Below are 144,179 nucleotides of genomic sequence, written 5' to 3'. Positions count from 1 at the left end.
TCCGGGACGCAAACTATTTCTATACCAAATTTCAACGAAATCGGTTCAGCGGTTAAGCGTCAAGAGGAGTTTAAAAAAAACCGGCCAAGTGCGAGTCGGACTCGCGTATTAAGGGTTCCGTACATTAAGTCCGACTCGCGATTGACTGCACATTTCTAATAGGTTTTCCTGTCATCTATAGGTAAAGAACTATTTTGTGTATTCAGACGGACATACATACAGACGCACGAGTGATCCTATAAGGGTTCCGTTTTTTCCTTTTGAGGTACGGAACCCTAAAAAGATTTATTTTTATTTTGTGGAATGGTGTCAATGTGATATCTTAAATGGATTCAGCACCCCCGATTTATACGAAAACGATACCAAACACGGCCTAGCACCTTCACTGATATAGATATATCAAGATAAAATTGAGAGCCCTAAATAAACTTTCAAGAGCGGGTATCTCAAAAACTATTCAACATATCGAAAAAATTGACGGAATAAACTTGTAACAAATTAAATTAACTTTCATTTTGTATAAGTGGCCACGTCGCTGAGATGCATAGTTTCCGAGATATAATCGAAAAACGGGAAAATGGGACCTTCAAAGCCCCCTCTCTCCCCCCCGCTCAAGGGCTACGGCCGGGGACTTTTGATATGTTCACCTCCTAACTTGTCAAACCGAGTTACGGAGTCAAAAATTGTGTTCCGAGCATTTCCCTCTACAACTTTTGGAGCATTCGTTGCCTGACCTAAGTAGTTTATTGAATTTCTTTAAAAACTTTTCTGTAAAAGGTTGACGGGTGTTGGGTGTTTATATGGTTTCGGTCGATTATTATCATTTGCATTGCCCCTGATGACTTACTAGAATTACGAGCACACGAGACACTAATAGTAGTTTGACAAACCTTGGTTTTCAAGAGGTATTTTATATTGACATTTGCTGTCACAAATTTGCTGTCAGATTTAGTCGCAAACCGCACGCAAAGTGCACACAAATGTGTCGACACCTTGTTACGGAAAAGTGTAGACACGGCGACGACACTTTGTTTCGAAACAATTCTAGACACATTGTGTGGACTCTGTTACGACACATCTGACATTTAGTTACCACTTTGTGATTCTGCGACTGGAATGGTTATATGGGTGATAACCAGAATTAAGAAGTGTAATCTGAGCTATTTTTAATCCGGCGTATTTATGTAAAACTATGATTGTAAAGATATTTAGATATTAAAATGAAAGTAACTAACTACTTAACTAACTTTAAGTCATAAATAGTACCTATAATGTTTATATTATAACGCGGTAATCTCACGATATACACGAAAGAAACCGCCAGTCCACTCCTTCGAATTCTGAATACATATATTATAAACTAGGTATATGCACTTATCTTTTTTTATTCAGTATTAGAAATCTACTTTGATATAATATTTATTATAGCAATTAATCTTATTTTATATAAGCCCCGCTACACACCTAGTAATTCAACCAACAAGTCACATTGTAACCGTAACTAATATTAAATTAGAGTAAGAGTAACTAAAGAAAGTCCATAAATCAAATTGTAATAATTGTATGTAATTACGCGAGATGAAATGTATGTAATCTGCGAGGCGCCGTTGACTTATGGCATTTCTCATGATTAAGTTATTGGCTTTTGGGAATTCATTAATTACGCACAATATGCATGTATTTTTTATTTAAGGTTCTGCCACATAATTAAAGTCATTAAAATTGTGGGTTTATGAAACGAGCAGAAGACGAGTTTCATAGTAACACCACACGAGCTCTAAAAATTGTACTATTATCAACCATTTTTTCTTCTGTTTAACTAATCCTACCTTGGAATCATCGGTAATAAGAAAAAGTAGTACATACACCTATTTTGCAAACTATATGTAGTACCTATTTTTAAACCTGGCTATAAGTTTTTAACGTATAAAATGCAAAAAAGGCATTAACTGTTGTCACCGATGCGATTCCTAAAAACAATCGTGTTTCTAACAGATATAGGGTTCGGAAAGTTACAAAACGATTACTTTTAAAAAGTTCCCATGCAAAAATTACAGTTTAAAATCGAATTAATCATAGAGCATAATTAATAACTAACACTTAACCGTAATCGATCTACAGGTAGGGTTTCTACGATCGAATGGGAAACCGCTTTCGAGCTACTCATCATATAAAAAAAGGAAAAGTGAAACTAATCAAGATTAGCAGCAATTGCAATCATTAGAATCATTAGTATAGTGTAAACGTAAAGGCAGTCGGCACATTAGTGTGTGCGAGCGGACATCGTTGTATACCACCTACAATGACGCTTAAGGTGCCCCCAGATTACCAGTTCACCGGACGATATCAGCCGGTCTGTTGTTCAGAGCTGTCAAATTTTGCTTTTAACTGACAGGCCGATATCGTCCGGCGGACTGGTAATCAGTGGGCCCCTTAACTGACAGGCCAATATCATCCGGCGGACTGGTAATCTGTGGGCCCCGTCAGAGCTACCACACCGTACACTAGCGTCTTTTACCTACATAATGTACAATAATAATAATGTATAATGTATAGCGCTGTCTCGCTTCTACACCGGAGCAGCTTCCGGATCCGCATGAGTATTATAACCGCATAAAAGATTACTAGTGAAAGGTATCATGCCATGCACGGTTTGATCTATAATCATTTGTTTATTTTTATAATTAGCTCTGACATTTATAGGTCGATTATGTTTGTGCAAACAGTGAATGGGTAGTAATTAATTATCTATATTATTCTTGGCATTATACATTTTTAAACTAGCTGGCGCCGATGACTTCGTCCGCGCAGGTAATACTTGATAGTTCACAAGATTCACATCACATCTATAACAACTTCGACACCCCATTATTGTCAAATTCTATTTGTGTCATATATGAAGGTACATATTTACATATCCCGGGGTTTTGGGTACGATAATGATTTCGTATATTACTAGATAATAAGCTCCAAATGTTCTTAGAAATATTAAAATTTCCGTTTTACAGTTATTAACGTATTTTTTGGCTAGTGTAAAATATTGCCGCATCAAAATTTTTAATTTAATGTAGTGTTATCTAACTTATGTATGATATTGATATAGGTATGTCGTCATGTTGTATCTCTTTTCTGTATAAGTTTTTTTTATCTAATTATTTCATTTGTCTACTGTATGTTTTTTTTTCGATTAATTTTATCTTTCTTTTATAGCTGGTCAAGCAGATCTTGTCAGTAGAAAAAGGCCGCAAATTTGAAAAATGTAGGCGCGAAGGGATATCGTCACATAGAAAATTTGAATTTCGCGCCTTTTTTTACTGACAAGATTTGCTTGACCAGCTATATTTCGTCTGTTACCTTCCGTGATTTTTCTCACTTGATGGTCTCATCGGAAGATCAGCGCTGGAAGTCGACAGCTACATGCTATAATGAGGCCATTTCGTGGCATTTTATTCTTTCTACGTTTTTCTTATATTATTATGTTAATCGTCTTGTTTGTGTGTTTACGAATAAAATAAAAACCTCGCGGTATGGTCATATACGAAGAAAGTATTATAAAATAGAAGGCATAAATACCTACACATGAGATGCGACTTATATTACAACTTACATAACTGTAACCTACTTTACAAGTAATAAATGATTGTGTTTTTAATCATGTTCTACATTTTCTACAATTAAGTCTGATCGATTAATCTTTGTCAAAGCGAATTTCATAATCAAAAAAGCACAGAGCAACCAACTCAAAAAACTAGAAAGTGAATTACGTTCAAAGCATCGACCTAATTGTCTTGGAGCAATTATCCCACAGGGGAAAACGCAATATCGCAAATATCGAGATGGCCTCAATACTGTAGTAATTGAATTAGAAGCCCACGATAAATTGGAATCCGCCTTTCTACTGCGCTGTAAGAATAAGTAGCAAGTAGGTTATACTTTTAAGGAAAATTTTGGATTGGTAACAAAGTTTTTATGACAAAATTATACTAAAAGTTTCTGGATTTCCGGTTGAACTTCATAGTTAAAATTATCGCGAGGTGTACAGCTCAGAGAGCCACTGGTGTATATATATATCACATATTTCTTCGTGTCAAAAAAAGTCGAGTAAAATAGCAATTATTTAGCAATGCAATCCGCATTTATCCCAGTCAGCCAGTCATTGGCATAACGAGCTTCAAGTTTGTAAAAAAAAACTCAAGGTTGCCAGACAGTAGCAGCAGCCAACGAGTGCAGAAAAAGAAAACCAAGTGAATGCGCGAACTATTAATACGGACAAATGCAAGTTAACGATGCTAATGAAGTATGTGTGCTGAATATTAAACTGTCTTTTATGTACGTATTTTTAAATATGGGATTGTCATATTTAGCTACAATGCGCTATACTGTGATCGACTGATCGAAATAGTATACATACTTAGATCAGCGAAGTCCTGCAGGCGTATTATGGATGGTTTTATCCACGTGATAAAATAACTGTCACTTTTTTACACTGTCCGATAGAAAGTGACGTATACCGTTTTATCACGCTTTCAATCGATAGCGAAATGTAGTTTTTGATATTTTTAGTTATGTGACAGACAGAGTTGCTCATAAGGATTCCTTTTTACCTTTTTGGTACTGAACCCTAAAAAACCGATGCTCAGTAAGTCGTCGCCGTAACCGACTCACCGGGTGCGACTTTTGAGATCGACTCAGGCAAAAATGCTTACATATGGCCGGTTGCTCCGGTTCCCGTGAAATTTATTGAGCAGGTTCATAATTATATGGATTTATGTTGTCGACTTAGTTTTTGGATTTTTTTCAGAATAACGGAGCTATAAGGGTATGCGGTATCTACAGCGCACAGAACCACTAGTCTATGCTGCGTAGTCCGTACGAAACCGAAGGAATTATGCCAACGTATTTAGCATTCAGTGTTCACAGGTTATGGGAAACAATGGGCACTGCGCCGGTACCTGTGTACGCATGCGCGACCGTGACCTCTGCGCAAGGACTATGCATCTTATGCTTCAATGAGCTTGCGCGGAACTTAGGATGCGCTGTTCATTTCTCATGAGAGTAAATGACAGAATTTTCCGATAACTAAGACATAAGACGATCGACTACTGGTTTTAGCGACCACGGGTACCAGACACAATGGGCACTGCGCCGGTACCTGCGTACGCATGCGCGACCGTGACCTCTGCACAAGGGCTATGCATCACTTGCTTCAATGAGCTTTTGCGGAACTTGGGATACGCTGCTCATTTCTCATGAGAGTAAATGACAGAATTTTCCAATGACTAAGACATAAGACGATCGACTACTGGTTTTAGCGACCACGGGTACCAGACACAATGGACACTGCACCGGTACCTGCGTGCGTACGCATGCGCGACCGTGACCTCTGCGCAAGGCCTATGCATCTTATGCTTCAATGAGCTTGCGCGGAACTTAGGTTACGGTGTCCGTTTCACATGAGATTAAATGACAATTGACAATGAGAACTTCCGGATTTATAAGTAAGACATATTATATTGATTCCTAATGGATGGATGTACGATTAAAGAGCACTGGGTTCTGCAATTGTTAGAGCGGTTTCGCACTACGTCCGATCCGAATCTGATCCGAACCCGTGAAAATATGGTCCGTTGTAGCCGTAGAACTATTTCTATGGCATGTTACGCACCGCACACGTTGAATGACGGAAAGAAATCGGATGATGGAGATCGGATCTAGTGCGTAACTTACCATAGAAATAATTCTACGGCTACTACGGACCATATTTTCACATGTTCGGATTGGGTTCGGATCGGACGTAGTGCGAAACCGCTCTTAAGGTTGTATGGCATGCTAAAAATAAGGTTATTAAGATTATGATAGGTATCATGCACAACAGTGAATATACCGGCCATGGTCTAATAAAACATGGTCTTTCATTCCCAGAGTGACACGGGCCTACGTCACAATAACATTGCCACTTTATTTCAACATAACATGTTACATGGGTACAATATACCTATGGTTAATAAGTTAAAATATTTCTTTATAATTTTATAATTTTCATTTATATGTATTTTAGCTTAAATTTTACAATAACACGTCATTTTTAATTACTCGTTAGCAATATCTTCCGATTCACGAAAGAAATTTCAGACTTTCGGGTAATTCTGTTTATACTACTGGCAACACAGGATAGCGCTGTGCACATTTGACAATTCGGATCTAGATAACTTCATGCCCTGACCGTCATCCTTGTCGAACGCGTGTTAATTGTTATTTCCTTCTCGCTCAGTGTCAGCAGTCGCAGTGTTTTCCAAACTTTTCACGTCGTAAGCTTGGTAATTAATGTGTAACTGTGAATTCGTTTTTTAAACGTTTGTCTTGTATAGATAAATAAAGTTTAATTTAATACATTAGATTTGTTTTATTTTACTATGTTTCTACATGAATAACTTAAAATTAATGCCGTTAAAATAATTTTCACCGTTGGTTAAAATTCTCCCACATTTCAAAGTTTGAGAACCTGTAAACAGCATGATGACGTAGGCGCGTGTCAGTTAGGTCATACGCGAATCTCGGAATGGAGTACCAGGCGGAGTATATTATTATACCATGATACCGGCCATCATAACCCTCGTTTTGCGTTGCCGTAGTCGGGTAAAACTATTAAAAGAATGCGTCAAAGAGGAGTGACAGGGCGGAAAAATACACAACAATAGAAACGGATGCAATAATGGCAATGCACTTTCTTTGACATTAAACTCCTAAAGCCCCGTCTCCATATCGCGCGGCAAACTATCGAACATTGGCTCGCGAGGCAGCCGCGCGCAATGCATACCGGGCTGGCTCGCGAGCCAACTCGATCTGATCGTTTTCAATGTTCGATAGTTTGCCGCGCGATATGGAGACGGGGCTTAAGGGAGTAACAATTGGGTTTAAAGTTCATATGGCGAGATTGCGATTACTGTGTCTTATCTACATTTAAAATTATGCAGTATTTTTAGCATCACAGTTCAATGGTCTATCTATAACATGTTGGGCTTTATTTTTTCTTCAAATTAGTGCTTGCTACTGCCACAGGTCAGAAAACTAGGCCAACCAGTAGTTATTAAGACAAGAAAGAATGTGTCTTGTTATTCTTGATACAAGCATATCTCACACAACCATCAGTTGACAATGAACTGTAGGAAAAAAATTAAACAAGTTCTGCTTGTCGAATTTAATCAGCAAATGCAATTGAGTAAATGGTATGAACTTTACTTCTTTATAGTATTTGGAGACATTAAACATTTATGAAAATAAACACTAACATTTGTGATCAAAGAATTCATTCATATAATTTAGTTTAACGTAAGTAGGTATTCCTGTAGTTATATGTTTTGTTGTAAAGAATATACAGGTTGTCTTTTTCTTTACTCTCAGCCATTTTGAAAATACATAGCTTTTTCTGAACATGGCTTGGCCACCTCGAAAGGATGGGGGGAAATCGGGCAGCCAAAAGGGCCTACTTGGGTCGACCAACTGGACCAACCGAACAGTGGCATGCTCTTGGGAGGCCAAGACTCATATTGGGTCATCGTGCCAGCCAAGTAAGTAAATATACTGAACAACCTTTATTTAGTACATGACCAATCCATATTCAAGGAAAAATTTTGATTAGATAAAATGTAAACAACAGGCAATTTCTTTCATTAAGAAGCGGTGGTGGCCGAGGGGATATGACGCCCGACTTTCAATCCGGAGGTCGCGGGTTCAAATCCTGGCTCGTACCAATGAGTTTTTCGGAACTTATGTACGAAATATCATTTGATATTTACCGCTAGCTTTTCGGTGAAGGAAAACATCGTGAGGAAACCTGCATACATCTGCGAAGAAATTCAAAGGTGTATGTGAAGTCCCCAATCCGCATTGGGCTAGCGTGGGGACTATAGCCCAAGCCCTCTCGCGCATGAGAGGAGGCCTGTGCCCAGCAGTGGGACGTATATAGGCTGAATTATTATTATTATTATATGAAGACTGATCCATAGTACAACTTCAATATAGCCTACATGTTAACATCAGTATAAAATTGAATTAAAAACAAAGCAGTTAAATTCAAGATTGCTTTACATATGAGATAATATACACTGCAGGCAAAGACAAAGGAACTTGCTTAAAATACATTTTTCACTACACCAGCTAGTAAAGGTTCTCTTGATGGTTCAAAAACTGATGAGAAAGTTGCATTTTATCCGCATGTGGGGCAAAATAATCAAATGCAAATTTTGAGTTTCCTTATGTTGGCTGGTAGGATTGACTTTTAAAGGGTGATTTTGAATAATCAATGTTCAATAATATTCATTTAGAATTGATTTGCTTAATTTTTTTTCATATTTTACAGTTAGTATTTGCCTTGTGTTGGTGTGGTGAAAAATTTTGTGAAAAAAATTGTTTAATCCGCGTTGGAATCAATTATTTTGGAATCTTTCGCTTCCTCGTTTATCAATATTAGCATGAGAGGTTAAATAACAACTTTGCCCCTTTGTAAAACAAATAGGTAACTATTATTATATCAGTGTGGAGTTTAAATGAAGTTACTACTAGCATAAGTTACAAGCTAAAGTTACATCAACACAGGTCAATAGCTTTGCTAATGTTGGTGACACAGTGTCCACACCCTGTATGACATCATGGTTTGAAGATCGGTATTTAGTGATGATCTTTGCAAGACATTTTATATAATATAAGCCGTTCAGTGATACGACGACACTTGTATTATTGTCAATGCTAACGATTTTGAGAGCTTAAAATCTAAACTTTGCAATGTCATAAGTCAAATGGTAAGATGGTTCTCCGCCAATGGCATGCTATTAAATTTAGAGAAAACTAGTATAGTGCATTTCCAATTAAAAAAAACTAACAAACCTAATCTCAATATTGTGCTAAATAACACCGAAATTCCGCAAGTTGATTCCGCGAGGTACCTAGGATTCCAAATTGACTCCGGACTGACTTGGGCCCCACATATACAGACAACATGTGACAAATTAGCCTCCGCGTGTTACGCATTGTCCAGAATAGCACCCAGTCTGTCTGCTGAAAACCTAAAAACGGCATACTACGGGTATTTCCACTCGATTTTATTGCAGGGTGTGGATCTTTGGGGCATGGCTGCTGAGCGCGACCGAATATTCAGGATGCAAAAACGCGCCCTGCGTATAATCGATGGAAAGCCTGTAGACTACCCAGCACAGAGTTTGTTTAAAAAACATAAGATACTCACTTTACCGTGCATATATATACTCACGGCATGCATGCATGTAAGATTGAATATAGATATGTATAAATCTAACACTCATGCCAGTGGGTCTCAAATGCGCAGGCGACCCAGGTTAATTACTCCTAGACGCCGACTCGCCAAATCGCGACGGTCACTCAGTATCATGGGGCCAAATCTATATAATGCAGTACCGAATGAGATACAAGACTCAAAAACAGATTTAATATTTAAAAAGAAACTTAAGATGTTACTTTTAGATGAAGCTTATTACAGCATCGATGAATTTACTAAGTAGTATACGGTAAGATCATTGACCCAGCGCTGTACCAAATATTATATTAACTATATTGTAAATTGTATACACATATGTACCTATAATAAGTAAAATGTAAATAGTAATTAAGTAACAAAATGACGTGTAAATGTATATATTTCTTTTACCAATAAAGTACTGTATCACTGTATCACTGTATCACTGATATTCAACCTGACCAGGTTGACCTCACTTGATAGTAAAACATTTTTGTTAGTATATACATAAATAGCCTTGATTAGATTAGATTAGATTTCTTTATTTCAAGATGAAAATTACACTATAAATTTGCTACATTAGTCAAAATGAGGCTCAGTGTAAATAATTACACGCAAATTTAATTTTGAACCTTTATTAAATAATAGGTTCTAATCTGAAAATAAAACAATTGCTTCTAGAGCTTTGAAGGAAGGAGCATTGAGATATATCCTCTAGCCGCCCAGAGACCTATAAAAAGGTCTCCTGTTCCATTCTAATTTGAACTTTATGTTGGCAAAATAAAATTTCATTTTGCTTGGCAAGGTTTGACGTATGGGCGGCTAGAGGATATTTTACATAGCAGCATAGCAAAAGTTTGTTTTTTTAAGTTATATTTAAACATGTGTGAACCAATAAACAGTTACTGTGCAACAAACATCATTTCGTTGATAATAGGAGGTAAATCACATACAGAACAAAACAATGAACATAATAACACCCATCAGGAAATAATTTTAAACATACAAAATTCCCTGGGAATCTTTTAGCAAGTAATTCATCTGTACCATCTGAATAAATAAACAATCCTCTACTATGTGCAACCTTGAAACTTTGTTCCAGTACTATAAACTTCGTAGACAGGTCCTATGATAAAGGGCTAGTCCGTGCCCTTTCAAGCACCTGCCATTTACCTCCAATCGATGTCTACACTAGGTCACTGACTTAGCAACAATACAAGTATACGGTCTGGCCTTTCATTCCGCCCGCGAGAGTAATTAAATAGGCCTTGTTCACTTGCGGGATTAGTCATCAAATATTTTGCAACAAAACCACGCGAATATAATAGACAAGAAATTACATTACTATTTCCTAGTCGCTTATTAGACATTTTCGACACTTGTGCAAGTTTACACAACCTGTCTCGGCTCGATAATAGGAAAAAAATACTTTTGTGATAACTCGAGCACGGAGCGGAAAATGGCGTTAGAAATTTACGGTTATAAAAAACGTTTGGCGCCTGATGTATACTGAAATATACTGGAACCTAAAAGTACAAGTTGGTAGGCAACGTATTAGGTTATAAATAAAGCATATTCTAAAGAAAATCTAATAAAATAACTCACCTTTCTATAAATTGACAGCAACACACAGCACTAGAAAATTCACAGTTGACAAGTATGACAACTTACAGAAATAAACAGACAAGACAATCCATGGACAATCTCTCTTCTGTCAAGATGCCAACTTGATTGCGTTTTGTTTAGATCATTTGAGTGACGAGAATTGAACAATCAAATTATAATGTAGATATTTTTTATTTCCCTAATATCTCAAAAAGTATGAATGTTTCAGAAACCAAAATTAATATTATGAAAGAGGAGGATATTTCCAATCAAACATTCCATACTTCAAGAACTGTACCTCCATTATTTATACTTTTTATTCAACGCTGAACACAGCCCTCCGCGCCTCATTTTCGAGAAACGCACGCGGCGTGAATGTTAATGTTTTTATGCAGTTATAAAAAGACTAAATAGAAATATTTTGACTACCAAGAACGATTATCCAAAAAGTATAATAAGTACAATATATTACGATTATCCCAGTTCAAATCACATAACTAAACGCCAAAAATATTAAAATTGTCTATGACGTACCCAAGAAAATGTTAGATTTGTTATAATAATGTTATAATTATAAATAATCTGAAAATATACACAAATTTCTAATTCTAGAATTTTTTACCGTTTAATTTAATTATAAACTTGGTCAAGCAAATATTGTCAGTTGAAAAAGGCGGCAAATTTAAAAAATATAGGCGCGAAAGGTTATCGTCCCATAGAAAATTTGAAATTCGCGCCTTTTTCTAATGACAAGATTTGCTTGACCAAGTATATATATTCTTATAAAGTGGTATCCAGACGGGACTGATCAAATCGGTCGATTTGATCAGAAATGTAATTGGCGTGAATCTCCAATTTTAGATCTATCATCATCATCATCTCCTCCTAGCCGTTTTCGGCTACAGCGACTGCTATGCTACAGCTGAGAGCGAGCGTCGCTGGTGTGCTCTTAGGTGACTGACGTAGCCAATCTTTGCAGCAAATGTGCGGCCACATTCGCTGCAGGTCAGCACCCCTCCGATATATGTACGTGATGGCCACAGGTGGTATGCCCTTTAGCTCGTCACGCTTAACGTCGAGCTCTGTGCGTCGCCTGGCTTCAAATTCACGCACCTGCGTCTGCACAATATGCCTCCACTGTGGACGGTCACCAGCTAGTGTCTCCCATGTTGATGGCTCTATATGAGCTCTCTTCATGATTTATGGTGATTATTTTGTGATATTAGAACCCTCTAAATTAAAAAAATGCCCCAGAACGAAAATACTGGCCTCACAAATTGGTATGCTTGCGTCCGCACCTCATTTTATCGGTAATATCGGTCATTATCGGTGGTTGAATTCGGCGAGCCAAATTGGTATTTGCGTCCGCACCTCCTGATACGATCGGGTAATTGAATCAGATTGGCGAAAAATTGACTAATCTGGATCATGAAGTTATATTGTTTAAACTGGAGCGAGTTGTCACTTTTTTTGCCATACTAATTTGAACCTTATCACCGAGAAAGAATGTTGTTCGGACCAGACTAGAGAAAACGGTCCACATGAGATAGAAAACCCGAGCCCTGTGTCTCACTCGCACATGTTGCCAATGTTAAAAAGATACCATTGTGGTAAAAATTATATCAATATACTACTGAAATTCATTACCTTCTTATACTATTTTAGTGCTATATTCCAATTACAGTTCTGATATCTTTTAAGTAATTTGCTAATTATTATGATGTTAATATTATTAACTGATTAAGCCAAGTATGTGCGCAACAAAAAAAAACAGTAAATTGATTATTGAATATGGTAAAAATTGTAGTAACTTTGAATATTAATTGGTATCCCCAACTTGATGACGATTAGGGTGACCATGATGTCGGTACAATTTGGATCGGTCTTACAAAATTGTTATTTCATACTTAATGTAAAAATAACTTTACCTAAATAGTATACTAATAAATAAAGATATACTTATTTCGGCATGTTTAATTATTCGATTCACGTAATGAGAGCTACATAATTGCCAAAAATTTAACCCGAAGTCCTTGGACATTACAGACTCATATTTATACATAATATTTAATTACTGAAACGTTAATTCTAACTATTTATATATATGTAATCGATTCTATATAGGTTGAGCCGACATTTCCGTCAGTATACAAAAGCGGCAAATTTGAAAATTTTGTTTCAATTACAGATCTACGATGACGCTTAAAGAATAGCTAAAGTATGCAAAAGGGAAGTCATCACGTATATGAACACACCATGAGTATGATATTGATAGTGATAGGTATTTTGTTAAATTATGAATTATGAAGAGCATAAATAGTGTAGAATGCCGGTTTACACAGTTAAATGTAAGTTTTTATTTCGTCGTGTGCTAATATTTTATCATTTTAGTCAATAATCAAGATAATTTCGTGTAAAAACATAAATTGTTACGCTACGCTAGGGCTTGACAAAATGACTAGTATCGATAACCAGTGGGCAAATAAATAAATAAATAAATTTATTTGCGTTGCAAGTGTTGAAAGTAGGAGTTAAATTCGCAACGAGTGGTGATAAATTAAAACACGACCGAAGGCAGCGTTTTTAATCGATACGATTTGCGAATTACCAAGTACAACTACAACGTTTTACCCGACCCTGAATATCTGTCTCGCTCTCTCTTATAGCTGTCTTTGATAGAAATAAATAGAAATAGAAAATATTTATTTGGCGTACAAAAACATACCTAGATTACGTTAAGTACAACATAAAGTTAAGAATACAGTAAACATACAACAAATAGGATGCCGCTCAGCATAAGCAGTGTCTGTAAGACACTACGCTGGTTTTCACCCAATACGTACGATGGACGTACGGCGGACCACCTTCCTCACAATCAACCATGATCGCATTGATCGCGATCCAATACGCCCATCCCATCTGTAACAGCTTTTATAACTTTATAACTACTAAATTAAGTAAGGTTGTGTGAAGCGTTTTACAGAAGAGAAAAAAACTTTATCCATCTATTTTCTGGGGCAATTATACTAGCATAGGGAAAATACAGTATGTTTCTCTCTGATTATGCACGAATGAGAAAAGATCCTGGCCAAACTATACATTCCATCTTATGCTAATATCCCACATTCATATGACTTATGGTCACCCTAATTAGAAAGAGATGGAGGGCTCAGGTTTGACATCTCATGTGGACACACTTTTTGGCCAGTGTACACTATCCAGTTTACTCTCTACGTCCGTGATCTGGATACGCCAAGTGCTTAAAAAATAACATTGTCTATGCGCTAAAGTTTTGACATGTCAATTTCCGACAGTCAAACCTCGCTCAGGAACCTCAGGAAGTTATATATTAATCGGAAGCGAGTTGTCACTTTTTTTGTCATACTAAATTGAACCTTATCACCGAGCAAGAAAGTTGTTCGTACCAGACTAGAGAGAACGGTCCACATGAGATAGAAAAACCAGAGCCCTGTGTCTCACTCGCACATGTTGCCAATGTAAAAAAGATACCATTGTGGCAGTATTTATATTAATATACTACTGAAAGTAATTACCTTCTTATACTATTTTAATGCTATATTCCGATTGCAGTTCTGATATCTTTTAAGTAATTTGTTAATTATTATGATGTCAATATTATTAACTGATTAAACCAAGCATGTGCACAACAAAAAAAAATTAAATTGAATATGGTAGAAATTGTAGTAACTTTGAATATTAATTGGTATCCCCAACTTGATGACGTATTTTTCGTGTACACACACACACACACACACACGTGTACAATACAAGAAAACATTGCCAAACAGGGTGACTATGATGTCGGTACTATTTGGATCGGTCTTACAGAATTGTTATTACGTACTTAATGTAAAAATAAGTTTACCTAAATAGTATACTAATAAATAAATAAAGATATACTTATTTCGGCATGTTTAATTATTCGATTCATGTAATGAGAGCTATATAATTGCCAAAAATTAAATCCATAGTCCTTAGACATTACAGACTCATATTTATACTTACATAATATTTAATTACTGAAACGTTAATTCTAACTATTTATATATATGCAATCGATTATATATAGGTTGGACACACATTTCCGTCAGTATACAAAGGCGGCAGATTTGAAAATTTTCTTGCAATCACAGATCTACGATGACGCTTACGCTTAAAGAATAGCTTAAGTATGCAAAAGGGAAGTCATCACGTATATGAACACACCATATATTATTACCATATATTATATATTATTGATAGTGATAGGTATTTTGTTAAATTATGAGGAGCATAAATGTGACGTCCCACGGTCAAAGGTACCTTATGGCGGGTATGGAGTTATGCATACCCCAGTAATCTACAATAAATAAGCTATCGATAACACAAAAGATCAACCTTCTAGGTTGCGTAGTTACAGAGATATGATTTTTTGAAAATAATGTTGTGAAATGAGCAACTTTACGATAGAGAAGTTTTAAGTTTAGCCGCCTAAAAAACTATGTTCCTGAAGTAAGTTACATAGTTGACTACAAATAATAATACCTTATATATCTGAGATTAAAAAAATATTGCGACTTGTTCTGTAATGCAAATAGAAACTTTTGATATCGACTGATTTATGTGTATACTAGCCAATCTCTTGAAAATAAAGTTTTATTTCATTTTCACGATTGATTGCAATGAGCTCTCAAGATTTAAATTTTATCTATTAGAAAACGACACTGACAGACAGTTTAAGCAAAAAACAATACCGATTTAGAGGTGAAAATGTATTTTCTGACTTTTTCATATAAAATCACAAAATTGAATATTTTTACTTTTAATGTGACACACAATCAATTTTTCTGAGCACATATGAAAGAAATTCTGTCATTCAAATGAAATAAGTCCTAAAACCCCAACTAAATACTATATTTAACCCCTTATGCCACTTTAAACTTACATAACAATAACAGTATTTGCTCCATACATTTACGAAAAGGTACCTTATGGAAATAAATCTAATAATACATCACTACAAAATATCAATCATATTACAGTTTATCTTTTATGAATAGAAAATATTAATTTACATTAAACTGCCCCAAATTTAATTAGTTCTTCGTCATAATAATCTTAAAAAAGACCAATAATTTGTATGTAATGAAAAGGTACCTTGTGATTAAGTTACATGATGAGGCATGATGATGATGGAACAGTTAGGATAAACTAATAATATTTTGGGGTTAAGATGGTATAAATCGTCTATTTCTTATCAATAATATATTTCGGTTGCTATTGAAGATAAGCGGCATTGAGGTTCAATGACCTCAGATATTCCATAAGGTAATGCGTCGGGTATTGGCATTTTTCAGCAAACCAATGGCTGATTTACTGCATGCGACCAAACCAAATGAAGATTATTCTAGTTAAGAAAGACTTGACGAGAGTAACTTTGGTATAATAGCAGGCTACTTGGATTTGTAATGTCGGTCGATGTACGGTTATAATATTTGCGAGGCGCCCCAACCAGAACTGAAATTATCAAATTAGTTTTGCAGAATGCTAATACAGTTCTCTACCAAACTTCTTTTCCCGTATTGACTAGTTTTTTTGGGAATTTTCAATCTTTTTTCCATAAGGTACCTTTTCTACTAAACTCTGAGACGACATTACTAGGCTTATAACTAACTTATAACAAAAATAAAAACAGGTAAACAAACGTTACGCATTAAGGTCACACAATAAAAAAATATTGAGCATTTTTTCACCTCTTTACAAAACATTTCATATCTCCGAAACTAGAAACCCTCATAAGGTACCTTTTCCCGTGGAACGTCACAAATAGTGTAAGATGCCAGTTTACACAGTTAAATGTAAGTTTTTATTTCGTTGTGTGCTAATATTTTATTATTTTAGTCAATAATCAGGATTATTTCGTGTATAAACATAAATTGTTACGCTACGCTACGCTAGGGCTTGACAAAATGACTAGTATCGATAACTAATCGGTATAGTATTAATATAAAGATATTTGCGATACAAGTGTTGAAAGTAGGAATTAAATTCGTAACGAGTGGTGATAAATTAAAACACGACCGAAGGCAGTGTTTTTAATCGACACGATTTGCGAATTACCTAGTTACCTAGTACAACGTTTTACCCCACCCTGGATATCTGTCTCGCTCTCTCTTAAATATAGCTGTGTTTTTTAATGGACGTACGGCGGACCACCTTCCTCACAATCGACCATGATCGCGATTCAATACGCCCATCCCATCTGTAACAGTTTTTATAACGACTAAATTAAGTAAGGTTGTGTGAAGCGTTTTACAGAAGAGAAAAAAAACTATATCCATCTCTTTTCTGGGGCAATTATACTAGCATATTAGGGAAAATACAGTATGATTCTCTCTGATTATGCACGAATGAGAAAAGATCCTGGCGAAACTATACATTCCATCTTAAGCTAATATCCCACATTCATATGACTTATGGTCATCCTAATTAGAAAGAGATGGAGGGCTCAGGTTTGACCTCTCATGTGGACACACTTTTTGGCCAGTGTACACTATCCAGTTTACTCTCTACGTCCGTGACCTCGCTTCACGTCAACTTCACGTCGCTTCATCACCGTCACCGTCATTCTCAGTCATCTGTCAAATTTGTGTGTGAACGTGACGCACGGATTTTTTGTTGTGAATTCGTCTATTCAAGGTTTTTATCGCTAAAACATGAAAACTAGTACTAACCGCCTTGTTAAAATCATTATCTACTGACCTATTACTACATCTATCATCTATCGCATGCTGGACTAACTATTGTGATGTGTAATGTTATAAGAGATGTCTAGTTTTGGCGTAGGGGTATATTGTTTGGCGGTGATTTGGTTTGTAACGTTTATGCTGTGTTGGGTGTCGGTGCGTACGGGTCACTACGTCGGGAAGATCGCGGTGCCAGTGTCGGCAGTGATAACAGTTGTGTTATTAGCTTTGCCAAAAGGGGAGGGCAATAGTTCTGCCAATTTTTACGATAGACTATTCGTGTTTAGATTCGCTGTTCTGTCGTTCTTGCTGGCCAGTGTGGTTGTTGGTTGCGCGTACTGCGTCGCTCATGTGTGTTTGACTCCTCTTGAAACTACTAAAATAAGACGTTTGGGATCTGTTAACTAAGAAAGGTAAGTGCTTCAATCCCTGTTGGCTTTACTCATTATATAAGACTATTTTTGGTGTGCATGTTTTCAGTAAAACTTAAGTTGTGATCGTAAATAGGTATACGATCTTTTACCTTATTAACTTGAAATAAGGTTCAATATGTGTACCTATACATGTTTCTTACTGTACCATACATATCTCACAATGATGAAGTCACTCTTTTAAAACAAACTGCATGATTAATGATCTATACTAGAATGGATGTGCCATATATATTTCCCTGCTATTTCATGTTCTTAACTACATTTTTCATTTCGTCGTTGCGCTTACCAAATCATATATGTGCGAGATCTTAATCAAATGAATTAATACCTTATGTATTTTGTTTCTAGGTAACTATTTGTCAATCAAAAATCGAACACATATCAGCTTTGAAAAGCGCAACGACGATTTTCATTTCAGCTTGGTAGGTGCTTCATTTTAAATTCCTAAGACTACATAATCTATAACGGGTCTATCATGATAAAATTTCATTATTTCATCTTTTCCGTCGTTTAAGGAGCCATTTGAACTAGATTTTTTTTACTTTTATTTAAATACGTAAAGATACAGACTATAGGTAAGGTCACAGAAGACGAAAAAAAAGTAAAATAATGAAATTTAATTGCGTTAGACCTGCTAATGACATTAATTCATAATTAATTATTCTCTAATTATGTGACTATGTGTACAAAACGCGAGTGTTTAAAGTGTTATACTACATAATCTAGTCAGTCAAATTAAACTAAGGGGTCATCCATTAATTACATCACACGTTTAGGGGGAGGGAGGGGGTCAAGAAAATGTGACATATTGTGACTTGGGGGAGGGGGGAGACACAAACTTTGTGACGTCACTTTAAATTCATCAGTAACCGAAAATTTATTTAAATTATTTTATTCGCTGTACATTTAAATAACAAGTTTTTAAAACGATAATCGTTTTTATTTGTATAATTTTCTTTCCTAAGCAGTTTTGGGTTATGAAATTACTAATATTTATATCGTCAAAAATATTTTGATAAAATATTAATAATACTTAGGTACTTACTTAATTCGATTTGGCGATTTCGTAGAAAAAATGTGACGTCACACTAGGGGGGAGGGGTTTGCCAAATATGACCAAATGTGACAAGGAGGGGGGGAGGGGTCAAAAAACCTAGAAATTCGTGTGACGTAATTAATGGATCACCCCTAATTAAAATAATCAGCTGGAGAAACCACTATAGTATATCTGTTAGATATCTAATAGATGTTATCTGAATTAAACCAACTATAAATAAATTATAAGTGTTCTGGAGAGACTGACTGTATTGTCTTATCATCACAATGAAATAGATAACATTCACAATTCTTATGTTATCTTATTAATTGTTTAAAAATACTTATATTACTTATGGCAAGGCGAGATACATGAAGAATTTAATGAGTTAGTGATGTTAATTTACTGTTTATTAATAACTTTTCTGTAGTAATTAGTTTGACTTGTAAAAAAAACTTGTGATCACATAGTTGGATTACAAACAGATGAACTTGACTGTACCTATGTTAGTGAAAGCTAGAATATCTTGCTATATTTTAGTTTTATATTTTAACTATATACCTACATGTGATTCCTTATGTCTATGTCACGTGAGAGTCACTGGATCATTAATATCTAACTGAGTTGGTGATTAATATTTTCTAGTAACAAACGATTGTATGCAAATTATTTAACATTGTGTTTTCATCTTAATTCACACTTTACATATTTACAAATTTGTTATTATTTTTAGCTTACTACTCTTACTAGCCTCCACTCCCGACTATGTGCACTATGTGCAGACAGAAGTAGTTACATTTAGTTAGACTTAGTGGAGTTCTACATTTGAGGAAAATGTTTCCAATTTCAAGGTCCTATCTTCAATAGTTTTACCAGTGCATTGTGTCTGTCAGTATAAAGAATTTGGGAATTCTGTTAAAAGTTAAAAAAGTATGGACATCAAAGTGATCCCATAAGTGTTCCATGCACCAAGTTTAGAATGAAACACTAAAAAAATAATACAAAAGTAGTCAAACATGTTAGCATGTGTTAATATGTAGTTCAATAATAATACATGACCTCCACTAGTACTACTAGTAGGAAGTGGTCTATTGCTAATGCAAATTAGTTGTAATGTGGTTTGCCAGCATTTTAATGAGTTTGCTCTTGTCTTGTCTTGGTAAATGCATATTTGCAAAGTTATGTGTGTAATTAGGTATTAACACACTGCGGCTAATTGTGCTCAAAAACGAGTTACATCAGAATTGCCAGAGTGAAAGTAAAATAAAGTGTTTTTCAAAATTTTCCATAATGTAATGCCATTAGCATGAACAAATTTTTCTTGACCCATCAAACAGCTTAGGTACTTGGGTAGTGTATAACTTTAAAACGCAAAATCTCTCTAAATTGTAATGAGATGACATCTGTCACCGTACTCAACCTGTTTGAAAAACACAATACACTCTTTCGCGGCTATTACATAGATGTGGATTCACACGATCCGATGTGTGCGTGGGACAGCGAAATCGACCAACCCCTTTATAATGGCTTCGCGAGTTTATTAGCCTCGAATATAATTGCATGACGATGGCCTTTGGGCTGAATGAACGCGACAAACGACCAACAGACTGCTTACTTTCCGCTATACATATTCTACTGACCGTATTGGTTTTCAGGATTTTTTTTATTTCTGTGTTTCAGAGACCATGTCGTCCGCGCTGAGTCGCGGGCTTTGTTCGCCGCTGCGAGTTGCGGCGCGTCGCTCCATCTCCACGTCCATCGTACACAACGAGACCATACTCGTGAAAAATAACGAGGAGTTCGTCAACAAGGTACGATACCTCCTCGCAGGGGCGTGTTTACCTTAGGGCCGAAAGGGTGCCGGGTTGGGAACAGTAGCCCGTCGCTCCATCTCCACAACAATGAACGATACCATACTTGTCAAAAACAATGAGTTGTTCGTCAACAAGGTACGATACCACTTTGCATGGGTTTTTTTATTACCCAAGAACCAAAAGGATACGCGGACAGAAAATATTTAGGCCGAAAAACTGGCCATAACGTTTGTGTTAATTAATAGTTTAAAATTAAATTTTTAACACGTTTTACGAGACTCCAAAAACGAACCCAAATATGTAGATTTCGTATAAGATCCTTCACGGCAATCAAGGTACGAAAAAGTGTGTTTTTTAAACAATGTTTAAAAAAATCATTTAGAAATAAGTAAGTATTAATTTCTTTCAAAATCCGGTAAACAAAAATGGAGATAAAAGATTGAAGAACTGATAGCCGTTTGTACTTTGTCTTATAATTCTATCTGTACCTAGTGCAAATGTAGGAGAATACGATTCAAAACTTGTCAAAAACCTATGAAAACCGCGGGTAGCCCCTTAAGAACAATTAGGAGTTTGTCTTGTCGGTATTTATGCGGTGCAAAGGGTTATGATTTTAGTAGAGTTGTAAGGTCTAAGAAAATATCGTGCCCCGAGCTTGACAGTCGAAGTAGATAAGACGCCATAATATGTTTTGTGGTAACTGGTTTCTCAAACAACATCACTTAGAAAACTCTTCTATTGTTACCTACTCTTTGCCGAAAAGAATTAATGTCGAGTTACATACTCATAAACATAAAAATATGCTACTGTAATTCATGGCCAATCGCCAGCAAACTTTGTATCGACACAGTTATCTTTCTCACTCTATGCTCCCGCGTCATTTACAAAGCACAGTAGAAACCCAAATATACAGATGTCATGCAATAATTTTAGCAAACGTGATGCCAAGTGCAATGCCGTTGCGCATGTTAACTGAACTTTCAACCTTCGGCCTTCATAGATAAGGTTTAAATTTACGTAAACATTTTAAACATAATAGAATTATCGTACAATCGACGTCAAACATAAAAAAAAATTGATGTCGACATTGTCGACGTACAGTCGACGTCAAAGATATGTTTACATTTTTCGCCTTATTACAAGGGAGTAAGGTGCAAAAGTGTAAACATATCTTTGACGTCGACTGTACAATGCGAGGTCTAGGTAGAGTCAGACCAAGCTAACTCGGCAGCTATTTTGATAGCACAAACTGTGCAAGTGTTATTTTAAACATCATACTTTTATGAAATTATGTCATGCAGGTCTGACTCTAAACGCATTTCCCTGAACTTTCAAACTTCGGTGTTCATAAATAAGGTTTAAATTTGCAAAAACATTTTGAGACTAGAATAGGTAAAAAAATTTTCGTACAACGCGTGTTCTTGGTGATATTCAAGTTATATTTGGCAAAGTGTTCTCGTGTCAATGTAACATTAATTAATACGATGATAAGCTGAGATAATAAAGTTTTAATGGTTTGAATGACCTTTGGTGATAAGGGCCACCCGCTTTGAATAGTATATATTCTAATATTTGTTTCATAAACTAAGATTTATGAAAGAATATTTTAGGGCAACCCCGACTAAATACGGTAATAGATAACGTTGCTACCTGTTGTCCTTTGATGATATGATAAATGTGTCGGCATATGTTAAAATTATCTTATAAGTACTCTCAAGATTAGGTACAGGTTAGGTAAATAATAGTACTCCGTACAAAATTCTCACTATCGATCGGTTTAATAAACAATCTTTGATGAATATTTTCAATATTTTGCTAACGTACGCCAATGTAAGCAAAGCTGCTATTAGGTGGATGGAACGATATATTAATATCGTTTGCTGTATCCAACGCTTAACCCCTTTCCAGGCCGCACCAATCTACAAGGATTTCCCAAAAAATCTAATATAGACGGTCAAGCAAATCTTGTCAATAAAAAAAGGCGCGAAATTCAAATTTTCTATGGGACGATATCCCTTCGCGCCTACATTTTTCAAATTTGCCGCCTTTTTCTACTGACAATATCTGCTTGACCAAGTATATATTCCAATTAATCCAGCTATGATAATTCGTTTCAAGACAAGCTACATTTCCCGAAAGTTAAATCTAATTTGAATCTTAAATCGGATTGCTAAGGTTCAAGTTATATTGGCGCGTATGTGGTCGATAAATCGTACTAGGCCTGGAAATGGGTTAATGGCGTACCTTAGGCTACGTTGGCCGTATATGTGTAGGTTCTTGGAATGACAACGGAAGGTCACGAATCTTGTTCTACCTCCCTGACGATTGACACGTTCTGAGGGCTGAGAGCCTACCGCGAAAATCGAAAAATCCAATTTTGTCATCGGCCTCGCTATATCACTTATTGCTTATTCGAGTGATAGCGAGGCAAATAGACAAATAGAACGAAGTTGTTCACTTAACGAATTGATTTCATTCATCGTAGTTTTTAGGATTCCGTACCCAAAGGGTAAAACGGGACCCTATTACTAAGACTCCGCTGTCCGTCTGTCACCAGGCTGTATCTCACGAACCGTGATAGCTATAGACAGTTGAAATTTTCACAGATGATGTATTTCTGTTGCCGCTATAACAACAAATACTAAAAAGTACGGAACCCTTGGTGGGCGAGTCCGACTTGCACTTGTCCGGTTTTTATTTAGTTTCATTGAGAACGAAAGTCAAGCCATGAGTGGCCATGATCAGACCAAAGTTGGGAGCAAAGATAAAAATATACCCATTACTATTGGAGGAATGCCAATATGGGTCGTGTTCCCTAATTTACTAGATGGGGCGTGCAAACGTCGTTAAATCGGAGGGGGTGTACTAAAATAGATTAATATCGGTCTCTAATGTACAAGAATTTCCCTATTACGTGACTTAGGGGCTTATTGCTTTGCTTCTCTTAAGTTTACAGGTCTTCTCACTTCAGACATAAAAGTTTTTTTGTCTGAAGTGAGAGTCCAAGTCATTTGAAATTGTGAATCCATAGTGGGAGCACGGACTCCTGAACTTCATGACCCCACATTGGACCACATTGCCCGGGTGGACAGGGAACGTGTTAACTCAAGGTGCAGTGGGTCCAGCTGGCAGTTTTTTTAATCGTATTACCAACTTAACCCTTTTCGCACCAATCTACAAGGTTTTCCCGAAAATCCAGATATATTCCAATTAATCCAGCTTTGATGATTCATTTGAAGACAAGTCAGATTTCCCGAAAGTGCAATCTAATTTGAATCTTAAATCGGAATGCTAAAGTTGAAATTCTAGTGGCGCGTATGCGGTCGATAAATCGTACTATATGCCTGGAAAAAGATCATGATAGTTTCCAAAAAAATTTTATAGCAATCTTGAGGCCTCTCTCTACTCTTTCTAGTAATTTCATTTATTGGAAACCTGATTAAACAATTTTCGCTCGATAGAAAAATATCAGGAACATAGGTCTAAAACGCACCATAAACTTAATTCCAATCATTTTTTTCCAGGTGATGAACAACGACAAACCAGTAATAGTGAATTTCCATGCGGAATGGTGCGAGCCGTGCAAGATACTCACTCCGAAACTTCGAGAGCTGATTGAGCCACTAGGCAACCTGGACTTGGCTGTGGTGGACGTTGAAGACAACGCCGAGTTGGTGCACACGTTTGAGGTGAGTTTGTCGAGTGTGTGCCCCTAGATGGCTAAGTGTAGGTAGTGGCTAGGTGCCTAAGATGGCCCCGTTCTTCAGCTTGCCTTCTTCCTAAATTATTTACTTTTATACGTGTGAATTAGAGAAGCAACGGATAGTTGTTTGGCCCGATACCGGAAATTCGGTCGACGGTCAGGCCGAATATCCGGTATCCGGCCGCCGAATATTCCGCCGGCGGAATTTAGTGAACGTTCACGCGGACACATTTCTAGGTTCGAAATGAGTGCGCGTACAAGTCAGTGGAATGATTAAATCGTTTAAAAATAATAAACATGTACGATTATGACCGTGACTGTTTCTGAAATCCAATTTGTTTACTCCGAAAGCAAGCAATGTTACTATCCGGTAGCCGGAAGGATATTAAAAAATTGGCCGGATAGGCCGGATACCGGATAGTGACCGAATATGATGGGTGATCATGCAAATAAAGTTACATTTTTCAACACAGTCCCTGCAGCATTCGTCTCGTCCAAGCTAGGTCCTACATAGAACATTTAATATGGCTATATATATTATTTGGGAGAGATGACCCGGACGCTGATAGGAATTGGTGGGAGACGGGTCAAGACCGGGATACGTGAAAAGGGAGCAGGGAGGCCTTTACCCAGCAGTGCACTCTAGGCTCATATAAATAAATAGCATAAAAAAATATTTATTGCTAGCTTCTGCCCGCGACCAGGCGTGGCTCACTCGGCGATTTCGTCGCTTTGCAACAGGTAGCTACAAGTACATCCGTTCCACACCAATTTTGGTGGCTAGCCATAAGCCGCGAGTGGCGCTGTCGCCACCTAGCGGCCATATCTGTCCTGATCGTAACAGACGCGTTTTGTTAGAGAGTGAGTCTTCTGTACCTTAGTACTATCGCGACTTCATCTGCGTGGGTTAATAATGGTTGATAAAAACTATCATGTCTTTTCCCGGACCATGCCAAATTTCATCTAAACGGTTTAGCGGTTTAAGCGTGAAGAGGCAACAGACAGACAGACAGAGTTACTTTCCCATTTGTATTATTAATAGGTATATCATTATTGTGTTTGGGATTTAATTAGGATTAAAACACTCGGATAGCAACGTAACGGTCATGTATTTCACGGCAAACTGACATTTGACATATTTTTACGAGCTACCTACATTACCAAAATACTACAATCCCTCCACCAATATTTATCCAAACAATGTACTTATTTAGATTTTAAAATAAAATAATAAGCAATAATAAATTATTGCCAAAAAAGCTAGCAAATAATAAGGACATACCTATCGCCTTCTATACCCTCCCCCATCAATTATGATACTAGTCTTAAGTTTTCAATTCTATGCAATTTTCAACCCAATTGAAAGACATAATAGTACAGTTTCGGTTGGCAGGATTCAAGCGATAAGTTACAAAAAAAATCTAAAACAAAAACAGTTTTAGTACTTAATCACTAGAGAATACATTAATTACCTACTTACTACAATCGTTTTTTATTTTAAGGTCCATTAAATTTTATAATTAATCTCCTTATTCCTAGTACTCCTTATTGGCCGTTGTCGCCTGTTGTCAAGGTCGACTAGGCCATGACCTTCAGTCGGAGCGTCAGGCTCAACACCGTTGTCGTCCGCCTCCATAACCTCCAACGGACAATCTGACGACATTATTGTATCTGTGTTCTCTTGTACTGATTGTCTCTGCGGAGAGCTGACAGATGAAGCGACACTCTCGAAAGACGTGTCCGGAGACGTCTCGTGGGGATTCGACACGCCGCCCTCCGCCAGCTCGACAGCTTCTTGCTCTTCAGGCAGAGGTACGTCGGTTTGCGCGTCCTCGACGTTGTCGTCCTGGGCGTCGTCGTCGTCGTTTTGTAATGTCGGAACGTCGCTTTCGGAATCGGACTCGTTGGTGTCGTCACAGCCTTTGTAATGTAACAATTGGTCGACGTGTTTCTTTACTTTTATTTTCAAGTCCGTTATATTTACGATATACATTCTGGATCCCACTTTATTCTCAATAGTACTCGTACCTCTTTTCCATGTATACTTCGTACCATTCTTAAAAAATGATTTTACTAAAACATTATCACCCCTTTTAAAATTACATTTTCTCTGCCCGCCGTATTGTTTACATTGTGAGATCTGTTTGGAGATAACATTTTGATTAGCCGAGGAAGCCAATGACAACGGATGGCGAGGAGCTTGGGTGTCGGTGTCGGCGTCGGCGTCGGCGCCGGCGTGAGCACTAGCGTCGGCGTCGCCGTCGGTACCGCGCCCGCGCAGCGCACGCAGCAAGTCGTGTCGAGAGCGTAACGATCGGCCTAGCAACAGCTGAGCCGGTGAGAATCCAGTAGTACAATGAACCGAGTTCCTATAGTCGAACAATAATTTACTTAATTTAATATTAAAACTAGACTGAGAAGGATTTTGCGCAAGTATTGCCTTTATGCCTTTTTTTACGAATTTTACACTATTTTCGGCTTGGCCGTTCGAATTCGGGTGATAAGGTGCAATAGTTATATGTTTAATTTCATTTAACGTACAAAATTCTGTAAACAACGTAGAACAAAAATTTGAGGCATTATCTGTAACCAGGGTGCGAACAAGTCCAAATCTACTAAACATGTCTGCTAATTTCATAATTACACTAGCGGTGTCCGTCTGTGGCATTACACGCTCCCAGCGTGCCGGGTACGGCCACGAAACTAGCGGAGACCGCGCCGGGGCGTTTCTTAGTGTAATGCACACGCTACGTGACCCAATTTTTTGTTCAATGTGCTGGTCTATATTAGGCCACCACATTCGTTTTCTAGCTTCCGATTTAGTTTTTACCACACCGAGATGAGAATCATGCAACTCATTCAAAAGTTGCTCCCGGAAAATTGAAGGTATGACAACTTTATGGCCGCGCAAAATACAGCCTTCTTCTAAAGTCAACTCTGTACGACAGTTAAAAAACATTTTTAAGTCATTATCCTTCAATTTTCGTGGCCACCCATTTTCTATATAAGACTTAACGCGCAACAATACCGCATCTTTTTTTGTTGCTAAACAAATATCTTTCGCGGTAACTGGTTTCAATGAATCAGATATAAAATTTATGTACGTTGCCCGATCAACTATATCTCCTTCGGGACACCCTTGCGTTTCATCCAGTGTGGCCCTAGACAAGTAGTCTGCAACGTTATGTTCGCTTTTTACATATTCGATCTCATAGTTATAAGCCGACAGAAATATAGCATAACGCTGCAACCGATTTGCTGCTAATTCGGGAACACCTTTTTTGGATCCGAAAATTGATACTAAGGGTTTGTGGTCCGTTCTTAAAACAAAAGGCACCGATCTGCCGTACAAATAATAATGGAATTTCTTTATTCCAAAAATTAATGATGCCGCTTCTTTTTGTATCTGAGCATAGTTTTTTTCGCTAGGCGTGAGCGAGCGGGAGGCGTAAGCGACAACGCGCTCGGAGCCGTCCGGCTGTTTTTGAGCTAAAATAGCCCCTAAAGCCGCCGGTCCGTGGTCAAAATCGTGACGTAATCCGGGTTGTAGTGTGCTAACATTCGCTCACTCGCTAACTCCTTTTTTATTCTCAGAAATGACTCCTCTTGCTCGACGCCCCAATACCATTTACAATCTTTTTTTAGCAACGCATACAACGGGTTTAAAATACCCGAAGCATTAGGTACGAATGCCCGATAGTAATTTAACAAACCTAGAAAAGATTGAAGCTCAGATACATTTTTCGGACTTTTAGCATTAAGAATGGCTTGAACTTTATTTTTGGATTTATGTAATCCATCTTTATCGATTACAAACCCTAAGTATTCCACAGAACTCCTAAATAACTCGCATTTATCCTGTTTTAAGCACAAACCGGCGTCATTAAGTCGACTAAGGACTTGCTCGAGCCTCTCGACGTGTATTTTTCGGGTCGGTCCAGTTATAAGTACATCGTCGAGAAAAATGCAAATTCCGTCGATTCCCGAAAGTAATTTTTCGATAATTTGCTGAAAAATACACGGCGCAGAGGATAAGCCAAAAACGAGGCGTGTGTAACAATAAAGCCCTTTGTGTGTGTTTATACACGTCAATTTCTTTGATGCCTCATCCAGCTCACACTGGTTGTATGCCCTAGATAAATCCAATTTCGAGAATTCTTCCCCCCCATGTAACCTAGAAAATAGGTCTTCGATACGCGGCAATGGATAGTTAAGCCCTTGCTACACGGTCGCCGACAAGCCTTCTAACCGTCTGACCTTGGTCTGTCCTTGGTCAGTTTTGGTCAAATTTTGTTGGAAACAACTGTCTACACGGTCCGGGACGGACCAAGTCCACGCGGACTGGGGGCTTGTCGGCGACCGTGTAGCAAGGGCTTTATCGATAAACAATGATTTATTCAAGGTCACGGAATAGTCACCGCAAATTCGTATATTGCCGTCGGGGCGTAAAACAGGGACAATGGGTGTAGCCATATCGGAATGACTAACCTTTTCCAAAATACCTAAATCAACCAATCTGTTCAGTTCCTCCTCGACTTTAGGTTTTAAGGCCAAGGGCACGGTTCGAGGTTTAAAAAATTTAAATTGCGCATCCTCTTTTAGTTTTTGATTTATTTTATATTTATTAAACCTGCCCAACTCGTTAGAAAAAACTTTCGAATATTTATCCTTTAATGACCGGATGACGTCATCCTCGCTATTCAAATGGTTACAATTCTTACTGCACAGATGTAAATCAAACTTGGTAATGAAATCTCTTCCTAACAAAATTGGCTGATCCGCTGTATCCTCGATAATAAACATGTCAATTTCCTCTGTTCTAGTTTCAAAAGTAATCGGTAATAAAACTCGGCCTAAAGGAAATATTTTGCTACCATTATAACAGTTTAATCGTACATTGGATCTCTTTAAGGCATATTTTCCTTTAAATAAAGCGTCATAAACACTAACAGGTAGCACTGAAACAGCGCTTCCGCTGTCTACCTCGCATAATACGCTCTCGCTAGCCATCGACACCACCTGCTGCATAGGCTCCCCGTTATCACATCTGATACTATATAAATAAACATCTACGATACCTTCATGTATGTCATCGGTTTCCTCAGCAATGAAGTTAAACTTTTTATCACTCATTTTACACATCCTACTTAGGTGTCCTTTAGTGTTGCACTTTTTACACGAGTAATTAATGTAACGGCACTTGTCCTTGGTATGGTTTTTGTATCCGCATACTGCACAGGCTTGTCTTGTATTATTAGAGTTGTTTGGTTGGGACCGCGCGGCGCCCGCGCGCACCGCGAACACCTCGCCGCCGCTGGCTCCCCCCGTCTGCCTGGCCGAGCCGGTCGCTTGCAGGCCCTGCCGGGCGCTGCGAGTAGCCTGGGCCAGATGTAACGCCTTGCTAAAGGTCAGCTTGTCCACGCTCTCCGCAAACAACTTCTCTCGTTCTTTAGCGTTCTCGAGCCCGAGAACGAAACGATCCCGCAGCGCTGTATCGAGCTCCGTCGTAAACCCGCAGAACTGTGCCAAACTTCGCACTCGCGCTGCCCACTCCCCCAGATCTTCGCCGGTCCGTTGCTCCGCTTTATAAAATTTATATCGTTCAGCAAACGAACACCTAGGTGACTCAAAATGAGCATCCAGCTTTTCAAGGAGGGTAGAATATACAATGGTGTTCAACGTTTTTGGATACACCAAATCTTTTGCAACGCGGTAAGTTTCTTCCACCAACGTCGTAAGGAGTATGGAACGCCGCTTTGTGCCCGCTTTGTCGGTGGTTTCCGTCAAATCATTTGCAAAACACATCGCTTCAAACCGCTCCTTAAAAATCCTCCATTCTTGCGCGTTGTGGTCGAACGTGAGATTGCCGCCATAAATCACGTTAGCGCTCGCCGCCATCGTTTTTAACTATTATTCCACTAGTTTATCACTAATTATAACGCGTTAGGTACTTCTCGTCGCCAATTATTGTGTTTGGGATTTAATTAGGATTAAAACACTCGGATAGCAACGTAACGGTCATGTATTTCACGGCAAACTGACATTTGACATATTTTTACGAGCTACCTACATTACCAAAATACTACAATAATATATTACTATCATATGGCTTTATTGTAGAACAGCGGTTCTCAATCTTTTTTTTTGACGGAACCCTTTTGGAAAGCGAAATACTTGATGGGACCCTACAATAAAACAATAGTTTTTAGAAATGTGTTTTTTGCATAGTACAATTTTTCGAGACGACTAAAGCATAGTGTTCTAAATTCTTGCGGGACCCCTGCAGGGGTGTCGCGGAACCCTAGGGTTCCGCGGAACACACTTAGAGAATGGCTGTTGTAGAATAATACTAAAATCTGATTTACAAATTTATACGGATTATTATTTGACAGGTAAAAGCAGTACCTGCAGTTATAGCGATCAAAAACGGCCTTATAGTGGACAAATTCATCGGCCTAGTCGATGCCGACATGATCACCAACCTCATCGACCGGATGTCCGGCAAAAAGAAAGATGGCGCGTAAATATCTGCTCAGTTAAGTATGGAGTGTGGGAGGAGAACTTTAAACCCTGTTGTTTTATTGCAGGATAGAATAAATAATACATAGTCCTGGGACCGAGAGAAGAGAGACGAAAGCTTACAAAATATTAGATATTTTACTTGTTAGGGGTTTTGTCACATTAGTAGAATAGGGTATTTGACTGTATCTAAAATAAATTATTTCACACCATGCATGGAATAAAGAACCAGATAATTATTAGAAAAACATACATATATAGCAATTATTTTTAAACACAAGTTAAATTTAATACATCGGATAGAAATATAAAAAGTAGGTGAGGTGACCGTGACGGCATTGTGTGTTTCATGTAAATTCCATATTAGCAATCGTCATGACAGTTCTAAAAAAGAAACTGATTTGACTAGTAGGAAAATACCTTATAACTTATAATCGAAAGCTGATTTCTTTTTGCTGATTCTGTAGCGCTTTAGTGGGTGGCTAGGGGTTAAAAATAAAATAAACTACAGCTCTTCGTGGTTGTATCATGTTATTGCAAATATTTCCAAAATGCCGTCTTTATCAAAGTTCGTTTGTTTAATCACTTCTCACACTTCATGTTTCTTTATTGTAATAGTAAAGATTTTTTTTAATGCGATGGCTTAAATAATGCGACCAAAAAGTACCGAGAAAAAATATTTTTTGAGGCGCCGCCGTACGAAATGTGTACATTATTTATGCCAATACCCGTTTGTATATAAGTTACGTGTTGTCATATTTTTGTATTCGTTTTTGTGTAGGTAGCAATTGATTTGTTATAGCAATAATTTTATAATTGTTTAAATATAAGTTATCTCGCAATTTTCGTGATATAAGTAGATAGATTTATTGTTATATTGTTTGTGTTCATGTGCCTAATAAGATATAGTCAATTCAATACAAATCTGGCCCTTGTTTTTTTCTCTAACATTAAAATGACAGTTTAATTGCCCCAATTTAGTATAAAAACAGGATAATTGGATTGTATTTTTTCGGTCGGTGGCAAACAATATTTGGCCTGTCTGATGGTAAACAGTCACCGTAGCATATGGACGCCTACAATTCCAGAGGTGGCCAATCTTACTGTCATTTTCGTATCTGGAATATAAAAATACAGCTTAAGCAATCTAGTAAACTTAATTTAAAATAGATAATTACTTTTCAATCTAGCCTTTTCATAATTTTTGTTTACCTAATATTATAATATAACATTTTAGACCATTCTAAATATTCTAGAGTTACACCATTAAAAGTCTGCAGCGGATTTGATAGCCCACGCAGTGCAAGTGTCATATGATACGTCATAATTTCATAGAAGTTTGACGTTTAAAATAACACGTCCACTGCGTGGGCTATCAAATCCGCTGCAGACTTTTCATGCACTGACTCTAATACAAAATAATATGAAATAACTCAGTACAATAATTTATATATTGAAATAATTGAATTATATAAAAATATATTAGGCTGTAGTAGTAACACTATCTAATCAAAGCCTAGTCTATGTAAGACTGTTTTATTATATTCATAAACTATATATATAAGTATAATTTTACTATATTTTTCAAACATTTCTGGTTCAGTCTATGGACACTACTATTAGGTACGTAATTTATGTAGCAGTCGGAGCATATAACATGAATGTCAATATTCCTGTGAAAAGCCTAGAATTTAATGTAGACCAAGATATAATACTGATAGTAGAGACATCTTTGGAAATACTATGATAGCTGTTTAACCCTTTTTCAAGCCGCATCATCGCACCAATCTACAAGGTTTTCGCAAAAAATCCAAATATATTCTAATTAATTCCGCTTTGATCATTCATTTGAAGACAAGTCACATTTCCCGAAAATCCAATCTAATTTAAACCTTAAATCGGATTACTAGGGTTGAAATTCTCTTGGCGCGTATGTGGTTGATAAATCGTACTATGCCTGGAAAAGGGTTAACCTATAATAAACAACCGCAGCTGCAGGGGTTAAAGATTTGAAATATTTTCACTGTTTAATATTGGCCTATGACGTTTTTAAAAATATATAGGTTTAAAATTTAAGTATCTGTATACTGTACCGCACTGGACATATCTCAGCTTCGCTGGCCTTCAATCTAGCTAGACTTTCCCTGAACACTAGATGTAGGAGTTACCGCAGATAAAAATTACATATTGCGCTTGCATACGAAGCACGTAACGTGTGCAAACAGCTCGCATCTTTACCTGCACGGTGTGCGATGTGTGCAAGCACTATATAGTTCTGTGTGTAATGCAATAAATACGCAAAAATAATTGAACAGTTGCTTGCCACAAAGTTCAAAATTGAATAACAATGATCACAAAACTTTAGATAGTCTATCGCGGCCTGTAATGGTTTGTTAGAAATAGATCTCCCTTTAGTGTGCTATCTCTAAATACAGGGATTTTAACTTTCTCGATGGTAATAGTACAATATATTAATAGTAGTATAAAATATGACACGTTGACGTTTAGCAACGTCACTAAGTCATCTTTCGAGACGTCTTTAGACGTCATTGGATACTAATAGTCAATGTGGGTAAAGAAGTAAATTTTGACAGTTATGAATTGACCCTTTCAAAATCTTAAGTCAATATTTACTTCTTATACCTTCCTCCGACTATAAATTATTGCTTAAAATATAATATATGCTGAAGACTCATTTTTAACGCTGCTTTTTGTATACTTTTATGTGTAATATAATATGCTAAAGTTTTATAATTTGGGTAACTTTGTACCCACTTACTGTACTTTGTGTCCGAGGCCAAGACTCATTTTGGGTCGCTGCGTCATTAAGTAAGTTGTACCCATAAATACAATAAGTTGTGAATATTTTACAGTGTTTAAGGTGCTATGTATCCATCCCACATTATAAATTTTACATTATTTTGCATAGGTGGAGCGAATTTATTAATTTAATAGGTACGTACAGTTCTTACAAGAATGAAAAACTCTAAAATATGTGTTATTTTATCTGTCAAGAGTTAGACCAAGATAAGACTGCAACGATTTTGATAGCACACAGGGCAAGTGTTGTTTTAACCTTATGAACGCCAAACGGCGCATTTGCCGTGCCACTGACGCCACGGGGGTAAAATTTCGTTCTCTGAATAAATAATGCCATCCTAAAAGCGGGGTGTTTTTCAGTAGATTTTCATCAAAAAACGATAGACGTCAAATGCCGTCTTTGGCGTCGTTGTCACGATTTTGCGTTGACGTCAATTGCCGTCTGTGGCGTTCAAAAGGTTAAATGTCACTTCTATATATGAAATGACGTATAACTAACACGTTCACTGCGTATGCTATCAAAATCGTTGCAGGCTTTTCTTGGTCTAACTCTAGTCTATGCCAAGATCAAGCCATAGTCAATTTGCACGTGTGATTGTGATGTTTGCAAGTTTTGGAGTTTTTCATACGCGTAAATAAAGCTGACTGTACAATAAATGTAATAAAATCAGTGCATTTTGTTGGTATTCATTGAATAGATAATATATGAACCCTAGTGTAATTGTAGTAAATTCACATTTATGTAGTAAAACATATAAGGCAGAGAGTAGAAATGGTTGGTTGGACTATTTTCCAATTTGTCATATAAAAAGGGTCACGCACACGCCAAAATCATTAGTACAAGTGTTAATTTATAAACCTTACTTGAAAGCATGAAGCTTTTTTTATCGCTTATGAGCGTTCTTGGCTCTATGAACAGAATCTCACGACACCGTTAAGGGTTTTGGCGTCCAGACGTTTGTTTGTATACCTACCTTTGTCCTTTAGTTCCGCCAGCCGTTTTTAACTCTGCTAAACGTAATAGTAGAAATTTAGAAAATGGATTGTAAACAAAAGACCATACTGGTTAGGCCTGTGGCCAGTTAGATACCTAAGTATAGTTCGGAGCGGACTGAATAGTTGATATAAAGTTAAGTTGACTCCCTTTATTGTTCAACAATTTTAGTACAAAACTATATTGCTTGCCAAAGTGGTATCAACCCATAATTTCTACCATCAATGTACCATAGCCTCAAGGCCCAGCCATACAAATGGAAAATCCATAATTTGCCACTGACATTTGAACCTTTAGTGCAGGGAATAGAGTTGATTTTGGTTTTGTTTGAAAATTTAACAAAACAACAAATGCGACTGTTCCAATTGAATATGATTTAAATTTCCTCAAACTGAATAAGTACTATAGGTAGGACTTTGGGCCTTAGGAGGATAGGTAAAAACTAGTTGTTACAAGATTACATGCAAGCAGTTGCTGATAACATTTAAAAACTTCATGTCACTTATTCAGTCCATCGAAAGCTTGTGGTTAGATCTTATGCGCTGAGCTTGGAGTGTCATACATTAGTAGGTAGTAAAACATTTAGACCACTATCGGGTCCATTTTACTGGACAGTAGTCCTTCGTAATCGTACCCTATTCGTCCAACGTACATTTATTTATGTATGTACAGTCAACAGCAGATTTTATCACGAGAAAGGCTTATAAAATCTATCGATTTGTAGCTAAGACAAAAATGTGACTTCATGACCAGCCGATTTCGACCACACACACACTTATCGGGTTTGAGCCATTCATCGCTAAGTCCTCGAGTTGTGAATGTGTGCGCAGCGACCGAGAAATCTGCGTGTTAAAAAAATGTTGTTTTGGTGTTAATAAATTAGTTTTGCCGAACCTTTCGATCAACTCTGTGAGTCTCTGTGATAAAATCACACAAAATTACTGTCCATTTGACTGTCATAAATTGAGCCTAGAATTCTTGCATTATGATTTAAGTATGATGACAATAATTTAATTCTGACACCCATTTTCGTCCAAGGAATGGATAAAAAATTATAAATTAAATAGGTCGTCATTTTCTAAACTTACGAAAATGGTTATATCTGCTGTTGACTGAAAAGCCATAGGTAAATATGTAGAAATATTGACATGTCCAAATTCGTGAACTTATAAATTTATAATATACTTGTAGGTATATTATACGAGTCTCATGGATATATTCAATTATATTCGTATATCCACACAGTAGTCAACATCATTATATTTCGAGATTTAAGATTCATCTGCGATTTTTTCTTGTCTGTAAATTTGTTTATTTATAGTTAACAGTTTATGAAGTGTTTTTAGAATAAATAAGAATATTTTCTTCAACTTGAGTTTTACTTTAAAACTGTGCCACGACAATACAATATATAGTTATCCATGCCGTAATCGGCAACGGCGACCCTAGCTAATTACGAGCGTGAGCTCTGATATGGCTGGCAAAGCCGAACTTACTTTTAAAAACTCTATCGCAGGTGGGGCAGTAAAGTTGACCAGAATTATTGTAAGTATAATTATATGAGGGTTTCGGCCGGGATTTACGTTATACGCAGAATGGAACGTAGACAACGTAAGTGGAACGTGTCTAGCAAGCGAATGTCGCCATCTGCCTATCATCTGCCTCCTTACACCCAACCCTACCTTTTACTTTCATGAAAGATTGTAAGATGGACGAGCGAAAGCCTATTATGTGTTCCGTACTCTACGTCAGAGGTCCCCATTGAGAGAGTAACGTCTCCGGTGTCCGATAGATGCCGCTAGCGTCTATGTAGTCGCTCCGCCCCACGCCGTGACGTAGTTCCGCTTCCCCTTCCTGCGAACTGTTACTCGCTTTCCGCGACTCGCCGCCATGACACATTGTTTCGTCGACCGTCTTGTCCGATGGTCCGCAAATTTTTTTTGCGTACATTTTTGCAGCATGGTGCTTTAAAATTTCCGAACTAAAGCTTGTTCCATTAAATAGTGAAATATAGCAGAGATCGCTATTATTAGTCTTTTGGCGATCCCGCGATCGAAAGTGCTTTTCGATTCTACCCACTTTTTATTTTTATTTTTCTTGCTAAATTATTTTTTACATACCATGCTGCTAAAATCGTTACCGTTAACAAGCCTGGGAGTACCTCGTGTTGTTAGTTGCGCATCGTAAATGCCTACTTTGACAGGCACGGTTCTCAGGCGGGTCGCGCATTTTCGAGATCGAAGTAGGAAGTGCGTCAGTAGTTTTTTATCAACAAGTGGTAACGTAAGTCGCTCCGCGTTCGGAGAGGGAACGTGCGTCGTGCCTGCGGCGGCGGGCGCGGCGCCCGGGCGGCGCGGAGGCGGACAGCCTGCGCGCGCTGCTGCTGGGTGCCGCGCTTCTATAGGACTGATAAGGAGGTTTGGATTGTCTCGAACCATCCGGTGAGCCAGTTTAATGATATTCTAGTTTTATTTGGCGTTCAGAAGCGACGCGACAGGGAGCCCCCGCCCGTGGCACCGGCGCCCCGCCTCCCGCCTCCGCCGTGACGCGCGCCGCGCCGGCGCCGTCGACTTTCTTCTGCTGTCGTCCGAGATGACTCCGAGACGCCGCGACGCTGCGGAGTGGTGTCGCGGTGCGGGCGCTCCCAGTCCGCGGGACTCCGAGACACGTCACACGCCCACTCCTATTGCTGCGGTCGCGGCGCGAGTGGATCACGGACCTCTCGATCCCGTCCTGGCGTCAAGGTGAAAGCGGACCGCTCCTGCGACTCCCGACTGCTCGATGTGGAAGGAAGGTAAGTTACGTGGAAGCAGTGGAAACATTACGAGTACAGCGGCGGTGCCGTTCGCCCGTCGGCTGCCGTCCGTCATGACGTCGCTGGTGACCTACGCGCCGGTGGAGGCCACCACGATGGAGCCGCCGAGGGCAAAGTGTCGCCGTGATGATGCGTGCAACTACGAGCCAGCCTACAGCGCTACGATGGCGCTGCCCGCCACACGCATCGGCGCCTCCCGTGCAGGTAACGTCCGTCATGTGCACCGGCGCCTGTCGAGCTGGCCGCCACGATGGCGCCTCTCGCCTCACGTATCAGCGCCTCCCGAGCCGGCGGCAGCGGCCGCCACGATGGCGTCGCCCGCCTCACGGCTTTCGAGCTAGCTGCTACTATGGCGCCTCACGCACCAACGCCACCTGAGCCTGGCGGCGGCCGCCTTACGTACCGGTGCCTCCCGAGCTGGCCGCTACGATGGCGCCTCTCGCTTCACGCACCGGCGCCTTCCGAGCCGGTGGTGACGACCACCACTTTGGCGCCGCCCGACACGATGAAGCCGCCTGCCTCACGCACCGGCGCCTCTCGAGCTGGCCGCCACTATGGCGCCTCTCGCCTCACACAACAGCGCCTCCCGAGCCTGGCGGCGGCCGCCTCACGCACTGGTGCCTCCTGAGCTGGCCGCCACGATGGCGCCTCTCGCCTCACGCACCGGCGCCACCCGAGCCGGCGGCGGCGGCCGCCACGATGGTGCCACCCGCCTCACGCGACAGCGCCTCTCGAGCGGGCCGCCACGATGAGTCCTCGCCACACGCACCAGCGCCTCCTGAGCCAGTGGCGGCCGCCATGATAGCGCCGCCCGCCCCACGCACCGGTGCCTCTCGAGCCGGCCACCACGATGGCGCCTCTCACCTTACGCACCGGCACCTCCCGAGCGGCGGCGGTTGCCATGATGGCGCCGACAATCACGCCGATGCTGTCCACCTACAACTACGACGATGTCGTCCCTTGCAATGGCGCCCATGTTCTGTTCGCAAGAATACCACCGCGAACTTACCCGTCCCCGATGCCCTGCCCACCAAGCAGACGCTGGGCGCCACGGTATCAGTTTTGTCCTGTCCACATGGTCCCATTGAGGTACGCAGGCGCATATAGTTATGGTGCCACAGCACGAACAGACCGCTAAACTCTTGGTTTCGGTTAAGGATGGCGACGGCAGGCAAGGTCGTTAGGAGCCTCGTCCTAGCGTGGCTCGACTGCCCGGAGTTGAAAGCGGTAAGATTGTCGATACCCAGAGGAAAATACGTCGCGTCCCTGAGCTTCATAAAGGTGCTGATCGACGAGGAGCCGTGCCGCTTCGAGGGTCCTACAACGTCTCGAGGCCAGCGAGCGATCCAACCGGAGAGCAGCTTTGCGACACGATCCTGTGCGACCGCTCACAACCGAGGTTGAAGGCATCGAAAAGGTCTGCAGACCTCACATAATTATCTCTCTGCTGCCCGCTCTCTCCAGCTTAAGTTCCGTCTTACAAAGACGAACTCGTTCGCCAAGCCCCTAATAAACAAAATGGGACAAATAAACCCGCTGCGCCTGAACAAGCTTGAGTTTCCGGTGCTAAGAAAAAGGGGCCAGGGGGACTCCAGCAGTTTCCATCTGTCTGTCTTCGACTTTATCGAAACAGTTTTGTTACGCAAAGCGCCAAAATCGATTTTAGACTTGATTTCATCAGTTCGATTTCTTTAAAAGCATGCTACCATACCCCTATACTAGCTCAATATAGGCGTTTCTTCGGATAAAGTGAATTAGACCATCACGCTCCTAGACATCACGTGGGACATGCGGCACAGCACCCCGATTGAAAGTTTTCTTTTTCGTGACATACAGGCCTGCCTTGCTGCCGAGTTCCTCGCAGAAATGAGACTCAATGCCTCCTGTTTAGTCTTAAATTCGCAAACTTTAGTTCATGGAGGAAGGTGACACCTTCGCAGTCCCCAGCAACACTTCTGACAGCTGCCGAAAACCTCGTGCCACTTCCCTCCTCATCTTATGCCTGCAGTCCGTTACAATCTCCAATAATGGTAGACAATGTACGAGGTAAGGCCCTTTCAGTGGAGAGTAATCGTTAACGGGCCGCATCTGCAGCGCTGACGACAGAAGTGTCCTACAAACATACAACCGGACCGTTACAGTATACATAAAACGACGGCGACACTACATCCCTTCCGTTACTACGGCTGTCGCAAAAACTGCTGATGCCAGCAGACCGTCTACAGGTCGCGCTGGTTCCTTGCTACTTACCAGGTCGGTACAACTCCCGAGGGCGACGGTTTATCAAGAAGTCACTGCGCGCCCGAGGGGCCGCTGCGCCCAGAAGCCGCCGAGACTATCTTCGCCTGATAGGCGCCCTGTTGGCCGGCCTCCGCTTTCGAGAGCCCTCGCACTGTGCCACGGTATTTCTTAACCGACTCTTTGAACTGCTACCACGACGCGTTTGGCAGCTGCCGGTGATACGACTTGGCATGGATGTCTCCACCTCCCAGCCTAGTCTGTTTACTGTGACGGCGTGATGAGGAGAGCCTTCACGCAGCTGCGGTAAGCTTGCAATTTACTGGCGGTCCTAGTGAACACAACGTCAGACCGCCCTTTCTAACGAGTCAACGACCTTAAGAATCGAGGCGTAGCTCCTGTCAGATAGGACGCTCCAACACCGGGCTAGCGGGATCAGGAGTGACGTCCGCTTGATGTACTTACTGGCGTGACTGGCGCATGCATGCAACATGCCAAGGGCTAACGCTACGTAGCGAACGAGACGCATCTGTCAGTGTCTCACTAATATGGAAGAGTGATAAAGAGACAGAAAGAAACTCAAGTGATCGTCCGGGGGATGCTCCCGGTACTGAGTTTGTATGGCGAGAACCGGGTATTCCCGGTTCTGGTACTGTGCTTGTATAGAAAACCAGTACCGGGAGCACTCCTTAGATCGTCGCCTTCTCTAGGCCGCCTGTACACCCACAATGTAGAAATGGTCTTCATGGTGCATCAAAAATAAGATTGATTGCCAGGTACCTCTAATATCCAGTGAAGTAACGAGCTATCTCAGGCACCTATTTCTACTGTCCATGTTAGCTTTCAGAACGACACTTGTTCATAAGCCTATCGGACACTATGCCTTCTTCCAACGCCATTAATAGCGAGACCAGCGCCTCCCAAACCACCAGCTTGGGACGCGAGAAATCTAATTAAAATTACTTGCCCTAACTTGAATAGCCCTACAACGTACCTTATATAGAAGAGCTGCCGCTCTTTTACTGTTAGCATCAGGCCGCAGGGTCAATGACCTTACTCTACTACTCTGTAGCCCGGGCAATTGCATAGATAACTTTCGCGCTATTATTTTGTGTCCGAAATTCGGCTCTAAACCAGATAACGTGTCTTACCGACTGGACTCTTAGAGACTCCGGAATAAAGTATAGACCCAGTAAGTAGGTAGTCTGGGTACGTTAAGAGCGCTCTTACAAGAAAAGTCGAAATAATGCAAAATTGATGATACTAGTCGACGAAATTCAGGACTTTGCGCTCATTATTAGAAACAATGAGTACTTGTTCCAGTAAAAGCGTCTTCTTATCTTTATAAATATCGTTGTAAATATTAGAAAAAGGACTTATTAAATTAGTAATGATTTTTTTTCTGATGGTCGTTTCCGAAAAACCCCGTGAAGCACTGAATGGCGAGCTCTTATTTGGAAATGTTGAGAATTTTACTCTGCTAAACCTGGCTATTTTGTATTACTAATACCCTGTACTTTAGGCATATCAAACTATATTTTTCCTACATACCTTTGAGAAAGAGAAAATCAAAGTAAAACGAACTCGATTTTCTCTCCGAAACAAGTGTCAATTCCTACGAAAATCTACTTAATATCGAAGTCATTTTCATACTCAAGCAATCTGCAACGTTTGCTTATACTGTTGGTATACATTAGTGTTTATGAAATTCTACTATAATTTTTTGGCAATTTTTTGAAAACTACTCTATATTACCGATGACGCGCGCTGCGCCAGCTCAGTGCCGCGGCAGAGCTTGTAGAGGCAGGACGTGTGTCGGTCGGCTCCGCACATTTTCAACGGCGACGACGAGGTTTTTTATCATTGTGTGCGGCGGGCGCCGTGTAAAACGCTATACTGTGTGCGTGTAAACCGCAACGAGAGACTTTGATCCTAGCACCGTTTTTATAGTATTATAATTTATAATGGTACAGTTTAATAAACTACCGGACAGGATTAAAAATATTTGAAACGACCTGACATTCTATATGTATTTATTTGACTCAAGATAGTACTCAGGGTCTGATGATGGAGCCGGAAGGTGGTCACCGGTACCAATCAACCATGCAACTAAACCACTTCGTGTTTAGGCTCGTTTTATTCATCTCAACAAGATCTTTGACACAAGATAGTACTCAGGGTCTGATGATGGAGCCGGAAGGTGGTCACCAGTACCAATCAACAATGCAACTAAACCACTTCGTGTTTAGGCTCGTTTTATTCGTCTCAACAAGATCTTTGACTTAAGATAGTACTCAGGGTCTGATGATGGAGCCGGAAGGTGGTCACCGGTACCAATCAACCATGCAACTAGACCACTTCGTGTTTGGGCTCGTTTGATTCGTCTCAACAAGATCTTTTGCACAAGATAATACTCAGGGTCTGATGATGGAGCCGGAAGGTGGTCACCGGTACCAATCAACCATGCAACTAAACCACTTCGTGTTTAGGCTCGTTTGATTCGTCTCAACAAGATCTTTGACACAAGATAGTACTCAGGGTCTGATGATGGAGCCGGCAGGTGGTCACCGGTACCAATCAACCATGCCACTAAACCACTTCGTGTTTAGGCTCGTTTTATTCGTTTCTACAAGATCTTTGACACAAGATAGTACTCAGGGTCTGATGTTGGAGCCGGAAGGTGGTCACCGGTACCAATCAACCATGCAACTAAACCACTTCGTGTTTAGGCTCGTTTGATATGATATGAATAGATGGCGCCACTGCCTCTAGTAAGGAGCTAATACGTATCGCTCTATTTATTATTAATTTTATTTAAATTGAAATTTGTTTGAAAGTATTCGTGTTATTAAATATTACCGTGAACGCCCATTATTGATTAAAGCATTGTGAAAATGCCCCCAAAAAAGGATAAATTAAAGGATAACTTAAACGATGACAGGTTAGTGGACGTTATTTTGAATTTAAAGGTGATAGTGAAAGAAATGAAAGAGAAATTGGACAAAACACACGATATAATCATAAACCAGCAACGAGATATCATAAGGCAAAAGCAAACAAATACAGAGATACTAAAAATACTTAAATTAAAATCAACTGACCTCAATTTGGAAAAGCCAAATGCTACACCACAATATTTCCACTCATACGGGACACTGAACATCTCACTAGATGACTCTGGTCCGGAAGGACTAGCCTTTATGCATGACACCAAACAAGACACGATACAAGTCCAAAACGAAACCTGCACTGGCCAACCACCGAAGGAGATATCCACTCCCACACGCTCCTCAACAACGTTGCCAGTAGAAAAGATGCAACTTAGGTCTCGCCCTCGTCGCAAGCTGCAGTCCGAGGTTGTGGCAGCACAACTACTGCCATCACCAGATGCTCTCCCAGCCGAACCGGCTCTCCAGGCAGCAGTCTCCGAGCCGCCCGTGCTTCCCGGCCCAGCCGGGCCTGCTGGTCATATGATGCCCGCAACGCAGGGACCACCGCCTTTGCCATGTCGGATAGTCGAGTCGCTTATGCAGGCTGCACCGGCGCCACCCAGCTCCCTGCTTTCGCCAAAGGTCATGCCTCCGATGGAGCGGCAGGATGGTTTGAGAGCGGCTGCACCTCGTTCTGTTAGTCTCCATGTCTTCAATCTGAGTGAAGAAACTACTTCTGCGGACTTGGTTGACCACATCAAGTCCACCATGGATATCCAGGTCGACAGGTGTGAACAGCTGACGGTAACGAGAGGACTTTACTCATCGTTCAAGATTGATGTACCAGCAAATAAAGTAGGAGTGGTCCGTAATCGTAAGCACTGGCCGGAAGGTGTGTCCATTAGGATTTTCAACATTGTCAAGCCAAAAAACTTCAAAGTGAGCAGCGGCGATCGGCTGCCACACTAGCGAATTCTTCGGTCTTTAAAGTAATACACCAAAATGTAAGATCCATTTGTGGCAAAACTGCTTTGTTGAATATTTTATTGGACACTGAAAAACCAGACGTACTGGCATGTAGCGAAATTTGGTGCAAAAGTAACGAAATTGACAAAGTAAGGTTATGTAACTACGAGTTAGCAAATGCATACTGCCGCGGGCGCATAGCACATGGCGGTGTGGCGCTGTACATACGGAACGATATTCGTTATAAACAGCGCGCCGACCTACAAAGCCTTGCGGTCCAGTATCATTTCGAGTTAACATCGATTGAAATTATAAATTTAAAATTGATTATTATTGCTATGTATCGGACTGGTAAGGGAAATTTTGACATATTTATAAATAAATTGGAATTATTACTGAGTAAGGTAACTTTAGAAAAAAAAAGGTTCATATTAGTTGGCGATCTGAATGTTGATTTCCTATCCGAAAAAAATGAAAAAATTAAACTGAATGATATACTGGCCAGTTATGGATGCGCGAATATAGTTGGGTTTCCGACCCGTGTGTGCGCGGAGAGTTCCACCTCCATCGACTGCGGCATAGTAAACAACACCTGTGACGTCACCGCTTCGCCGATAGATACACCCATAAGTGACCATAACGCACAGCTATTCACGCTAACAGTGGGACATCCGTACCGCGAGGAATCAAATATCTTTCTAGAACGTAGGCTAATTAATGATGAATCAATTTATTTATTTTACTGTGACATTGAGAATTATAATTGGAATTATGTGTTTAAAAATAACATTGACATTAGCAATAAGTTTAGTAAATTAATACGTGTATTGACATATTATATTGATATTCATTTCCCCATGAAACGGATACGATTAAAAAATAAACCAAATCTTCCATGGATGACTGACGATATCTTGAATTATATTAAAAATTTAAATGACCTTTCTCACTTTCGTCAACAATATCCAGATGACATTAGTATATCCACAAGTATCCAGTACTACTCAGACATGATTAAACGTAAAGTTTTAGAAGCCAGGAAAGCCCACACAACAACAAGATTGAAAGACAGTCGTAATCCCTCAAAGGAAATTTGGAATATAATTAAGGACGAAACTTCTCAATCACAGGACAGGAAGGACATTACTTTAAAAAGTAATTCAATTCCTGTTCATAAATTAGACGTTCCTGACCATCTTAACAGTCATTTTTTGAGTGTCGCGTCCAACTACAACATAGGCGTCAATGAACAACTCGCGATTCATTGTCTAAACGATCACCTACAGACCGCTGATGTTCATGCCTATGGATTTCCCTCTGTCACACGTGCTGACCTCGATCGTACCCTCAAAAAAATGTTAAAAAGTCGTAACACTCTTGACATATACGACATATCAGTCAACATCCTGCTGTCGATTTGGCCATTACTTTCGGATACCCTAGTTGCCCTCATCAACGAGATGTTAAAGGAAGGCGTCTACCCCGACATACTCAAGAGCACACGAGTGTGCCCCGTCTACAAAAGTAAAGGTGATAAAACATCCGTTGATAGCTATAGACCGATCTCAATAGTACCCAACATATCTAAAATCATCGAGTCCATCCTATCCCAACAATTAATGAAACATTTCGAGAACGACTTACTGACCGACAGACAATTTGCTTACCGAAAAAACATGTCTACTACTACTGCAGCGTATAACATGATTGATAGCATCACTACCGCTATCGATGACAGGCACAAAGTAGCTGGCATTTTTTGTGACCTGTCCAAAGCTTTCGATGTCATAAGTCACGACCTACTTATTAAAAAGCTTTCATGTTATGGGTTGCAAGGTAATCTCCTAAAATCTTTTTTAGAAAACCGAACACAGACAGTAGAAGTGATGGCAGGAGGGAAAAGAATGCGATCAGGGACTGGCAACGTGACGGTGGGAATCCCTCAAGGTTCCGCCCTGGGAAATACCCTATTTCTCGCATTCATAAATGACCTGCCATCTGTTATCGAAGACGGCCAAATCATTTTGTTTGCCGATGACACAACTGTAATTGTCAGCGCTCCAACTTATGAGCAACTTAATTACAAGGTCACGACTGTATGCGACCAGCTTAACAGATGGTTTTCGGCAAACGGATTGATTCTTAACGTCAACAAATCGAACGTCATGCTATTCTCGGGTAGGTGCGTCCCTAACGCGAATATCCAATGTCCTATCCCGACAACCGATACGTGTAGGTTTCTAGGATTTACATTGGATCCCACCGTGAGCTGGAAGCAACACATAAACATGCTGTGTGGTAGACTGGGTGGTGCGATCTTTGCACTGCGCAAGGTGAAACCATTGGTTTCAAGTGCTGCGCTAAGGCAGGCATACTATGCATACTTCCACTCGCTTATGATATACGGCGTGATCTTGTGGGGTAATTCGACCGACGCGGACAGGGTGTTGCTCATGCAAAAAAGGGCGCTGAGGACTATACTCGGGCTAAAACAGAGGCAGTCCTGTAAAGCATTGTTTGCGGAACATCAGATTATGACTCATTATTCGCAGTACATCTTTGAGGTCATTATGTTCACGCGTATACAGCTGTCTCAATTTAAGCGAGTGGAAGTTGTGGGCAAATGCCTCCGGAGCACGGGAAAACTTCGGACTGTTCCGCGTCGCACAGCATTGCATGCTAGAAACCCACGTGTGATAGGTCCGACTTTCTATGAGCACCTACCAAATGAAATAAAAAATGAGACAAGTGATATGACGTTCAGACGCAAACTAAAAATCTTTTTACTTAAGAAATCCCTATACTCTGTAAAGGAATATTTATCAAATTGAATTGACCAATTATAATTGTGTATCTAATGTAAATTGTTATTTTGTTATCTTATTTTTAAGTTGTTTATTTCAATTATTATTTTATTCTTTTTTTATCTCTCATTTGACATGTTTGACATTGTATAAAAAACAAAAAAAATATATATATATTTATTGATAGGTAGGTACTCTGTAGTACTATATTAAAATTGTTTTTTATTTTTCTATTATCATTTATTATCTTTGACATTGTATAATTTGCTATTTGAATATTTTGACATTACTAATATTTTGTGATATATTTATATACCATTGTATATAACTACTTTTCAACTATAATATCAATTGTAATTTAATTATTTGCTTTGTTTTGTATCCTGACGATCGCTATACGATAAGTAATTGCTTCTGTATTCTTTTACATTAACTATGAAAATTGTATTGAGAGATCAATAAACTAAACTAAACTAAACTAAACTGATTCGTCTCAACAAGACCTTGGACACAAGATAGTACTCAGGATCTGATGATGGAGCTGGAAGGTGGCCACGGGTACCAGTCTACCGTGTAACTGAACCACTTCGTGTTTGGGCTCGTTTGATTTGTCGCAACAAGATCTTTGACACAAGGTAGTACTGAGGGTCTGATGATGGATCCGGAAGGTGGTCACCGGTACCAATCAACCATGCAACTAAACCACTTCGTGTTTGGCTTCGTTCGATTCGTCGCAACAAGATCTTTGACACAAGTTAGTACTCAGGGTCTGATGATGGAGCTGGACTGTGGCCACGGGTACCAGTCTACCATGTAACTGAACCACTTCGTGTTTGGGCTCGTTTGATTCGTCGCAATAAGATGTTTGACACAAGATACTACTCAGGGTCTGATGATGGAGCTGATGATGACAGACAGGTACCCGTCGCCACCTTCGCGCTCCATCATCAGACCCTGAGTACTACCTTGTGTCAAAGATCTTGTTGAGATGAATAAAACGTGCCTAAACACGAAATGGTTTAGTTGCATGGTTGATTGGTACCGGTGACCACCTTCCGGCTCCAACATCAGACTCTGAGTATCACCTAGTGTCAAAGATCTTGTTGAGACGAATCAAACGATCCTAAACACGATGTGGTTTAGTTGCATGGTTGATTGGTAATGGTACCTTCCAGCTCCATCATCGGACCCTGAGTACTGTCTTGTGTCAAAGATCTTGTTGAGACGAATCAAACGAGCCCAAACACGAAGTTGTTTAGTTACATGATAGACTGGTACCCGTGGCCACCTTCAAGCTCCATCATCAGACCCTGTGTATCTTCAGTGTCAAAGATCTTGTTGAGACGAATCAAACGAGCCTAATCATGTTACTACATGGTTGATTGGTATCCGTGACCACTTTAATCATCATCAGATCCTCAGTACCAGTTCGTTTTTAAACCCTCGTTGATACAAACTTTACAACCTATAGGTACCAAATGCAATGACGAAACATGTAAATAAGCGAGTAGGTACCTATAATTTCTTTCGAGTAATATACCTTCATAAGTACAAGTATGGGGCTATTCATAAATTACGTCGTTTCAAATGGGAGGAGTAGGGGGGTCTGGACATCGGATGATGGTAACATGACGTAGGAGGAAACAGATTCATCCGAAGCTTGATTTTTGGATGATTTGAGGGGTGGGGGGGGTCAAAAATCGTCAAAAATAGATGACGTAATTTATGAACAGCCCCTATGTACATTTGCACTGCATTTAGTATTTTCGTTCTTACCAAATAACAGTTTTAGAACTTTAAAAGTTAAGTACAGTTAGTGTTGTTATGGTTGATTTCAATATGCTTCGCGAAGGATCAAGAATGTTTAATCCATCATTGTAGTGCGAGTGTGGTAGAAGGGATCGGCGTACTGAGCTCGCACGGCCTGCCGCAGCGCGTAAAATACCTAAACTCGCTCAACGCCGAAATGTAATAGCGCTCTTAACTTGTGAGAATTACACAAAATGTTAGGGGACACTGCGCCTATTTCTTCCAGCCACAGTCTCATCCAAGCCGGCCTCGCCTACGATTGCTTTCGATCCACGATGTACTTATTCACTAAATTGGCTGGAAAACTATCCAATTAGCTTAAGTTAATTGGAAACATGACTTTTTCAGACGATTCTATCGCCGAAATTCTGCGGATCGGATGCGATTTCGAATGAGAAATCTCTTAAACCAGTTTAACGTCAGATTCGAACCTAGGATTACAATTTAAATTCTCAATTTCCTGTAATGCATCATTATAACGAGTCACTGTGATTTCATGGGTTGCAATAAGGCGTATATATATTTATTCTTTCTCTGAGTTCTATGACAGTAGGTGTAGCCCTAACGCTTGCGCGCCCGCTGACTCGCCACCAGGAGATAATAAACAGGTCTCAATGGAGACCTCTGACGTAGAGTACGGAACACATAATATAAAAATTTTACCTTCCAATAAAATTGTTATTATGTTTCCTTCTACGTCAGAGGTCTGAGTAATGCCTTCCTGGCAGGCTACTAGGCTACTTTTATGCCGACGGTACTTCTCCTCAACAATGTGTCATGGCGGCGAGTCGCGGAAAGCGAGTAACAGTTCGCAGGAAGGGGAAGCGGAACTACGTCACGGCGTGGGGCGGAGCGACTACATAGACGCTAGCGGCATCTATCGGACACCGGAGACGTTACTCTCTCAATGGAGACCTCTGACGTAGAAGGAAACATAATAACAATTTTATTGGAAGGTAAAATTTTTATATTTTAAATTCCTTCATGGGGCATTGGGGCAGTTTCAGACTAGCGTTTTTTTCTGCGCGTATACGGTAGTTTCGGCGTTACGCGTGCTCGTATAATTTGGCTCGTACAAAACGCTAGTCTTAAACCGCCCTTGAGTTTGAAAAAGAGCATGTACGTATTATAAGATTAATAAGAATTACAAGCTTTCATGAAACAGGCTAGAGCTAGTCGAGCTTGTAGCTAGTTTTCATCATGTAGACTTCATTAGAAAAATTAAAATTTTACGTCTTATTTATTAGGTACTTATGTCGTTAAGGTAAATTTCCGGCTTGCACTTTCTTGCTTGGAATATGCTTATTTCGTTTTTCAGAATAGGTATTACTATATAGGTATAGGTTCCTTTGTGATCCTCTTGCCACGAACTCGAAAAAAACCGGCCAAGTGCGAGTCGGACTCGCACACGAAGGGTTGGGTTCCGTACCATTATCTATAAAAACGGTCATCCATCCAAGTACTGACCCCGCCCGACGTTGCTTAACTTCGGTCAAAAATCACGTTTGTTGTATGGGAGCCCCACTTAAATCTTTATTTTATTCTGTTTTTTGTATTTGTTGTTATAGCGGCAACAGAAATACATCATCTGTGAAAATTTCAGCTGTCTAGCTATCATAGATCACGAGATACAGCCTGGTGACAGACGGACGGACGGACAGCGGAGTCTTAGTAATAGGGTCCCGTTTTACCCTTTGGGTACGGAACCCTAAAAAATACTCACAGTAAATACTTACCTACCTCATGAACAGGCACCTCTCAAGATGTTTTGAGTATGGTATTCGTTATGTATGTATGATAATGTTATCAATATAATCTATGGCAGAAATAAAACGACTTTTATCATTTGAAGGATTTTATTTTGATATTCATAGTATAACACAATCAACAGTACTATCGGCGGTTCACGCTAGGTCTACCATGAAACTGAAGTTACTTTCACATCTCGACATTGAACAGTACCTAGTTAAGTAAGTGATATTAGACTAAATTATTCAAAATATTATATAGTCTTTTGACACTGGCAATTAACTGTATACAGATTACAGGTTATTAGCACTGCCGTGCTAACATTTGCAGTAGGTAATCGCAGTTGAAAAGACATGCAATTGTTTATCTTGTTATCTTTGAATAAGTTCTTTATTTAAACGATGTTTTTCGTGCAAGTACTGCACATGCGATAAGCAGCGCAGAGCAGGGGTGCGAAACTCCTGACTTCGGTCAAACTCGGCTCAGCATTGCTCCGAGCAATTATTAGGGTTGACACCACTTGACGTCCCTTTGCGTACACGAACGACCACAGATAAGATAATCACTTGAATTTTGACAACCCTAAATAGCGGAAAGGGACAGCATGATTCGACCCTGAACCGCTGTCAAACTTCGGTTTTGTAGGAAGTTTCCTTTCTGTACGGTAGTACTATTATTTATTCTGTGGTATTAGTTACCTGCAATAATTTACGATCTGAATATTATAGGTCATACTGAGCAACTTTTAGTATGGGACCAACCCCCAAATGGCGAAAAAAAAATTGACTGTCCCATAGAAAATATCAAGGTCAGGCAGCCATCAAAATGTATGAAAAAGCCAATTTTTTTTCGGGGTTGGTCCCATACTAAAAGTTGCTCAGTATGATCTATATATATTCACCCCGTAAATTATTGCAGGTGCCTAAATAAACCCCGCATGTATCATAATTAATGTCAAACCACGCCAGCATAGCTCCGGCACAGAAATCTACGAATAACCCGTCAAAAGACATGTCAAGGGAGTGAAATTTAATATTTAAAGGAAAAATACTCGTGTGGACGGAATGTGATATCTACATAAATAGTCTATCAATTTAAAGAAGTAATCTAAGTATGGGCTCATTTTAATTGGTCACGTGCAGCGATATCCAGAATCACAAATCGTCTAATGAAAATGAGCCGTTAGATTGAATATATTTATAAATAGGTACATTTTTGACAGAAGTTTGTGCAAAGTAATAACTATATTTAATTAAAAGTTTTAAAGAGAAAATAGCTATAACAATGTTTCTAATAATTTAATCGGAATTATTTAGGTATAAATTGAGAAAGTCAACCTTATATAGGTATATATTTTAAAGAGAGAGGTTCGAACGAATCTATTTCTAATTTTAATAGCTAAAAAACAAAAGTTGAAGATAGTGGTAATAAACAGGTGTTTACAGCAAACATATTTAAATGTCCGTTTAAATATTTTGACGGTAAACATAACTTGAAAATAATCTATTTCTAATTTTAATAGCTAAAAAACAAAAGTTGAAGATAGTGGTAATAAACAGGTGTTTACAGCAAACATATTTAAATGTCCGTTTAAATATTTTGACGGTAAACAGAACTTGAAAAGGTCTTAACAAATTTGTTTTTTCGAACGAAAATTTAAAATCGATGTGAAATTTTATTTTTTATTGCTGCCAATTGTACATTTTATCAATTTATTAAAACAAGATGAACAAATACATATAGATTAAAGTTCTGATTTTCCTTGTTTATACTTTTATAATTTTCTAGCAAGAAGTCACCTAACGAATAAGGGTAGCTACACACATAAACTTGAAAATTTGAAATGGAACCGAACTATGTGAAACCGCCTTAAATCCGACGTAAGTACACTGATATCCTTAATATTAATAATCAGAGCGACTTACAATTATCTAGTTGCTCATATGTCACGCTCACGAATATAAAAAATCAGTCTAAAATATAGTAAGGCAACTTGAGAATATATATTTGCGTAGTCCGTTCGAGAATACTGTTAATACTCTTGAATAAATAAATAAATATTATGGGACAATTTTTATACAGATCGACCTAGTCCCACAGTAAGCTCAATAAGGCTTGTGTTGTGGGTACCAGACGACGATATATATATAAATACTTATATACATCGAAAACATCCATAACTCAGGAACAAATATTTGTGATAACCACACAAATAAATGCCCTTACCAGGATTCGAACCCGGGACCTCCCGCTTCGTAGGCAGGGTCACTACTGACTAGGCTAGGAGGCCGTTGAATGGATTAAAGCAAGCAACGAATTTCATTTCTAATTTGGTTGTAGCATTTTAACGAATTTTTTGCCTTCAAACAGTAGGGGCAAAGTGCGCCCATGGGGCAAATTTGACTATTTGACAATGAAAAATAATATATAGCGTATGGTTGAGGCCTTCTTATTCCCAGTAAGGAAAAAGAAAATCTTTGTATGACAGTTCTATTTTTAAGCGTCTTCTCTAGAATGTAACGATTTCTCGGAGTTTTAATTTGTCTTGGATAAGGGTCGTGTCGTGATGAAAGTTAAATAATACAGGTTAAAAATAAACTTTAGTAATTTAACCGATTCGTTGCGTGTTCCGTTTTCGAAAACTTTTGGCTGTGGCGGCGAACAATTATTTCATGACACGACAGGCGTGCCTTACGCCATAGAATATGAAGGCACGCCTGTCGTGTCATACGCCACACGTTAAAAACATTGATGACACGCCTGTCGTGCCATCCGAACCGAATCGGTTAACTCAGTTTATTATTCTAGACAGTTCAGTTTAGTAATCCCAAACGGACTTTCGACACAGCGGTGCCACGCAAAGCACGGTATTTTGACAATCTGATTTAAAATATCCATTGTAGGTACAATACTGGCATTTTTTTGTATTATTTTCAATATTGGCAACAAGAAATCTATTTTTTTTACATATTTTTAAGTATTGTTCTTGACATAAAATTCATGATATAACAATAAGATAAAAAAATTACATGTTTACGATAAAATAAATTAAAAAATCTTTGGGCAAGACACGAGCTGCAACCTTTGGGAACACCGGTCCGGTCGCTTTTAACAAACTGAGCTACCGATGCTTACCAGAAGCGAATCAATTTTCCATTTTACTTTAATATAAAAAAATTAAAGTATCGCTCGCAAACGTACTCTTTTTCAAATACAATGGACGAATCAAATCAGCGTCAAACCGAGCCTACAATAGAAAGAAAGACAATCAAAGATACTTACGTTTTAACTTCAATAATTTATTCTCCCTTAAATTCGTAAAACTCAACGCGCCACTTACACTATAGGTAAACAATACATAGATATACAAATATACATCACAATCGTAGACAACAAACAACAGCGGCACTGGCGTTTACGAAAACGAGTCGTCTAATTAGGTAAGGTGGGGTAAGACTATCACCGGGGCAAGACAAACACTTCTATGGGATCCTCATACTGTTTGTCTTGCCCCGAGCATTATAAACTATGTTCGTCTTACCTTACCTTATGGTTAAAACAAAATTAAGAACACTGATTTAAGCTTTCACGATTTTTACACATTAACTATAACACGGGACTTAATTGCGTACTTCCGAAGTTTCGAGAATACGGGGACAACGCCGTCGTCGAAACGTCGGCGGTAAATTTATTTAATCATATGTTATAGTTCAAAATTAAGAATTAAAAAAAAGGTAACGAAGTGCAAATATAAGACGACTCGCAGAAATATTTATTTATTTGTATACAATTATTGGACTTATAACCACGTGCACGCATTCAATACAGAACCCTACCCAATAAATACATATAAATGACATAAATACAACACACAACATATTTGGCGTCAAAAGAAAATTTCAATTTGGGAGCGAAGTTAAAAAAAAATAACAAAAATAAAAAATCTACTTACAAAATAAAGTGTACGGGTATTTTATATATTAAAGCGATTAATATACAGTTGTTTACATATATTTTACATAATGTACAGTGTATTTACATTAACGTTCAATGTGAAGCACACACACAACGAAACTTATTATATACATAACCGAATAGAATCGCCAAAGTACTACAGTATATAATGTTATACAATTTATTGACATACTATTTATACAGTTTACAGAATATTTTGCTATTTATAATCAAATCGTAAATCATTTGACGCATTAACTTCCTATACACGGTAAGCAAATTGTTTAAGTTTCGAATATTTAGATTGGAGTAAGACCGATGGTTTTAGTTATTATTCTATACATATAGCTGTTATATACTTTTATAATATCAGCCAATATCTACAAGTCGCTGTCCTATATTATACGGTTTTATCTGTGATTATCTGAATCACTACCCATTATAATTTGGTGTCTAATATTTAAAAGCACCATTTATGCCCGTGGTCGTAATATTTTTTAGATGGTAGAGTTAGATCAAGAAAAGTCTGCAACGATTTTAATAGCTTACGCGGTGCAATTGTTATTTATACGTCATATTTCATAGAAGTTTGACGTTTAAAATAACACTTGCACTGCGTGTGCTATCAAAATCGTTGCAGACTTGTCTCTGTCTAACTCTAATTACTTTTAATAAAGTATAGTCTTATTCCAGTTTTATATAAAATTTTACGTATTAAAATTGTATTCATGTTATTGAAAGTTCTAAATGTTTTCAACCGAGTTCGTTTAGGTACTTATAAAATCACTATTATCTATAATTCCATTAGCTAAATAATCACCAAAATCAATGTAGAGTTAGACCAAGATAAGTCTGCAACGATTTTGATAGCATACGCAGTGCAAGTGTTATTTAAAAATCATAATTCCATAGAAGTTTGACGTTTAAAATAACACTTGCACTGCGTGTGCTATCAAAATCGTTGCAATATTTTCTTGTTCTAACTCTATCTCAAATATGCTTCACTCAATGGTATTAACTAATTGAAGGGATGTTTACAAAAACAACATAACTGCTTAGAGCGGTTGACACTTTTTAGGGTTCCGTACCCAAAGGGTAAAACGGGACCCTATTACTAAGACTTCGCTGTCCGTCCGTCCGTCCGTCCGTCTGTCACCAGGCTGTATCTCACGAACCGTGATAGCTAGACAGTTGAAATTTTCACAGATGATGTATTTCTGTTGCCGCTATAACAACAAATACTAAAAACAGAATAAAATAAAGATTTAAATGGGGCTCCCATACAACAAACGTGATTTTTGACCAAAGTTAAGCAACGTCGGGAGTGGTCAGTACTTGGATGGGTGACCGTTTTTTTTTGCTTTTTTTTCGGTGTTTTTTTTTTGCATTATGGTACGGAACCCTTCGTGCGCGAGTCCGACTCGCACTTGCCCGGTTTTTTAAGAACATTGTTAATCATTTCAGGTGTCATCCAATGTAGTCAGTTGTGTTGTTTTTGTAAACATCCCTTCAATTGAATCAATACGTTACTTATCAATTTATTTTAAAGAAATTTAATGATAAACCAATTAAAATCAAAAACCTCTTCCGTGTAATACTTAAGTTAGTTTAAAATTAAAATTACCAATTTATCATAAGAAGTCTTACTATTGCTCGAACTATTGACAACCTATATTGCCATTATTATTTAAAACGATATGAGAATGTACGTAAATTTGATAATTTGTGCTATTCATACTTCACAATTTGTGACAAATAAATGCAGAAAACTAGTTTCAATACATTTTAACCCACAAAAATAATTAATCATATTAGAGTCCGCTTATAATATTTTTCAAACTCGAAGGGTAGGATGACAGATGTCATCTCCATATAATTTATAACCTAAAAACGTCAAATCTGGCTAAATTGTATTGAAATAGCTGTCATCCAACCCATCGAGTTTGAAATATATTATAGGCTCACTTTGCACCAACTTTAATAACAGATTATGGTAGTGTTATTATAAACGTCATATTTTCATAGAAAGGACCATGGGCAACTTTGTATGGAGCCTGGACCCAACGCCAACAGAAATGAGAGTAAGGTCATTAGATAGGTATTTCTATGTAGGTACTTTATTTTGTTCCATGGGAACCAATCGGAATTCCATTGCAGAACTGAGATATTGGTATTTTAGCCAAAATGTCGTCACCCTTATTACCTAGGCAATAGAGTCCAAGTAAGCAAATTAATTCCTGCAGATGTTCGCGCACCGCCGGGCGAGCACACCGAATGATATGCCGCGCTCGCCCGGCGGTGGACTCTATTGCCTAGGTAATAAGGGTGACGGCTATTTGACTAATATACCAAATTCTCAGTTCAGCAATGGAATTCCGCTTGGTGCCCATAGAACGAAATGAAGTACAGAAAAATACCTATCTAATGACCTAACTCTCAACTCTGTTGGTTTTGGGGCAATTTTGACGCATAGTCCTTTGCCATTAATAATGACATTGCCACACTCTGTGTTTACAAATGGCGTGCAGAGTTAGTTTAGTCCGACTCTATACAGTCAGACGCAAAAGATACTAAACGAACGAAGTATTCAAAATGATCTGCTTACGCTATTGTTCTAATCATAAAGTGTGTAGATAATTTTGAACATGTCGTCCGCTAAACTGCTTCTGCTTCTGGCTGTATCACTAAACATAATATAAGATCAATGTGGCTAATTCCGTCATAGGGACTATTCCGTCCACTAGCGTTTTTCTCGAACAACGAACAAAATTTATAATTTCATCGACAAAGCAGCTATTCCTTTTTTCAGCTATCAAAAGCAGATGGTTTTTTTTTCCTGCGATTGAAAATCAAATAAATATACGCTCGTAGACGGAATAGGCCCTATGACGGAATTAGCCACATTGACCTTAGCATATTTAAAACAAAAATGGAAGGAATAGGTACTATTTTACCGTGCATGGCGCAATGGTCATGAAACGTAGCCTATAATTCATAAGATCAAATTTATGCCTTACGCGTACGAAATAAGGATCACATTTCATTGCCATAATGTTAATAAAGACTTGAACAATCATAAGATTTGAGTATTAATCGTAAATACGATACATAATCATACATCGAGGTTTTTGGTGCGCGAATGGTTTATACTAGCCTTAAAATAGGTACCGTAAAAACTGATACTATTTTAACATTGCTAAGCACGTTTGGAGGTTACTAGCTGTTACTACATATAACCTATAGTTTAATAATTATTTTAGAACAAAGTTATAAATCATTCCCGCACCAAAAACCCCGATGTATGTACATAATACATGACGCAAGTTAGTAATATGAGATCGCGATTTTGAAATTTATTCATATGAATTAGAGTTCGAAATGGCTTACACTCGCTCGCGCACTAACAATGGAATTCTGTACACGAACGTATTATTTCTACTACATACTACAGAATGAAGTGTTGTAAGTTAACCTTCGGCCGAATTTTCAAGTCTAGAGGCTTGTACGGAATTATCCCTCAGACGGATTTTTCCGCACTTTTAGTTGTCTAAGCTCAGCAGAGCTACGCAATTAAGATTCAAAATGGTAAACACCAATTTGTTACAAGGTCTTCGTGAATCACCTAGAAAATCTATAGGTAATATCTTCATGAAATTTCTACGCAATTTTGAGTCTTATATCCATGTATTAAGGTCTATTGCACACCTCAGACCTCGTCGCCGAGGTCCTGAACACAGTTCTCGGCAATGGGAACGAATTTATCTTCTATCTGTATGAGAAGGATGCTCTTGTCGACGTGGGACCGTAGTTTAGGGTCCCGGTGGTTAGGGGTCCATTTGTGCACCACCTGGGAATAAAAAATAACATTTTATTAAAAAAACCGGACAAGTGCCAGTCGGACTCGCCCACCGAGGGTTCCGTACTTTTTAGTATTTGTTGTTATAGCGGCAACAGAAATACATTATCGGTTCGTGAGATACAGCCTGGTGATAGTTAGACGGACAGTGGAGTCTTAGTAATAGAGTCCCGTTTTTACCCTTTGGGTAAAACCCTAAAAAAAACCTGACTTCGAAAAACAGTGACAAATGTTATGTGTAGAGAAGCGAAACACGTGTCGAGTATTGTTCTTTTGGTGGTGGTCTGTTATATTTATTTGCGTATTTATTTTTGCGGTGGGAGGGTGGGAACATTAATTGCATGTAAAAAAATACGCAAGTAAGTATAACGGGTTAGCACTGATTGACTAGGCACGTTATCTTTTCGCGGATTTGCAAAGTAATAATTTAGTAACACACTACTTACCAGTCCATCCATCCCCGGCATCGGCACCCAGCTCCCCCAAAAGTTCCTCCCCCCCCTCTCCCTCTGCGCCTCCGAAGGCCACTGCACATCTATCCTCCTCCCCAAATTGATACAATCGTACACCCCGAGAGGCTCAATGATCAACACTTTACTACCAACACTGACATTCATTTTCAACTCGCTTCTGCCCGAATCTGATCGTTTGATTTTAGTCTTTATATCTTTATTCTTAGAGTCCTTTTTCCCTTCTTTCTTAAGTATGGACTCTTTATTGGACAAGTCGGAATAGTGGGTTTCTTTGAGCGGTATGGCTTCAGATTTTTCTATATAGCGACCGGTGAGTTCGCGGTAGCTTTCTCGCTCATGACGGATTTCTTTGCTGAGTTTGGACAGATCTTTTGACGTGCCTTCGTTTAGGAAGTATCTGGAAGGGAAAATGTAATTAAAAAAAGAATACATATATCGAGATTATTGAGGCCCAGTTTACCCTCTGGGTTGGAATGTCAAATAGCAGTAGTAGCTTTCGTAAAAATTTCGCGGTAATTCCTGGGATTAATTGCCAAGCGGACCCCATGCTCCCATGAGACGTGGCAAAATGCCGGGACAACGCGAGGAAGATGATGATATCGAGATAATTGAGGTGTTAACTTTATCAGCGTGTTATAATAATAACACAAAAGCTACTTAAAATTAACATTTTAACCCCCTTATTCATAAAACTTTACGGGACTGATTTTGTTAAATTATGTTTTATCCCTTTCTTACAAATACATTAGTCAAAATGCCAGATAAGGACAAACGAATATTAGCTAATTGAGGGTTGTAGCGCGTTTATGAACAAGGGGGTAAATGTTTACGTGACAGGGTCCCTCTTGGCCAGAGTTGGAAGTAAAAATTCGGGATTCCAGACTTCTTTAGGTTGAGGTAACACTTTAGGGCCACTTACATCACCCCACTAACCCGAGGTTAAGCGGTGAAACCGTTAACCCAATGTCAAATTGTACTGGTAACCATGGTAGCTCCAGGTTTAACCCGTTAACCCTGGGTTAGTGGGATGGTGCAAGTGGCGCTTCGAGTAGTAATGACAATAATGACGTCAGAAATGTTAGTGAGTTTTCAATGCTAAGACGGTAACCGTATTATACAAGTGTAGTAAGTAAGAAGTAATAGTATCTATTTATAAAAATAATATAATTTCCATGCAGTTTTTGGTTCGAAAAAAAGATTTGATGAAGGAATATTTGTTTAAGGTGGTTCGCATTCCATACAAAAAAAAATTGCGTTATATTAACTTATTAATTATTAAGTAATTACTTTAGTTAATTACACACTATTACTACATAAATATGTGCGCATCTGTCTGCTTTCAAATGTTTATTTGCGCTAAATTGATAGTAAAACTTTGTTTTATACAGAAGTCACGCAAAAACCGTTATTTTGGTATTGCATTGATAAAAAAATAAAACGGTTTTTGCGTGATTTCTGTATAAAACAAAGTTTTACTATCAATTTAGCGCAAATAAACATTCGAAAGTAGACAGATGCGCACATATTTATATAGTAAAACTTTGTTTTATACAGAAGTCACGCAAAAACCGTTATTTTGGTATTGCATTGATAAAAAAATAAAACGGTTTTTGCGTGATTTCTGTATAAAACAAAGTTTTACTATCAATTTAGCGCAAATAAACATTCGAAAGTAGACAGATGCGCACATATTTATGTAGTAATAGTGTGTAATTATTTAATACAACGCATTTGTTTTTTGTATGGAAAGCGAACCACCTTAAGCATGTAGAGTAGGCGTTAGAATAAAATGTAAGATTACTTTGATCGCTTATCTGCTTATGAAAGATTGTTACTGTAGTTTGTAATATGTACCAGTAAAAGTAAGTTTCTAGTTCTTAAAATTTATTCCTACAGTGTGTGTGTTGCAGGCATGCGTGTGTGTGTATAATGTCTACCTTTGTAAGTCTCTGTCTTGCCTGGCGTGCCTGTTGGCGAGTATCTTGCAGTCCGGCAGCGACACGTCGGAGAGGCCGTGCGGGGCCAGTTCCTCCAGCGAGGACTCTTCTGATCGCCGCGGGGCCGCCGTCTGGGGATAAACGTTCTTATAGTCTGTCCCCCTATGATAATAATCGTTTGTCCTTTTCAGACGTATTGGTATGATAGAAAGGGACAAACGATTATTATCGGCTTGTCAACTTTAGTAAACGTTTATGAGTAAGGGGGTGTATCTTTAGGTATTTAAAAAAGAGTAAACTTAATCTACACTCAAATGACTCCTTAAGCCAGTTGAGGTTAGATAAAAACATTACATGATCAAATAATGTAGGTTAAGGTCAGGTCGTTCAGTGACAGATCCAGGTGGTTTTGTATTTGGTTGGTTAACCAATAAATGTTATAACTACCCGATTTGTTTACTTTTATTTAAGAACCTAAAGATACAGAGTATAGGTCATCATAATCAGACTAAGATTTGTAGATTCTCAAAATATTGACAAAATAAATTATAATTAATAAAATACGTTCATGTTAACCGAAGACTATTTATTGTGTGACAGAACGACATGACAGCAATTCATATAAAAACATATTTGGAACACCACAGTTCCATATTTAAATCAACACTGTAGATGGCGCTGCTGGATATCATAAAACTACACCCCCACTATATCTAAGCATAGCCATCAGCATCATCAGCATTAAAAAAAACAGCTTTAAAAAGAACTACACATACCTACTACTTAGGCACAAGTCCTAACTTCTCAACAAATCTAAAGTGCTTGACAAACCCTAGACTCTTAGTTAATAAGTCAGCTGGCATCTCAGCTGTCGCTAAGTATTTTGCTTCTACCACACCTTTAGCTATTATATCCCTACTAAAGTGGTAACGTATGTCAACATGCTTCGACCTATTATGAAACACAGGGTTGGCCAATAACTTCAGAGCACTTTGGTTGTCATTATAAATTGTAATTAATGACATCTTATTTGTAATTTCATGGTACAATGACCTTAAGTACATAGCTTCTTTAATACACTCAGAAATACTAATATATTCTGATTCACAACTGCTCAAGGACACGCTATTCTGCTTCTTACTGCACCATGAAACTACACTGCCAGACAAAGTGAAACAAAATCCTGAATAGGACCTCCTATCAAGAACATTACTGCCCCAGTCAGCGTCAACAAACCCGGTAAGCTTTGAATCAGACTCGCTACTATACCTGAGGCAATAGTGTTTTGTTTTCTTGAGATAACGCAAAACACGTTTGGCATGAGCCCAGTGTTCTCTACCATGACAGTTATTAAACTGGCTCAGATACCCTACACTGAAAGCAATGTCAGGCCGTGTCAAAACCGCTAGGTACATGAGACTACCAATGAGTTGTTGATAAGGTAATTCAGTATCACAGCTCTCACCTTTATCTAAGTTCAATCTTTCCTCCATAGGAGTTTGAGCAGTGTTACAGTCTGTCAAATTGAACTTATGCAACAACTTGTTAACATAATCCTCCTGATCTAAAGTTATTACATTATGTTCTTTATCAACACACACATTCATACCTAAGCACTGTATGACCTGACCAAGATCTTTTAATTTAAAATGTGAAGACAGTACCTGTTTCAAACTTTTGGTTTCCTCTTCATTATTAGAAAACACAAAGAAATCATCAACATATAGAGCTACTACAGTCAAACCATTGTCATTTTTCACATATAAGCAAGGTTCAAGTTTAGACCTAGTATAACCATACTCGGTTAAGCAATCATCTACCCTCCTGTACCACGCCCTTGAGGATTGTTTGAGACCATATATGGCTCGCTTCAACTTAAGCACCTGTCCTTTACCTTCAGATGAAGGAAAGCCTTCTGGCTTCTCCATATAAATATCCTCCTCAAGATAGCCGTTCAGGAAAGCAGTAGTCACGTCTAAATGAGAAATATCTAAATTTAATTGAACCGACAAAGCAAATAAAAGTCTGAGAGTTGTATGCCTTACCACTGCACTTTACGACACTAGAGTCTTTTGGAACGCTGACAAGCTCCCAGGCCTGGTTGTCTTCGAAACTTTTCAACTCTTCTGCCATAGCTTGTCTCCATTGCTCTTTCTCTGGTCCGCGCAAAGCCTCTGATAGTGAAAGACCACTGGCATCATCCATCCTGCTAGCATCTGAACATAGATTTGAAATGCCATACCTTTCAGGCGCTTTTCTTTGTTCTGCTGTTCTCAGGACTGGACCGATCCTCTCAGGAGCAGGAACATTTTCAGGAACTGAAACACTCTCAGTTGTGGTGTCTGCATCCTCATACTCACTAGGGTTCATTGACTCAAAAGATGAATCAGTCAAAGTTCTGGAAATATCTGGACTCTCATCCCCCACTGAACTTTGACACCCTACTTCAGCTTTTTGTATTGTTTGTTGTTGAACTTCAATTTGGCAATACTCTTGTTTTTCAAAAACCTTTACGTCCCTCGCTGTGAAAAATGTTCTCTTTTCAGGATCGAAAAGTCTATATCCTTTGACCCCTTCTGGGTAACCCATTAGGATAGCTTCCTTAGACTTTTTCTGCCACTTCACCCTTTTCTCTTTGGGGATGTGGACCATGACAGTACTGCCGAAGATTCTTAGGTGACTTAGGTCTGGCTTTGTCCCTGTCCACATTTCAAAAGGTGTTTTGTTGTTCAATCCTGACGCTATTGTCCTGTTCCGTAGATAAACTGCACAACTACATGCTTCTGCCCAGAATTCTGTGGGTAGCTCGGAGTCAAATAACAGGCATCTAGCCTTCTCACACACCACACGATTCTGGCGCTCGCACAACCCATTTTGTTCAGGCGTATAAGGGTTCGTCCGTTGATGCAGTATCCCATTTACCTTCAGGAACTCGCTGAACTTCTTGCTTGCATTTACTGATGTCAATCTTGTCGCTAATACTGAAACCTTCCACTGCATCCTTCATTTTCGTCATGTATGAGCTGTTAACATGGGCGAGACGACGGTGCCAAGTCTCGGCAGACACTGCCATAGCAACGTTGGTCGTATTTTCTGGCATATTCAATTTGTAAACGCCGTTTGTCAAAGTAGCCGTAGCAACAAGCTGTCCACTTCTGTTGTAAATCTTACAACCTTTCTTAGTGAAGTCTACTTTATTACCTTTCTTTATCAGTTGGCTTACAGATAACAGGTTCGTAGTTAAACTCGGTACACATAAAACATCTTCAACAGTTATGTCGAACTCACTGTCGGGAGTCACAGTCGTAATCTGTACGTTTCCGGAGCACAACACTGGCATACATGCCTTATTTGCTGCAACTATCTCGCGAGTAGCCGGCTCGTACGATGCATTCATAACCCAACTTTCATTTGCCGTAAAATGGGTACTAGCGCCGCTATCAATGTAGTAATCATTTTTCTTAAAGTCGGCACTTAAAAACACAGCACTGAATGCATTCGACTGTTTACGTGTAGTATTTTTTTCGATATTTGGGCACTGATTTCGATAATGCCCCGGGACCTTGCATCGAAAGCATTTCACATTGACAGTTCTGACTTTTGACATTTCGCCGCCATCCTGTTTACCACAGACAATCTTTGTTTTATTCTTTTTGTTATGTTGGTAACTTGACGTACTCGCGAACGCACTCTCAGTCTCGTTCCCATTCCTTGTCAAATTTGAATTTTTCTCTTCCATGTCTAAAAGTTTTGTTTTGATGGCATCTGTCGTGATAGAAATGCCGGAATGCTCTATTGCCATGATCATTGGGGAATATTTCTCAGGCAAACCTGCTAATAATAGCGAGCCGATCCATTCATCACTAATGGCAAAACCCGTACCACTTAATTTTTGACCATTTTCAACCATTTTCGTTACGTATTCTGTCATCGAAGTCGAATTTTCGAGTCTTATGGAAATTAAATTTCGCAACAACGTAATTTTTCTGGCGAAACCAGAGTCATCAAATAAGCTTTTGAGTTTAGTCCATAATTCAAACGTAGTTTTGATGCCTTTTACATGGACATACAAGGAAGGGTCGATTGTCAAAATCAATTTTGCACGGGCTTTTTCGTCATCTGCAACTTCTGTACCCGTAGCTTCTGGCTTACGCGTAATAAACTTCTGCGTGCCCTCTAGGATAAGAAAATTCTCTGCAGCGAAAACCCATTCACAATAGTTCTCTCGGCCACGTAACTTGGGCACATTCGTCACATAGTTTGGTGACGACATCTTCGGATTTCTGTCACAGATCGCACTCACAATATATCACACACGATACACTATAAACTGGCAATCTAATACTTGACTAACCCCCCGTATTTATCACTTTAAATCGCCCATAACCTATAATTAATAAAATACGTTCATGTTAACCGAAGACTATTTATTGTGTGACAGAACGACATGACAGCAATTCATATAAAAACATATTTGGAACACCACAGTTCCATATTTAAATCAACACTGTAGATGGCGCTGCTGGATATCATAAAACTACATAAATCCTCAAAAATTTTATAAAGGACCAACATTTTATTAGTTTTAATAGAGAATATTACGAAAAACTCTGCGTAGAGGGCGTCAGTAACTCAATCACATGGCCTACCGTGAAACACGGCAATCGAAAGTTCGGTTTCTGCCTTACTATCACTCTTGCTTATTCGATCGATAGAGAGGCAGATAATGAAATTTCGATTTTCGCGTTTCGTAGGCCACCTGTAAACAAACCGCCTTGATGCATCAATGTCATAGTAAAAACTTGTCAAAAAACTGTTTAAGACCTAGTATGTATAAGTTACTCTATGGTTTACTAAACAAATTACTGCTGCACTCTGGCGGCAGAACATTGCAGTAATACTCCCTATTCCCCGTATGAAGTTCATTACCTTAGAACTAGCGGAACGCCTGGGTTGGTCCCGCCAGGCGCCTTCCCACCCGCTTCCCGTGGAGCCCTTCAACATGATTTATATGGTTAGGTTGGCATATATAATAACCCACTCAAAAAATTAGTTTCAACCACGTTTCAACATTAGTTTTCGAAGTCTTCTGTCACATATCCTAATACAGATGTGGCGCATAATGGTCTTCCATCGTATTTTCTCGGCAACTTTCGTATTCGTCATACTACTTCAGTCGACCTCAGTACTTTTTGTACGGAGACTGACTGAAATAGCAAAATATGTTCGTAAGTTTCCGTGAAAATACGATGGAAAATAATTATGCATCTGTATGTCAAGTACACACACACACACACACACACAATACACAACCAACCAACATTTTTTTTTCGCAAAATTTTAGTTTTTAAGATACAGATGAAGCTACCTTTACGCAAAGATTGCTTTTGATACTCTGGCACACCCACTTTTTCAGTATAAAAGGTGCGAAATTCAATTTTTTTATGGGTTTATAGGGAGGTCAACCTTTCACATCCACGTTTTTAAAATTTGCCGCCTTTCTTCTGACAAGTGTGTGTGCCAGAGTATGTCGATAAAATAATAATAAATAATATGGTAAATACCTGTGGCTCGTCGGGTTTGGTGTCCTGCTCGCGGGGGTCCAGGCGGAAGGACGCGGGCCGCGCGCGCTCGCGCCGCGCCCGGCTGCGGTTGCCCTGCAACACAATGTTCTGATGTACTGCATAATTACCCTCATGCATGACGTTTATATTTGAACGAAATATTTTTTATTCGGATGTTTGTTGCCGTTATATCATGTTACAAATGCATTTCCGTTATTACATTATCATTTAATTTCTTAAAATAATAAATAAAAAGTACAAAAATTTGCCCGCGAAAAGCTAGTGAGCGAAACGCAACGCCGTTAGCCGAGACGTTACGTGACGTCACTCGTTTTAAAAAATTGCTAAGACCAACCAAGAGTGAGAGAGATGGCATTATGACCTGACTCGCCACTAAGTAGCAGACGTCAGTTGCGTTCACATCGAGTGACGTCATCAGTAGTTCTGTCGGATTCGCGCCAAAAATTATGGACGTTTCAACCGCTCAAAATTTTTCAATAATATTATGGGAAGGTTTATAAAAGTATTTTTCACCTCAGCAGCTCGAACAAGAGTACTTTGCTTCTTAAAAACAGTGAGCAAAATGCGATTTTGCTCACTGAGTGAGACAAAATTACATTCAAGTGACCTTTAAAGTCAATAGTTATTTGTACAACAAGAGATCAAAGTTTGATATTTCTTCGAGTGCTTATTTTGAGTCCCGTGCAAGCGAAAGATTCGTAGCGAGTGAATCTAATTTAGAATCTTGAGCGTAGTAAGGGATTCAAAAGCGCACGAGATGTAAATAACTTTGATCTCGTGTAGTACACAAAATGTTTCACCCTAAGCAGTGAGAACATACCTAGAGGGACAGAGATAATGGAACCCAAGTATATCGAACTTGTATTAGACCCCGCATGTTGAAATGACATTTGACTATAAAGGTCACTTGAATGTCATTTCACCCTCACTCAGTGAGCAAAATCGCATTTTGCTTACTGAGTGTGTCTCACTCGGTGCAATTGACTATAAAGGTCACTTGAATGTCATTTCGTCTCACTCAGTGAGCAAAATGCGATTTTGCTCACTGAGTGAGACAAAATGACTCAGTGAGCTAAATCGCATTTTGTTCACTGTTTTTAAGAAGCAAAGTACCCTTGTTCGAGCTGCTGGGGTGAAAAAGGTTTCCCCATTACAAAAAGTGCACAGCGCCGCTAAAGAAGTTTTCACTTAAAAAAAAAGACCCAATTTGGCGAATGTTGCCCCTCAGTACCTGTCTCGCGGGCTCCTTGCCGTGGCTCCGCGCGCGCATGTGGCGCTCGCGCCGCGCCGGGCCCGCGCGCTCCTCGCTGCGCCGGCGGCTGTCCAACGTGTCGTGTGTGTTGCCGTAGGCTGCAAGAAAAATCGCGTTAGGAATGCATTTAAAACAATTCAAAAACATCTACATTCTTTAAAAATAAAAATCAGGGTTTTCATGCAACATAATGTTCATTTTAAATCGTATCAAACTTGCTTAAAACCTTGCGATAACTGTTTGCAAAGAGGCGAAAACGGAATGTTTCTCACATTATGCAGATGTAATATACTTAATATTAAAAGGTTTTATTAAAGTATAGCTGCTGCTTCTATAAAGGTCATTTTTTTATCTACATTTTTAAAAGAAGCCTTTATCAATGAGACATGTCGGCTCCGTTAGGCCTCTACATTACAGAGTTTCAATTTCAATTCATTCAGATGATACTCGATATCAAAAAAACTATACACGAATTTCGCAGTTCCAGATAAAGGTCATTTAAAGATCAAATGACAAAATGTAATAAATAAAACAAAATTAAATTCAATATACGAGGGTACATCAAAAAGTCTTTAGAATTGATATCAGCTAAACACATAATGATACGTTTTGATTATTGGTCATGATACATCACTTTTTGGTAATAAATTGCATAAGTTAAAGACATAAATATAGTACATTATTGTCGAGGCTCGGAAGTAGCTACTTGCAGGCTGAGGATTCGTTTTAAACGGACGACCTTGGGAGTCCGTTTAATTGAATCCGAAGCCAGCAAGTAGCCTTCCAGCCGAGTCATATATAGTGCTTTTCTCAAAAATGGTGCAACAAATATAAATATACTAGGAATATTTTACAGAAGCAACGTTCTTACATATATATTTTCACAGAAAAAAGTAGAAACAATTGAAAAAGTTTGCTTTGCCGCCTTTTTATTTTTTAAATTTTAAAATAGAAGTGTATTTTTCTGCCGAAAATACGCCAAGCTATTTGAGGCAGCTAAATAGTCGCGATACCAACATTATAATAATTATTACTAATCATCTGTTTGGCTGTTTAATGGGCCTGTGCCTTCATTTGATATGGCCATTTAAACTTTTAAAAAGTTTGGAACTCGACAAATAATGGAATTTGTATGCAACATTGCAGTCCCAAAATCGAGACTGCAATGTTTTTAACTTTTTAATTTTTGATTGACCATAAACTCCGCACTTCGCGACCAAATTTTTATACGGCAACGTCGACTTTGCCGTCCATTTTTGAGAAAAATTAATTACTTTTTATGTTATCGATAAACAATGACAGTAGGGTAGGTGATGTCTTAATATCAGTAAATTCAGGCAAGTTTTTGTGATCATTCAGGAACGATATTCTCAAAATTTTTGGTGAAGAAGTCATAAAAATTGGTACTTAAATTAAAACTTGGGTTTTTAAGAATGAATTAGTATTTAAGAATATGCTTGTAAATTTTAATTTTCAGGCTAGGATGTCCTTTCAATGTTAAAGGTAGTAATTTTAGGTCTTCACACATTTATTTGTTCAATTCAGAAAAAATAATGGAAACCACAATATACCACAAAAATAAATATGAAAATACAAAATAAGGCCTATCAAACATTGTTCAATAAAAATCAGAAGAATCTTTTTAAGAAAAACGCAATTAAATAAAATCCCTAATTTTAAGATGATTTTGGGCCTCAGACCATGCAGTTTCCCAAGAATGCTGCGCAGAATCTTGTGCTTAAATTAAAGAGTTGCGTATTGCGTAACCAAGAGTATGTCTTTTGCAATTACTTCACATTCTTTGATTCTTAAAAATCTCCTATAAATTGGCTGTACTAGCGATAAACTAAAAAAAAGGAAAATTAGTACCTAAAATTGTGATTCTTTTTTTTATGGACGAAGATGCCAGATTTTTTAATACTGAATATGCAGATAAACTAATAAAGAGGTTGCCTAAAAGTAAAAAATAACAGGATACCTGTAATTCCATGATATCATAGCGTTTCTAATTTCTTTTTGATTCCCCCTCGTAGAACAAAACAAATGCAATAACAAGTAATATAAACACGCTCGAAGTAATACTTTAGGTAGCTAGACGAAACTAAAACAAATGGAGGTAGAAATGATCATAAATTACCGTTCGCTACTTCTTCTTGCGTCCGTTCGTGCGAATGTTCCCGAAGCAAGCCGGCTAGAGACGCCAGGGTAGCGCCCGGCTTGCCCGCGCTAGCTAAGCTGCCACGCGTACCCGCTGTAACATATATATGGGCTGATTTTAGTTACATTGCGGACTGTGTTGAATTACGTCCAATTGAACGAAACCAATCAAAACCCGCAATGGTATGAAACTCGCATGAGAGTTATCGCATCGTCTAAATCAGCCCTCAGTTTAACCTTAAAGCACACACAGAGCGGGTGCCTCCGAGCGCGTGACTAAGCGGGCTCGTGGCGCAGTGAGAATGCTCGGCGGCGGGTCCTACGTAGTCTGTATTAAGGTCAACTTTAGTTGAATATAATATACAACATGCCCGCAGGCTGTGTGATGGCGTTCTAGCTGAAGAACCTCGCAGCGAGGTAAATCCCTGGCCTTCATTCTGCTACCCATGTTTTCAAATATCTTAGAGGTATGCAACAACCACCCAACAACAAGACGCTTGATTAGAGAAATAAAGCATATAATTACTTGAGCAGGGTGTTCGAGATGAGCGTTGAGCTGGTAGTCATTTAAGAAGATTACTTCGAACATATTACAAGCAAAAGATTCAAATCAGTTGCCAGATTTAGACATACCTAACGAGCTCCGAGATAGATGTAGCGTGTTGTGTCTCGGCGTGCTGACAGCGCGAGCGGCGCCGGCCTCGGCGGCGGCAGCGTCTACACCGCCGCTTGAGCAACCCTCTCCACAGCGGCGACGGATCCTGCACATACAATATTTTTTTTATAGCTCAGTGTCCCACTGTCCCACTGCTGGGCGAAGGGCTCCCCTGTCTTCCGCCACTCGTCACGACGACCGCCAAGCTCTAATAGGATTGGACGGGACACATCAATAGGATGCACCCGGACAGATGGGCCAAAATAGCGACCGAATGGGCACCACAATTCACCCGAGGCAGAGGCAGGCCAAAAACGAGGTGGCGAAACGACCTGGACTCATTTTGTGGCGACTGGCGGGAACATGCACAAAGTCGTGAATCATCATCATCATCATCATCATCATCATCATCATCATATCAGCCAGAGGACTTCCACTGCTGGACATAGGCCTCCCCCAAAGAGTGCCACAATGACCGGTCTTGCGCCACCCGCATCCAGCGGACTCCCGCCACCTTTACCAGGTCGTCAGCCGTGAATAATAAATTAATTTACGAAAATCCCTTGTCCTGCTTACTACATGCGTTTAGTGGAAAATGTCTGAATTCCCAATGAACATCATCATCATTCTATTTAAGAGTTGGGCTCTTGTCGGTACAGCATGATGAAGTTGTCTCCACCTTGGTCGATCCGAAGCCAGCCCTTTAGTGTCCTCGTACGACAATGCACATAGCCAGTCCCAAATGTGAAGGCCTGCTACACTTACCTGTATTGACCATACCTAGCAAGTAAAGCAGCGGCGTACAGGCTGATTCAAGAAAGCTGGCACGAATGGAATGAACAAAACTTTCATTGTATTAGTGACACATCGGTATACAGTGAGAGCTTAGAACATTTAATAACTGGAGTGGCCATTAAGAGCTTACCCCTCTGCCGAAAAACTTGCACAATTGTGCAAACTTTTGTATGGACTGACATGGCTATTTGTACGTTACGTACAAATCATGTAGAAATAGCAATACATTTGACGTCCCCTCCCCCGCAAAAATATGACAGCGATGACATCTCCAGTTACTAAATGCTCTAAGAGTGAGAGCCGCCATTTTATTGGTTAATGTGATACACACATAGATATTTTCATTCACTCATTCTATTCGTGTCAGCTTGTGAAACGACCTTTAACTGAGTATAATATCGTCAACGGTGACAAATAGATTCGGCAACGGATAGCTCATATGTACCACTCACCACTCAAATCCTGCTTTTTTTATTGATTTAATAACGAATAAAGTAGTAGAAATACATGAAAGAACTGACCTTTTACATAACGCAGCCACTCGGGTCCTAATGGCTTTTACAGTAACAGGCCCGCCGAGTAACGAGCATAGCGGTGGTGATGTGTCAGCGTATGATGTGGTCAACGGTGACACGTAGATCGGGTAACCGATGGGCTGGTCACACGATGAGTTTATTATGTTGCGGAGTGCCTGCCGAAAAGTAATTAAATTAGCACTAATGCTCGTTTAAAGGTATAAGGCCCACTTGCACCATTCCACTAACCCAGGGTAAACCGGTTAAACCTGGAGTTACCATGGTTACCAGTACAATTAGACACTGGGTTGACGGTTAAACCGCTTAACCCCGGGTTAGTGGGATGGTGCAAGGGGCCTAATTCCATTACAAGAAAAAAAGCCATATCACTGCGATAAAAGATACGTAACTGTAAAAATATGCGTTGATCGACCTAAGTGAGGCATGTTGCGACGACGAGTGAAGCGAGTTTGTGTTTACAACACTTATGGTATATTTACCTGTTTAGCGTTCTAGACCCCTGTTCTAGGTTCCTGTTCCTCAGATAGACTAATTGCTGTTGTCCAGCCGATAGTCCTCGAACACATTCAGGGTCTAAAGGGGCCCATTGATTAACAGTCCGCCGCACGGTATCGGCCTGTCAGTTGTTCGGAACTGTCAAAATTTTGTTCTAACTGACAGGCCGATACCGTCCGGCGGACTGTTAATCAGTGGGCCCCTTTATTACGCGGAAAGCTAGATGGCGCTTGTTTAGCACGTTTACTCATACCACTTTTCTATTGTTACATTGCCAGAAAATAACCCTATTACTGCGATAAAAGAACAAGGACATTGTAACAGTGCGTCAATCGACTTCAGTGACGCAACGTGCGACGACGAGCGAAGCGAGCAATATTGTAAATACCTCGGAGTAAATATCTATGGAGTAGAGACGCGCACTAATTTCTATCTGAAAAATTCTGTTGTTTTTGGCGCGGGGGACGAGGTAACGCACACAAATAATGTTAACACTAATGCATTTTTAGCATGCGTCGCTACACACGCACACGACAAAATTATCAAACACTAGCAAAAACTATATTCACACAAGTACAAGAACAAACACAGACAACCCTGTCCGTGAACGAGATGACGTCAGTTCTAAGTAAACCTAGATAGTGCGAGGGACGCGCCGATAATATTGTCGATAAAATTGACAATGAATTTTAATTTCTGATTTTATCAATTATAATAATAATACAATATCAAGTCTTTGTACCAGCATTTTACTAACTTATGATGATTTAGATGTTATTTCTAATAGTTTGTCAATTTGTTTAGGGCGAATCTTGCAAGCTGATATAGAATGATTTTTTATTATCAGTTCATTAGTTAATATTTTACATGTTGGCTTACTTCTGAAAGCAATGCAATATACTATCGAGCATGCAGATCTGATGACAGAGATGGAACGCGGCCATAGGATGTCATTTAAGGGATATTGAGTAGGGGATAATTAGTATATATATCGGCGGTAGATCGTAAAATCGGGCATATCGAGATATTCCTAGGCATATCATGAAACGCCGCCATTTAATAATCTGCCTTTTGCATTTTTTGCCACGGCTAGTGCTGCATTCTATGTGGCATTTGGAGCAGAATGCGTAGGTACTAGGTAGGTACTAAAATCGTACGCTACCCAAACACGTACTATAAGTAGGCTGTCAAGCAATTTCAATGGTTATCATTTGCTAAAATTAGGACATCCTACTTATTCGATATGCCTAAATGTTGAGGTTTGAACGGTATGGCTGGTGGTCACTAGTCAGATCATGACATGCCGGCGTTTCACGATCTGCTTAGGAATATCACACCTTGAAGTTAGCACGATATGGCTGGTGGTCACTAGGCAGATCATCATCTGCCTAGGAATATCACTCCTTGAGGTTTGTACGATATGGCTGGTGTTCGCTAGGCATCATGACCATCTGTATATTATTCATTATGTTTTTATCGATTTTACCGATATTGGTTTTTATGGTGTCCCATCACTAATATTGGTACGGTGATACCAGAGTAATAAATTAAAAGTGCCTATTTATGGAAAGTGACAGCCGTAAATACCTTAAATTAATAAAATATTTGACATGTTAAATAAAAATATATAGCTGGTCAAGCAAATCTTGTCAGTAAAAAAGGCGCGAAATTCAAATTTTCTATGGGACGATATCCCTTCCCGCCTACATTTTTCAAATTTGCCGCCTTTTTCTACTGACAAGATCTGCTTGACCAGCTATATGTAGAAACTAAAGGAAAAATTAATTAAAAAAAAAGAGTCTATCGGTAATTTTACGTTATTTAGGGGTTGTGCACAAATCACGCGAGATGTTTTCGACTACTTTTTGATCCCCCGTCCCCCTTTTCTTTATTCTTATAGATCTATTTATTTGATTAAATAGATTAGGTTGATATGAAACTAAGGTGTTATATAAAAATAATGTGTTACATAAATTATATGTGACGTCCCACGGGTAAAGGTACCTTATGGGGGTTGGCGCTTACGCTATTATTAACACCGCTCCAATATTATTGCGGCGCCATGCGACGTAAGCGCCGGCCGCCATAAGGTACCTTTTTCCATGGAACGTCACATATAACAAAAAGCAACGCAAATAGGGCATATTACTGCAATGTTCTGCCGCCAGAGTGTAGCACTAAGCTAGCTAGTAAATTTTCTCTTTTCTCTTTATCGCTCAAATATGCAATAGTGATAGAGAGGTTAGATAACGAAATTTAAATTTTCTTGTTCCGCGGCGGACCCCCAGATTGTGATGGATTGTGGTAGTCGCGCCCCCTACGCAGAGTTTCGCATAATATTTCCTATTAGAAATTCTACTCGTACCTAATTAATATTTAGAAAGTCTTCTTTAGAATTACCCTAAAATAGATCTAATATCATATCACTGGTATCACTGTCAGATTGACAATGTTTTTTAGTTATTTGCAAAGTTAATGCACTATTTGATAATATTTAGATGTAATAGTACTTACATATGATAAGAAACGTGTTCTTTTTGTAGACTAGACGTTTCCGATCTCATTTTGCACGAGAAAACGCTGCAATTCGGCATTTTCGGCTCCTATCATTCCGCTTAGACTGACGTTTGCTGAATGGCGTGTGACGTGTGGCAACTAGTTTTATATAACCTCCTTGACCGGCGGCCGCGATCTTTTTGCAGAGGGGAACGCCTGTTAATGGCCGCTCCATAGATATTTACTCCGAGGTAAATACAGAAAACTTATATTCTTCTTATATTTTTTTTTCTAGAGCTTACCGTGGGGCTTAGTAAATTTTTGTAAAAAAGTCCTATAATATTTTTTTAATATACCTTGTTATTTAGCGTTATGTAAGGACCCTTTCTCTCTCTATTTTCCCGTGCGTGAAGCGAGCAATATTGTAAGTTTAGAAAATTAATGTTTTGTATACCTGTTTTGCGTTCTGTATGGACCCCCGTTCTGGGTTCCTGTTCCTCAGATAGACTAACTCTTGTTGCTGTCCAGCCCAGAGTCCACGGACACATTCGCGGTTTAACTTGATCACTCGGAAACCTAGATGGCGCTTGTTGAGCATTATTATCTTGTAGTCGTCGTTGCCTTCATCCATTACGTGTCTGAAATGGAAAGAAATTTGTAAGTTATGTAGTCGTTTACGATATTGTAAATGGCATAACATTCATGGTAATATATGGGTACTGCCACAATTTAGACCAAAACATTATTCGCTGTCATAGGGTTTTCAGAGGGTAGAGCAAGATGTTACCTGAGGGCCAATAGGTGTGGGGCTCCCCGTAGTACATTGCGTCGCCAAGCTGGAGCAGCTTCGTGGCAGATGACGAGACGGGCCGAATGACCAGTCGGCGACCATATTTCGCTATGATACGGTTTTCGGGCAGGTAGAGCTAAGATGATACCTGAGGGCAAGTAGGTGCGGCGCCCCACGTAGTACGTTGTGCCGCCACGCCGGGGCCGCTTCGTGGCAGATGACCAGTCGGGCGGAATGACATGCGATGGCGGAGAACAGAGCTGAACTGCTGCAGTACTCTTCGGGAAACATGAAGTGGTCCTACAACAAAAACCATGTGGTAAAATATCAGTGTACTCGTAAACTAACGAGAAACATAAAGTTAAGTAATATTTAGATGCAACAGGGAGGAGATCAACATACGCATCCAAAACGCCCTGCGGTGGAGTCCAGCCCTCCACAGTGTTGGTGTCAGGGCTTCTCAGCAAACACAGTAAGTTACGGATATATGAATGAATGAAAATATTTATTTTCAGGCAACTATTGGCCCATAGATAAATACCTTAAAACTAGCATACATATTATTACAAAATATATCTTAAAACTAAAAACACACAATTATGGCTGCGATGCAGTTCGCAAGCCCGCAGTGTCAGGGAGCCGGCCGCGGAACCGCCGGAACTTGACACCCTTCGGCCAAAACTCCTCCTTGGTGAAAGTCGCTAGATGTTCAGTCGGTATATAAAACGGTTACACGGCCTATCTTTATGTATGGCTGGGAGGCTTGGTCCCTTGCACTGAAGGAAGTCAGCTCCTGGTAGCGGAGAGGAAAGTTTTTCGCAAGATCCTGGCACCTATTCAGAGAGTTGACGGCACCTGGAGGATCCGTAAAAATGCCGAGATCGAGGAGTTAGTGGCCGAACCCGATATCATCGCTGGTTCGGTCACCTGCTCAGAATGGAAGAGGATCAGGCTGCCAAGATGGCGTTTTTGGGACGACCGACTGGTGGCCATCCGGTATCGCTGGGAAGAATTTAGTCTTAGTCGTCAGTGTGACGGCGGATCTGCTTCAGCTTCGCGTCAGTAACTGGCAGGAAGTTGCGCAGGATCGGGACCGGTGGCATGCTCTCGTTTCGGAGGCCAAGATTCTCTTTGGATCACTGATGCGAACAGGAAGAATTTAGTCTTATAGTGATCTTGAACACTAACCTGGTGCAGTTTCAATGCCATCCTGATGGCAGGCGCTAACACAGAGTGTAGCAGTGTCATATCGGTAAACACCCACTCGTCGCGAGCGCAGGTAATGCGGAAATCGCCCTTGAAAAGCGAGTGGAGACCGTACAGGAAGAATTCCACACTGCAACAACACAAAATATACTGAAGGTTAGTGTTTCTATGAAATTAAGACACGCGTTTTAAATATCTTTGTCAATTCGATAATATACATACAGTTTTAGCCCAGATACTAAAATAAAGATGGGGTTGGCCGGTCGAAGTATTTAGCAGATGCGACACAATACGCGCCTACCATTTATGTCCGCAAATCCGTAAGGCATTTATTGAAACGCCTGATGAAATGCTACATGCAAAGTTTCATGATTTCGGTCTTATTATTGACGGTCTCTCCACCGCTATACAACCAGCTGACGGTTTTTTTTTATTTATAATATCATCTAAACTATCATCTGACAAAGTATCAAACGGGAGGCGATGGCAAAATTTGTTTTATTGTTTATATGTTTCGGTGGCTGCCATTCCTCAACCCATCAACGTGCAACGGAGCGGCAGCTGACGGGCATGAGGGTTCATCATACATAGCCGTTAACCACTATACGAGTTATCACCCGGGAGGCGATCGGTCATGGAAATCAGTTCCTGGCTCGCGGTCTATAAGTACCTGGAGGCGGACAGGTGTTGCGCATGCGCTAGAGCCCGGCGGCCGACCACGCTGAGCGCGAAGCACAGCGTCACCAGCGCCGACTCCCGCGCCGCCGCGCGCCGCCGCCAGCCCGCGCCGCGCCGCGCGCCGCAGTGCACGATCCACTCCTGGTACACCGCGCAGAACCGCGACCTGTGTTGTATGTACCTGGAGGCGGACAGGTGTTGCGCATGCGCTAGAGCCCGGCGGCCGACCACGCTGAGCGCGAAGCACAGCGTCACCAGCGCCGACTCCCGCGCCGCCGCGCGCCGCCGCCAGCCCGCGCCGCGCCGCGCGCCGCAGTGCACGATCCACTCCTGGTACACCGCGCAGAACCGCGACCTGTGTTGTATGTACCTGGAGGCGGACAGGTGTTGCGCATGCGCTAGAGCCCGGCGGCCGACCACGCTGAGCGCGAAGCACAGCGTCACCAGCGCCGACTCCCGCACCGCCGCGCGCCGCCGCCAGCCCGCGCCGCGCCGCGCGCCGCAGTGCACGATCCACTCCTGGTACACCGCGCAGAACCGCGACCTGTGTTGTATGTACCTGGAGGCGGACAGGTGTTGCGCATGCGCTAGAGCCCGGCGGCCGACCACGCTGAGCGCGAAGCACAGCGTCACCAGCGCCGACTCCCGCGCCGCCGCGCGCCGCCGCCAGCCCGCGCCGCGCCGCGCGCCGCAGTGCACGATCCACTCCTGGTACACCGCGCAGAACCGCGACCTGTGTTGTATGTACCTGGAGGCGGACAGGTGTTGCGCATGCGCTAGAGCCCGGCGGCCGACCACGCTGAGCGCGAAGCACAGCGTCACCAGCGCCGACTCCCGCACCGCCGCGCGCCGCCGCCAGCCCGCGCCGCGCCGCGCGCCGCAGTGCACGATCCACTCCTGGTACACCGCGCAGAACCGCGACCTGTGTTGTATGTACCTGGAGGCGGACAGGTGTTGCGCATGCGCTAGAGCCCGGCGGCCGACCACGCTGAGCGCGAAGCACAGCGTCACCAGCGCCGACTCCCGCACCGCCGCGCGCCGCCGCCAGCCCGCGCCGCGCCGCGCGCCGCAGTGCACGATCCACTCCTGGTACACCGCGCAGAACCGCGACCTGTGTTGTATGTACCTGGAGGCGGACAGGTGTTGCGCATGCGCTAGAGCCCGGCGGCCGACCACGCTGAGCGCGAAGCACAGCGTCACCAGCGCCGACTCCCGCGCCGCCGCGCGCCGCCGCCAGCCCGCGCCGCGCCGCGCGCCGCAGTGCACGATCCACTCCTGGTACACCGCGCAGAACCGCGACCTGTGTTGTATGTACCTGGAGGCGGACAGGTGTTGCGCATGCGCTAGAGCCCGGCGGCCGACCACGCTGAGCGCGAAGCACAGCGTCACCAGCGCCGACTCCCGCACCGCCGCGCGCCGCCGCCAGCCCGCGCCGCGCCGCGCGCCGCAGTGCACGATCCACTCCTGGTACACCGCGCAGAACCGCGACCTGTGTTGTATGTACCTGGAGGCGGACAGGTGGTGCGCATGCGCTAGAGCCCGGCGGCCGACCACGCTGAGCGCGAAGCACAGCGTCACCAGCGCCGACTCCCGCACCGCCGCGCGCCGCCGCCAGCCCGCGCCGCGCCGCGCGCCGCAGTGCACGATCCACTCCTGGTACACCGCGCAGAACCGCGACCTGTGTTGTATGTACCTGGAGGCGGACAGGTGTTGCGCATGCGCTAGAGCCCGGCGGCCGACCACGCTGAGCGCGAAGCACAGCGTCACCAGCGCCGACTCCCGCGCCGCCGCGCGCCGCCGCCAGCCCGCGCCGCGCCGCGCGCCGCAGTGCACGATCCACTCCTGGTACACCGCGCAGAACCGCGACCTGCGAACGTAGTTAGAAAAAAAAAAATACTTTACCAGGGTAACAAGTTTGCGAATTTTATTTTATTTACTACTCCTTAGCTTAACTTTTGAGGCCTGCGCAAACCGACGGGGCGCAGCACAGATCACCGAGGAGGATTTACGCCGCGCAGCGCACACCGGCGAGGCAAAATCCCCCGCGATACCGCGAGCGCCCGCCAGCCCGGCGCTGGCGGCCGGCGCACCTAGGAGCACTTCGGCGCAGCTCAGGGGATGCCGCGGCATACCGCCGCGTGTACTCTATCAAAAGGGATTAGTGACTAGTGTGCACGAGTTCTCCTCCGTCGTCCCGACGCTACCCCGGCGCACTCGGAAGACCTTGGCGCATACCGAAGGATGCCGCGACATGCCACCGCCTACCGCCGCAGTATCCTCTAACGTATTCCTCGATGCCGCAGAATAACAATCCTCCGTGATGCTCCAAGGTCGGTCTCAAAGTATTTAAATTGATACCTGAAGGTAATTGAAATAGGGAAGAAAATACATTTTAAAGTGATCTGCGCTGCGCTCCGCCAGCCTTTCCGTCTTGCGCAGGCCTTTACAGTGAAACTACACATGTTAAAAGGAATGACATTATATTAACAATGAGATATTAATTGATTACCTAAATGCTAACTATACAATAATTGAGCTCTTTTTAATGTTTTTTTTTTTTTTTTTTTTGTTTTATTGAGAAACAAACAGTCTTAGAATAAACATATGAGCAACTTAGCTAGTAGCTACAAATTAATTTCGGTATAGACCTATAGTTCCCTAATTTACAAAGATAATTTACAAATGTATAAAATTAGTGTAAACTTATAGTACCCAATTACATAAAAATAGAATAGATGTAAAAGAGAAAAGACTCAAATTACAAGTATGCGGTTGCTTGCAACATTTCACACTTTCTTTACTTCAACAAAGAATATACAGTTTTCTTAAACAGACCTAATGAACTGCCAAACAAGTCTGCGTCCATACATTTTTCATTGTACTGCTTACATGCGCGCCCAATATATGAATGCTGTGCGTGTTTCGTTCTGCTGTTAGGAATGCTAAATAATGCCTTACTACGTTCCATACATACATACTTTGTTCACGGAACACTTATGGAATCACTTCGGTTATGCAAATCAGTTAAATGCGTTTTACTTAAAGACTGTTTGAAGCTAAAATTTGGGATAATTAAAGCAATTACCACCACAGATATTGTAAATAAATTAAAACCGCTTATATTGTTGTGTAATTTATTTCGTTACCTTTCATTTTGTTTCAAATGCTGTAGAGATAAACTAAGAAAGGTTTTTTTTTCAATTCAACCCCTATGAGTGAAAATTCAGTTTTCAACTAATATCTCGCGAACGAAGTAACATAATGTAACGTAGACATTTTCTTAAATTTTAAATTAATATTTTTGGGTTGAATTCCTTTTCTTATTTCGATGATTTTAACAATATCCCAAACTAACTCGATTGGTTGCACTTATTTGCATAATCTGTTGCATTCAGATGCACCTCTTTATGCTTATCTGTTGTCGGGGTTGTCATACGAGTAAAAATAATTAAAACTTGAGATATTTAGGTTGTCACTCCAGGAAAACTTTGTATGATTTAGATATGTTTTTTTAGGTAAAAGAGAATTTAGATGTTAAATAAAACATAGGAATTACAGACTCCAAAAAGGGGGCTCTGAAATGAAACTTTATTAGATTTATTGATAAAATATATTTCTTAGGCTCAGGAGTGAATTGTTAAATAAATCAGTCAGAATTTTCGTAGGATTTGTGTCTTCAAGGGATTGGCACCCTACTTTTGTTTTGGCCTTTTGTACTCAACATATGAGGAGGTCATTTTGAGATGACAATGACTTTTGATGTGTGGACCCCTCCGGGGACGCACGCTCGCATGAGTACTATTTGTGGTGAGACCACACATGTTGGTCGAAATGCTGGAAGCAGCTCGAGTCCTTCGGTGTGCTCCACTGAGTAAGTACAAATGGAATTTAGGTGTGATCAACTCCACAATGGCGCGAAACGTTGTGGGTTCGTCCTTAACCAGGTTTTTGGTTCTTTACAGAGTTGACTCCTGCTCGAGGGTTGGGAGTGCTCCGCCAGAAGTCCTAACAGCTTCCAGTGCGGTGAGCTAAATTTCCAATTGTTTCATATTTTCTTTAGCGGCCATTAAGGCGTCGGCTAATGTATCCATTTCTCGGTTTACAGGAGCCGGGAGCTTGTGAATTTTTTGGAAGAGCTTTCGAATTCTTTTGAAGAGCTTTCGATTTCTTTTGGAATTCATTTGAAGATGTTTAGAAGTTGTAATATGAGGCTGTGGGATCTGTACCACGCCATCTGCAGCGGCCGGCTCCAACCAGGTTAGCGGCCAGCTTCCCGGGGAAAGGCGAGTTCGCTCCCCGCTGCTGCAGTTCCAGCAGCAGTTTTTGAGGTCGGTCTGTTGCATAACTTTTGAGTGGCATTCGCCACCAACTATAAATTTAAAATGGTTAATTATGATTTAATTTTATTCAGTTTGAAGTTTTGAAAGTTCTGGTGCATAAAACTTAGGTATTTCGAAATTTAGTTTTTAGTTTTTAATTAATGGGTGTAAACCCTTACAACTAGAACCTGTGAAGCGACCCTGCTTTGCCACTGAGCTTATGAAATAACATTAAGTTAATAAAGTTGGTTAGATATAAATTTGTTTAATTGTTTCTCCTCCTAGCTTTCCTGCAGCAAGGTTTCCGTTTAGTCTATTTAATTTAATTTTGATTTAATTTTATTTTGTTAACATGGCTGTTTCCATTTTCCACAAGCCGGAGCTTTTCATTTATTATTTTACCCCCTTTCAAAACAGCCGTGTTACAATAACTATCCTTTGAGCAATCGCGTAAAAGGTGGAACTCAACTCCGTTATTTGTTGCATATCTTTTTCTTTCATACCTAGTGATGCCTGATGCTCTAAAGTCGTAATCTTCGTCCAGATTGACATTAAAGATGGGGTCGAGGTCGACGAACGAGCGCTCGGCCATCGGTTTCAGGGCTTCGGTTAATGTTGGCGAGGACAGCCATTCTTCAAGCTTCGCTGACTGCATGGTGTAGTAGATTATGCTCTGTAAAAAAAATAAGTTAATGATACTTGTTCTAGATGTTGATGCTTTTTACTCAATTAAATAATTTTTAGACTATATGCCGCATATTTTATAGTATAATGTAGTATTTAAAAATCGTGACTGTATTATTTTTGCATCCTGCATGGTAGGTCATAAGAATCTAGTCATAGTTATAAGTAATATTCAATATTTCTATGCCTATTCAGGCAGGATGTGCTGTTCAAAAATTGTTTTTTACATCTTTATTGTACCGCATTCAAGAAATAAATAAATGATGATGATGATGATACTGAAAACATTTAGCATCCCTTTCTTATTGAAGTATTTTCATGATAAAACAACAATGAAATTAGACCAAAAATAGTCTGCAACGATTTTGATAGCGCACGCAGTGCAAGTCTTATTTTAAACGTCAAACTTTTATGAATTATGACGTATTAAATAACACTTCCACAGTCCCAAGGTGGTGTCGGGTTTCTCGTTCACAAGTCCCTCGTAAACAACATAATAACCATCGACAGTGTGTCGAGCAGGGTGGTATACCTAATACTCAGAATATCCAAAAGATATTCGCTGAAGGTCATTCAGGTATACGCACCGACCTCGTCACACTCCGATGATGAAGTAGAAGCTATGTATGAGGACGTAAGTAGGGCCATACATACTTCTAAAACCTACTTTACTGTTGTTATGGGGGACTTCAACGCAAAGTTGGGCAAGAGAAGCGGGGATGAGTTGAGAGTGGGGCAATTTGGGTATGGGCAACGGAACCCTAGGGGTCAGAGGCTGGCCGACTTTCTGGAGAGAGAGGAACTCTTCATGATGAACTCTTTCTTCCAGAATCCAACTCGGTTGGGCAGCGTTCGGGAAACTACGTAATGTCTTTTCGTCCGACATACCTCAGTGCCTCAAGACGAAAGTCTTTAATCAATGTGTGTTACCAGTGATGACTTACGGCTCCGAAACGTGGTCTTTCACTATCGGCCTCATCTCAAAACTTAAAGTCGCTCAACGAGCTATGGAGAGGGCTATGCTCGGAGTTTCTCTACGTGATCGAATCAGAAATGAGGAGATCCGTAGACGAACTAAAGTCACCGACATAGCCCACCGGATTAGCAAGCTGAAGTGGCAATGGGCAGGCCACATTGCACGCAGAGAAGATGGCCGATGGGGTCGAAAAGCGCTCGAGTGGAGACCACGGACTAGCAAGCGCAGCGTAGGACGTCCACCCACAAGATGGACAGACGATCTTGTTAAGGTCGCCGGAAGACGCTGGATGCGGGTCGCTTCCAACCGGCACGTATGGAGGTCCAAGGGGGAGGCCTATGTTCAGCAGTGGACGTCTTATGGCTGAGATGATGATGATGATGATGATGAAATAACACTTGCACTGCGTATGCTATCCAAATCGCTGCAGACTTTTCTTGGTCTAACTCTAGTACGTTAGCATAGCTGATGAATTGATGATACATGGCATCAAAATCGCTGCAGAGTTATATTGGTCTGACTCTAGTGAAGGCGATACAATAAATCTTACTATGTCGTATTTTCCCATAATATGGCGCTCAAGACTTTTTCTGATGCCAAGTCGGACTAGAGTCATCTCATACTGATTCCTTCGGCAGGGTCGCCATGTAAGGTTAACTCACCTTGACATAATAGGTGAGCAGCACCTTCCTGAAGTCGAACAGCTGCAGCATGGACACGGCGCTCTTGTCGGTGACGCTGTAGCCCTCCAGCACGTATCAAACTGATCAGATGAAACAGGGTCGCCATGTGAGGACTCACCTTGACATAATAGGTGAGCAGCACCTTCCTGAAGTCGAACAGCTGCAGCATGGACACGGCGCTGTTGTCGGCGACGCTGTAGCCCTCCAGCACGTATCAAACTGATCAGATGAAACAGGGTCGCCATGTGAGGACTCACCTTGACATAATAGGTGAGCAGCACCTTCCTGAAGTCGAACAGCTGCAGCATGGACACGGCGCTGTTGTCGGCGACGCTGTAGCCCTCCAGCACGTATCGAGCAGCAGCCAGCTGCCACGCCAGCCAGCGCAGCGCCCAAGCGGCGCCCGGCGCCAGGAAGCGAGCCCCACCGAGACCGCAGGCCCAGACGCCACATACGCCTTCTAAGGACAGAAAAATAGATTGTATGACATTGAACTCTTATATAGTCACAATCTGCACGAACAATGTAGCTCAGTAAAAGGTTTCCGAATTCGGCTCCAGAAAACTGCCAAAATTTATAAAGTCCGACTGGCGAAAAGGAAGCGGAGGTCTGGCTATGGCTCTCGCTTAAATCGTTTGAAGACCCCGGTAATATATATTAGACAACACTAGGAAGACGACAAACATGGGATTATATTAAAATAAAACTTGCCACCACTCTCCTCTGGGCCTTCCGAAATGGCCTCGACTTCACGTTGCTGACAGTATGTGCCTCTAAACTCGAGGCCTCGCAGTTGGAACGAGACCAATCCGTTGCCCATCTCCACTATGTGGACTAGGCAGTTCAGGTAGTCTGAGGCGAGCACTGTAACCAAAAAAAAAACGTTTTATCCTAACAGCTACCACCAGCCACCAGCGACTTGCGGGCCAAAATAACCACCGAGTGGGAGCCCCACGAGTCTAACCGGGGATCCGGCAGACCTCGTCGGCGATGGCGGGATAACATGGACTCCTTTTTGAGAGGCCGCATGGCCAGATCTAGCACTAAACAGAGGCTAGTGGAAAAAGAGAGAGCCTTTGCCCAGCAGTGGGACACAGTGGGCTCTGAATAATCCTAACAGCTGTGTTGGTCTTGCACATGGCGCGATATGGGTTATTTTTTAAACAAAATTGCACAATTGATTGATATATTTAATTAGTCAGATGTGTGGCATCAACTTACCAAAACAATCTCCTTGTTGGACCTGTCCCCACCTGCCAAGCATGAGATCGCCGCACAGGTAGTGCTGTAATGATCTTGTTAAATGCTCGTAGAATATCGAGTTGAGGTTGTTGTCATCTGCGAGAAAAAAACAATTCTTAAATAAATGTCTGTGTGAATAAGCTGTCCGTAACTAGGGTTACCAGGCTATTCAAAGGCTGGACTTGATGTAAAAAAATGGACAGATACATACGTCACTATGCATCATCAAGGAAGGCAAATCAAGGCCGTTCATACATTTGGTCGAGCGCAATGTATGAATGGCCTTGATTTTCCGCTCGCCGCGAGCAAAATGCAAACTGAACATGCAAAATTTGATCGGACTAGGTCGTAAGAGCTCGATAGCTGACAACCCTACGTTATTAATAGTCACTGACTAGGCTATTGGTTTTTTGAAATGTTAGTCACTAGACCTAGTTACATTCCGAGTGTAGAAGATTTTCTCGGGACTGAAGTTGTCAATTGAATCGCTTAACTTCAAACTCGGGTAAATCCATCTAACATATTATGCGATTTTGGTATTAACTAGTCATAAGAAAAGGTAAAAGGATAGATCTTTGCTGAAAGGATCCAATGGATTTACCCGAGTTTGAAGTTAAGCGAAACAATTATTACTGTTAAATAAATGAGCTCACCAGCCCCCAGGTTCCGTTCCAACTGCGAGGAGAGCCTCGTGTTGCTCTGGTCCACTCTCTTGGTGTTGTAGTCGCGCTCCCAAAACTTGACGGGCCGCACGTACGATGTCATGAATATTGCACTGCCTGCAAATAAACGTGAGTTATTCGGTACACGGCGGGAAGAAGTTGATAGCTCAAAGTAAAATTGAAGAAATTTGAACTTAAAATAGATTTACATAAGGGGATTTTTGACCCCCCCTCCCCCTAAAGTCACCCAACAATCATGCTTCGAATGACCCCGTTTCCTCCTACGTCATGCTACCATCATCCGATGTCCAGACCCCCCCCCCCCCCCCCTAATTTGAAATGACGTAATTTATGAATAGCCCCTAAGGTTCAAATTTCTTCAATTTTGTTTCTCGAGTAGTCACCCGCCGTGTAAGGAATTTATTTATGAAGTAAGAACCATGTCGGACCACGCTCAGCGTATGTAACAGGTTTCCCAGTTTCTATCCGTCACAAAACGGTCTTAAAGTGTTTTTTAGGGTTCCGTACCCAAAGGGTAAAACGGGACCCTATTACTAAGACTCCGCTGTCCGTCCGTCTGTCACCAGGCTGTATCTCACGAACCGTGATAGCTAGACAGTTGAAATTTTCACAGATGATGTATTTCTGTTGCCGCTATAACAACAAATACTAAAAACAGAATAAAATAAAGATTTAAGTGGGGCTCCCATACAACAAACGTGATTTTTGACCGAAGTTAAGCAACGTCGGGCGGGGTCAGTACTTGGATGGGTGACCGTTTTTTTTGCCGTTTTTGCATTATGGTACGGAACCCTTCGTGCGCGAGTCTGACTCGCACTTGCCCGGTTTTTTTTTTGACAAGATAAGCAAAAAGGGATAGCAGTATTTACTTCCATGTACCATCGCCCACACTGTTAACTGACAGTTCCTAAACCTTATTACCATAGACATAAGGGCCACCGATCAGTGGCGTGCCTAGGGTTTTGGAGTAGGGCAAGCCGAAAGATACGTTTTCGTAATAGCGCTCTGAGGGCATACTATTACTAGATAGAATATTACAAACATAAAGCGATCCCATAAAGCGATCGTGAATATCGTTTTCACCGAAATATCTCAAAATCAAACATAATTGTTCCCTATGACTGACGTCAGGAGTTTCGTCAATTATAACAGAAACAAATTTAGTTTTTTTCACTTCATTTTCAATGCGAGCTCTTATCACGTCTGCTACGGGATGAATAATGTCATTTTGTATTTTGTTAGACAAATAGCTCGAGCTTGGTTTGTCGCTTTGAACATGTTTTTCTAGAACGCCGTCATATTTTGATAGCAACGATACAAGTTCCAAAAAATTGCCCCTACTTAATGAAGTGTTTGACTCATCGTGTCCTCTAAAAGGAAGTTCTTGCTGTGCTAAATGGCACACAATATCGACTAACCTCTGTAAAACACTACGATTGTTGTCAACACGCATGTTATGTTTTGATATTTCTTCTGATAATTGGCGCGACAAAGAGGCCTCGGTCCTTTGTTTCCCAAAATTGCTAAAAGAAATCACTGCACACATATGTTTACCGGAATTCATGTGCCTCTTTATCGCTCCAGATAAATTATTTAAATCGTTATAGCCAGAAGTATTCCAAACGTTAATATCGTTCGAAAAAAATATGCAACACCAGCAATACATCTTATTTGTATGGGAACAACCAACAATCCAATGAGTTTTGTAGACGGCCCTACAGAAATTTCACTAAAGCGACTGACTTGACTGAGAAATACACAAGTCGGGTGTTGGTTTTGCCGCGGAAATTATGTCCCGTTTTTCGACAAAGGTCAAAGACTTTACCTTGTTTTGGTTGACTAAAACTGGACGCATTTCAAACCGTCACAAGGACCACTTTATGATCCATTGTTAACACTTGTAAACTCAACGCCACAACAATGAACAAATCCACATTCACTATTTAATCAAATTCACTTAAACAAACTTTCGTTACTTTCGACTCGACCACTGACTCGACTTGACTAACTAAATAATAATACACTTGAAGTAAACGCGAACGCGCGCTCGTGCGAACTTATGCAGCTAGCTTCACACCAAACAAAAGCCAGGCTTAAATCGCCTTATAAAATTGCTATACATAGCAACAAATAGTTACATCGTTCTTTGGCGGTTTGTAGGCTGATAGTGCCCAGAGCGGGACGAAAAAGCAAGCCCGGTTGCAAGCCGACGAGTGCGAGCGCGAGCAGGATAGCTAGAACATCCTACGCCAGATTTCTTTCGCGCGGACGAGACGCCACGCCGCGGCAAAATTTTGCAATTTTGCAACACGCTCGTGCCGCGGTTCGAGGCCGCTGTGGCTTGAATTTAATAATACAGGTTCGTTTGGCGCGCGATTTTAAAATAATCTGTATTGATCTTATCACTACGTAATTTCGGTAAGGCAATTAGTTGCCTTAGGGCAAGCCCGGCTTTTGGGCTTGTATGGAAGTCACGCCACTGCCACCGATGGACAGTTAAGAGTGTTCCTGTTTGTACTAAGAAGGATTGTTACGAAAACTCATAAACGGCGCAAGTGATCATGTTTACAATGTTTTTGTTGCGTAGCAGGAAGGCCTCTTAACTTACCCAAAGCGGGAGTGAGAGGGGACGATAATAACGCCGAAACAGCGCACTGCAGAAACAACATGGCGGAATGCGGCACGCTGAATGGCTGGGCGAACGCGTGGAAGGCGCTGCCCCAGGTTATCTGCAAACACTATGATGACAGAGAGACAGCGAGACTTACCCAAAGCGGGAGTGAGAGGGGAGGATAATAGCGCCGAAACAGCGCACAGCAGAAACAACATGGCGGAATGCGGCACGCTGAATGGCTGGGCGAACGCGTGGAAGGCGCTGCCCCAGGTTATCTGCAAACACTGTGATGACAGAGAGACAGCGAGACTTACCCAAAGCGGGAGTGAGAGGGGACGATAATAACGCCGAAACAGCGCACTGCAGAAACAACATGGCGGAATGCGGCACGCTGAATGGCTGGGCGAACGCATGGAAGGCGCTGCCCCAGGTTATCTGCCAGGGCGCGATATAGGTCACTACGAACTGGATCTGAAATTAATGAAAATCATTTATTATCTAACATCAGTATTACTCGTAAACCTAAATCATTAAAAATAACTTTAACAGCATCACAGAATAAATAATAGCAACTAGGTACAGAAGACTCACTCTCTAACAAAACGCGTCTGTTACGATCAGCACAGATATGACCGCTAGGTGGCGACAGCGCCACGCGCGGCTTATGGCAAACCCCAAAATTGGGGCCGAACGGATGTACTTTTAGCTACCTGTAGCAAAGCGACGAAATCGCGGAGTGAGCCACGCCTGACAGCAATTTAATTTTGGCATCTTTATTATAATCACCTGCAATAATATGTTACTCTTCGAAGGCCGCAAAAATATGTGACACGGCTCTACAAATAAGATTGTGTCAGATATTTTTGCGGCCTTCGTTGTGTAAGATCTTACTGCAGTGCAGGTGACTTTTTCAGTTTTAGGGGTGGGTTGAATTACCCTACGATTATAATCAAACATACGAGAAAAAAAGCACATAATCTGTCGTATGTGGGCGGGTCAAAAAGTCATGGGTTCAAGCCTCGGTTGTGCCATATATAGGGCACACATCATTTTCGAAAAAAACCCAAAAAGATGGACTTAAAATGTAGTCAGGATCCTAACCACGCACAGACGAGAGGTAACACATTCAGCGCCAAGAACCCGACTGTCGGGTACACTGTTCGTAGCGACTACGCGCTCCATATGGCGAAACCGTAGCTACGCGCTACGACCGTAACCCGTAGCACTTAGTGGCAATGAATGTGTTAATACTTACTTTTAGCAGAAACTCGTACACCTTGCTGAATATAATGGCGGTGACGAAGTAATCAATGAGGAACTGCTCCGAGATGTTCTGACTGTTGAGGTCCCATTGGAACAGCAGGTACGCGAACACCAGTATCAGGTATTGCGTTTCAGGTTCTGAGTAGGCGTTCCGGAGGCCTGAGGACAGAAAATGATTTTTAAATAAGTTTCCGATTTTGTGACGTCACATTGTGTCGCCATTTAGTAAGAGGTGTGAGTGGTCTAAAATAGGCCTAAATTAATAAAATTGATAACCCCCATGGTCTTCCCATGACCATTCCCACGATCAACCCCATGACCCTGGAGCATCTTGTGTCGTAGCGGCCACGACTACGCCCGGGTAGAGCACATTGCGCTCCAGAAAAGAGAGGTACCTCCGGTACGCATATACAAGGTGACTAAAAAATAAGTGCATTCCCGTTGCCAGGGAAGTTTTGGTATTATACTGAGCAAGTTTTAATATGGGAGCAACCCCGAATTCGCGAAAAAAAAATTTGGGTGTTTCATACATCGGCTGGTCCATTTTCTATGGGAGGATTTTTTTTTCACGATTTCGGGGTTGGTCCCATAGTAAAAGTTGCTCAGTATAATCCCAAAACCTCCCTGGCAACGGGAATGCAGTTATTTTTTAGCCACCCACCGTATATACACTATATATACTCACACTTGAGCGCAGCCACGCACACAAACAGCGCCGCCAGCGCGTCTCCGTATTTAGCGGCAATTAGCGGCGCGTCTTGTGTTGTAGTGGCCACCACTATGCCCGGGTACAGCACGTTGCGTTCCAGGAAACAGAGGCACACTAATATATACACTATATATACTCACACTTGAGCGCGGCCACGCACACAAACAGCGCCGCCAGCGCGTCTCCGTATTTAGCGGCTATTAGCGGCGCGTCTTGTGTTGTAGCGGCCACCACTATGCCCGGGTACAGCACGTTGCGTTCCAGGAAACAGAGGCACACTAATATATACACTATATATACTCACACTTGAGCGCGGTCACGCACACAAACAGCGCCGCCAGCGCGTCTCCGTATTTAGCGGCTATTAGCGGCGCGTCTTGTGTTGTAGCGGCCACCACTATGCCCGGGTACAGCACGTTGCGTTCCAGGAAACAGAGGCACACTAATATATACACTTTATATACTCACACTTGAGCGCGGTCACGCACACAAACAGCGCCGCCAGCGCGTCTCCGTATTTAGCGGCTATTAGCGGCGCGTCTTGTGTTGTAGCGGCCACCACCACGCCCGGGTACAGCACGTTGCGTTCCAGGAAACAGAGGCACACTAATATATACTCACACTTGAGCGCGGCCACGCACACAAACAGCGCCGCCAGCGCGTCTCCGTATTTAGCGGCTATTAGCGGCGCGTCTTGTGTTGTAGCGGCCACCACTATGCCCGGGTACAGAACGTTGCGCTCCAGGAAACAGAGGTACACGAATATCTGCGGAAAAAAACTCCTGTTATGACATGTCAACAAAAAAGCAGTAGACATTTTAACATTTTATATGCAATTTCTCGTATACAAAAACTTCACTAAAGTTCTTAAATGCTCTAAGGTGTGACCGATCAGTCAGACCCGCCATTTTGTTGGTTAATGTGTAATGTGATACACAATCGAACTGTACTGCTGAGGATTAAGTATTAGTGTAACGCCAAACCTAACCCTTATGTAAATAATAATAAGGTAGTTTTAGTACGACTCACCTTTTCGAAATACATAAGTTTCGCCGGTTCGGTGACCTCAAACTGAGCGTGTTCGTGTGGTCTTAACACTGGCCCTGCTAAACAGAGCCAAGGTTGCTGTTTGCGCAGTTGAGGGGTTATGTAGTGTAGGACCCAGCCCACTGCGCAGATTATCCAGACCACCTGCGAAGTGACATAAAAAGTTAGAAAAAGCTATAACCTAGTTTTCAATATACGATAACGCATTCACTGCCAGGGGGCGTGGCCTAGGAACAAACTTGTATGACGATGGACGCACATGTGCGTCGGGGGCAGTGAATGTGTTAAAACGAAACAGCAAAAACAAAGAATCGACCGCATGCGACAATACGGTACCTTTTGGTTGAAAACGTCATGTTTTTGTAACAAGACGCTAATTTGAATATATAGTTAAAATTACACAAATAAGGCTATAATTGAATTACTTAACCTTTTAACCGCCGTAGACTGATATAATAAGATAAGATAAAAAATAAATTTCGCCGTGGTCTGATAAATGAGACAAAATTTCGTGTAACTTCGTACCGCGGGCAACACGTGCACGCTCGATGAAAAATTCTATGGCGGTTAAAAGGTTAAATACCAAAAAAAGTACTAACCTTGTTCAACTGCAGTTTAGTAAGCGATGTAAACACCGTAGTACAATGCAGGCCAAACACGAACAAGCCTAGAAACGTGCACACTATCACGTCGTTCTTCAATCTCGCATTCACCGTCGCCTGCAACTTCTTAGGCAAAGGATCCTCCATATCCTCATCCACCGGCTTTTCTGGATCTTTCGTTTTATCTTCCGTCTCATTCGGCTCCTTTAAAGATGAAGTAGACATAGTATCACCCCGGGGATCCATTTTTAAAGAGCTAACACTTGAGGTCTGCGAACGCTTTTGAGTTTTAGCTATGTTAGTCTCCGAGCTGAAGTTGATTTTAGATGCTGATGATCCTATGGAGTTCTGTTTGGAGATATTACTTTCTGAATTGTTTTTCTTGTCATCTGTCAATGTGTTTTCAGGTTTCCCTGCTTCAGGTATGACTTCTGGCAGCGTCTGTATCACGTATAACTCAGGTGGAAGTAAGTGTTTTTTAATTAAATTCCAAATTAATGTGTAATCGCTTGCGCTTCTACTTAAGTGATATGCTATAGGTACTAGCAAAGCGCAGAAGATAGAAAAAAGTATATTGTGTTTTTGGTGCTGTGATTTCTTTCCTTCAACGAGTCCACTGTACGCGAAGCCGTATAGGACTCCTATAGCTGCTAAAGATCTTACTACGCAATATACCGCAGCGCTTAAACTGCTGGTAGCGTTACCACCAAATATATGCATGTCGATTTGTTCTAGAAGATACATGAGAAATGTATTCACTTGAGGGAATAATCCTAAGCTGAACGCTAAAGGGAAGAAGAGAAGAAATTTTGATAGTACTTCCTGGATTACTAGTAAAAAATCTCTCTCGTTCATTTCGAACCCGTATATAGTTAAAGGTTTCTCGTCCACACTTCGTTTACTTCTAGAATGTTCTTCCGGTATCTGGTGCAACTGCCCATTGACGAGACATAGTATTGCTGTGCATAAACAGAAGTATACTGGTCGAGAAAACACGACCATTTTGTTGAAACCGTGAACGGGCGACGCTGAATCCGGTTGGACACTTTTCAGTAAAGAATATTGGCTTCCAGCCATTATGAAACAGAACCAAAACGCGTATATGTCCCTGTAAAATCCTAGATTTAACACCATTGAGCCTAAAACCGCCACTGAGATCGCTAGTAAGATTGATATGAAAGTCTCTTTGAACGTTAAATTCCTGTCAAATAACGCCATCAATTTCAATCTGTCCATCGTCACTTTCACTTCGAAACACTTCCATAGATTAAACTTGTAGTAACTCTTTGGTTTTGGCTGATTGGCTTTCTCTATTTCGTCCATGAACTTTGATAATTTACTCCTTATGTTGATTTCTAGGCTCGCTTCACCTATAGACGAAGGCATTAGACTTGGTATATTGTTAGAGACAGTTTCAACGGACTGTTGTGCTTGTTCCCTCTGTGCCCTCTGCTGGCTCATTAAGAAGTTTATATGCATGCTTGGGAAGCCCATTCTAGACTGCCTTTCAGCCTCAATTTGCTCTAGTAAGCTATCAGTTGCGTACGCCACAGGGGACCGTGGTTGATCCGTGCGTGATCCGGTCCCGCCGTCAAAAACATAAAACCTTTTATTCGCGTTGTTTGTATTAATCGGAACCACAGCGGAAACATTGTTATTACTTGACAGTAATGGGTTATTACTGCCTTGATTAGACGAGCTTTGATCGATGCTGTTTTCTCTTTTAGGTTTCGCTATGCTTTCGCTGTTCCCCGCTTCTGATTCTAACGATCCGCAGCTACCTTCACCGGTTTCCTGCGAATCTGGAGCTTCTATCGGCTTCACTCTATTACATCTAACATCCTCTTTGTCTGGGAGAGGAATGGGTTGAGCTTGAGCCCTTCCTGAGCTATTCTTATCAAATGTATATGACATCCAATTGCCATATTCATCCATGAAGCAATGTATCGCTCCGTCTGTCGTGTCATCGAAAGACGTCGCGAAATGAACACTGTTGGAAGTATTAGGGTTTTCCGGGTAAGGGGTTTTGTCTTTTTTATCGGCATTGTTCTGGTTGGACGGATTGTTTCTTTGTCTGGTAGATCGTTTTATTTTCCGCACTCTATTCCTGTGGTTTCTGTCCATTAGAGGTCTAAGTCTTTGGCCTTCTTCGGCGTATTGGACTAGCTCTGGAGGGGCATTTTCGGGTAAGCAGCAGGGCATTAAATCTACTCTGGAGTTTAGGAAAGCCGCTAGTAGAGGCATGGAAGTAGGGAGTAGTGTGTTTGTGGACGTTTGTGCGACCTCTTCTATTGATCTTTTCCTGGTTTTGTGTGAGTTTTCCCTTTCACCTCTAATGCTCTGCCTGTGACTTCTTGGTCGTTCCTCTCTGGGAGGTGGCATAACAACCGTATTTGCATTTGTAGCAGCAAAAAGGCATTCTAGACCCTGTACTAAAGCAGCCTGAGCTTCCACAGCATCCATAAGCGTTCTATCTTCAGTCTCATTCTCTTTCTTTGAATCTTTTTTCTTATTTTCCTTCTGGGATGAAGCTCTCGAACGCGCCAAGTTTTTAATCTGCTTTGGAATAGCTCCTAAATTTTTTGGGACATTGAATGAGGATTCGCCTAAGGCGTTGGCAAGTTTTTGGCATATAATTTCTTCTGTAGCACAATTTTCGTGACAGACCACCGGACAGCAGGGTGGGGATTCTTCTATAGCTGATTCTTCAAATAACCAATCTATACTATAAACACTTCTCTCATCCGCGCTTTTACTATCAATCACCTGTGATTCCTCAGTCTCTTGGAAGACTTTATCATCTTCTTTTGCTTTCTCCGGTGGTCTATCAAAATTGGCTTCACTACTACTGCTAGAATTAGATATATCATGGTCCCACAGTTTCTTCTCAACTGGCTTATCATCTTTCTTCTCATTCTCATTGGATTCTAAGCTCGACTTCTCTATAAGCAAGTCTTTAGAACTAGCACTGGCTTTATCATAATAGTCAGCGGGATATTTACACTCACACGAACCACTCGGTCGATCAACACACTTGGCCTCATCTTGTTTCATAAGCTTCTTCAGTCTTACAGGTTTAGATTTGCTATGAGCGCACTCTGGATTCTGCTTTGAGTGTCGTTCACAGCAATGTTTCTTGCAATCTTGGTTCTTCGTTCGAACCACTCGGACGTCCGTTGCTCTGTCTAGCAAAGGAGATCTTGAACCATTATTCTCATAATCGGAATCACTGGATCTCACTACTGGTGATTGTTCCGCGTCCCAATCGAAACCTCGGAACTGCTTATCATCTTCGTATTCACTGTAACTTTCACCGCTCGAATCTAAATCAGTCTCTTTCTGTGATGTCTGCATTTCATCGGATATTTCAGCTATGGGGTATACTATTTCGGAACCGTACGTTAGGTAGGGGTAGCTGCCTCTGCCTTCGTCCGGTTCGCTGCGTGGAAACAAATTGAAATGCGGTCCTCTAGTCAAGCATTTGCTAGGCGGAGGTATGACGGCATTTTTCGGGTTTTTTAACACTTGTCCGCCTATAGTCTCTACGCTATTAGGATGGGGGGATAAATTCGATACACTGGGCGGAGGGCATCCTATCTCTAAAGCGGCACTCTTAATCCTCCTAACTCCTGGGCTTTTGCCTTTATTTTTATCAGCGTCACCAGTCGGAGCTTCCGCTTTGACCATCATATACTCGCCAAGCTCTACACTCGCAAAGAAACCTGTATCCGTGTTATTTGAGTGTCTCCGCATATGTGAAACTAGTTGAGCAGTCGAATTTAGCAACGGCAGCTGTATAGTCGACATGGTCGAGTTAGATTTACATCTCATATTTCTGTTTAATTCTTGAGTAGTTAGTGCTATAGCGGATTTGGTGCAGTTTTCCTCCGGATAGTTATTGTATCTTCTCCGGTGTGATCTTTTCTTCGGGGAAGGTGGTCCGACGCTCGGTTCGGAGTTATCTCTGGAGTCTGAGCTAAGTTGGCGGGCGAATTTGGATTGGTAAGGTTCCCCGACGGCTTCGTTGCCGTCGAGATACAGCCACTCCTTGAAGAAGTCTCGGTTGGAGCCGCGGCGGTGGGAGCAGTCGTGGTAGCGGCGGGAGACCTTGGCGAAGGGCCCGTCGTCGTGGGGGAGGGCGGCGTCGCGGCCCGAGCGGTACACCTCCTCGACGATGAGCTCGTCGATGCGATTAGCGCGCCGTTTGGCTCGGGGGTCGCGTTTAGGCTGGAAAATTAAAATACCTATGTTACGCTGTGCCTTGATTGTCGCCGTACAGTCAAGGAATTTGATTTCATCATTTGTATATCAATATCAAAGGCCCAAGTTATTGTCACTGTGAGAAGGTACACTGAAATAAAATTAATTGACCGTACGCTGTGTATAATAAGTGTAAGGACTGTTGGGGGCAGCAGAGGAGCTGTTTGTTCAGAAATGAGTGAATTTTCCGAGTCCCTCTAATGTGCAAGGGGCGCACGTGATCGTGAACTATAGGGGCACTGACTTGACACAGGTGTCTAAATGATGAGATGTCCGAGATAAACCAGCCAAGTGCGAGTCGGACTCGCGCACGAAGGGTTCCGTACCATTACGCAAAAACGGCAAAAAAATCACGTTTGTTGTATGGGAGCCCCACTTAAATATTTATTTTATTTTGGTTGTTATAGCGGCAACAGAAATACATCATCTCTGAAAATTTCAACTGTCAGCTAGACAGTTGAAATTTCATCTTTCGATCATCACGGTTCATAAGTTACAGCCTGGTGACAGACAGACGGACAGCGGAGTATTAGTAATAGGGTCCCGTTTTTACCCTTTGGGTACGGGGGGAACCCTAATAAAAGCAATATTCGTTATTTTACCTTCCGTCTCGGCTGCGGCCTCTTGGCCCCGGAGGGCCCCGGCTCGGGCGCCGCGAGCTCGGCGCCGGCGGCCGCCACGTCCGACAACTTCACCGACAGTGTGCTGTCTTCGTTGCTAGACTCCGAGCTGTTCTTTCTGTGCACATCCACTTTCAAATCTGGAATGAGTTGAAAGTTTTGAGAAAATGTGACAATGATAAATGATGATAAATAGGGGGTCCCAACTTCCGTGAGTTACGCTGCGTCTTATTTAACCAAAAGGCATCTTATTTTTTAGAGTTATGAATAAGCACAGGCAAGGAGTTGGTTGGAGGGTTGGCTCGTTAGGTGGACGACATTCGGAAGGTCGTGGGTCACTTCTGGATGAGATTGGCTCAAGACCGGGATAAGTGGCTTACTCGAATAGAAGCCTATGCTCAGCAGTGGGCGATAAACGGCTGATATGATGATGATGATCCACAGACCACCTCAACTACTAGACGGAGCACATAAGTCAATCGAGATCACCACACATATGCTCTCCCGTACAAATTTAGAATGGCAGACCGACCGCTTATTTCAGTTGCGGCCACAATTAGGACCACTACTCGAGTATTTCAAAAATATTTATAATTATTAAGCTTTAGGGGTGTTTTTGGATTATTATAGTATAAAATAGCGTAGAATACAACTCTATTGTGCTGCTGGATTCGTAGCATTTTACAAGTAAAATTGTACATATGTGTTGGGACCTCATGCTCTTTGTTAACGCTTCATAAGGCGGTGTCCGTGTAGTCTGTGTGATGATCATATTGATTACTGAAATAAATGTCAGCCCTAGGCTGGAATCTAACCAGCTTCCTCTGCTATCGGTGGTGCCTGTGCCATTCGGCCACCGAAAATAATTTCTGAAATATTTTCTGAAAATAATTTAATTTGTTCTAATACTTCTAATAATATTTATTACTGTCGTCAAACCAGGAAGAAGTTTAACATTTATATACCTATGGTGCTGTTGTTGGGTTTGTTGTAGTCGGCGCCCGCCATGGACTCGTTGTCGCTGCTGGCGGCAGCCGGACGAAGCATCTGCATCTCCATGCCTTCATCACGGCTGGAATAGAAACTCTACTTAGAGGTGTATACTATGATGCGGTTTGCCAAGCGGACCCCAGGGTCGATTTGTAGGCTTTCATTTTGTAGCTGGCCCCGAATGGCTAATGTTATAGTTCGTAGGTTTCTAATAGAGCCCGAGCTAATCCTATTGTCTATTGTTAAGTAAAACCGCTCGTGCCACGTGCCACAACCACCTGCATAAAAAGTACAGTACTTCGGTTACTGAGTGCCGGCGAGTCGAACACTAAGAACCAGTCTAAAATGTGTCATCGAGATGCGTAACAAAGGCGCGTTATCGGAGAGCGCACCTACACTGGTTTTTTGAGCGTTGGACTAGCCCGCGCTCAGGTGCCAAATAGAATAATTATGACCCTTTTTTTCAGGTAAGTAGCACGTACGGTTTTACTTAACAATAGACAATAGGATTAGCCGCCGGGCTCTATTACAAAGCTACGAACTATACGCACCTCGATTACACATTCTAGACTGGTTCTGTAGCGTTCGACTCGCAGGTACTCAGTAACCGTAGAGGGACCACACACAGCCTCGCATAATATTTTTCCATTTGTTCATTTTGAATATTATTGCAATTTCCATAGGAGTTGTAACGTAATTCAATAACCGGTTAAAGTGACCGAAGCATTTTTAGGCAGGCAGTGATGCGATTTTACTTAGGATTAGCCGTTCGGGGCCAGCTACAAATCGAAAAACTATACCAGGTACATTTATCTAAAATAGTCCTACAGTATAAATGTATTCATTCAATTAATACTTACGTAGTATTGTCATTGGAAGTCCCATCGGTGCTTGGCGGGAGTACAATGCACTCACTGGTGTCATACATGTGGTGGAGCCCATGGTTCAGCAGCTTCAGGCTCGTGAAGAGAAGAGCCACCAGCGTGCAGTAGATGATCCACCCGAGACTTGCTGGAGGGAAGTACTGTGGAGGAAAAAAGGGATTACATTTTGACATGGATTATTATTGATAATATTTATAAATAGTAGTTTAATGATGATGCTGTGATAGCATATAAGTGAGAGATCCATTGTAAATGAGCTTTAGACTTATATTGTAGTCTGTCGGGCAGTAAAGTAAGAAATGTCTAAGATTACATGTAATTGTTGGCTTAGGTGAAGTGTTTTTTTTACTTACTGCCCAAGGTGTCTAATAGAAAAATAGTATATTTCTCTACTTGACGGAGCTGGAAAGCAGCAACTTCGTTTAGCGCAGCGGGCCGAAAGTTGACGCTTTCCGGGTGAAGAACAGAAAAGTACATTTTCTATGCAAGAAACAAATGAAAGTGCATTACTATTTCCGATGAGCAGTACTTCATAGTTTAAAAAAAAACAGACTATAATAATAAATATAATAATAGAAAATAGACTATTTGTGTTTTGTACAATAAAGAGTTTATACATACATACATACATACTATAGTGTGGCCTCTCACTAAATCCCGAATTTTTCTATATGGAAATTTTGTTATTTGGGAAACGTTCCAACGGCTCATCAGTATTCAACAATAAAGTATTGGACTTTGCCCTGTTTCTTGAATCCACAGACAGATTATTTGCACATAGCTGTTAATTAAATGTCAATTAGAACTAGTATTGGGGAGTGAGTCATTAAGGAAATAAAAAATCAGCAAGCGTAAATATCACTTTAATGTGATGTATGCGTCACCAGGAAGCTCCAAATGAAGACTGTAGGGGCAATATTTAACACTTACATAAAGCCCTGTCTCCATATTGCGAGGCAAACTATCGAACATTGGCTCGCAAGCCAACCTGGTATCCATTGCGCGCGGCTGCCTCGCGAGCCAATGTTCGATAGTTTGCTGCGCGATATGGAGACGGGGCTTTACACTTTAAACTCTCGGGTTTTGTACACATATTTAATTACACAAACGGGTCTACTGCGATATATTTTTTTTGTTTTTACCTTAAATTCCGAGGTTTCAGCTGAGTTGCACCAGCTGTGGTCACGGAAAGACGTCTTTCCCTGATCACGAAACGCGAGTGTTTTAAGTGTTATGTAAGGGCAATGATCATACTTAAATAATGTACAGTAAATTCCTTCGTACATAGTTACCAGTTACCATCAATCTTTAAGTTTCTACATATAGATGATATAAACAAATTTACGCAAAATATACATAACAAAGTTAAAGTTACAATATTTACAATACAAGTCATACAAAAATGATTTCATTAAGGCAACGTGAAAGTGGTAGATTGTATGAAAAGAAAAAAGTTATTATATCTGCAAGTTTTTTTTGTAAATAAGTCAGTCGCCATCAGATATATAGGAGCGGCCAAGGTGTTCACAATATCTGAACACGCGCTCTAACGCCCCGACAATAGAGGCGTGTTCCGATATTTGTGAGCACCTTGGCCGCTCCGATATATCTGATGGCGACTGTACCATAGTGCACAAACAAAAGGTCTATACTTATTACAACCTAATTTTCCACTTAATATTAGTATGAGTGTAAACTAGGGTATCAATATCCTACCTACCTAACCTAACAATAATTTCTAAAAACAATCCTTACAAAATTTACAAACTATGAATGGTGGGATTTTAATTTGTTTAAAAAGATAACAATTGTGTGATTAAATCTAATATTTTCAAAACATAACAGTTTCAAGTTACAAAAACAACTTTCAATGCACAATACCTAACAGTTGTTTCATAACCACTATGATAATAACCATATGTGACGTTTCACGGGAAAAGGTACCTTATGGCGGCTGGCGCTTACGTCGCATAGCACTGCAATAGTATTGGAGCGGCGTTAATAATAGCAATAAGAGCCAACCGCCATAAGGTACCTTTACCCGTGGGATGTCACATATGACCTAAAATGTTAATCAAAATGGTTATGAATGGAAAATCAGCCATGTGTTAAGCAACTATAAAGTATAAACAAACCTATTTTACTTACTAACTTAGCTGGTTCATACAAGATGTTGCACCCAGTTCTCACCAGTAATAAGCCTACAGCATAGCAACTGCCCACTTAACTGGACAATGGCAACAATCTTCAATACAGCTGACCCACTTTTTTCAAATCATCATCTCTAACTTATCAAGTACTTACTAGTACATAAATCCTTACCAGGTACACGGAGAACGGAAGGCATAACAGGAACAGCCACACATACAGGTGCACAGTGTTGCAAAACAAATTCTGGTGCGGATCGTAAAACCAGCCGCCTGTCAGAGATGCCCAAACACCCTGACGCAGAATTTCCAAAGTCTGGGACCCCATCTCACACTTCTATGTCCACATTCCCGCGTTAATTCACAGTCCACCCACACGACACTCTTCTAGACGCACTTAATATCATTATTTCACATCAGCTAATGTCTAAATGCAAATTATTCGTCTTTCCTGCCATTTTGGATGACACACAGCAAACAAATATCGTCCCTATTGACATCGAGCGAACATTAATTACAGAGGCGTTTATGATTATATCGCGTGTCTAGTCAAATTAACATAACATAACACATAGCAAGAAGAGGACTTAATTGAATAGTAAACACAAAAGTAAAGGGGATACGCTAAATACACTAAAAACTGCTAGGAGGAGCGAAACAACACTTTTCATCTGAGTGACAATACAGTACCAGTGTTGCCATGTTTAGCTAATAGTTAAGGACAAACCGCGAATCGGTACAATTACGGTTCATATTTATGGAATACCTGACTATTTAACCAAGTTGCAACACCATCCATTATTGTGTACGCCGTCAGCTGTGCGGTGACAGGCAGTGGTGCCGCTAATGTTTATTTTGTTTAAACTAAGTGTTAAAATTATTTACACTTATTAAGAGTGCACTATACTGTGGTTTTGAATTATTTTCATAATGGGAGATATAGAGAAACTTTTAAAACAAGCTGCAATGCAAATTGGGGCCGGTGGAAGTGCAGGATTCGTAGAAGTTTGTATAATGCATCCTTTGGATCTTGTCAAGACCAGGCTGCAACTGCAGGCAACAACTACAGCTATAAAGAGCTCTGATCCTCACTACTACAGAGGTGTATTCGACTGTTTAAAGAAGATGTACAAATATGAGGGAGTGACTTCTTTCTGGAAAGGTATCCTGCCCCCAATCCTGGCTGAAACTCCTAAGCGTGCAACAAAGTTTGTGACATTTGAGCAAACCAAAAGGTTTTTCATGTTTGGTTCCAGCACACCTACACCTTTAGTGAGATTTATTTTTTGTTATATTGTTTTTAATACGATTTTAATATTTACACCATTTAATATTAAATACATCTCATCATATATTTTACACATATTATTTGTTTTTTCATGGAGAAGCAGGCATTTATATCAATATAATATTTTTAAAATTTAGTTTTAACCTATAATTATATCCTACCAATGAGGAATACAGGGTGACTATAAAATGGTGATTAGATTATATTTTATTCTTGTTTATTTTTTTAAACTTGTTATTCTTTTGCATTTTTTTTAAAATTACCATTATATATTGCATATATTATAACTTTGGAGTCACCTGTATTTACATTTTAACAATTATGTTCTCCTTATAGTAAGTATAGATAATGATTGCAGACAACTCTAAAACAGTTGCTATGTTTTTGATAAGATGATATCAAGACAAATACCTACTTGTTAACCACTTCTATTTTGGTAAGCATGTAAATAGATAAAACACATAAAACTACTTACTAAATGTGGTAAAGTTAACATTAAACAGTTATGTTATAGCCGAAAAAATCTTCTTTTATTATAGTCTATGTTATTAATTTTTCATGATCAGCATAATATTATAACCTTAGTAACTTAATAAGCTCTTAATTAGTATCTGTAAAAGTAATACTTATTCTATATGTTTCATATTCCATTTTAAAAAATGTATTTTTTTCAGACCTTTGCTTTAGCTGGCCTCAGCGCTGGCGTCACAGAAGGAATATTAGTAAACCCATTCGAAGTTGTCAAGGTCACACTTCAATCTAACAAGTCTCTTGCCACACAAGTCCCTAGCACTTGGTCCGTAACGAGGCAAATAGTCCGAGAAAATGGGCTCGGATTCAAAGGACTAAACAAAGGCATAACAGCTACTATTATGAGAAACGGCGTATTCAATATGGTTTATTTCGGATTCTACCATAGCGTCAAAGGTTATGTCCCTGAATACGAAGTGAGTATTTAAATTCATACAGAGTGTGTTAAGCTACATTGTGCTTTGTCATCATAGTTGAAGGTTTATTTTCGTCCGATATTGTATGGTTCTTAGGCAGTTATGCATTGACGGATTCATTTAATGAGGTACCCATTCCACTGGTACTCTTATCTGTTGTTGACCGTATACTTATGTAATAGTGATTAGATGAACGCAGAATTATATAACATGAATTCTATACAATTATAATATAAAAGGTTCATTTAATAGCCCAATGAAGTTAAATTTTTTCGAAGAATTAATTTCCAGCAAACTGGAAAACGTTTTCATACCTTCGTATGGCCCTAAATGCGTGTAATCAGAGTTTGCGCAATCCGAGGTGTGCAATTAATTCCTCAAATTGATTAAGCCTTTTTTTATCTAATTTGATTGGTCTATCAGTTAAAATTAGGCGTCACAAACCCGGTTTCACCGAAATCGAAAAAACCGGAAAAACCGGGTTTACAGCCAATAGCAAAAACCGGGTTTTAACTTTGATAAGACCGGCTTTTTCGAGTTTTTCGATTTTACAGTTTTATATACATAGTTTAATTATTTTGATGAACAACAAGCGCTTCAGAGTTTACTATTATATTTAGAACAATACAATATATTATAAGTACGCACTAATTGTATAAATAAACAGCAATTTTCACTAAATATCCCTTAATTTCCCAAGTTTAACGTTCAGTAACGTTTAGCGTTACGCTAACGCGTACGCGTTAACGCTCATTGATGGACACCTCGGTCTTGGAAGTGCTGGGGCACAAACGCCACCGAGAGAAATAGTTATCTAATAGATATTAGGACCTGGACCTGGACATTTCCAAGCTGTCTTCTTGTGTCAAGGGTCAGGTCATCAGCATAAGCAAACACCCGGGAGGTGGTGTTAGGCGGGATACGACTCAACCATCGGTATTTTCAGACCTATGACAACAAATATTGGACGGTGTTGAGAATGTGGGAAATCCGTAAGTACGTACCGCTCGGCGGCCACTGGGGTACCGTCTATTGCTTTTGTTGTGAAGACTGGGTCCGGGTTGTGGTCACTTCTCCATCGAGCTCCTTTGAACGTTTCTTTGCCTTTGTTAGAAACGGCTAAAAAAGTGTTGTTCCTATCTGCCCAGTCTATGATCGCCTCCCCGCTAGCATCAGATTTCCTATATCCCCAGCTGGTATGGTATCTATTCAAGTCTCAAATGTAAAGGGATGCTTCTTCCAAGTAAGGAAGGCGTGGAGTACGCAAGCAGAGTACGTGGAGGCTTATATATGTGTGTTTTATGTGTTAATTGTGTAATTATGGATCATGTATCTGAAATAAATGAATTTATTATTATTATTATTATTTATTATTATATATGTTGCATATAGTGATCCAAAAGACTCGAGCCCTGTTAGCTCTTTTTATAGGGTTCGCCTCATCTCTTGACGCCTAAAAGGCTGAAAGCCTATTTTACTAATTAAATAAAAAAGGCTTTTAGAATTTTAGGCGTCAAAAGATGAGGCGAACCCTACTAACAGGGCTCGAGTCTTTTGGATCACTAGCTGCATATCCTTGTTTCGCCGATTTAAATAATCGTGGTGGCGATGTTGTTGCCGTCGATGTTATTTGAAATCACGTTGACCAGGGCAGTAAGAGAAGACTGGGCGTATGTTGTAGTTATATATTGTTTGTGGTGTAATGATTAATGCCGCTACCAAATCAAATCCCGGTATATTACCTCGTTTAGCGAGTTGGGCATCATCAGCGGTGTATGTTTCCAGAAGGAGGACTGTGTCAACACCATTGTCATGTAATATTTTCCTTAAGCATTCCGTTTTAGAATTGCTTAAAATCCTTAATGATGGAATTTGATGGTTTTGGTAAAAATAACGTAGGTACTTGCTTATTTTACAAATTAATACGTAAAATCGAAATCACCGGAAAAACTGGAAACCCGGTTTTGCGGTTTCACAAAAACCGAAAAACCGGTTTTCTAAAATACGCACGGTTTTGTGACCCCTAGTTAAAATATATGCATGATCCTCTTATAATACATTTAATAATATTAGGTACAAAAAAATAACTTAGGCGCTAACATTTTTTTCTACATTTTACTAAGAGTAATATATTTTCCATCTTCTTCTTATTTTCGTTATCGTAAAGATAAAGTAATAAAGGTTACGATTACGACATATATTTATTTAACCGTGCCTGGCGGTAATGATAAGATATAGTGTTGAATTTTCATGTCAGAGATGTTTCTCTACAATTCTAATCGTATGAATTAAGAGTCCGCAGCAAGCTCGGCCGAATTTCACCTTCCCATACAAACGGAGTTTCGTTCTCATTTTATAACTACGTGTTGGGTTGTAAGCTCCAGCTTATAAAACAAATGAAATAGAGCAAAAACAAGTTTTGTATGAAAAACTTAAACTTGCTTGATTTTTTTAACTCTGGTATCTTTAGCTACATAAACTAATTACAGGCATAGATATACCTTATCATATTGTAAGTATCGAGCTTGTCGCGGACTCTTAATAGCGCAATTTTAAACTGAAATAAATGTCATATACTAAGAAAAAGTGACCAAGGCCTCCAGTGCCCCAGGCTGGAATCGAACCAGCGTCCTCTGCTATCGCGGCAGGTGCCTGTCACACTGTCACATTTATTTCAGTTTATAATTTATATAGTTGTGTTTCTACTTGATAAAAAAACAAATTAAAATATTTTCTGAAAATAATTTAATTTGTTCTAATAGTAGCGCAATTTTAATCACGACGGACTTTAAATCATATTATCTTTATGAACTTTTTTACAGGACCCTATTCTGGAATTCGGTCGCAAAATTGCTATAGGTTTCACGTCTGGGGTGCTCGGGTCGTGTGTGAACATTCCCTTCGATGTGGCCAAGAGTCGAATCCAGGGTCCGCAGCCCGTCCCGGGGGTGGTCAAATACAGATCTACTTCAGGGGCAATTGTTATGGTGTATCGAGAAGAAGGGTAAGTTACCATTGTAATTATGGTTATAATGCAATCTAACTTTATAAAACTTTGCAATCATCTGTTATATTCAGATAAAAATTATACGGAATTTCACTTTCTTCCGGATAGAACAATATTTTTTATAGCAGATGATCCGTACTAGAATAAACTGCAAGCCATGGCCAGTCAGTATACAGTGTGGAAAAATAAGTCGGGCCCTGGAGGGAAACTACCTTAACCTTTTGAACGCCACAGGCGGCAATTGACGTCAACGCAAAATCGTAACAACGACGCCAAAGATGGCATTTGACGTCGATCGTTTTTTGATGAAAATCTACTAAAAAACACATCACTTTTAGGTTGGCATTATTTATTCACAAAACGAACTTTTACCCCCGTGGCGTTAGTGGCACGTCAAATGGATGCGCCGTTTGCCGTTCAAAAGGTTAAATCCTTAAGTTGGCTCATTTTACTTAAAGGAGACATTCCTTTATTTTTAAAAAGTTTATACTAAACTGCATTCAAAGATTTTTCTTTTTTTCTTCAATTTGGATTGTCTAATAATATCTTGAGTACTAAATATTAGATTTTATGGATATTTTGTACGACAGACGAGTGTAAGACCTAATGTTTCTTGGAGAAATGTTATCATTAACATTAACTGTATCGACTAGTAGAATAAAATTGCGAGTGTTTATTTTTTTGAATTTTTGGTCAGTTCGAGTCCCGGACGAGGCAAGCGAGTTTTAGAAAATCTTTGAATGCAGTTATGTTTCTTTTTAAAAATAAAGGAATGTCTCCTTTAAGTAAAATGAGCCACCTTAAGGATTTAAGGTAGTTTCCCTCCAGGGCTCGACTTATTTTTCTACACTGTATAACTTTGGTCTGAAGACACAGTTGATACAAAGAAATCAGAACTCTTTCTGCTATTCATATCTGCAATTGATTAACGTCAAGTTTAAGGCTTCATGATATTTAGTTTTGCCACGTAGCTGCGTAGTAACCAGAGTAACTCTAGTTTACAATAGCTCCGTTGGCTAACCTTTTATCATGTTATTTACAATGTATCTGATAAGTCTGATGAACATGTTTGATAACACTGGACTGTTGTTTACTTATATCTCTCGTGTTGAATGATAATGATGGTCCCTTTGACAGTTCATTTTTATGTGGAGTAATTGTCGCGTAAAATGTTTGTAGACATGTTTTGAAAGTTTAGCACATTTTTTTTAGAAATGGAACTGTCTTTAAGTAATAAAAATACAGTAAAATATTATTTTTCTTCAAATTAAGCCCCAGAGACTTTAAGGAACTGTCACAGGGACCCTAATTCGACGCAAGAGGTATCGTTCACTGATCTAAAAAAGATTTATTTTATTTTATTAACAAACAACATTATCGAGTGATTTTGTTTGACATGTACCTACTGTGATAAACTTATCATTTTAAAAGGCAGATAAATATATTTTATGAAATCAATAGAACTTGCGTTCAACACTTCACTTGTTTTTGGGAATATGCCAAAGTTAGTCACGATTCTGGGTTTATTGAAAGTATTTTTAAGTGACCCGATTGAATATTACTATTTTCGCTTACATCTTGTCTTGTTATAGGCGAATGCAAATGTTGCAAATAGGTCCCGTTCTTGATTAAAATTGGTTAATTTCGAGAAGACTTTACCGGATAGCTAATAATGACCAATAGCGTATTTCACTACTAGTCAAATCATTTTCTTTTTTCGAAGTGTCAAAACGAATTTGTTACTAGGGAATTTATATGAAACACTAGCATGTGACGTCACAATCGAATTACCAACTCTTAATAGTTTTATACGGGTTTAAAAATAGAAATTGTGTCTAAAAATAACTACTGTCTACGTTTATTAATCTTCTGGTGCTTTATTTCATACATGGTTTAAAATAATTTATTTTAACCTATTAATAAACGCTTTAGACAATCATAAATTAGTAATCTGTGGCAATGCAAATAACTTAAATCATAATAACATTGATAAGTAACATGAGTTAAGTTCTTTAACAGTATCCTGAAATATGAGAAAGCCTATTGCACAGCAGCATGTGGTTTCTAGAATTGCACATGAAGTTTCGTATTAAATGTATTGACCACGTAAAGTTCATCGGATTCAGTGCATTGCCCGAAGTTGTTACACCGTGCACATGTTCTTGGACCGCGTCCAAGTGGCCCGTTATTTACGCAAAATAGTAACAAAGATGTAGGTACTAATTATGGCATACCACACAGACTAAAGTAAACACCAATGTATATAATATCATCTTGGTGAATCATTAACCTACTGCAGCTGCAGTAATAATTTAGGCACTTAGGTATATTTTTAAATACTTTATCTATTCTACCATGTATACCTACTTAAAATTATGATTGATGATTTTCTTCTATTGTAGGTGTTTAATTTAATCAATCAATCAATCAATCAAATAATTTATTTTCAGGCAACTAAGGCCCATAGATACATACCTTACAAACTAACATATGTACATAAAAACATAAAATAGGTACCAATGCCACAATAACACTATTGCCACATTTGGCTATAAATTTTCAGTTTAGAAACATTATAATTATTGGCTACTTATTGCATACAACTATTTAATATGCCTTCTGATTGCCCAATTAGCGTGCTAATAAATAGGTTTCAATTAAATATAGCTCAACTAGACAGTGAACGGAGACATTTCATTAAATAGCGACAGCTAAATATATTAGATTCAGTATTCGTTACAAAATCGTCTATATTGCAGAATCTCAAAATAAATTTACAGGGAACACAACACATAAAAACAGAGGTAAACAACAAAGTTATTTATATTACAGAAAATTACATTACATGCAAGTAAATATTATATAGTTCGTTTTTTAGCATTAGGAAAAAGGTAAGCGAACTTGACATGTCCTTTAATTGAAAGAAATCAGTGCCTGTTACTTATGAAAGCAGAAGAATATAAATGATCGTATTAGATTCATAATTGTTACATATTTGCCGTGACTTATTTTTAAAACGTGTTTTTCAATAAAAAAGACACATCAAGATTGTTTACCTTATTTCTAATGCTAAAAAAAATGAACTATAGGTATGGGCAGGAGAGTTAAGGTGAATGATTAGGTACACACACGCACACACACACACACACACACAGCGACACAGAGTACTGTGATCGCAAAACGAGTAGTTTTAACAGGTGTTTAAATCTGTTTTATTCATTTGATGTTTTTGTGGTTTATAACCAGTGTTACCACAAGTTAATTAAAAAGTAATATTTATTTATAAATAAAACTAAAATACCAATTAGTAATTTCATTTGTGGTTAATCCAAGCATGGATACTTGGAAAATATTTATGACGTCCCACGGGTAAAGGTACCTTATGGCGGTTGGCGCTTACGCTATTATTAACGCCGCTCCAATATTATTGCGGCGCCATGGGACGTAAGCGCCAGCCGCCATAAGGTACCTTTTTCTGTGGAACGTCACATTTATTCTATAAATACTAGAGCAATGAATCGAATGTTTAGGTACCTATGTAGAAATAATCAGTTATTTTGTACATACCTTATTGTAGTCAGCTACAGTGTGGCAAATTAATTAGTCTCTAGAAAAAAATCGGCCAATTGCGTGTCGGACGATGCATAATGAAGGGTTCCGTAACTTCCGTAGCTTCTTACAAAACAAAAAGCTATATTGGTTTGCCAGAACTAACGGTTCTACAAAACCGTGTATAAACTCTATTTTACTTAAAAATACCATGACCATCATATGACCATGATATTGAGGTTTACTCAAAAATGAATCATAGGTAGAGTTAGACCAAGAAAAGTCTGCAATGATTTTGATAGCACACGCAGTGCAAGTGTTATTTTAAACGTCAAGCTTCTATGAAATTATGACGTGTAAAAAACACTTGCACTGCGTATGCTATCAAAATCGTTGCAGACTTTTCTTGGTCTAACTCTAATAAATTTTCTAATTTTATCCCATATGTAGGTATTCATATCAGCGACGGTGTCCTGATCTCATTTTTGTAATATACACTCAATTATTTTGTATTGTTACAGATTCAGAGCCCTGTACAAAGGGCTGCTGCCGAAGGTGATGCGTCTAGGCCCCGGTGGCGCTATCATGCTTGTTGTTTACGACTATGTATATCATTACTTAGACAATAGGTTTAAGTAACAGTAACAAGTAGCTTAGGTATATGACGCGTTGTGTAACCACTTTATTGTATGAAAACGTAAATTTATGCATATAATATTTTATACGTTATTAAACTGTTCAATACTGCAATAATATTGTACATAATTGTTAAATAAAAATGTTAAAGCTCTTGGTGTTTTTAATTTAAAAACTTAGTAAAAAGTTGGCTAGCAAATTCCATTACTAGAAAAAAGCAGCTAATATAGCGAAAGTATGAAGGGTTAACCTTTTGCACCTAAAATTGTAAAATTTCACACCTTTTATTGCGAGGGAAAAGGTTGGCCACAACCTCTGTCTAGTCCAAGTCTAGTCTTTTAGCGTACCTAAAGTAAAACCCGTATTTTTGGCCAAACGTGTTTAAAGTAGGTATAAAATAAAAAGAACTCTCTGAATCTCACTTCTCTTTCTCACGCATGCTCTCTCTGTCTTTGTAAAAAGATCTTAGTGTTATTAAATATTGATGATTTTTATCATATAACTTTATGTACATATTATTAAAAAAAATAACTATAAAATTTCGTTTAGTAGTACCACTGTATATATATTGTATACTATAAAATAATATTTTTGTTTCTTGATTGACTTCTTTTAATAAAATAAAATTAATCGTTAATATTTTACCGGTTTACGGACAACATTAGAAATGACAATTCGTTCAAAATGTTAATTTATTCATTATAATTTAAAAACTTTTTTTATACATTTTATTATAATAACCTGTAATTACTTTCCTGTTATTTCTGAAATGTTTATTTATATAGAACATAATATTTTTGTTCCGATGAATGAAGTTCATTTCTAAATTTACGTATGAAGGCGTTTATGTACGTCGTACGCTTTACGGGTTTCTGAACGCTTGTTACGTTTGGTATGATGCGAATTTGATAACGTCGATGTTGCGAATTCGCACAATGAACTTTTATTAAATTTGATCGTACGATTATAGTGTTTATTTGGATGTTTTTAAGGCGATTTTTACTATTTGGTATTAAATGGTTCTAAAGACATTATTTCAGGCCAAGGCGAAGTAGACAGAAATTATCATCCATTGTTGTTTTGTTTCCTAACAACAGATAGAACTGTGGCAAAATAACTATTACTTTAGTTTTGCACTTTATTTCAATACTTGTTTTTTAACAAAACTATAAACAATAGCAATGGGTATCGATATTCATGTTTTGTAACTACATTCTTGGACCGTATTGAAACAAACTTGTACCACATCACCATTTCAAAAAGTAAGTTTTTGCTTATAAACGTTAACAAAACATGTATATTTGCTTTAAACTACTACATCACTGACCAATGTAACGTAGCGAAGTAATTTACCCTATCTTCTAAGAAGTTGCCTCAGCGAAAGTTTCCGTTTTAATGGATTCAACTTTCAGAAATGGAGCAAATGCAAACTTCCACCGGCCAAGTGCTCCCCCACATCGTGCAAGTATACCAGCCGACTATAACGGACACCAAGATACAGAGCAGGCAGATAATCCACCTGTCTCACCCGCCACTCACTTCACAGAGCAATGTTTACCAGCAAACCATGTCGGAGCCCCTGCATATGCCTTCGCAGCATATTGCGCATGAGATTAGTCAGATACAGACAACGCAGAACTTGGTGATGTCGTGTCAGCAGACTCATTTGCAAAGCCTGCAAGGTAAGTCAGTTTTGTATGAGTGTATTAAATAAAAGCATAGTACAGGCTTTGCTTAGTTTGGGGCTAGGTTGATCTGTGTAAGATGTCCCCTAATATTTATTTATTTATAAATAGGATGTTTTAGTTAATTCATTGATTTTATTAATCAATGCTTACTTGGCCAACACAAGATGGGCTTGAATGTAACCTATAATTCATTTATAAACTGAAATAGAAATCATTACAAAAGAAAAAGTGACTACGCACTTCAGTGGTGGAGGCCTATAAAAACAGGTTATAAAAAGCGACCCAGTTTGAGTTGTTTCCTCATGTTGACGGGTATTGGTAGAACTGAATTTTTGATGATTATGAATATGATTTGTAATTTCCATGTTGTTTGTACTTTCCATGAAGGTAATAAAATGTTTACTTTGCACTTACAGGGCAAATGTCTTCACAAGTCCTGCAACCATCGGCACCTTTACAAATAACTTCCCACGTGATTCTACCGCAAGCAGCCATGTTTAAGCAGCACATGTTGGTGAACAGCGTGCAACAGCAGTATTATAGCTACGAGGCCTATCAGAAGGACGATGAAGCAGCGTTCCAGAAGGATTGTGTGGCTAAAGTCGAGCCAGGCTTGCCGGCTATCAATGATAAACAGATAGAGTAAGTTCTCCTATAAATCTTAATTTTTAATAGTGTAATTTGTAATAGAGGTTTTCCAGCATATCTTGTAATATATGTACCTAACAATGTAACCTATTATGCTGTCGCATACTTCTGGGGCCCATTTCTCGAACGGTATCAGACTAATATTATTAGTCCACGAACTGTCAAATCGTATGGGTTGCCATGACAACACACTAATAATATTAGACTAATATCGTTCGAGAAATGGGCCCCTGTTGTTTCTCCAATAAATAAAATAAAATAATCACTCATATAAAAAAATAAAAAATACAAAAAATAAATACATACCTAACCTAAGTACATTTAAAAAACAAGAACTTCTCTACGTACAATTGAACTATAGTCTGTATCTTTAGGTATTTGAATAAAAGTAAGCAAAATCTACCCTCAACTGGCTTAAGGAGATGAAAACATTACACGATCAAATAATGTAGGTTTTAAAGTCAGGTCATTCAGTAACAGATCAAAACCACCAACCAAATACAAAACCGCCTGGATCCGACCAATAAATGTTATAACTACCCGAAAATGTACAAATTATTGAGTCAAGGGCAGAGTTGGCAGAGGGAGGACAGTCTTAAATACATAAATTAACTCTTGATATAATATTTACAAACAGCAAATCTATTAACATAGCTTCATATATTTAACTCTTAGGTATTTTTTCAAAAACCTTTCTTCTCATATTAACTTTCCAGATGCAAACCAGAAGAACTGGAAATAACACATCACTCAATACAAATCCAGATTGAAAACATAACCAAAAGGTCAAGAAGTTTGGTTCCTAACCCTAATCAATGGGCCTGCAACGTCAGAAAACTGAAGCACCAACGGGGAGAAGCCTATATCAGTCGCCGGGGCAAATATGTCCCAGAAAGACAGGTCAGAAACACCAAAGACTGCCTCAAAACCTGCAAATACAAATGTAACGAGAGAATAGATGATACAGACAGAGAACACATCTTCAAAGCATTCTATTCCTTAAATGCTAATGAAAAGAAACACTTTTTGCTTAACACAACTGAAAGAAACTATGTAAAACATAGTAAGTTAGACGCTGATCGCAAAAGAAGGTACTCATTTAAATATTTCTTCCTAGTTAGAGCTGTTAGATACACGGTATGTAAGAATTTCTACTTAGGAACATTAGCTATATCTCAAAAGCCGGTCTACAACGTGCATTTAACTAAATCTGAGATGAACATTCCGAAGCCAGACGGTAGGGGTCTGAATCAGGCCAGTGCGCATGCTATGCCCCAAGAAATAAAAGATAAGGTAAGAAACCACATATTATCTTTCAACACATTAGATGGGAAGCAAATTAAGCAGTTTTCTAGAAAAAAACAGTATCTAGATCCAAGTTTGAGTATAAAACAGATGTATACAATGTATTTTAATGAGTGTAGTAAAGAGAATGCGATGCCTGTGAAAGAGTCTATGTATAGGAAGATATTTAAACAGGAGTTTAATTTGCATTTTAAAAAGACGAAAGACGGTCAGCTGTGTTGTAGGTGTAAAGGGCCAGTGAAAAAGAAGTCATCGTAGAGTACGGGCAAAGATTCATTGATTGTTAACTGACAATTCGTAAACCTTATTACAAAAGGCATAAAGGTCCACCGATGGACAGTTAAAGAGTGGTAGCTGTTTGTAACATGTGTAGTGTAAGGCCGGAGCCCCACCGCTATGTACACGGCCCACGTTTTAATACAAACCGTGGGCAAGCCCACGAAATTTTGTATAGGAACGTGGGTCGTGTACATAGCGTGCGCAGCAGTGGGGCTCCGGCCTAAAGTCTAATGGTTTGTGCACATCGGATTTTTTCACGCGGCGCCAACGTGTTTTTATCATTCCACGGAGCAGTTCGTTTGCGTGGTGGCACGGCGTGTTGAAAATACATGGTGTACATAAACTCTAAGACAGTTCTCAGCTAATGTAGATGGCGCTGTAGAGCTCCGTACTTTATGCGGGAACTCTTTAACAATTCAGTTAAAAATGGCGCCTAGTTTGGATGTCAACATTAAATCACGAACGTTTCTTAGACTTTTCTACAACAGACACCTTTTCAACTAACTCTTTCGTGCGGGGAACAGAGGGCCAACCGCGAACCCCGTTCGACGTGTTGCCTCTCTGTTTCACTTGTAAATTCGTACGTAAGTGTGACAGGGAGGCAACACGTCGAACGTGCTTCGCGGTAGGCCCTCAAGTTGGAAAAAAGGTCAAGATATGAACCTCCCCCTAGCATTTTGTAAATACTAGATGTAAACTAAAGATTATACAGATGTAGTGCATCAAAATGCAAATATAATACTAATTAAGCTAACAGATGTAGTGCATAATTGTTTTGCTTCATATTTTCACGGAAACGTTCGAACGTGTCTTGCTATTTCAGTCAGTCTCGGTACAAAAAGTACTGAGGTTGACTGAAGTAGCATGACAAATACGAACGTTTCCGAGAAAATAAGAAGGAAAACAATTATGCACTACATCTGTTAGCTTAATTAGTATTATATTTGCATTTAACTTTTACTCTTGTCAGATCTGCTAAGAGCACGACCAATGTAAAGTAAACCTAAAAGGTATTACAATAGAGTTCAATTTAGCAAGATACTTTAGACACGTGAGAGTCTTGTGTGTAAGTAACCATATAATGTATTTTAAGGTAATAAATTTTAATATATATTTAATGACTAATGAGGTCACCGTACCGAAAACAGAATTATGACTGAATATAATATAAGATGGAATGTTGAAATTTCTTATAACATTAATACAAACTGAATAATGTCGTTGTAAACTCCGAGTGTCAATATAAACTTAAGAGCCCATCAACGTGCACACTAGCGCCACTGCCAATCGTGATAATTTAAATTTAATGAAAGATATTTAAAAAAGGGGGCCCCTACTTGCTGTATTTTGTATTTAAGTACCTTTTGAATACATCAAACTAGTTTTTATGTTGCTGGATTCGTCGATCTATGAACTCAAAACAAAACGGCCGTTTTAACTTTGGACGCATAGATTGACGGACGCAGCAACATAAAAACTAGTTTGATGTATTCAAAAGGTACTTAAATACAACAAAATACAGTACGTAGCGGCCCCCTTTTCTTGGCGCTAGTGTGCACGTTGATGGGCTCTTAAAAAATTCATAGAAATTTTACATTAATGATGACATTGCCACACTTTGTCAATACATATGACATGCAGGGTTAACTTGGTCCGATTTTATAGTTCGTTTATTTTAGCATTAAAAAAAAGGTAAACAATCTTGACCTGTCTTTTTATTGAAAAACACTTGAAAAATAAAAGTCACGGCAAATATGTAACAATTATGAATCATTATCAAACTGCACTCTGGACGCCTTCTTCGAGACCACGGGGACAACGCCGTCCTCGAAACGTCGGAGGTAAATTTTAAAACTTAAATACGCGATTAAGTCCCGAGTGCAGTTTGATAATGTTTAACAATCGTGAAAGTTTAAATCAGAATTATGAATCATATACGTTTATTTACATTCTTTTGCTTTCATAAGTAATAGTTTGGTAATAGTTACTGATTTTAAAAAATCGGTTTTCAATTAAAAGACACGTCAAGATCGCGTAGTCTTTTTCTAATGCTAAAAAAACGAACTACAACCCGACTCGCGCCGAGTTTCACTGAACTTTTTAAAAGAAAGCCTGACCAGTAATACATTTATGATCATTGTCAAGGGGGCGCTGTTATTCTTATACCGGGTGTGGCCTGTAACATGAGCAAAAAATTTAACTGTAGGCTGTACTCCTCATACTGACCAACATTTGTTCAGCTACTTTTAAAAATAACTTGTGGTTTGATTTTTATTACACTTTAAAGTTTATTCTAAGACGCAATGTATTGCGAATTTTGTTATGTTTAAGGCGTGACAAGCAACGTTAATCACAATAATATGGCGTGGCGATGGCGTCCATTGAAGATTATATTTATTTTGTATGAAAAATAGGGAGTCTAAATACTTCATAATTTTTAAAAGTTGTTGAACAAAAGTGTCACCGTTTGAGGAGTACAATCTATGTTTTAATTCTTTGCTCATGTTACAGGCCACACCGTGTATATAGGTGACAGGTGACAGTTCAGTATAGTATGAAAAAAAATAGTTCCAGTGAAATTCCGCAACATGGCGCGTGATCATATGTGATGAATCAAAGTCCTTCGTACAATCAGTTACCTTTATTTTACTCTAAGTTCTTACTTCGACATTCTTAACTAACAAGCAGTAAGCCTTCCTACTCAATGTTACCGGTTCAAGCGCCAGAGCGAGAATGAATCTTCCACCCCATGGTAAATTACATTTATACTTTTTCATCATTAGAATTGGCGGGTATCAGAGAAGGGTAATTTTCGCCACTACCGACAGATTAATTAACAAATATTCGGGTAAACATAAATCACATTTTTAATTACTACCCACTGAATGCCATAAGGCCATAAGTTTAACTATAAATACAAAATAATTATAATTTATTCCTGAACTCTTATGAAATATCACACTTATATTCCTGGAAAGGCTTTAAGTTAATATTCGCCAGCTATTTTCTAGTGAAGGAAGAATCAGAATTAGAAACCGCGCCCTGCGGTTTGAAAGTACAAAAGCATAGGTAATAAAATATGATCAAATTTTGAACCATTCTTTTTGTATCAATGTTGTCATTTCAGTTACACATTAAACTGGGAAAAGAAATTGTAAACTCTGCTAGGCTAAGTTTGCACCGATATGGCACTTTTGTGAAAATGTATGGTTCATACAGTCAGCACCAAAAGTTGCGGACCAGAAACTCAATGTTGCAGATACTTTAGGCGCATTGTTTCATCCGCTACTATTGTTGCTAACTGTACAATTAACATACTTCACGTAAAAGTGGGTGGGGCGACTTAGCGTGGACGCGAACTAGTAAATATATGAAACATAATATATATATGTTGAATCGTGATTTGATAATTATTTTTATAAGTATGTCAATGCTTGAAATAAAACGCAATTTAATTATCATCGGTTTTTATTCGTTCTTTTACACATTAACTTTGCAGTTTCAATAATAATTAATTTATTGTGATGTTGCTTTTCTATAATATTAAAATTAACTATTATTGAAACTACATGTTACATAATTATCACAAAAACTTTGGTCAATGCATGAAGTATACAAGAATACTTAGTTATTTTATTTTACTTAAGATTCATTTCCTAAGCTATGCCAGGCAAGATCTCAAAGCACTATCGTATAAAATTAACCACGTATTAAAAAATAAATTAAACATAATCAGAGGGCAATAGGTAATACATACAAATAAAAGGGATTGCTATAGAGCAAGGATATTGCTATAGAACTTAAGTATACATAAACTGTTTAAAAGCGTCCGCTAGCTGGCGCGGTTTCGCGGAGGGGGTGAGCGGAGAAAATAGTATGAGCAACGCTAAGGGTGGTATTTCATCTGTCCAATATCTTGGTCCAATGTCATTGCGTCTCACTTTCTTATTAAGGAAAATGTGAGACAAACTACACATTGGATAGGTGGAATACGACCCTAACTAGCGCGGACGCGTGCAACTGATTTTACCTACAATGGCCCCTGCGTGCGTGCGCCCGCCCACGCTATCGGACGCCCTATATCCCCTAAAATGACAGTTAAATTGATCATTTCCTACTCAATCATTCTGTTTAGTACCTACTAAAATTACATTTGGTATGATTTGTAAATTAGTCGATTTTTCATAATTTCGTAAATGTCGACTTTCAATTCGTATTCGGATTCGAAACGTTTAGTTCTATACGAAAAGTTTCAACGAATTTATATTTTCTCCAAATCACTAAAACGATATAATTTATCTGTGCCAATCAAATATAGTCTTTATTTTAAAGGACTTAAGTTGTTTTTACATCTTACTAACAAATAGTGAAGTTCCGCGCCTAGTAATATCTCCCTCGTTAGAAATGGGAATATTTCTAAAAAGGAAACGCGCAATGTATTTATTGCCGCCCAGAAGATTAAAACTTATTCCATAATGACCCTAAAATTAATGTGGTTCTTATGAAGCAATTATTTTATTGTTCCAGTGAAATTTAAGTAAGTCGAGTAGCGGAATTATTATCACTGTTAAGTAGCAGTAGTGGTTCTGTCAAGTGACAATAGATGTAGCACCCACCGGAAAGTCTTATGTTGTTGAGCATTAGACTTTCCGGTCGGTGCTACATCTATTGTGACTTGACAGAACTACTACTGCTACTTAGCTGTGCTGATAATTCCGCTACTCGATGCTAGATGTCGACTATGAAAATATTAGTCTTTTTGGTACCAAAACTGATTTATGGAGTGAGCACTCTTGTCTTACTATATTGCTCTATGCCGGGTTCGTAAAACTCTCATTCACATTTCACACATGCTTGGTCGTAGTATGAGTGAAAGACATAGTAACTTTGACGTCTAATGACCCCGTATTTTGTTAATCCGAAGAACTTCCTTTCGTAGTAAGACGTATTATGGTACTTAATTGATCTTGGCTGGGATCAAGATGCAGACCAGGTCTCCGCTGTCGGTCTTGAGCTCCCATTTCACATCGACCTTGACCTTGGGGTATGACTTGAGGACTGGCAGTGACGTCACGTACTTGGCCAGTTCACCGGCCTGCAAAAAAAGCTAACTTAAAATATGGACCTAAAGCGCGAAGAATTGCGTTCATCGACCCGCTTGTTCCTATATCTATCGCATGATGCGCATAATTATGTTGTTGTCCCGCTCGCACAGTGTCATTGACCTCCGGCATCATAGGCGGGACAACTTTAGGGACAACGCGTGTGACAGAGACACGCGTTGTTTAGCGGTCTTACATTTTAGTTTATTAAAGATATTGTATTGTTATTAAAGGTATTGCTCCGATTCGTGACCGGTAGTAAGGAAGGTCCGTAAAGGTAACTTATTTCTTTTCTGTGGTTATCTCTTTCATCAAGTGACTGTGTTAGTTACCTTGAGTGGGCAGGACAGGCCGCTGCCCTTGCAGGTGTCGGGCTGCGGCAGAGGGAACGGCACGGGAAGGTTCATGATGACTCCGTGAACTTCTGTGGTTATCTCTTTCATCCAGTGACTGTCTTAGTTACCTTGAGTGGGCAGGACAGGCCGCTGCCCTTGCAGGTGTCGGGCTGCGGCAGAGGGAACGGCACGGGAAGGTTCATGATGACGCCGTGAACTTCTGTGGTTATCTCTTTCATCCAGTGACTGTCTTAGTTACCTTGAGTGGGCAGGACAGGCCGCTGCCCTTGCAGGTGTCGGGCTGCAGCAGCGGGAACGGCACGGGAAGGTTCATGATGACGCCGTGAACTTCTGTGGTTATCTCTTTCATCCAGTGACTGTCTTAGTTACCTTGAGTGGGCAGGACAGGCCGCTGCCCTTGCAGGTGTCGGGCTGCGGCAGAGGGAACGACACGGGAAGGTTCATGATGACTCCGTGAACTTCTGTGGTTATCTCTTTCATCCAGTGACTGTCTTAGTTACTGTGAGTGGGCAGGACAGGCCGCTGCCCTTGCAGGTGTCGGGCTGCGGCAGAGGGAACGGCACGGTTTATGATGATCCCGTGAACTTCTGTGGTTATCTCTTTGATCAAGGGACTGTGTTAGTTACCTTGAGTGGGCAGGACAGTCCACTGCCCTTGCAGGTGTCGGGCTGCGGCAGAGGGAACGGCACGGTTTATGATGATCCCGTGAACTTCTGTGGTTATCTCTTTGATCAAGGGACTGTGTTAGTTACCTTGAGTGGGCAGGACAGTCCACTGCCCTTGCAGGTGTCGGGCTGCGGCAGCGGGAACGGCACGGTTTATGATGATCCCGTGAACTTCTGTGGTTATCTCTTTGATCAAGGGACTGTGTTAGTTACCTTGAGTGGGCAGGACAGTCCACTGCCCTTGCAGGTGTCGGGCTGCGGCAGAGGGAACGGCACGGTTTATGATGATCCCGTGAACTTCTGTGGTTATCTCTTTGATCAAGGGACTGTGTTAGTTACCTTGAGTGGGCAGGACAGTCCACTGCCCTTGCAGGTGTCGGGCTGCGGCAGCGGGAACGGCACGGTTTATGATGATCCCGTGAACTTCTGTGGTTATCTCTTTGATCAAGGGACTGTGTTAGTTACCTTGAGTGGGCAGGACAGTCCACTGCCCTTGCAGGCGTCGGGCTGCGGCAGAGGGAACGGCACGGGAAGGTTCATGATGACCCCGTGAACTTCTGTGGTTATCTCTTTCGCTGCTACCGCTGGAATTGAGAATTACATACGTGAATGATAATTAATACATTTAATAATTATCAGTGGAGTTATACCCTGACAAGATTTTATTATTTAAATTTGACCTTTGCCATGTTGCGCATATTCAGTCATTAGTTTAGGTACTTTCAAAGTTAATTTATTTATCTATCTGGCAAGTAGACTTTTTGACAACAGACGTTGAAAGTCAACGAAAGTAACCAATAATAAGCAATTTTATACAAAAATAACAAAAGAGATTGTGAAAAATGTAAGAAAAATATGTTGAAGAGGTACAATATAAATATTTATATCAATAAAAGGACGAAGGATTGCGTAGCATTCCAATAAATAAACAACGTTTTAAAATAACAAACATGTTCTTTAAAAATACACGCCCTTATATACTTAGGGCATACTGAAAATTCCTGGACTGGCCACTCAGAAAAAAAAATATCTTCTCATACATATATGTATCAGAATCCAGAAACTTTCAGTACGGCAGACGTATTATAAGTTGCTTGTTAAAAGGCTTTACAAAACTTGGTTAACAAATAGTTCTGCTCCTGCAGTGGGTACCTACTTACAGAATAGATGTAGTGCATAATTATCTTCCATCGTATTTTCACGGAAACTCTCGTCTCGGTATAAAAAGTACTGAGGTTGACTGAAGTAGCATGACAAATACGAACGGTTTCGAGAAAATAAGATGGAAAACAAATTATGCACTACGTCTGTAGGTGAATACGTAGGTTTAAAGTGTCAGGCTATCATAACAATTCTCATTGTCAATTTATGTAGTTACTAATACATATGTAGAGCAAAGATCAGACGAGACACACATTATCGTTACATAGTTAATGAATCAATCACACCAGCTGCATCACCCAGCCGGCATGCGTGATCAGGGAATGACTATACACATACCTTTATTTATTACGTATACGTGTTATGATTTATGAAACAAAGAAAATAGTGTGAGTACAAGTTTTCTACTCAGTCTCATTTCCTTGTTTTGCAATTTTGAGCAACAAAAACTGTAGGTAGGTACCGGACATTGATATGATTATATTGATTATGATGTTACTAAAATGTCCAATGTAAATTCAGGATTTTATTTAAATGAGAGCGTAACTTTTGTATGGGAGCGGCGTTATGGTGGCGGGTTCTTTTGATTGTTGTGTGTTGTCATAATTCAGTAATGACATTAAAATTTTGTTGGATAAATAACAACAGAACAATATATCCCTTGTTGATGTTTTCCTTATTTCTTCTACTATATGTACATAAGGTGGTGGTTACTCTGGTGCTCGACGCGGTCCCAGTACTTGTCATCTTGAAACTTAAGTCATTGACAATGACTCATTGTCAATAGAGGTGACAGCAGGGTGTCATCTATAGGGCATTAGCATGTCGAGCACTAATACCACCACCTTAGGTATGTATTATGTATACTTTAAAACCCGACTTTAAGTCATAGTTATGCGTAAACATCCGTTTCGTAAATAAACGTTAACGTTTGACATTGACCGTGAGAGCTCAACTAAATTAAAACATATAGAAAAAAGTAAATTACACAAATAATCTTCATTCGGCTAAGAAAATTCTTCAGTTTCACGAGAACTAGCAATGTTCTTATCTTCAAATTGAGCCAAACGCACTGTGGAGCGACGTTACGTGGTTAGGTACTTATTACGGCATCCGCTCATGCTAATAACTGTAATATAACATCGCAGCGCATTACTCAGCCGGTAGTTGTGTAGTGGTCTAATACTTTGCTTGAGCTAAAATGACTATGTTTTAGAAATCATCTTAGCACCTTGAATAGAATAAAGTGAGGAGTGTATCAGGCCAATTCGAACGTAGGTATACTGACATCAGAATATCTGAATGATATCATTTAGATCAGCGCTCGGCACCCTTTTAGCAGCCAAGACGCCAGCTTTGGACGCGGGCCGCACTTTCTTAATATTTATGACTTTATCAGACATTGTCATTTGTCAATATTACATACAAAATAGCCAGGAGGCTCGCGGGCCGCAAGTGAGAGGTTCGCGGGCCGCTGCAGGTTGCCGACCGCTGATTTAGATTATCGTGCGTCTCATTCGCACCAATACATGTATGTACATGTACAGGTAATTACGAGCGTAATGCACATTAATTGGATGATATCATTCTGATATCAGTGTACATTCGAATTGACCTAATTATAAACATCATATTTTCATAGTTTGATATTAATGATGACGTAGTAGGCACACTTTGTCATTGAAAATGCCATGCAGAGTTAGCTTGGTCTGACTCTACGAAATTAATTATAATAATTACCACACCAATATTACGATTGATACGTAAAAGAGACCTAATGTAAACGATGCACAAACAGACTAATTTTGATATTCCTTTAAAAAAATTAAAACTTAATGGCAAAACGTAAATTGACTAGAGTCTCTTATATAATATCTTATTAAAAAATACTTCATAAATGAATGGGATAATGCAGAGTCTGTGCGGAAATGGGGCCCATGTATGGGCCCCATACATTCCACGACTCTTCTCTTTCCGCACAGACTACATCATCCCGTTCATTTATGAAGTATTTATTAATAATATATTATAGTGTATTACGTATAGATATGACATAGTGCGATAAAAAAGAGACGAGAGTCATCTATTGTCCTCGAGCCCGATTCAGATTTGACAAATTGTCATGGTTTTGATACGATCTTGACTATCGTCATAAAACTTACGGACCTGATTTATTTAAATTATGTTTTATCCCTTTCTTACAAATACATAAGTCAAAATGACAGATAAGGACAAACGATTATTAGCTAATTGAGGTTTTTGTAGCGCGTTTATGAATAAGGGGGTTTGTGATTCGCGCATTTTACGCATAGCTTTCACTTCATTTTACATACACCAATCTGCGAACCATCTTCATGGTTGTATCAAAACCAGTTCAAAACCATTAAACAATGTTTAATCTGAATCAGGCCCTTATCTTGACGATGCGGTTGATGTGCAACCATAATGCGCCTACGTAGTAACAGTGAAGATATAGTGCATAATTATTTTCCATCGTATTTTCACGGAAACGTATGAATGTGTCTTGCCATTTCACTCAGTCTCGGTACAAAAAGTACTGAGGTTGACTGAAATAGCATACCAAATACGAACGTTTCCGAGAAAATACAATGGAAAACAATTATGCACTTCATCTGTAACTATTTAGGTACAGTTAAATATCCGACTAATTTCGTACCTTGCCCGGTAGACAAGATGCCAATCGCTAACGCTCCGTAGCGAACGAAACGCAACTGTCACTAATATGGAAGAGTGATAGAGAGACACAAAGCGATTCGATAGCGAAGCGCAAGCGATTGTCACCTTGTCACAGTGACAATCAATATGAAAGTCGCTGGAGACCTCATACTATTGTCACTGTGACAAGGTACAAAATGGGTAGGAAATTAAATTCTTTGGCTGTCTACTTACAAGGTGTGAAATCTATAGAGATGGTCGCATTGGTGTTTCTTTTGAGGATGCACTCCTTCGCTGAGTCTTCGCACCCGCTCACGCCCACATTCGCCACGGTCCCCAACGACGATCCTGGAAACAAAGCGATTATTTCGTTAATTTGAATAATGACGACCGGTCTGGCCTGCGAAGCCGATGGTCCTGGGTTCGAACCCCGGTAAGGGCATTTATTTGTGTGATGAACACAGATATTTGTTCCTGAGTCATGGGTGTTTTATTCTATGTATATAAGTATGTATTTATGTTTATATCGTCGCCTAGTCCCCATAGTACAAGCTATGCTTACTTTGGGGATAGGTCGATCTGTGTAAGATGTTCTCAATATTTATTATTTATTATTTATTGTTTAATTTCCTGCCATATATAAGTAGTTGCAACTTACGATAAATATGATTTAATAGTTATTTATGATACAAGTGCGAAATTCGTACGTGTTTCCGACTTAACCCGGTTGACTTAAGTCTAACAATTGGTGAAACCACAAGTACCTTAACCCAAAAAAAGGTTGCAGAAATAACCAACGACCTTCAGTTTCCGCCAGGAAAACTAGGACGTCTAAGCCACTTATCGACAAAGCCTATGACAGTAGAGATCCAACTATTTCGGGCACTGTCAAAGGTCACTGCGGGATTATAGGACAACTGACAGCTCAATGTTAGGAGAGAAAGGTCGGACATGTTTGAAACATGTTATTTATTCATTTAATAAGTTCCAAATGTATCATGTTTGTGAGATATTGCGTCAAGGGACAGATTCGGCATTAAAAATGCATTGTTCACCTACTTTAGGTTACAAATTTATAATAGGTAATAGGTACAGACTATAGCTCTATACAGACTTAACCATTTGACCAAGTGTGGAAATGTCACCTACATCAAATTTCTATGAACAAATTACGATCATTGTGGACTCCACGCTTTGTCACGTCAAAGTCGGTGCAGAGGATAGTTCAGGATGATTCACGTTCATGTTAGAGCCGGGGTCCGGGCTGAGGCATCCGGCACTTCGTTTTCTATAGAAAGCATCACGTATTCACCGGTCACTCGTCATAGAAAATGAAGCGGTTGCCTCGGCCCGGACCCGGGCCGTTCTAGCGCGTGTCATCCTTTTAGCTTAGACAAACTACAGTACGGTTACCATCAGTTTGTCACTGACATAAACGCCGTCGAGAACGTAATTTACTTTCTATACATCCCGTTTGCCCTAATATGCGAGTGCGAGCGAGATGTATAGAAAGTAAATTACGTTCTCGACGGCGTTTATGTCAGTGACAAACTGATGGTAACCGTATAGATGTCCTATGTTGTATTTGTAATAAATTAAAAAAAAATCTTTATTTCATTCCAAAAGCGATCCATATTTTGTTAGTAACATTTTAGCCTAGACCTACCAATGACTACTTCTGTCCAGTACCTGATGAGCGGGCTCATCTAAAGGGGCCCACAGATGAGAAAAGGTGACAGTTCCGAACAACCGACAGGTTGATATCGTCGGGCGAACTGGTAATCTTAGCATATATGCTGTTAGTGCTGCTGCGCACACCTCATACGTAATAGGTAGCTACCCAGTTCGTGCTGTATCGAATTCACATTTCTGTAGTGAAACCGTATTCGTAGTGAATGGATCGTCCGTCGTTCATTGTGATTGAATTTAACTTGACAATGGGTATCCTGTCGAACCCGCCCGATTGTAAATATGTAAGTAGTAACGAGAAAGGGCTATTTTAACCAGTGATTGTAACCTATTGAACTATTATTACTAATATATAGAACCGGCACACAGAACCAGTATTTTGCGTCATGAGTTGTTGTTGTTTTGGCAACATACCATAGGAGCGGAGCGTGAGTCTCGCGACCTAAACGCGTATACGCCATGAAGTTTTCCGGCGCTTACGACGTTTTGTTCGCGTGGTACAGGTTGTGATTGCATCAATTTCATTGTTTGGTATGGCTTCTCTATACCTACCTAGTAAAAAAAAATCTTGAGTCGGAGCTAACCATAGACTAGGAATCCTCTAGACTGAGTTTAGAGCAATTATTTCATGCAACCGATGATGCCAAATGTGCGGGGTGCGCGGGACGAGGTGAGCGAAGTCCCGTGCCGTGATTGGTCCGTTCAAAGACACGGACGTCACACAAAGACACTTTCGACTCGAACATGGAGTAAAATTACCGTATGCGTGGCAGAGGGGGTAGCGCGACTATGCTAAGTCTGGAGGATGTTTTGTCTGTGGAGCTAACTTTATACCAGATTAAACAGAACAAAGTGAGGAGTGTCATACGTCATATTTTCATACAAATATTGACATTAATGATGCCATCCACAACATTGTAATGCCACGCAAAGTTATCAATGTTATCATGGTCCGGTGCTAGGCTATTTTTATACGCAATATTTACTTAGATTCTAATTATCTTCCTTATATTAAGTACTTATCACAATTATCATTTGTAGTAATGATAATGAGTATCATTTTGATATTTACCAGTTGCTTTGTAGGAAAACATCGTAAGGAAACCGGACTAATCCCAGTTAGGCCTAGTTTTCCCCTTTGGTTGGAAGACAGAATTTGGCGGTCGCTTTTGTAACAACTACAGCCAACACAAATTCTTTGGGATTAGTTGCCAAGCGGACCCCAGGCTTCTACGAGCCGTGGCAAAAAACCGAAACAACGTTAGAAATAGACGCCGATGAGTGGCGTAAATGTTAAATGAAACAGTCGTCAGCAGTTATTAAGGACATTGAGCAATAATCCCTAATCTGAACGGGAACTTTCTAAGTGGAAACTTGCATGAGAATTTTCTTATTAAATTTCAAAAAATTCTCAGAAATTTGGATAATGTTCTATCTATCAGATGTAGTGAATAATCCTTTGCCGTCGTATTTTCACGGAAACCCACGAACGTGTTATGCTATTTCAGTCTCGGTACAAAAAGTACTGAGGTTGACTGAAGTAGCATGACAAATACGAACGTTTCCTAGAAAATACTATAGCAAAGGATTGTTCACTTCATCTGTATATTATCAAATAAATGACTTCAATCTGTATAATATCATTATATCTTCATTTATAGATTTAAAATATTTGGAAAATGTACCGTAATGGCGATTTAATGATGTTATTGTAATTTTAAGATAAACATATGAGATAGGCAAACAAGTTTTAGTTTTTCCGGCTCTCGTTAAGTTATCTGAAATCATGATCATTATTTAATGATCTATATTTTTATGTTCAAAAAACTAAACGTATTTTTACTGTACCATCGCTCACACTGTTAACTGTACATTGGTGGATCTTACGCCTTTTGTAATAAGGTCCTCTCCAACGATGTACAGTTAGGAGTATTGCTGCTTGTACCGATTTAATACCTAGCTGTAACTGGTGACCGAAGAGCTGGCGGCTACCTCGCAGCGCACAACGTAATGCATTGCGATACAAAGAAGAAAAACCGCCAGCATCCTTGGTACAATGCCTCAAGGGCCTATTTTAGATTTAAGCTATACTTGGTCAAGCAGATCTTGTCAGTAGAAAAAGGCGGCAAATTTGAAAAATGTAGGCGGGAAGGGATTTTGAATTTCGCGCCTTATTCTACTGACAAGATTTGCTTGACCATCTATAGTTATTAATTCCTTCTAGTAATACCACTGTGTATATATCTTGTTTATACCTAGCTTCAAAACATAAAATTGTTTTTTTTATTGTTTTTAGAAAAACGATAGAAGTTATATACTCTGGCAAATCCCCTCTGTCAGTAGAAAAAAAGCGCGATATTCATATGGGAGGACAACCCTTCGTGTCAACAATTTTTAAATTTCCCGCCTTTTTCTACTGACGGAAATGGTTTGCCAAATTATACTATAAAGAAATCAAGAAATAAAATATTCTCCATTAAATTAGAAGTAGAATAATAATAGTCTATAAAGTATACAGTCATATTTATGTCGCTCTTGCTAGGACTTAAGTGCAAATTTGTGACGTCCAACGGGTAAAGGTATCTTATGGCGGTTGGCGCTTACGCTATTATTAACGTCGCTCCAATATTATTGCGGCGCTATGCGACGTAAGCGCCAGCCGCCATAAGGTACCTTTTTACATTTTGTCCCATGTACATAACATACATGGATCACGTGATCCTGACATCTTTTAACTTACGTCATTTTAGCAATATAGGCGAGTTAGGCGACAGAAGGATGCCATTTATTGGGTATGTTGAGCATTAGGACGTTTGCCGTAACAAATTGACACAAAACTCTGACAGAGAACAGTACGTCTACCATCAGTACGGTTACCATCAGTTTGTCACTGACATAAACGCCGTCGAGAACGTAATTTACTTTCTATACATCCCGTTTGCACTAATATGCGAGTGCGAGCGAGATGTATAGAAAGTAAATTACGTTCTCGACGGCGTTTATGCAGTGACAAACTGATGGTAACCGTACTGTTTTGACATTGACATATACGCTCACGTCTACGTAATTTACTTTCTATGCATCTCGTTCGTACTCGCATATGCGAGCAATAGTGCAAGCGAGATGTACAGAAAGTAAAATTACGTAGACGTGAGCGTTATATCAATGTTAAAACTGATGGTAGAGGCTCAGGAGGTACGTTATACATGTAGGCACATGAACAGTTGAACACATTACTGTCGGAATAAGGATGTGTCGAAAATTTGAGACTCTGCCTATGAAGCCGATATGGTCCTGGGTTCGAATCCCGATATGGGCATTTATTTGTGTGATGATTACCAGATATTTGTTCCTGAGTGACTGAGTCATGGGTGTTTACTATATATATAGGTATCGTTGTCTGAGTACTAACACAACTTGAACTTACTGTGAGACTTAGTCAATCTGTGTAAAGGGGCCCACTGATTAACAGTCCGCCGGACGGTATCGGCCTGTCAGTTGTTCGGAACTGTCAAAATTTTGTTCTAACTGACAGGCCGATACCGTCCGGCGGACGTTTAATCAGTGGGCCACTTAAGAATCTCCTCCATGATTAAAATTAAAACTCTAAAAACTACTTGTTTTCAGTGTCATTTACATTTATTATGCGAGATGTGTCAGTGTCAGTGGGTATTATAAATCTGTTTATAATACCTTCTGACTCATCGAGTCGATCCTCATAATAAATGATACGTTAAAACGTAGTTCCAAATAGCTACTTATTTATTTATATATTGCGATATTACGCTGCAATGCAAAATTAGTATAACCCAAGTCGCAGAAGCCTAACTGTGGCAAAAAAAATCTATGTTCCTGCCTAAAGGCAACGTGTAAAAGCAAAAACATTGTTATACTACGAGTATAATACTACTATACAAAGTAGTCCTACCTAGCTATAAGAATACTTGCTATACCCTTTATAGGGTGCCATGTGATTCTATGTTTTTATTTACCAACTATGTACCATGGTTTGCAAATAAACGATTTCTATTTCTATTTCTATTTCTAAGTACTTAAAGTTGATTATTACTGATGTGCTAATTTGAAGTGCCGAGTAAGCAAAAGAACAAGAGCGGAAAGTGATTCGAATTTGGAAATTTGAGTGTAAAGTGTCATTCTATGGAACTTGCTAACTTAGTCCTAGTGACAATTCTAGTGAGTAAATTCATCATTCAGATACAATTTCAATATGGCGGTTTGTTTACATAGTTAGCAAGTTCCATAGAATTACACTTTAGTGTTGAGGTATTCAAACGTAAAACGTGATGGATAAGAAAGAATCTGGGTTGGTATACAAATTTGGACCCCAGCAGCGAGAATAATAATTATTTGAGGTATGAAATTATAGAGTTCGCATTTACCAATTGAAGGTACCTAATGTAGGTATTAGACTTCGCACTATGAATTACCAAGCTGTATGATTCAAGTAACATTTTTATACTAAGCACCTACACAATTAGGTACCTATAGGTACCTGGAGCTACTGATACTTGTTTGAACTGATGAAGAAACGCAATTTTTACATAAGTAGAGATCATATTACTCATAAGGCACAATCGGATTCTCGCTCACATAAACGTTAATTTCCTCTCAGGGAATTACTGTACAAACACTTTATTTAAACTCACCACAATCCGTGTAAAATTTGGCTTGAGCACTGGCCAGCAAGACCGCAAGAGATACAACGAACAACATGGCTGGTTTTGTTTTTAATTTGATTTTTTAATCGCGCGCTAGCGTGCGGTCGACTCGCGCGTCGTTACGGACTGGCTGGTTGGACGTGCCGTGTGTGCGACCTTTATGCAGCTTATAACAATGCTCAGACGCAGGTCAAAGAGTATCAGCGATAGAGGGTTCATGAACCCTATATCGGATGTTTTGTTGAACATGTTCATTCTAGATAGTTTTTTGGCTAAACCGCGTTTTATATTAAGTAAGTATATACTACACGGTGTTTCTTATATTTATAACCTGCAATATTTTGCCATACTGAGTAACTTTTACTATGGAACCAAAATCCCTAAATCCAGAAAATAACTGGCTGTTTCATACATTTTGAATGGTGACGATGTTGATATTTTCTATGGGAGAGTTATAATTTTTAATTCGCGATTTCGGTGATGGTCCCACAGTAAAAGTTGCTCAGTAAACAAATAAATATAAGCAGTGAAGCTAAATAAAAGCGTGTAAAAAAATACTTAAATTATGAGCGCAATATGGTACATAAAAATGTACATAAATACTACAACTATAAGACTGGCTAGTACAGCAATTCCTAACTTTTCCAAGTTATAAATTATCTGAATGCTAAAGTTTCTCCAAGTCCATTCAGCCGTTGCTCGGTGGCAGTTTTTCTTGGAGCATGTACTAAATGCCCAGTCTACGTCTATTACGTTTACTCTTTGTCTCACCGGAACCGCATCGCACGTACATCACGTACGTATAGTACATTGATAGTAGTTGATGGCTATCAGTGGTACATTCAGATCAAAACGACCAAAAATGCTAACTGACTCACGCTTGAGAGGATATATTCGGTAATTATAAAGGTGAAGTTCGAATTCCGACCGCAGCTGCACTAAGGCAGTCGAACGCAGCAGTAGGTCTCTCTCTCTCTGGTCGGTCCCTCATTACTGAGGATCGTGGTCACTGGAACCCCTCAAATAAACAATCTGTCTCCATCGGTTGCGCTCCAAAGTAGCCCTCGCTACTTGATGTAGCTTGGAAGAGGCGGTGGCTTCCTTTATCTGGTCAGACCAACGTGTTGGCGATCGGCCTCGTGTTCTCTTGCCTTCGGTATTGCCAACAATGACCAATTTTTCCAGATTGCTATCCTCTCTTCGTATGACGTGACCGAAATATGACAGTATGCGTTGCAGACATATGCAGTAGGTCTACTTACTACCCATAGGATATTTGACTACTTGTCCAATCAGTTTCTTTTTCGGAACTGTTAAAACGATTTTCTACTATGGAATTTATATGAAACACTAGCATGTGACGTCAATCAAATTACCTACTCTTTATAGTTTTATACGGGTTTCAAAATAGAAATTGTGATTAAAAATAACTGCTGTCTACGTTTCTCTATGAATCTTCTGGTGCTTTATTTCTTGCATGGTGTAAAATAATTTGTTTTAAATACATGCAAATACCCACTTGTATGGGACCCGGATATGTCCTTAAACTACGTCCAAGACCACCGGTGGACGGGCAGCAGCGTCCCTCAAATTCGGTGTACTCGACTGCGATCGCCAACCCGCCTGCCAACCGTGGCGATTATGGCATTCACCCCCCATTTTAGCATTGGGCGTCTTGTGGCTGAGATGATGATGATGATGATGATGATGATGATGATGATGATGATGATGACCCTATTGTATTATATACTGCCTCAAATGTCAAACGCGATGTGGGTTGTAAGTACCTCGCTGCCCCGATTGTTGATATTTCGGTCAAACAGATCACTGTGTTATGTCTTTCCTGTAGACATGCACAAGAGTTAAGGGCTGTAAAGATTAATTTTCTTATTTAACCCTTATCCACGTGAAAAGGTCCTCCTTTTCTTTAGAGAACTATGATAAAATCATTGCTTACATGCCCACAAGCTGTTAACTATTGCCCACAGGAGAGAAAAATGTGCTGTTCGCGATAACACACTAGTTTTCTCTCCTGTGGGCAATAGTTAACAGCTTGTGGGCATGTAAGTAATGATTTTATCATAGTTCTTTAAATAAAAGGAGGAGATTTTCACGTGGATAAGGGTTAAATAAGAAAATTAACCTTTATAGCCCTTAACTCTTGTGTATGTCTACAGGAAAGACATAACACAGTGATCTGTTTGACCCATTTGCGACAATAATGTCGCGCTGCAATATTACCGCAGTAGCTGCGGTCGGAATCCGAACGTCACATTCACGGTCTAGCGTCTGTCTGCTAATTCGTCTGAATTCGATTTAAGTATGTCTAATATTTGACAAATGACAAATCGCTGGCCCAATAATACAGGGTTCAGTACGGTTACCATCAGTTTGTCACTGACATAAACGCCGTCGAGAGCGTAATTTACTTTCTATACATCCCGTTTGCACTAATATGCGAGTGCGAGCGAGATGTATAGAAAGTAAATTACGTTCTCGACGGCGTTTATGTCAGTGACAAACTGATGGTAACCGTACTGTTTCACGAACCGAAGTGTTTATCCCTTCAAGTGGCGCCACCGAAAACGCGAAAAGTAGTCAAGTGGCGGGGCCCCGGTGGGTGGTCAGCGCAGATTAAGAAAATTTTACAAAATCGTCGATTTAAGCTTTTCTATGTTTGAAATATATGTATATAATATATGTAATATTAAATCACATATTGTTAGAATCAGCGTTATATATGCTATTTGAATATAGCAATTAAATTATTCTAATGTTTATACATTTGGCCAGAGGTAATCAAACTCCGGAAGAATGACAGTTTTCCAGCTTCCTTGTTAAAAATGACTACCACCATAAAACTAATTGATTATTGGAGGTAATTGCTATTTAATTATCAAAGGAAGACTTTTATCTTTAAGATTAAATCAATAAAAAAAAACCTAAGATACAATTTCTTTTACAAAACAACCTCTTAAAAACTCGACCTCGGACTAGGCGGTCGCTCCCGAATCAATGGTCCTCACCAAAAAATTTAATACCATGTGTTTTTGTGTTTCTTATGGTATGCTATCCTTCTCTAACTCGCTACCTAATTTTGGGCGCTAGAAGAGCGTAACTATACTTAAATGCGTTCAATTTCACCTCTAAATACGTCAACACCTCATTAGCCACTCACTGGTGGATGACAGTTTACTGATTTTCGCATCGACCATTCACGGGTTGACCGCCACTTGAAGGGTTATCGAACTGATATTTCAACTTTGTCATAGTGACATTAAGTCAAATTTCAACTACCTTGAAAATATAACATAGAACCCTGTAATATTGGGCCAGCGAAATACTTATATAAAAGAAAGCTAAACCAAAATGTGGGAAAATATTTACAAGCGATAGTTATTTATTAGCAAACTGACTCATTACAACGATTGTCACCTCAAAAGTATGTAAATGCGCATTTTCTGATGGCGATATGGTACCTACATGTATTAAATGTCATTATTATTTAAGATTGTGATTGATTTATGAGTGGATTACTGCGTGAGTAGGTACGTGACTACTGCATGGTACCAAATGGTACCTACCTACTACTGGAAAGCGCATCACCACAAAGAAAAACAGTTTTCATAGTGCAATGTTATAGTACATTGTGCAACGAGGGCGGTAAGTGAAATATTGCAAACGAAGTCTTCAGATTCACGACAGCCGCAGGCTAGAGTGCAAGCTGCCGGCGTATTATGGATGGCTTTATCCACGTGATAAAATAACTGTCACTTTTTACCACCGTGGGATAGAAAATGACGGACACCGTTTTATCACACTGTCACGTAGACAAGAACGACCATCATATCCGTACTGATGCGGTATAAACGGCATAATATTTTCATAGAAATTTTACATTTGTGATGACATTGCTATACTTTGTCATTACACATGCCATGCAGTTAGATCAGTCCGACTCTACTGTCGCAGTTAAATAAGTTTATTGTGAACAAGTATGTTTCATCGGGTTACACAGGTCAATGTCGCTTAATGATTGTTATTGACATTGTCAGCGTTGTATGCGCGAGCTCTTTGACAAAGCGATAGACCGATAAATAACGCAAAAAAGGCGGAGTTAATGCCAATGGCACTCTCCTGCAGCTAGAGCAGTGGTGGGCAAACTTTCTTCATGGGTGGCCAGAAAGTTAAGAAAATTTAAGTGGAGGGCCAGAATTGTAGCCAAAATTTATTTTGATTTGTGATAAATTGATAATCGTGGGCCAATGCCACATACTAATTATTTCATAGGACCGGCGGCGGGCCGGATAAAATCCATTCGCGGGCCGCAGATGGCCCGCGGGCCGTACTTTGCCCACCACTGAGCTAGAGGAATGCGTTTTTTGTTAGAGGTATCTGTCTTCGGAACTATTTTCTAATTTGCGAACACAAATGCATTTTTATTCTTCAAAATAAATATTTAAGTGTAACGGCTTAGAGGTTGATGCTATACATATTACATAGTTATGTAAAAACATTTTCATCACACTTGCTCGTAAAAGGTGTTAATTAATACATAATACCTACGCGATGCGGTCCGTAAATCCTAAATTTCGACTTAGGGCTGTATTGTACGAAATTAAACTGCGGTTCCACCAGAGATGTGCTAGAATGGAATGCGTAGCGAGGGATAGGTATGTTTGTTAAGAAAAAATTGTCACATCAACGCTCAGCGTGCAGTGCTTCTATTGGTTCTTAACAAACACATCCCTCGCTACGCATCATCGCTCATCTCTGGTGGAAACGCAGCCTAGGCAGAAGTTTAATTAATTTCCCTTTTTGTACAATTCACACTCGTTCGTAAATTCTTGTTTACCGCCCTTAATATGTGTATTACAACATTGTGATGTACTAATACAACTTTTCATCTCTTTCACGACGAGAGCTCGAATGGTAAGTGATGACGTCACAGGCTCGGCGTCTTCGTCAGGAAGTCGGCGTTTAGCACGTCCGGCGGCGCCGACAACGCCGCGCGAACGTTTTAAGGGAATATTGAGTCTCTTACAAAAGTACAGGCACAATCACAAAATTCACAAATATGCAATGCATACCGTAAAATGGGGTCGAGGAGAGTCGGGTTATGAATGGGGAGAGAAGGGATGACAGTTTTTAAAGGCTATTGCTACCTAAATAATGTATTCCTATTACAAATGGAGCTATAGTAATATTCATAATAAAAAAAATCGACTCAACAACGTTTCAAAATCACCTTTTGTATGAAATCCCATCTCACCCCAACTACGAGGGACTACGGAATGAGGAGGGATTTTGTGTTTATCGTTAAAGTTATGAAATGGAACTACCTAAAATCATAAAAAAACTAAAATACAAACGACCGGAACATTTATAAATAAAAGTAAGTTTGTATAAAATGTAAAAATAAAATGTTATCGAGGTTTGAATGTCAGTTTTGTCCCTACTCACCCCATTATACGGTACATATTTTAATTTACTACCATAAACCTCATGTCATTGTTTGAGCAAAGTTTAATTACAATCCAACATCTACGTGTTAAAACTATTAAAACTCCGTTTGCATGATGGGAAGGTGAAATTCAGCCGAGCTTGCTGCGGACTCTTAAGGCCCCTATACATATTGGGCCAGCGTGGGCCAGACTGGGGGACGCATTTATGCGTTAGAGGGAGCAAGTGATATTGCTATCTCATTGTACCGCATGGCTGCGTCCCTTGGACTGGCCTGCGTTGGCCCAATATGTACAGGGGCCTTTAAGTAAGGTGTGTGAAGCGTTTACGACGTAGACATTAATGATCCCATCACACGTCACGATCACGAGACAGTGATAACACCCGACCGAATTAAGGACACGTCCTGTGGCCCTAAGACAACAGTTTAACGTTATGGACAAACAAGCCTTTACTTAGATTAGTCACACTATGCCCAGATGTCCATACATAATATACTTACGTAACCCCTTATTCATAAAACTTTACGGGCCTGATTTAGTTAAAATATTCGAGAGCTCGGTAGCTTTGCTCGAAAAACATATAAAAACTCAAAAATGCGCGTTTTCGCAGAGATAAGACCTAGCTAGATCGATTTTTCGCCCCCAAAAACCTCCATATAGCAAATTTCATCTTTCGTTAGAGCCGTTTCCGAGAAGCCCGACATATGTAGGTAAATAAATAGATATTTATACAAGAACTGCTCGTTTAAAGGCATAATTTAAGATTATGTTTTATCCCATTTTTACAAATAAATAAGTCAAAATGACAGAGGAAGACAAACGATTCATAGATAATAGGGTATTATACTGTATTTAAAATAAATTATTTTACACCATGCATGAAATAAAGCACCAGATAATTATTAGAAAAACACAGCTAGGAGTTTTTTTTAAACACAAGTTCTATCTAATAAATCGGATAGAAATATAAAAAGTAGGTGAGTTGACCGTGACGTCACGATGTAATGTTTCATGTAAATTCCATATTAGCAAATCGTTTTGACAGTTCTAAAAAAGTAACTGATTTGACTAGTAGGAAAATACCCTATTCAGGCCAGTAACGCGTTTATGAATAACGTCATTAGACTCTGACCATCTTACCTTTGCACAAACTTGGTACCTAGTAAGAATACATGCATACTATCCCTATAAGCTCCATACTTGACGTAGCAGTTGTAGCACTTGGCATGCAAACTTAGCGTGGTCCGATTCTAACACTGCTCCCACGGCTAACAACCACACCAAACATTGGAAATCTCATTCATTATATTTTTTCATTATTTAGTCGACGACCTCTTCTCCATACAAACGTAGACCCCATTTTCCTTCCTGGATATTGACATAATCGAAAATATTTATAGTTAAGTAAGTTCGACACGCAGGTACTATGGGCTCTAAAGCTGGATAATACAAAATTACATGAAACAGGCCTAGAGTTAATTATTAATTAATATAATACCAACAATGTAGACAAAGACTAATGAGAATTCTCAGACTATTCCGTCTGACAAACCATGAATTGTCAGCGATAATAATAACCCTCTTTAAACAGGTAAGCCTTTGTGCTAAGGCACAGACAAAACATCCTCCAGACTGAGCATAGTCGCGCTACCCCCTCTGCCCCGCATACGGTAAATTTACTCCATGTTCGAGTCGAAAGTGTCTTTGTGTGACGTCCGTGAACTAATTCGTCGTTTGAGGGTGGATTTCAGCACAAAAAATTTCACCATACAAAAAATTAATTTTTTTAAATGTTTAATTTAACACGATTCTAGCTGGGTAAAGTAATGGGGGGCTGTATATTGAGGATATGTATGGTATTTATACAATCATTTGTGGCTTATATTTGAAGTTATCGCTTTCGGAAAATAAAAACGCAAGATGGTGATGACAACCATGGTATGGTAATGACTCTTTTATAGACGGTAATGACACTGCATGTACGGTAATGACGATTTGGGAACTAATTTACATATGTATTAAAAACGTATTAAAAAAACAAAAACTTTTTTTAATTGTAAGACTTTAGAACTTTAATAAACATTACAAATAACATGTTTTTGAACATAAGACTAGCTACATAAATTATTTTTAGAAAATTATAAAAAATACATTTTATTCATATAAATAAATATATAACAAGTATTTTTATTGTATAATTTTAAATAATTTAGGTTCCGAAATAGGCAATTTATGTATTCATTTATTTTTTTGGGTTTTTTCAATGTTAAATCATATTAACAATATTGTACTCTTATTATCAGTTTAAACCCGCATCTTCTTTTATCTACTGCATAACTTGGTATTTATGTCATATTATAAAATTACTGGCTTACCAATGAGCTTAATTTTTATGATATATTACTTTTTTTTGATAGTTTGATTAATTGCACAAGTTTGTATTTTTGTTGTTTTATTAATTAACTTTAAAAATAGCTATAATGATTTAAATCCATATATATGTTGGTTAATAGCTAAACATTAATATATAATCAGTGTTTTATAAGTTGCAAGACCCCTACTTGTAATGCATGTCATAAGTTACAAAATGTTAGGTATTGAGTCCGGTGACTACCCAATGGTATAATTATTAATTGCTGTAATTATATACATCAATTAATATAATATTATCAAAAAACATAAAGCCATCACGATAGTGAGCCAGTACCGTAGCCTATGGTCGCCTAAAACTTAATATATGTTGCTTGTTTAAATACTTTGTTTTAACACGACTAACATGCAATTACAGACTCTAAGTTGCACGATTTACATTATTAGATTATAAAAAAAAAAACATTTGTATGTTCTAAGTTCTAAATGACCTAAATTTTGCCTACTTCAGTCAAAATGTTAATTAAAAACTAAGCATCCTCTAGTGTGAAAGAAATAGTTATATCTTCTTCTACATTTATTCTACATTTATAAGGTAGACATTATATAGTGTTAGAAGACATAGAGAACGTTTTTCAAACATACAGCTTAATTTCATAATGAATTATAGCAAAATAACTAGAAAAGTTTCTGAGAACCGTCATCACCATACACATGAAATCATCACCGGTCGTCATTTTTTCCCGGTGATGATGGGTATGGTGTTGACGATTTGAGAGTTTCTTGTTTTTATTTCTAGAATACGAATAATAGTAGTTAATGTCTATGCTACACAATAAACTTCATGTAGTTTGCCATTCATTTCAGTAATTATTTCTAATATATCATTTGTAACTTTTTTAAACCAAAGCATAACGGTGATGATGCTCTGTTGTGACAAACTACGTTTTACAAATTTGTTCGTAATATTTCTCACGATTCATTGATGTGACTTTATAGTGAAATCATTTTTGGCATTCTATACTAAAGTGAAAAATAGGGCAAGGACCTTTAGCGGTATTTCGTTGTTCATACACCGAGATAAGCTCACATTGACATTACCATGACGGTGTTGACGAATATTCGTGACAAAATTTTAAATATTTTTAAATGTACTTTCTCGGTGAAGGAATTATTGCATATTTTTTCATGTGTTAAACAACAACATGGAAAAGATATAAGTAAAAGAAAAATCGCAATCGTACGATAGGTATGCTATAATTTTCACTGCAAACAAAAAGGTTCAGATTTTTCCGGTCGACGGTGATGATTTTAGACACATAAAACATTTTATATAAAAAAAACTATTAAGTTATTGGAGATGGTAATTGAAGGAACATGAAGATAATAGTTCTTAAAAATATATAAAAAAGTTGCAACTCGCACAACCTACTAGTTTTTTTTATAAAGACCGAACCATAAGTTTTCGCTGGATTTTGAAATCCACCCTTGAACGGACCTATCACGGCACGGGATCTCGCTCACCTCGTCCCGCGCACCCCCGCATTTTTGGCAGCATCGGTTGCATGAAATAATTGCTCTAAACTCGGTCTAGAGGATTCCTAGTCTATGGCTATAGGCATATGGAATGTTAATATCAAATCTAAGCGGGCTACGATATAATAAGGTATTGGACTGCATTTAAAATAAATTATTTTACACCATGTAAGAAATAAAGCATCAGAAGATTAATAGAGAAACGTAGACAGCAGTTATATTTAGACATAATTTCTATTTTAAAACCCGTATGTAACTATAAAGAGTAGGTAATTTGATCGTGACGTCACATGCTAGTGTTTCATATAAATTCCATATTATATCGTTTCTGACAGTTCGAAAAAAGAAACTGATTTGACTAGTAGTCAAATACCCTATTACCTAAATACGTATTTAACCGTATTCAGAAGGGCTAAGATGGTCGGCTTTTTATCATTTGTCACCATGCCTGTGACGTTCTAACAAGTATGTAAGTGCGAAAGTGACGCATGACATGACAGGTGATAAAAACGCAACCATGATACCGCTGCAGGTTTGAATTTAGGGTAAGTAACAGGTGTACCGGACCGCGAACGTAGTCCGGTCAACATTATATCTTTCTCGCTCTCACTCATATAGCTGCCACAGTGTAAAGTAACAGTGGACCGACGGCTTTGATGTTTGTGTAAATGCCGACACCGCACAAGAACTCAGTAGGTTTGTCAGACTTTTACACAACTGCCCAAGACTTATTGACTTACTATAAGACACGTTAGCCCTGTAAGTAGTACCGAGCTACTAACAATGGCGATGTATGCCGCTCGGGTGTGCGCGACCCACCCCTCGCACCCCGCACGATTGTACTGTCTAGACGGCTTCGTCGAATGACTGTATTGTTTTTAGTGAGAGTCAGGATCGCGGGTGTACCTAAATAAAAATAAACAAAAAGCATACCATATTTTAGTACCTAATTTGTACTATTTGGTACCTCCTTTAAAAAAATTAGTACCTCACGGTATTAAAAGTTATTACCAAAAAACATTACACCCGCCATTCTGACAGTCAGAATGGCGGGTGTATTTTATTACGCAATGATCCCGCGATTATTGATAAATTCTATAAAAGCCAAATTTTAGTACCTTTTTAGTACTTTCATATTCAATTATAAATTGAGCCATTTTATTTGTGGTTTCCGAGTTTTACTCATTTTACACTTTACATTGCTATTACAATTTTGCAGGCGCTGTAATTTTCCACCGTATCGATTTCGTTTTTAAGAAAAAACGCTACGCTACAACTATTGTTATTACGCCAGGATTTAGTACCTTTTACGTTTAATTTGTTACCTTTTCACGATTAATCTGTTAAGTTCTATTAACTATGAAAATTACGTCTTACAAATGGCCAGGCGCCATGTCATAGAATTCTTCATATGAAAAAATTCTGCTCTTCATTGTGCTTGTAATTGTGTACCTAATACCTACTTTTAAGTATATGGTGATTAATGAAATAAAACCCGCAAATTATGTCTGTTTGTCGGTATATGACTTCTCGTCCCGTCGATGTCCTTTTTAGGGTTCCGTACCAAAAAAGTACAAAAGGAACCCTCATGGTGCGACTCTGTCCGTCTGTCCGTCTGTATGTCACATCGCTAAATATATCGAGAACTACGGAAGCTATCGATTTAAAATTTGGAATGATTATTTGTTTATGAATTTTTAATAATTATGGAAAATGCCCAATATAAAGAGGGGGCAAAATTTACAAGTCTATAGTTACTAGGTCGAGTAGGATATCATTTGAAAGCGCTCGAATTGAACATTACAAAACATTTCTTTTACACACTGAAAAATAAATTTATATTTAAAGGAAAAATGTGAAAAACAAAACTATTAAGGTCAATGTGGCCAAATCCGTCAGAGGAGTAAATCCGTCCAACAACATTTGCGACTATTCTAACAACAGTATACACTTGCTGACTCGATCGCTAAAGCAGAGAGCATATTTAATACCAGTAGTCAAAAACAGATCACAACAGTAGTCAGAAACAGCGCTCAGTCGCCAGTAAATGAAAAAAAATAACGCTATTAAAGTTCAGGTGCGCTCCGAACTTGATATCGAGCTAAGTGTGCTGCTCTGTTTTGTGAAGTTGGGATGAGACGATGTAAGTTAGGCCTTAATAATGGCTTATTTAGAATTTTAGACGATGCGAGAACTCGCATGCGAGTTTCATTACACTGCGGTTTTTGATCGGTCGGTTGAATTGGACGTAACCAACAGTCCGCAATGTAACTAAAATGCATGCGAGTTCGCGCGCAGTCTAAATCAGCCCTTAGTATGTTTATTATTGTTTGATATGCATGTTTATCGGTCTTTTTATCCATTTTACATTATAATCTCTTGGTGAGAAACCATGGGTGGTTAAAATTTGTGTTTACAAAACTATCGAGCGGACAAATCCGTCAATTACGAAACGGGAAAAATCGTCATGTGCCGGAATTTCCCTATTTCATATATTGCCAACCTTTTTTGATTTGACTCACTTAGGTAAGTATAACTCATATCATACTCATGCAGTGATGCGAGATTTTTACTGAATTGTCAAATTCCTCATATAAATTCGTGGTAGCTTTCGTACATCAATCTAAGATATCTGTGCTGTATTATTTAAAATTAAAACGTAGATTTTATTTTTAAACTTTTTTAAAGGTTTAATTTAAAAATAGGTCGGATTTGCCCCAAGAATATATTTGGGAATAAAATCTAAATTTAACCTTAAATTGAGTTCACTTAGGTTTAGTTTCGATTAAGGGTATAGTGGTATTTATGTTCACTTGACGTAAGTACCTACATGTTTGTAATACGTCACGATACAAGAAAAATCGTTGGTTGACAGAAATGCCCCAAACCCTAGGGAAAATCCGTCAACTGACATGTCTTTAAAAAAAATCATATTTAAATAACCAGCAGTACTAGGAGTTTAATATGAGTACCTTTATATAAATAAATAAAATATATAAATAATTAATATTGGGGACATCTTACACAGATCAACCTAGCCCCAAACTAAGCAAAGCTTGTACTATGGGTGCTAGGCGACGATATACATACTTATATAGATAAATACATACTTATATACATAGAAAACACCCATGACTCAGGAACAAATATTAGTGTTCATCACACAAATAAATGCCCTTACTGGGATTCGAACCCAGGACCATCGGATTCGCAGGCAGGGTCACTACCCACTAGGCCAGACTGGTCGTCTATATCTCATAGGTTAAATAAATGCTTAATCTATTACAGTGATAAGGTTTATTAAAAAGTTAATATCATCATAGTTATGACCGGCCAAAGTGAACTTAAACTATGACGGAAATGCCCTCATTGACCTTAAATCCCCCCCCCCCCCCCCCCCCCCTAAGTATCCCCGAAAAACCAACATACATACAGTGAGTATTTTAGTTACTCAACGTGTCTGAACACCAAAAATTTAGTCGAGAAAACTAGTAAGTAGGGAATGCAAATCGGTTATTTTCGGTTATTTTTTGTATGGAAATTATCGGTTATTAACCGATTTCGGTTAATAACCGATAATTTCCATACAAAAAATAAACGAAAATAACCGATTTGCATTCCCTACTAGTAAGAGTGGTGGAGTGAGGCCACGGGGAGGCTCACTCGCCAGAAAAAATAGAACAAAATGGATCCATTCGACTAATTTACTGACTAATCTACTCGACTAAATTGTTGGTTTTCAGACACGTAATACTCGCAACTCGCCACTCGACTATGTAGTCCGAACTAGGCTAGACATTGATACTCAAGGCGGTTTGTGTACAAGTGGCTTAACCGCGAAACGCAAAAATCAAAAATTCGTTATCTGCCTCTCTATCGATCGAATATGCAAGAGTGATAGAGAGGCAGAAACCGAACTTTTGATTTTCGTGTTTCGCGGTAGGCCCTGTGTTGGTGCTAGTGACGCCCTCTACGCAGAGTTTTGCGTAATATTCCCTGTGGGGTCGCTTTCCGTGCCATATTCATACTCAGACACAGCGACCTTGTCAGAAGAAAAACTGTACCAAGACGATAGAAAAACATCATGTAATAGTTAAATGAAATAATTGCTTGTATTTCTAAAAGGTATGTATTTCAATCGTATGTCTTCTTAGCAAAATCAACGGGATCCCACAAAGAAGTATATTCATCACACTAATATACCGACAAACAGACATAATTTGCGGGTTTTATTTGATTAATCAGTAATCACGATATACTTAAGAGTAGGTATAGGTACACGGTACGCGGAATTT

At 39.6% G+C, this 144,179-nt stretch overlaps 6 protein-coding genes across 7 annotated transcripts; 3 read left to right on the top strand and 3 right to left on the bottom strand.

Annotated features, from left to right (window-relative positions):
• The first annotated feature begins 17,470 nt into the window (after nt 1-17,470).
• Nucleotides 17,471-31,491, top strand: LOC134797071 (thioredoxin, mitochondrial). Of its 2 annotated transcripts, none has more exons than XM_063769293.1 (4): nt 17,471-17,572; nt 20,770-20,900; nt 24,428-24,592; nt 30,999-31,489. In XM_063769293.1, the coding sequence occupies exons 2-4, from the start codon at nt 20,775-20,777 to the stop codon at nt 31,128-31,130; spliced, it is 423 nt and encodes a 140-aa protein (XP_063625363.1). In that variant the 5' UTR covers nt 17,471-17,572; nt 20,770-20,774; the 3' UTR covers nt 31,131-31,489. The 2 variants fall into 2 exon arrangements, with proteins under 2 accessions (XP_063625363.1, XP_063625364.1); XM_063769294.1 differs by lacking the exon at nt 17,471-17,572 and adding an exon at nt 17,898-18,032 and having other exon boundaries at nt 30,999-31,491.
• On the bottom strand, nt 25,652-30,680 carry LOC134796854 (uncharacterized). Its single transcript, XM_063769062.1, has 2 exons — nt 29,685-30,680; nt 25,652-26,746 (listed from the first exon to the last, which is right to left on the bottom strand). Exons 1-2 carry the CDS (start codon nt 30,502-30,504, stop codon nt 26,733-26,735), a joined length of 834 nt encoding a protein of 277 aa, XP_063625132.1. The 5' UTR covers nt 30,505-30,680; the 3' UTR covers nt 25,652-26,732.
• Nucleotides 31,492-57,849: 26,358 nt separating the features above from the next.
• Nucleotides 57,850-101,551, bottom strand: LOC134797034 (pecanex-like protein 1). Its single transcript, XM_063769237.1, has 27 exons — nt 101,014-101,551; nt 98,668-98,831; nt 97,783-97,889; nt 96,800-96,957; nt 91,935-96,164; nt 91,318-91,479; nt 90,910-91,054; nt 89,572-89,738; nt 88,631-88,787; nt 85,673-85,798; nt 84,999-85,115; nt 84,489-84,641; nt 84,035-84,237; nt 81,938-82,107; nt 78,809-78,982; nt 76,420-76,567; nt 75,380-75,531; nt 74,896-75,079; nt 71,436-71,605; nt 70,098-70,225; nt 69,445-69,558; nt 67,287-67,405; nt 66,035-66,127; nt 65,400-65,465; nt 60,471-60,601; nt 58,507-58,930; nt 57,850-58,051 (listed from the first exon to the last, which is right to left on the bottom strand). Exons 1-27 carry the CDS (start codon nt 101,164-101,166, stop codon nt 57,911-57,913), a joined length of 8,256 nt encoding a protein of 2,751 aa, XP_063625307.1. The 5' UTR covers nt 101,167-101,551; the 3' UTR covers nt 57,850-57,910.
• A 96-nt stretch (nt 101,552-101,647) lies between these two features.
• LOC134797033 (mitochondrial 2-oxodicarboxylate carrier) lies at nt 101,648-110,342 on the top strand. Its single transcript, XM_063769236.1, has 4 exons — nt 101,648-102,110; nt 102,801-103,073; nt 105,896-106,077; nt 110,151-110,342. The coding sequence occupies exons 1-4, from the start codon at nt 101,769-101,771 to the stop codon at nt 110,266-110,268; spliced, it is 915 nt and encodes a 304-aa protein (XP_063625306.1). The 5' UTR covers nt 101,648-101,768; the 3' UTR covers nt 110,269-110,342.
• A 927-nt stretch (nt 110,343-111,269) lies between these two features.
• Nucleotides 111,270-114,164, top strand: LOC134797032 (uncharacterized). Its single transcript, XM_063769235.1, has 4 exons — nt 111,270-111,527; nt 111,678-111,940; nt 112,357-112,595; nt 113,318-114,164. The coding sequence occupies exons 2-4, from the start codon at nt 111,680-111,682 to the stop codon at nt 114,162-114,164; spliced, it is 1,347 nt and encodes a 448-aa protein (XP_063625305.1). The 5' UTR covers nt 111,270-111,527; nt 111,678-111,679.
• Nucleotides 114,165-117,760: 3,596 nt separating this feature from the next.
• On the bottom strand, nt 117,761-130,659 carry LOC134797031 (ecdysteroid-regulated 16 kDa protein-like). Its single transcript, XM_063769234.1, has 4 exons — nt 130,502-130,659; nt 124,380-124,493; nt 120,774-120,892; nt 117,761-119,280 (listed from the first exon to the last, which is right to left on the bottom strand). The coding sequence occupies exons 1-4, from the start codon at nt 130,566-130,568 to the stop codon at nt 119,143-119,145; spliced, it is 438 nt and encodes a 145-aa protein (XP_063625304.1). The 5' UTR covers nt 130,569-130,659; the 3' UTR covers nt 117,761-119,142.
• Between the last annotated feature and the right edge of the window lie 13,520 nt (nt 130,660-144,179).

Source organism: Cydia splendana, chromosome 14 (assembly GCF_910591565.1).
Source record: "Cydia splendana chromosome 14, ilCydSple1.2, whole genome shotgun sequence".
In the NCBI taxonomy this organism is placed as follows: Eukaryota; Metazoa; Arthropoda; class Insecta; order Lepidoptera; family Tortricidae; genus Cydia; species Cydia splendana.
Note: the sequence above shows the minus strand (reverse complement) of the source record. Positions and strands in the feature narration are given on the sequence as shown.

Excerpts from the sequence above, each read along its gene's own strand:
- LOC134797031 (XM_063769234.1), bottom strand. The coding sequence starts at position 130,568 with ATGTTGTTCGTTGTATCTCTTGCGGTCTTGCTGGCCAGTGCTCAAGCC. Across the intron at positions 124,494-130,501 it reads CAAATTTTACACGGATTGTG|GATCGTCGTTGGGGACCGTG; the intron begins GTGAGTTTAAAT and ends CTTTGTTTCCAG. Across the intron at positions 120,893-124,379 it reads CTCTATAGATTTCACACCTT|CGGTAGCAGCGAAAGAGATA; the intron begins GTAAGTAGACAG and ends TCTCAATTCCAG.
- LOC134797071 (XM_063769294.1), top strand. The coding sequence starts at position 20,775 with ATGTCGTCCGCGCTGAGTCGCGGGCTTTGTTCGCCGCTGCGAGTTGCG. Across the intron at positions 20,901-24,427 it reads ACGAGGAGTTCGTCAACAAG|GTGATGAACAACGACAAACC; the intron begins GTACGATACCTC and ends ATTTTTTTCCAG. Across the intron at positions 24,593-30,998 it reads AGTTGGTGCACACGTTTGAG|GTAAAAGCAGTACCTGCAGT; the intron begins GTGAGTTTGTCG and ends ATTATTTGACAG.
- LOC134797034 (XM_063769237.1), bottom strand. The coding sequence starts at position 101,166 with ATGGGGTCCCAGACTTTGGAAATTCTGCGTCAGGGTGTTTGGGCATCT. Across the intron at positions 78,983-81,937 it reads AGAGCATCAGGCATCACTAG|GTCGCGGTTCTGCGCGGTGT; the intron begins GTATGAAAGAAA and ends CTACGTTCGCAG. Across the intron at positions 58,931-60,470 it reads CAAGACAGAGACTTACAAAG|ATACTTCCTAAACGAAGGCA; the intron begins GTAGACATTATA and ends TTTCCCTTCCAG.
- LOC134797032 (XM_063769235.1), top strand. The coding sequence starts at position 111,680 with ATGGAGCAAATGCAAACTTCCACCGGCCAAGTGCTCCCCCACATCGTG. Across the intron at positions 111,941-112,356 it reads AGCAGACTCATTTGCAAAGC|TTTGCACTTACAGGGCAAAT; the intron begins CTGCAAGGTAAG and ends TAAAATGTTTAC. Across the intron at positions 112,596-113,317 it reads ATCAATGATAAACAGATAGA|ATGCAAACCAGAAGAACTGG; the intron begins GTAAGTTCTCCT and ends TTAACTTTCCAG.
- LOC134797033 (XM_063769236.1), top strand. The coding sequence starts at position 101,769 with ATGGGAGATATAGAGAAACTTTTAAAACAAGCTGCAATGCAAATTGGG. Across the intron at positions 103,074-105,895 it reads GTTATGTCCCTGAATACGAA|GACCCTATTCTGGAATTCGG; the intron begins GTGAGTATTTAA and ends ACTTTTTTACAG. Across the intron at positions 106,078-110,150 it reads ATGGTGTATCGAGAAGAAGG|ATTCAGAGCCCTGTACAAAG; the intron begins GTAAGTTACCAT and ends GTATTGTTACAG.
- LOC134796854 (XM_063769062.1), bottom strand. The coding sequence starts at position 30,504 with ATGGCGGCGAGCGCTAACGTGATTTATGGCGGCAATCTCACGTTCGAC.